General features: G+C 38.3%; 3 protein-coding genes across 3 annotated transcripts in view; 1 reads left to right on the top strand and 2 right to left on the bottom strand.

Annotated features, from left to right (window-relative positions):
- Window positions 1-2819: 2819 nt before the first annotated feature.
- LOC140238547 (uncharacterized) lies at window positions 2820-4043 on the bottom strand. The gene has a single exon (XM_072318449.1). It carries the CDS (start codon window positions 4041-4043, stop codon window positions 2820-2822), a length of 1224 nt encoding a protein of 407 aa, XP_072174550.1.
- Window positions 4044-16432: 12389 nt separating this feature from the next.
- LOC140238545 (neprilysin-like) lies at window positions 16433-79925 on the bottom strand. The gene is made up of 23 exons (XM_072318448.1): window positions 79885-79925; window positions 54103-54141; window positions 51800-52065; window positions 40718-40768; window positions 40033-40194; window positions 39336-39419; window positions 37077-37285; window positions 36344-36406; window positions 35691-35813; window positions 35148-35234; window positions 34129-34256; window positions 32444-32537; window positions 31187-31315; window positions 30476-30574; window positions 29886-29963; window positions 29121-29283; window positions 28088-28139; window positions 26848-26915; window positions 19250-19380; window positions 18712-18777; window positions 18145-18243; window positions 17223-17299; window positions 16433-16570 (listed from the first exon to the last, which is right to left on the bottom strand). The coding sequence occupies exons 1-23, from the start codon at window positions 79923-79925 to the stop codon at window positions 16471-16473; spliced, it is 2409 nt and encodes an 802-aa protein (XP_072174549.1). The 3' UTR covers window positions 16433-16470.
- Window positions 79926-117997: 38072 nt separating this feature from the next.
- Window positions 117998-121896, top strand: part of LOC140238544 (uncharacterized) — a 3903-nt gene continuing 4 nt past the window's right edge. The window contains exons 1-3 of the mRNA XM_072318447.1: window positions 117998-118814; window positions 120087-120184; window positions 121579-121896. The exon at window positions 121579-121896 is cut by the window's right edge and continues 4 nt beyond it. Coding sequence (XP_072174548.1) covers window positions 117998-118814; window positions 120087-120184; window positions 121579-121755 — 1092 coding nt within the window. The 3' untranslated portion in view covers window positions 121756-121896. The remainder of the gene's footprint in view (window positions 118815-120086; window positions 120185-121578) is intronic.

Below are 121896 nucleotides of genomic sequence, written 5' to 3'. Positions count from 1 at the left end.
AGGATGGCTGGATAGCCCATACTCATCTGCAACGGCTGGTCTTTGGCGGGGTCTAACTGGATGTGAGGCGGGACTACACAGTCATAGGTCGACGAACACTTAGAACTTTCGTAGTATCAGTAAACATGAGAAATTAATCCTTGCATAATCTGTGATTTCTGAATCTACGCAGTATTGTCAGCTGGATTTCTGAATGATCACAGAATGAATAGTAAGTAGGTATACTCAGGTACACGAACTCTTGTACGCCAATGCGATCCTCTTATTCTTCGGGTATTTCATCGATCAACATGCTAACAAAACAAAACAAAAATCTTCGCAGAATGAAGCGTTATCAAGTTTAACATCCCTGCTATCAAAGTAAGTCTTGCTGGAAAATCGATAGACAGTCATAATGTCGGAATCGTGAGTTCATTGTGGCTTCATCTCGGTTTAAAGAGGAAATTTATCTAAAAAATAAATAAACGTCAAAAGAAAGAGAAAATATTTCTTACAGAATGATAAAAACGACAAAAAATCGGATAAAAAAAGGAAGATATGAGATTTTTAAATTTCACATATTTTGGAAGACATTTATTGACCAGTCCTTGGGAATATTCAAAATAAAAAGAATGAATGCTAACTCTCATATATCTTGGTATGGGAACATGCTTTTACTTGTAATAGCTAAAAATAACAATTTTCCGAACTTCACATATAACATACATGAAAAAATTTGAAGGTATGACATCATCGACTCGCTCATTCGAATATTAATAAGGACTGGTCAAGAAATGTTTTCAAACAAAATATGACATTTCAAAATGTTATATCTTCCTGTCATTTTTGTATCATTCTGTAGGAAATATTTTTCTTTCATTTGTTTTTTTGTTTGTTTTTTAATTTTAAGAATGGATTTCTTCTTTAAAGCTCGTCGGATTACAACCTCACTAGACTGTCAGCATATCAATTGATTTTTGTATTTTAGTTGGAGACAAGTCCCAAAGATGTTTAACGTGGCAAGTCAAATGTAGAATGAAATACTCAGCCACCAGATCATCTGATACGCAGCATTTTACTCACAAGCAAAGACAGCAGGTATAATGCTTTTTTTTTTCTTTAGCCACATGGGAATCCTCATTATTATGTAGCTCTGTTCTTGAGGTGTGAATTTTCTTCAGTTTGTCTCCCTCTAACAAATGAAATTTGTAAGATAGCAACTGCCGATCTATAATTCAACAAACATGTTGGACATTTCATTTGTTAGAGGGAGACATATTGAAGAAAGTGCACATTTTGAACTTCACCCCTCTGATCAATAATATTCTCTTGCTAGCACTGTTCTTCTTGCATGTTACATCTTACATATCCCGTATTCAAGGAGACCTATGGGACGCCGCAGAACACTTAATCACAGTCCGTTTCCTCCTTCCTTCCCTCTGCCTCTCTTTGTGCCTCTCTCAACCTTAGGCCTGTCCAGTCTCGTATGTTGTCTTCTCATATCTTCTTTGGTCTTCCTCTTGCTCTCTTTCCTTTCACTGTTCTTCTATAGGAACCAGAATAGTTGTCTTTGCATCGTGATCTAAGGCCAGCCGAAGTATAAAAACTTGGTGTTTTCCGATGTAATCCTTGTGGGGTAAAATCAAAACTCGGGGTCTCCCATTGGATAATTCAGAGCCTTTTGCATACAACACAGTGCTTTAATACATACGACAGTGCCCTAATTCACAGTCCTGTCCCAAACAACAAAATAACCTTACACTCACAGGAGCACCCAGAAATCGCGGGTGGTATTCTGAAAATCTTCTTAAGTTTCTTCCCAAGTTTCTTCCTGAGTCAGAACGTTAGGAAATGCCTAGGAAAGACAGAACTGGTATTCTGATTTTTTTCCCCAGGAACTTCTCAATGAGGTCATCCTTATCCTTGGATTTTTCACGCTAATTCCGCGCATAAAGAGTGCTTATTGCGCCGATATGGCCGAGCGCCTGTCGCGATATTTTGCATCTCGGTATATCTGAACAACGTACTTAGGACAGGGTAGTCTAGCTTCTGGACTCTTTTTACTCGTAGGGGTGATTCAGTGTACGCGACAAGCCGTATGAGGGCGTGACACCCGAGGATTGCGATACGCCGAGAACTGCGATACCGGTTTTTCTTTGGGCGCGCAGTCTCTCGATTATCGCAATCAGAAAATTTGCGCCCTCTCTTGGTCGCACCAAGGAAAAGGGGACGGAGCCCAGACTAAGGACAGGGTTGCCATGGGGCTTTCCTAACAATATTCCTAAAATGCTTTCATATTGTGCATTCTAGAATGCGAACCCCTTCCTAAGCCAAACATTTTGATTCATCTTCATTTGTATGCTTTCCAGAGTTTCTTCCCCAGTTTAGGAAACAACGCTACGAAGAAGCTTTGGAAGACGCTTTGGAAGATTTTCAGAATACCACTTAGGAAGAAACCCTGACTAAGCAAGAAAAATCTTCTTAGGAAGGATTTGAGAATACCACCCCAAGACAACAATATTGATAACAGATCAGTGCTCTTGTACAAACCATATGCAGTTTTCTCACGTGCAGCATAATAGTGTTTATACATACAGCACAATAATCCGTCGCAATGCACATTGCTCCCACAGACATTGAATGCTTCAGATAAAAGAACATAATGTTAAGAATGCACTGATTGTGGCGCATTTTACGCTAACAACATAAAGATGTACACATTCTTTCGTCAACGAGTTCATAACAACGAGTTCATAACATCGAGTTCATTTGTAAGACGTTATGTTTGTTTGTATTCTTGAAGGTTAGTGTTGTAGAAGTAAGTTTGGCGTGCAGCTTTGTCAGTAGCTCAAAAACCGCCGGCGCAAATTCTGTAAGTACTGGGCACAGAGGCGCCGAAAGCGCTCGTTTACGAGGCTGTAGACAAAAGGGTTCGCAGCGTGATTGACTAAAAATAGATACTCAAAGATACGGACGAAGGCAATGACTGCAGGATGATGTCCGTTTACCGCTTGATACAGTGATGTTGGCAAGGCCTTGATCACCACGTTGGGTAGCCAAGAGACAATGAAGACCATGGTGGACAGAATTAACATTTTGGTCGTTTTGTTTGCCATGGCTTGTACGATCGGAGAGGCGTTGTTGTGCAGTTGACTGTAAGGCTGATGAGAGTCGACCGCTGTTGCTATCTCCCGAGGAGCACTCGGCTTTGGTTTGTCTGCTTCAGCTGTCGTACCGGACGGCGGCGCCATCTCCGTGGGAGACAGGCTGAGCGCAATAGCGGGAACTGCGGTGTCTGCTTGTTCGGACGTCTGGACCTGGGCAGTTTGGGATATGTCGTCTGCAGGTTGTGATAACGACTGCTGTACACTCCGTCGAGATACTTGGAAAGAGACCGTCGCCACGGTGGACGCACGTTGGTTGTTACTGGACCTGACCTCGAGGGAAGAACGCACTGGAGCAGGAGCAACACGAACGTGAAATCGCGCTTGCCGGCGAACCATGACGCACATGTGCACGTACAGAACAATGATCATCGCTGCAGCCAGGATGAATGCTAACGTGATCAGGGCCCCCACGACTTCTAGGAGCCATGGTTTAGCCGTCAGGGTACAGACAGACACCTCAAACTCCAGCCTGCGGATACCAAACGCCGTACTCGCCGGGACACAAAATAGGGCTCCGACAAAGCATGCCACGCACACCACGCAAGCCCGCTGCGGCGACATAATGGCCTTAAGCGGATGACAGACAGCAAAATATCGATCAAAAGCGATTGCGACGGTTAGAAACATCGTCGAGAACGTCCCGAAGAACGCTATTGAGATGTACAGCTTGCACATGACTACGGAATAGTAGACCTTCTCGAAGAGCCAGTAGTGAATCCCAAACGGGGCCAGGCAGCAGGCGACGAGGTCCGCCATGGCCAGGGCGATTATGAACACGTGGACGCTCTTTTTGACACTTCTGTTGGCGGTAATCAGAATGATGAGGAGGTTTCCAGGAATGCCCACGATGAGGATCAAGAGGTAGAGAGCCACGAGAAACACCGCGTGAATCTCCATAGCGACGTTGTGAGAAGATGTCAGGGTTTTTGGAATTGCCCTGAGTAAACAGAGAAAAAAAAGGTCCTAAGCAACTAGTGATTGCATTTGGTTAGGCTGGAAAGAATTCAGGCACAATACAAGACAGTCAGTCCGCAGCACGTATGCTAATGAGCCGATCCGGCAAGATTTATTCAGCACTCTCGTTGACGATCTTTGCGTTCGAAAGGTGTCTCGTCGTGAGAGATTTTGCGAGACTTTGATAGGGCTATGGTTTTCACAGTGTAGCGACTTGTACATACATTCGTCATAGCTACAAGTCACGGTAAATTGTTCTCCAGACTTTGATCTTTATTTTGATACTAAATTTGCGTATAACATCGGATCTTATCATGACAATATAATCAGTTGAATTTGCGTAAATTTTACCTGCTTTTCACGGAAGATTTTGTCGTGTAAAGTTCTTTTTTGGTTCCTGACCGGATTAAGAAACTGTTGTTTCTGATTTTGGCTTTTTCGTAGAGAGGAAACTTAGATGCTCATCATATATTGGAGTCAAGGAGACGCAAGCATGATTTATACTAGTTTTTCCGTTTTGAAATGTCTGTAAAATTCACTCCTAAGCCGGAAGTATGCTCCAAACAAAGTGTACAGTGGCGCGAAAGAGCTCTCTCATTGGACAGTGCTTGCATTCAGCGCTTGAACTACTCGCGTGCCAAGAAACCGCAAGTGGCATGAAACCGTTATGTAGCGGCGTAATGACGTAATGCAAGCGCTGAATGCAAGCGCTGTCCAATGAGAGAGCCTACTCTTGAGATTGCACGGTTTTAAGCTGATCAGCACTGACATCGATGTATATTTTACTGGTTCCTGACCGGATTAAGCAACAAATTGTCAAGATATTTACATGGATACAAAGATTAGGAGATGGACTACCAAATAAAGCATTTTCATTGAGACGCAAGGTGAATCTGGTATTTTTTTTTTTTTGACGTCTTGAACGTGTACTGCACGAATTACTTTTTTCATCATTTTTCAAGCTCAAATTACGCTATGATATTTTTCATTTACAATAATTTGAGTAACATGTGACGATAGTTTACATATTTTCCTTGAATTTGATACCAAATTTGTGAACATAAGGTGTATTTTTGTTGCCGAAAGCCCAAGGACAAAACCCCCTTACGCAGCTCATTACGTATGCAAGCCTAGAGCGGGCTTGCATACGAGTTGAATAAATACGAGCGAATTATCGGGTGCTGCGGACTGACTGAAGACTGTAGTTGACAAACAGCCAATGAGGGGAAACAAATTTATTACATTAACAAGCAATATGAATCGTGGGGGTTTCACGAAAGATGAGCAATGCACATGTCCAACCTAAGCTTGATGTCTGTCTTGGGCTCTATAAAATGAGTAATAAAGGATGGCTAATGTTGTCCAAATGGTTTTACACTCAGTGACAGTGTTCGTCTTTAATAAAGGGCAAGGCGATATGTTTTTTCTTCTTTTTTTCTGTAATTGGAAAACAAATAAAAAAGCAAATGAACAAACAAACCCAGGCCTCATCGTGAATTGAATATCAAAAATGACCCTTCTTATCTTGATGATCGCTGTTAATTTCCTTTTTTTTTACCTTTGGGTTTTTATCTAAATCGTATATGTCAATATCAGGATACTTTTAGACACATAATTGCACGCAAATACACATACCAAACAAAAGATGAATTCTTCATTACAAGTTCACCTTTTTGTAGCAGAAGGTAAAGTGTGTGGATACTATGTTTACCCTCAAAGTTTCACTGCGGTTGTGGTTTACACGACCGTGTGCTGCTAATATTGAAATCGGAGATACATCCCGTCGAGGGCAAATGTTCTTATTCAGTTTGTTAACAAGTGGCCCGTGAATTGGCAAGGATGTAAAGGTTTGACCGTAAACGTTCAAATCCGTTACAAGTACACATCACATTAGCTGATGTAACAATTAGAACAGAGGAAAATTGCAGGATTGACATAATAAATTATGATAATAAATTTGATTGCTTCTTTATTTCTTCTGCTGCTAAAATTCGGCACTGTAAGCCTCGTACGAGCGGTTACTCAAAACACCCACAATGTTGAGCAACGGCATTAACATGCTGCTTCTGATAGGAAAATAATATAATGACACTCACCAGGCCGCCAAATGTTCAGCTACAGTCCTTTGCCGGCTTCATTCTCCCGTCTGGTCAAAATGATATCGCTTGGACTAAGTGGCGCGTTCAAATCAAAGCGCCTGTAACGTAATGTTGCAGCCTGGCGTTTAGGAAGTATACTGCGAGGAATAATTGACACACCGGGATTTTGTTTCGAGACCTGTTACTGCTTGGTATTGTTACTGTAATCAAAAGTTACCATGACAACGTTCTGTCTTAATATTTCCTTGCAGCTCTGGTGATTCGCTTTGTAGCCTTCCAATGTCTGGCGAGCAGACAGTAGCCAGAGATGAGTGGATTATAGCTCACGTGGAAATGTACGCTCTCCTACATGGTTCATAGCAAAATGACGATAGAACGCGTTACGACATTCGGCATAGCGCCGGGTGACCTTTATTTTATGCAACCAATTCTGATCATCTCCTGGCAAGATTGTAAAGAGTGGACAGTTAGTAGAACCTAACAAAGTCTCTTGGATCCACCTGAATACAGAAAAGAAATGGGTCAGTCTCAGAATTCCTTGGGTTTAGTATTATTCAAGCAACTACCGTGATCTGGGATGGATAATACAGGTATTTTCATATCATGAAAGAGCAGTTTTCACACCGAACGAGCAAGCCACGTTATAATTACGATAGCGTCATCGACAATTATTGGTATCATCATACTTCTGTTTTTATGATTTCACACCATACATTTTCTAAGTGTTATAAAAGATGCGTAATTGACCACAGGTTTTTTTTTTTTAATTGCGTATTGATGGAATATCTTAGCTCTAATATTTGTCATATTTATTCATTAAGTGAATCATGTTCGACTAAAGAATGACTATCATGTAGATATAATTTCGAGTGACATAGTGTGGTAGATGTGAGAAGAGAATAAGATTATCGATTTAGATTCAATGCCTGTGTGAATGATGAAATTAATATCGGAGACAAATTGTTACCATTGCTTACAATTTTGCAATAGATATTATTTTTTTTTTAAATCTCTGAACAAGTTTCTCATACAATATTACTTTATTTTGCTGAAACGCATTAATATGCGATCAATAAAACACAATATGCCACAATACACTAAATGTGTCATGGCCATATCTTTGTCATAATATCTACATCACAGCAAAGATTGCAAGTTCTTCTGCAACATTGCTGTAATGCGTTTCCCGCATAAACGTTTGTATGAAAGTGTTGCAAAGCTTTGAAAAAAAAAAAAAAAAAAAAACGTTTTTCAAACCCGCTCTTGCATTGCCAATCTTGATTTTGAGGGGTTGATATTCCAGCAAACAAAGAAACAGACGATGGAGCCATTGCTTGAGGCGAAAAGTGATACGCACTTTCAGAAGTAGTTTTACGGAATAAAAGTTAATCGATTTTTCCTCGTTAAGTGGCGTCTCGCCACAGTACTTTGTTCTCGCGATAGGTCAATGGGCTACTTCAAAGAGGCATGTGTGAAATTACCTCTCCGTATTAATGTGAGAAGAATCTGTAGTTTTGACGACATGTGAAAGATAACTGGAGATTTCCATTAGATAAGTAGTCCAGTAAGCTGTTTGCAACAGTACAGTTTTATAGTAACAATGACAGTGATAATAACAATGATAACAACAACAACAACAACTACTACTACTACTACTACTCCTGCTAGTAATGATGACGATGATGTAATAATAATAATGATGACCATGATGATAATGATAGTGATGATAATGATTATAATAGCATTGCTCAGGTCAAGGAAAACCTGACACAGGAATAAAAATAATGACAATAAAAACAGAAATGAAAAAATAACTTAGGAAGCCTAAATACACGGTCACGTAAGCAAAAAAATCTCGTAAAAATCACGTAAGCAAAAAAAATCCCTCCGAAACTGTGCGTTTCGGAGGGGTTTGGTATGCCTCCCTCTTACGTCAGGTTTGTAGAGGGATCATAATCGGGAGCTCACTATGTTTTATGTCGGAATTGAGGACACCCCTACACAAAGGGCCAGACTGGACTACTTTGCACAGAACAAAAGCTTTAATGTACGTGTGCAAACCTCAGTTATTATTGACGAGGCTCCAATGACGTCATCAAACCATGCTGAGGGGCAAAAACTCCGTATTGGGCCCCCATACGCTTGGTCAAGCGCGTAAGTGTTACATCCCACGTCCTATGATAGGCAGGCAGGTACGCGTACCACGCGCTAGAGCTACGCACTTAATACATGATGTGATTTGTTTTTGCCCCTCAGTCAAAGCGTCATTTGACGTCACGGAACTTCGTATATACACGGAGCTTGAGCTCCGAAGTTGATTTGATTTGATTTGATTTATTGGTTTCTGTATCATCATTGTACATAATTATACACATTCATCTACAAACATAAATATGATAATATATATAAGTATTTTCTTGTTCATTGCCTGTGTACAATGTACAGCAAAAGTACAACAAAACATACTACAATGAATAATACAGAGGGGCTACAGCATAAGCGTAGCTTGATTTGCGTGCAGCCCCCGTAGCATAACATAATATTATAATGTACATCGGAAGGAGAATAGGAGGGAGGGATGACTTGCATAGAGATAGGATAGTTGAAAGGAGAAAGGGAAGGGAGAGGTTTGTCTGTTCATTAACCCTATATGCTAAAAGATAACAAAACCGTAAAAAAAAAAAAATCCCGGATCAATACCAAAATTTAAGCATCTCGTGTCTGTTTCTTGTGTCAATCATGCATCAACTGTATACCTATAGCGATTGTAAATCATAGTTATTAGGAAGCTGTAGATTTTCGTGACGGGGACGTTCAGAGGGGAAAACTTATTCTGAACATGCGCAGAATCGCGTATCAAAGTCGATCTATTTATAGCTTTCGAGACTGAGTTTTCACTGCGCGTTATGTGCTATTTTTGCGTCCGCTCAATTCACGACGTAGGGAGCTACTTCATGCACACATATTGGGGGGGGGGGGGGGAGGGGGCGCCATTTAATTTTTTTATACGTTTCGTTTCCGCGTAATCTAAAGCTACTTTTAACACGACGGGGAAGAGGAGCGCGTACAGCTCAAACGTCGGCGCCGCAAATCTAAAGCTCCCTATTACCTCGGCCAAGGAAGGAGGTTGTTTCATCAGCGTTTGCTTGTTTGTTTGTTTGTTGTTTGTCTGTGTGCAAAATATCCAAGAAAGTTGCGGACGGATTTGGATGAAACCTGCAAGAAAAGTAAATAATGACACAAGGAACAGATAATGATATTTTGATCGTGATCCAGGAATTTTAATGTATTCCAGAAGGGTGTTTTTATCTTTTTGCAGATATTGCCAGTGTACTTGGGAATTCAAGCAGTGCGTATTTGGGGTTTGCATACGCGCTCTAATGCGCGTGCTCTGCTCGAAGCTGATGACGTAAATAAATGGCTTCTATATTGGCGATTTTCAGCATGCATGCGCAATCGTGGACATCACTTATCTCTTCGGAAGAATAAGGTCTGCGTTCTAAGAGTGTTTTTCTAGTTTCAACTTTGATATTTCTTGGATACACAACCAAACGTTTGGTGCACTGGCACAAAAATATAATTATGACTCAGAGTGTACAACAAATGAAATGGAAAATACATGTGCATAACAGATTGTGTTCTGCTTACTGACTCATTCATACCTAAACGAGTGCGAGAGTTTTCCCTGATGTCCACATGGTAAATACGATGTGTTCAAAACAATATTGCTTCCACGTTTTCTAAAAGATGAATACGGGTCCATTATGTCGAAAAAAAAACGAGAAAATAAGACGCAGGCAAGTCAGTTTGCCACTTCCGTAGTTCTTAGCCTTAATTGTATGCTTTCTCATTAGACCTTAAAAACAATTATTACACATTATTTAGGTCATATAGGCAAGAGTAGAGACACACGCATATTATGATAACATACATTCAGATGTATTTGTTTGTGTGTTTTGTATGTTTTCTGTGTGGGCTTACTTATTGGCCCGAATTCACGAAGGTGGTACAAATGAAACCATGGTTTAAACCATGGACAAAAACCATGGAGCGCCAAGTGTCGCATGGAATATTTCGTTACGAAATCAGTCATTTCGTCGATACAATGACCGTTTCGTTTACGAAATTGTCATTTCGTGGACGAAATGTTCATTTAGTAACAAAATGATGTCATTTCGTTACAAAATAATCATTTCATCGACGAAATGACCAATTTCGTAACAAAATATTCCGTGCCACACTTGGCGCTCCGTGGTTTTTGTCCATGGTTTAAACCATGATTTCATTTGTACCACCTTCGTGAAATCGGGCCATTGTGTTTTGTGTACTTATTGAGTGAAGATATCAAACAAATATCTTTTTTTTTTTTGGGTGGGGGGGGGGGGGACTGTGAATTTCTGTACGTGATATTTAAATGAACATTTGAATAGAATGATTGAAGTGTACTTCATTGACAGGATATATAATGTTTCGTACATTCATTTCTTTATTGAAACATTCTAGTGGAATGTAATACATGTACAACGAGTGATCATGAAATACCCCCCCCCCAAAAAAAAAAAAAAAAAATGGGAAAAAAAATGTTTGTGACTGTGAATGGTAATTCCTATACAAAGTAACGTGCGCGTTTTCATACGTCTTAATATCCCCTCGTCGCACCTCTACACGGGTCTCATGGTCGAACAAAATCGAATCCATCACCTCAGCAACGTATTGAAATGAATGTAAGGGTCGAAACAGCTGAACACAAGATGAAAAGTATTGCAACAGATTATGCACATTCTTGTTATGTCAGAATTAACATTTATTGAAAGAGGCAATGCGTATTAAAACGTGTACAACGAACAAAATAACAAAATATCAGGGCTATTTCTGAAAAACGCTTAATTATAGTGATAATGATAATATAACTCCATAAGACATGAATGTATTACATATTACTTTTTTTTAATTCCATCCAGTCTGATTTGTCCGTGAAAAAAAGAAGATAAATCAGAGAAAGAAATAAAGAAAAGAAAAAGAAGAAAGACAAGAAAATAAATACAACACATGCAGAATGAAATTTGCATCATGCCCTGTCAAACAGCAAATACGACTTTTAATCGAGCTTTTAGTCTCCCCCCTCTTTAGATACAATTTGTACAGTAAGACGCTGTTGTCCATTAAAGTTGCTGTATCTGATAAACTTGTTGGATAGAGTATCACAAAGTACAAAACCGACATTCGAGTCATCAGATAGTAATAACACGATACTGAATCTTTAATATATAAGTGGATGCCACGGTAAAGACATCAAAAAAAAAATGGAACACGTACGATATAATTTTAGATAAACAAATCATAATGAGCTCATTTACCTTATGATATTATAAAGAATTATGTACAAACCTTTTCTCGACAGTAACAGGAAGCTAGCAACAATACTCAACTTTTTCCTTACTTCCGTTATTATTTGATAATCATACTCATACTGCACTTCAGGACATAATGCTTGTTTGAGACATGCAGATATACATCACTGATTAAATATTAATTTTGTATGTCGCTTTCAGTCGCCTGGACTATGTAGTAGAGAGAAAGAAAGGGAAAGAAAGAGAGAGAAAAAAACAAAACAAGAGAAACGGAAGATAAATCATATGCAAAGAAGCACATCCACACATATAATCGAGATAGAGATAGAGATAGATAGATAGATAGATAGATAGATAGATAGATAGATAGAGAAAGATAGGGAGAGAGATCAGAAAAAAAAAAAGAAAACCACGAAGAGCTTGACTGCGAACCAGCGACAAAAATGTGTTTGAACGTTTCAACACATTTTTAATCTCAAACCAGTGTAATCTTCGCATTTCATGACGCAAACTCCTCCAGGGTTGAAAATATCTCATTTTTCTTTCAAGGAATCATCATGGAAATGTACAAAATGTCCAAACTAGATATAGACGAGGTTCCGTGACGTCAAATGACGCGTTGTCTGAGGGTTGAAAACAAATCACGTGTGTTTCAAGCGCATTGCTCTGGCGCGCGGTACGCGTACCGCGTACCCGCCTGCCTAGCTGGCCTGATGAAATCGCACGCTAATTTAGGAATTAGCGCAAGATTTCTTGGGATTAGCATCGCGATGCTGATAGCGCTAATTTTCGGGGTTTTGTGTCCACACGTGCAAAAAACTCGAGATACCGATCACAATGCAAATCTCGAGATTTGTATCCCGCTAACTGGTTTACGTGTGAACCCCCTATTGTCGCGTGCGATTTCATCAGGCCAGCTATCTACGTGTGAATCCGGCTAATGGGACGCGGGATGTAGCTCTAACGCGCTTGCCCACGCGTAGGACACTCATACGCAGATTTTGTCCTTCGGGAAGTTGCGTCATGGCTTCATGACGTCACTGGAACCTCGTCCATTATACATGCACTAAATTTTAGTTATACAATCGATTGTTACGTAATACGTATGTGTAATGCATGATGCAAATACTGTTAGTACATGATGAGCGTCTTGGATTCTTTTCCCCTCAAAATCCTGTTAAGTGTTTAATCACCACTCTTCACTCATGCATTAGTATAAGACAGATTGCTTCTCTCAATATTCTATATACATGATCAATATACAATAATATACAACAGTTATATACACAGAATTAGCACAGTAGATACGATTTCGTTTACATAGAAATAAAGGGAACGAGTATATTATCTGAAACAGCTGCTCTTTTCTATGTCATTTAGAGGAGTGAGGTTTAACGGGTGCTGTTCGTTATTCCGAAGATTCGTTATTCCGAAGGGTCGTCATACCGAAGGTTCGTTAATCCGAAACACACAAATTCCCTATACCTAGAGGTTCGTTAATCCGAAAATGAAAAAAAGGTTCGCTAATCCGAACATTTGTGGTGTTATTCCGAAGGTTCGCTATTCCGAAGGTTCGTTAATCCGGAAATGAAATAGGGTTCGCTATTACGAAGGCTCGTTTATCCGAAACCGAAATAGGATTCATTATTCCGAAGGTTCGTTAATCCCAAAATGAAATAGGGTCCGTTATTCCGAAGGTTCGTTGATCCGAAAATGAAATAGGGTCCGTAACGAACCTTCGGAATAACGAGCTTTGTTTCATTTTCGGATGAACGAATCTTCGGAATAACAAACCTTATCACATTTTCAGATTAACGAACCTTCGGAATAACGAACCTTCAGACTAAAGACCCTTCGGAATAACAAACCTTCGGAATAACAAACCTTAGGAATAACGAACTGTAACCGGTTTAACAACCAGAAGGCTATAAAATCATTAATACTAATTTTCAACTCAGAGTGCCCTCATGGACTGGTTGGGAATATAAGAATCAGGAATAAAATCAGTTTATACATTGGAACCTCGTTCTTTAAAGGGGAAGGTTAGTAACTGATCAGTGGGAATCAGTGGAAATGCTGGGAGGTGATTGTTCCAATCCTTATGGGATTCATTCAAGAGTTCATTGTATATCTATTGTTGTGTGAAAATGATTTGCTTCAGAACGGTCTCATATTCAAGTAATGTGCAGATTAATGCTCCGTCACTGACCAGGGACGCTAACCTGGAAACATTAAACTGCACATTACTTGAATATGAGACCATTCTGAAGCAAATCATTTTCACACAACAATAGATATACAATGAACTCTTGAATGAATCCCATAAGGATTGGAACAATCATCTCCCAGCATTTCCACTGATTCCCACTGATCAGTTACTAGCCTTCCCCTTTAAATCATTGAAAAAAATATGGTCAAACAAAACGAACAATATAAACAAACCCAAAATGTAATAACCGTCCTAATGGATGTAGGTATAAATATACGAGAGAAGATAATGCGCTAACACTGAATAAATTATTAGTCGCAAGGTTTTAGGCTCATTTTTTGTCTGTTTGTGCTCGTAACTTCATTAACTTTATTATGTTTGTTGTTTGTTTGCTTGTTTGTTTTTTCTTTTCTCATAATGTGCAAGCTTGTCGCTGCTATGTTCCAATTTGAATAACTATCAACTTGAAGTGTCGAAGCCTACCTGGTCGAAATTAAGTAATACAAGTAGCAATTTAGGCTACATTTATCTTTATTCTTATTGCCACGAATCATGATGCCTTTGATGATTGTTTATACTACTTCCTCGAGATCATCAAGGTGATAATAGGTACCACTTTACTTGGTTGTAGCGGTAAAACTAAAACGAATCAGTTTCTATACTGTAACAACATTTTCCCTCTTTTTTTAGTGAACGGAAGTGAATTTTTAAAGTCATCCCCCATGGTCAGCTTCGAAACTTAAACACACCCAATGTGACATTTGGACAGGAAACTTAACAAACAGACAAGAAAGCAAGTGGAATAATAAAGTTAACAGTAAATTAGTTTCTGAATACTGTTAGTTTCCTTCCTTTCTAGTAAAAAATTAAAAGAAATCTTTATAAGTAACTATCTCGCCACTGCGGGATTACTCTTAAAGGGCCCCTGAAATCCAAATGCATGTTGATTTGTCTTGATTTATGATACCCTCATCATCACTTTTGCGGTGAAACGAATATCTAGAAACATTACATATATTTTTAACGATTTTTCTTCTATTTCTCTTCAGATTACTTGGGAAAGCCCACAAAAATCCTTCCAAACCAATATTCCTCAGATGACCTCATCTGTCAATCATTGATAAAGTACTGAAGTGTTTAACAAAAGACATTGGAATGCACCTTCCCCTCGAATCAGTATAACTTGCATGTTTCTGTGATATTAATGTGACTAACAAGAGACATGGCAAGGGAACATGCAAGTTATACTGATTCGAGGGGAAGGTGCATTCCAATGTCTTTCGTTAAACATTTCAGTACTTTATCAATGATTGACAGATGAGGTCACCTGAGGAATATTGGTTTGGAAGGATTTTCTTTTTTTTTTTGTGGGTGTTCCCAAGTAATCTGAAGAAAAATAGAAGAAAAGATCGTTAAAAATATATGGAATGTTTCTAGATATTTGTTTCACCGGAAAAGTGATGTTGAGGGTATCATAAATCAACAAAAATCAAGAGAACATGCATTTGGATTTCAGGGGCCCTTTAAATATCATATGCTTGTCCAAGGTGCATTTTGAAGCATGTAATGCAATGTCAATGAAACTTACATGATGTCTATAGCTGGAGTCTGAACTCTCGTAGATTATTCTTGCAACGTTTAACTCTTCCTACGCGAATGAGTCAAATGTGCACAAACGTCACACACAGATCTATGGACAGGAACTAAACGTGGTGCGCAGAGGGTTAAAGGCTCACGGGGTCAGATTTCAAGAGAGCGCTGTTGGATGACGTAATGCAGTGCCTTATGACGTGTAAAGGTAGGTAACTGGTTATCAAAAAAGATTGCTCGCGCGTTTCGAACGCTCTTTTTAGTTCACGCTCAGAAGTTCTTCATGATTCGCTGTATGCTGAACCAGCCAGGCACAACTGTCGAATCAAGAGAAGAATTGCCACTGACATGAGTTTGACCATTTCGGAATATCCACAACTGTTTTTATTCAGACCGTATACGGATGCAAAAGCGTCGATATTATCAATAGCTCTCTCTTAAATCACAGGTGTCTTTAGTGAATTCTCGTAGATATCTTTTAAAATGCCACGGAAAGACCTCTCATCGATCATTCACTGATACATTAAATTGTTGTGAGTCTTGATTTACCAATGGAAGGGGAAACCTTAAGTGAGCCTGGGTCTTGTCAACTTAAATCGCACACTTAGCGGTTTTATTTCAATTCATTACCATGATTATGGTCTTGAGATAATTCAAGTTCAGGACACTCCTACTTAAGAGCTAGAACCATTTTTTTTTAAAGATTCAAAGCGATCACACATTGTAAATGGTAGCTGAGAGCAGCAAGATTATACTGAGAATAGCAGAAACTTTTTATTTTCATTTTCCTCTTAATACAATTTGACACAAAATTATTTGATGAATATGACAAACTTCTTCGTTTTAAATATCCAGCTGACACATGCTCGCTACTTTCCATCAAGACGCTTACAGTGGCTTATTTGATAACGTCACGGTCACTGAATTGGATACTGCAAAATGTTCTGAATACCAACAGACCCGGATTCCTTCTAGGAGGAAAATATAGGCAGTTCAAAGTTCGGATATATCCACTGCCAAATTTGTAACCAGAAGGATTTATAGACTTTAATCAAACTCGACGTATTAGTTCATCTTCTGGTCCTGTCTTCGTCGAAATTATCCGATCGGATAGTCTTTGTTCACCAGACGCCACACTTTCTCTTCGGGTTCATTTTGGATCCCACCGGACATTGATAGGCCTCTGCAAAGTCCTTTGAATTACTCAGCGTGCCCCACACCCTGTGTGAACAGATCAAAAAAGAAAAAAAAAAAGAAAAAGGAGACATTTACTTTATACAAAGTTCCCTGCTTGCAATTCTCCAATGGTAAAAACCACATCAATAATGTATATCCGAATCTTGTAGATTTGACAATCATCATTCAAAGTTTGCAGTGATGATTTTATACATTTTACGTAAAATATCGATGAGACCACATCCAATCCACATTTTGAAACAAACTTTACCACGAAAACGTCACTTTGATAAAGTTGAAGACATTAATGCTTGGAAACCTGCGACATGCAGGGTAGTTTCTTTAACTGAAATCATACATCATATTGAGAGTGTGGAGAACAAAAAAAAAAAGGGGGGGGGGCTATTCAATATTGACAATATAAAACTTTATACGCACACACATAATAGACTAACGTAACAAAATAATAATACGTACATATCACATAATGTGTATACATATTCGAATGTTTGTGTGTGGGGGATGGGTGTCGGTGTGTGTGTGTGTGTGTGTGTGTGTGTCTCGCTCTCTTCTGTTTTTTTAAACACATTGACACTGTGCTAAAAATCAAAGGCAGCATATCCTTGTTGTAGCTAATGATAATCATAAAATCATAATTTGAAATGAAATGAAATGAAATGATATGAAATACACTTACCGAATCTTTAGTGGTGAATGCATATCATTTTTGATGCTGTTCCTTATATCTTGTTCTCTATGCAAACCGCACCAAAGCTGTAACGACAGCAATCACATGTCAAAATAAAATATTTTCTCTTTTTTTTTCACAACACTCATCCAGAAGTATCTTTGCAGACAAACCTAGCAACACCAATAGTTTCTATAGTCATTTTATCTGTAAAGATTGCAATCCGGACGGTTCTTTAACGATGCACTACATTATTTATCCCACGTTCTTTGAAATTACATCTTACATTGAATGAAGATGTGAAATAAAATTCATCGCGATGTTTCATATTTTTTCCTCACAATGCTTTGAAATTTATTTCTCAGTATTTGAAGTGCCACAAAGCATTGTCATCTATTAAAAACCAATGCAATCTTTACTGTTCATGAAAGAGTAATAAACAATTGAAAATCGCAAGACATAAGATATAACATTATTAATCTATTCTCTCTCATTTTAAAAGGAAAGGACGTTTATCACTTGAGTTGCTGTGTATTTCTTTTTTATCAAGCCCTGTGGCGACAATTAATGCTGCGTAAAAGGTTCCGTGACTTTTGTTCCTGCGACAATTGCTCTGATGAAATATCTTCACTATAAGCCAAACATAAATTATACATACAAACATAACCCTAACCCTAACATTCATCCTCACATCAAACTAAACCTAAAATCCATCACAACCCTAGCTCAAGGTTTCTGGAGAAAATGAATCGCAAGAGCAAAGTCTTGTCACGGCATAACAGAGTCTTATGTTAATCTGGGTTATAGGCAGGATAAAGCTGGTCAATGAAATGCACCCTTTTAGGGGTGACTCAAATTAGGAACAACCGGTTAAAGAAGCAAAAGTTCTCGGTAAAAAGATCAACACATCAAATAAAAAATAACCATTTACCTGTCCAAAACTTAGAAAGAAAATCTGATTGTGAGTCAGATTTAATCCAGGTAAAAGAGGTTCTTCCCCTTGGCCATGTTCAACGGAGTGTCTGTAAGCCTGGATTAGACAAAACAAACACAGGAACAACCAATGAACATCGTGTTATCACTATTATAAGCTTTAAAACCCTCTCATTAATGTTGCCAATTATGTTTCATGCACTGCTTCATGATAGTGATACATTCTCATACACATGACAATCGTGTCAAAGAGCCAGTGCCGACCATTGCCACTTGCACGTGCTTGGCAAGTCTTTTACAAAATCTTTAGGGATGCCAGGAGCTCGTATAGGAAACAGCTTTTTGAATACCAAGATGCGTACTGCAACTCAAAATCATCATATCCACTGGTAATTATGTAGGCCTATAACGTATAGATTTGACGTAAGTAATCAAAACCGTCACGAGTTGGATTGCAAACATTCATGGGAATTTCGCAAATGAAATACCTAACTTGTCTAGGAAGTATTACCTTCGAATGGTACCGTTCTCTTGCATGTATTATTATGAGCAGCATGATACGTACCATGAAAGCTTCCTTTAATCCGCCGTTGTCTGCGATGTTTTCTCCAAGCGTCTGTTTCCCATTCACCTGTTACATAAACACAAATACCACTGCTAATAGTTAGTTACTATGGTAACCATGGAAGCATCAGGTTTTCAAGCCCTACTGACGAACAATACAAACAAGGATGTTAAAGAGGAAAGTCAGTATGCTTTTAATTCGAGTATACTAAAAATGAAATGTCCACTTGAAATTATTTCCTAATAATTGGATGCAAAAAAAAACCGACTTTTTTTTTAATTCAATGCAGATTTATGTATGAAAGGATCTAGACATGAACATGAAGTATCCTCGATATCGAAGAAGAAATGTAGAGAATTTCTATATTTCAATATCTCGCTTGAATAAAGTCCACAATTTGATTTTAACGCGAAAGGTGGGTCTTATGGAATCATAATATCATTCTGATCTTCTCCCCTCACTTAAGTTGTCGTGTGTTTGACTCGTTTGATTATTGATTATTTCACCAATACAGCATTATCATCAGGTGTATACTTGCATTCATGCCCAGGTCTTCATAGGTGTAATTTGAGTACTGTTCCACCAGACAAGATGTTTTATTCACAAATGACCTGCTGGCTGATTCCGACCACCACAGCTGCATGTTGCCGTCCTTGTCGAAGTGGCGACCTATATGGAAATAAAAGAAATGCATTATGTAACAGTTCGAGAAACAGAGAAATTGCATACATTCGGAACGTTGTGTTGATCTGCCAGCATGCTGCTAATTGGCCCCGTAATGATCTCGTCAGTGTTTCCGGAAGATTTAACTGGCTGGACAACATGGGCACCCCACCTGATCATCACCACAATCACCCTTTATTTCTTGTTCTCTTCTTCGAGATCCACAGAAACAAGGACACATTTGTTTTTAGGTATACGGTGTTACACAAAGATTCATTTCTCAAAAACAAGATAATATGTTACATAATTAAACTCAAAACTCAAACGTCTGGAAGTACGTCATTGATACTTAGTTCTACAGGAATCTTTTTCTTTTTTTTTTCACAAAGAAAATTTATTCATATAAACATTCAGGTGCAAAATAAAATAATGTCACATGCAGTACATAAAGACAAATGATCGAAATTTGACAGGGAACTGCGAAACAGTTAAACAATGTAGATACGATTCCAATTAATATTAGATACAAAACCTTTGGTTTTCTCAGGCATATATTTGTCTATTTTCTCTGCTTGTTTTAAGAATTTACAAAATTGGCTAAAATGTAACGATTTCTTTTTATTTTTGACAGAAAATATGAAGTATTTTGAGTACAAACACTGACAAATAAACCACATTGTAACATTTTGGATTTTCTGTCGAACCAAGTATAAAGGAACTGTTAGTAATTTGAATTTTATTCTGTAACATCATTTCTTGTATTTGAGCGATAAATCTTTGGGTAACGTCACATTCCCAAATTAGATGTGTGATTGTTTCTGTGGAGCTCGAACAAAACGTACAGAGGTGTGTGTCAGATAGCCCCATTGCAAAAAGTAATTTGTTAACACCAATATTTCTATGTAAAATTTTGAAATGAAAATAACGAAGTCTTTGATTTAAAGTAGATGTATAAGGAACATTACATATTTTAGTCCAGTCTAAGTTTTGATTAAAAATTTCTTCCCATTTCCTTTCTCATTTAGGTGGTTGAAATATCCTCTCACATAATATTCGATGTATATATCGACATTTCTTAATTCTTTTAAACAAATTATATATCGTTTCTTCTTGTTGCGTCTTTATTTCATTATCATTTACTGATTTCTCTTCAATATATTTTTTCCATTCTAAGGGGATTGCATGAATAATTGAAAAATATTCTAAAAATTACAACAAACACCGTGTTTAGTGCGAAACTGTTCAAAATTTAAAAAAGATAAACCATCATCACTCAATAATTGTTTGATGTTTATTACACCTCTTTGAAACATCATTTTCTTAAATACGATCTCATTATTTATACGAATTAATGAATTAAACCATATTACTTGGTTTTTCACTTGTTCTACAGATAACATGGGGGAAAAGGTATAATCACACCAAGCCTTAAGAATTTCACGTATAAGACTACTTTGTATCAAATTGATTTTCTTTTCTGTTCCGGCCATATTACAATACCAAGTCATACTGTGCCCTAAGTTTTCTAAATAATATTCAAAGAAACATTTCCATTTTCCTCTATTTTGATCATTTAATAATCTTTTCACTCAAGTGATTTTAAGTCCTGAAATTACAGATGAAAAATGAAACATCTTTAAACCTCCCTGACAGTAGTCTCCAATTATTGTGGCCCGACTGATTTTTTCGGGTTTATCATCCCAGATAACAGAAAATACTATTTGTTCTATTTCTTTTATAAATTGTGCTGATGGAGAAGGTAATACCGAAAACAGAAAAATTAATTGAGAAAGAGCCAAAGATTTTAATATAACAATTTTCCCGATGGGTGTTAAATATCTTCTCGACCAAATTTTCAAAATCTCCAATAATTTTCTTTTCTTGGGTATATAATTCAACTCAAACATGTCATTTAAAGTTGTAGTGAATGTGATTCCGAGTAACTTAAATGGTCCACTAGAAAAACTGAAACCGGAATTGTTTATATCTGGTGGATGTGCTTTATAATAGCCAAGAGCCACAATCTCACTCTTATCACGGTTGATCGCTAAACCTGAAAAAAATTCTAAATTGGTCCAATATTTGTAACAACCTAAAAAACGAATTTGGATTTTTCAAAAAGAACGCAGTGTCGTCGGCATAAGCGCTGATAAGAATTTCACGGCCACAAACATTAATACCTTTTATGTTGAGATCATTTCTAACCCATATTGCAAGTATTTCACTACATAAAATATACAGTAACGGACTTAAAGGGCACCCTTGACGAACGCCACGTTGTAAATAAAAAATTCAGAAGCGTCACCGTTGTTTACAACGCAAGACATTATATCAGTGTATAATATTTCAATCCATGTTATAAACTCTTGTCCAAAATTAAAAAAGTGCAATGTTTGAATAATAAAATTCCATTCTAATTTATCAAATGCCTTTTCAAAATCAGCCAAAAACATAAACCCAGGAATATTCGTCTTATTCGAGTAATCAATCATTTCAAGTGTTAATCTAATATTTTCTCCAATATATCTCCCTGGAAGAAATCCGGTTTGGTCATGATTTATAATTTCTGGCAAAACTTTTTTAAGGCGAAGAGCCAAATATTTCGCAATGACTTTATAATCTGTATTCAAAATTGATATTGGTCGCCAATTCTTCAAATATAATAAATCTTTATCTTTTTTCGAAATGAGATTTATAACACCTCTCCTTTGATCAACTGTTCAAATTTCAAATTTCTTATGAGCAAAGTAATTTCAAATTTCTTATGAGCAAAGGAATAATGAAAACTTTGAATTAAACAATGACCAAGGTCTTGAATCAAAACTTATGAAATTCAGAAGGAAAACCATCAGTTCCAGGGGTCTTATTATTGGGCATAGTTTTAAGAGCTTCAATGCATTCTTGCAAAGAAATTGGGCCTTCACATTTTAATTGCAAATCATCTGATAATTTGGGGGTTAAATTATCTTGATTTAATATTGCAAATCCCTTTATATCAACAATGGGAGGGCTTTCAGTGGCATATAGATTTTCAAAAAAAATACTTTTTCAGCATTGAGTATATCTTTTATGGAATTCAAAATCACACCATCCTCAGTGGATAAAGTTGTTATAGTTTTTAAACGTTGATTTCTTTTTTCTAAGTTAATAGAATATATTGAATTTCGTTCTCCATATTCGACCCAATTAGCCCTTGAACGTAAAATATAACCTTCTGTTTTGAATTCATAAAAATGTTCCAACTCTTGTTTACATTCATCAATTTGTCTTTGAATATCAGAATCTAGATCGAATGAAATATGTTCTTCTAAATTCGTCAGTCTATTTAATAAATATTTTTCATGATTACATCTTTGTCTAGATTTTTTAACAGAATACTCAATAGTAATTGATCTTAAATGACATTTAAGATACTCCCAAAACATATTTGGATTCATTTCTTGCAAATGGTTATTTTTTATCATCTGTATATTTTCTCGAATCAGAGAAGTGTATGTTTCATCTTGCAATAAAGACACATTAAACTTCCAAAATCCCCGACCCCTTGTTACATTATTCACTCTGATATTACAAATAACAGCAGAATGATCACTTTTATAGCCTGGTAATATATCACAACGTTTCACTTGAGAAACTAAATGGTGTGAAATAAAAAAAAAATAGTCTAATCGGCATTGCACATATTTTGACCGCCATGTATATCTAAATTTCAGAGGATTCTTGAATCTCCATACGTCAATCAAAGATCATTCTTGCATAACACTTTGTATGACATTAACAGCATGAAAATGGGTGACTGAACGCCCACCTTTCTTATCAATATTAACATCCAATACACAGTTAAAATCCCCTCCCCATATTATTGACTGACATTCGAAACGTTCCAAATACATAACAATATTATCAAAAAATCTCGGATCGTCTGAATTGGGCGCATAAATACTAATTAAAGTGATGATGGTATCTGATATAGATATATCCAATAAAATAGATCTACCGTCCTTATCATACAGTTCTTGTTTCACTACTACTTGCTCTAAATTGCGAAACAAAATACACGTACCCCGACTATTCAAATTTCCATTTGAAAAAAATATCCCGGGCGATCCCCACTGATCTTTCCAATCTTGTTCTGTTTCTGGGGTGGAATGTGTTTCTTGTAAAAAATATATATTAGCATCTTGATCTTTCAACCACATAAATAATTCGGCTCTTTTTTTCCTATCTGCTAAACCGCGAACGTTCAGGGAACATAACTTAATGTCAAAACGACTCATCTTGGAAAATATAGATATCTAAGGGACGATAAACATCTGACACATTTCACTTTATTAGTGCGAGCTCCACAGAAAGAATTAAAAAAATGGTAGTGAAACTGATAGCGTTGCGTAAAAAACATTCAAACAAACATATATAATTTCGTTTGTATCATTTATCTTATCAATATTAACAGGTAGATGAAAACTGCATTTTGTGATTGTCATCAATCCGCGTACCTGAAGTGCCAAATATGAGAAACATGGAAAAAGAACTTCACCGATGTGGATTCCAACGGATAAATGAAACAAATTAACACTTTCATTTACTTCGACAAAGTGTATGAAAAGAGAAAAAGCCAGATTTATGGCATAGTGACGTGACAAAAGTAACAAAAACATAGCTATATACATACAAATGACTAATACACACATCGATAGCGAATTTACTGCGAGTAAAACGGGCGATGGCGCTTTGAAATCCACATTAGCAATAAAAATGAAATACTGATGATTCAATAATCTTGTCATTAGTACATTTCCTTAAAATGTATATCTATGTGCTACCTATAAATCACACCCTTTCTGCACGTATACCTGATCATTGTATATAATAAAAATGAATGTGTTTACATAATTCGTAAGCCAAGTGTAATACAGAGACAGTAATGGGAATGACTTGCGGGAAAAGGAGGGGGGGGGGTAAATTTTCTCCCTGAGAAAAGTGCAAACACTAGAGCTGACAGATATCATACACTGGCTGCTCTTTTATTTATATACCTGAACCGCTTGCAATCCGTATATAAATAATTCTAACTACACATGTATACATGCTTCGTGGTTAAGTACAAAGACATGGGACGAAAATGGGGGGGGGGGGTAAAATTCTCCCGAGAGGAAATTATATTGACTCCGATAGGGAAAAAAAACCCACAAAAAACAGAGTTCATGCATTTTAACTGATTGATATCATACATTAATTGCCGTTCTGTTGATATATTTGATTCTCATATGTACATCCATATGAATATGAATATGAATCCATATGAATGATTTCATAATATGTGGTTCAAAGACATAAAACGGGATGGTGTGGGGACGGGGGGGGGGGACAAGTAGATTTCTCACTTAGGCTGCGGGTACTCAGGTAAAAGCCAACACTTGATGCACTCGAATAAAATTGTAATCTATCCTTCAATAACAAATATTGTTTTTTTTTTTTGATAAACATTAATATTCGTCCGTATCAGAGGAAAAAGGTAGAAATTAAAGTGAGTGTTTTTTCATGCATGTTTATAATCAATAGCCACATGTCTATTTTCCTTATTTCTATTTATTAGTTCCTTTTTCCTTCAATGCGCATAGAGACATTAATCTATTTTTGTGATATGCGCCATATAAATATGGTTTATTATTATTATTATTATTATTTTATTTCAACGTATCCGGACATCAGAAAATATTCCAACCACAAGGTGGCGCTGTTTATACATGTTTTACGCACAGTTGGGCGGTGGAACTTCCAAACAGCAATTTACATCTTTTAACCTCTTATTTATCATTACTGCTTACAAACAAACAAATATACGTACTCGAACAAGAGGACAGTAACATCACCAGACCAAATATATTTGAACTATTTCAAACCTAAATTTTCAACAACAAAATAACTACCTCAAAAGGCAAATATTGTTAGTTGAATATAAAGGCTGCGGAAGGAGAGGGGTTGTCTCGAAAGACAAGTGTGTTTACTCTGGTGAGAAATCAATGGCATACTCTTGTACATTCAGATATAATTCTAGGGCTGATGATGTAATAACCCAGGGGATTGTATGTAATCAATGTAAATAATGTTACATTATATGCATGTTCCATACGTAAATACTAGAACGTTAGACCTAGATCTATCTGCCACTAGCGAACAGTGGTACATATTCCCGCATACAAGACCTATAAAAATATATAATAGCGGTCAAAATCTATTATAATATATCTTTCCTTTGTGGGGTAGAAACTCAGATGAAAAAAAGAAAAAAGAAGCGGCCCAGACCTTTGACAACTTGAAGATTCACTCTTTGTTGTGATAAAAATAACGCTGTAACTGCCAAAGTTATTGAAAAAGAAGAAGAAAAAACAGTTTCGGGTAAGTTTGTGTCTAACAAAATTGTATTCAGTCTCTTTAGGGCTATTCAGACGGTCGTTTGATTTGTAGCTTGCTGTGACAATGAAGACACTCGAACCACAGCGAGGTGCTCAGCTGGTAATCAATTCATTTATGTCAAATATTGTGTTTGGAACTGAATACCACCTGGATGGGCCTTAATGGTCGTCTTTATCAACAAAAAAAGGGGGGTAGAAAGCTATTGTAGCGCATTCATTCATTAGCATGCAGGCGTGTAAATAAAAAAAAAAATGCCAATACCAATACCAATTCTCGAGGAATCTTATGGCCCGAATCTATAGGAATCTTATGGCCCGAATTCACGAAGGTGGTACAATTGAAACCATGGTTTAAACCATGGACAATTTGTATGGAGCACCAAGTGTCGCATGGCCTATTTCGTAACGAAATAGGCCGAAATTACTGATTTCGTAACGAAATAGGCCATGCGACACTTGGCGCTCCATACAAATTGTCCATGGTTTAAACAATGGTTTCAATTGTACCACCTTCGTGTATTCGGTCCAAGTTACAATGCTTGTGTGTGTGCGTGTGTGTGTGTGAGAGAGAGAGAGAGTTTGTACTTAAATTATTTATACTTTATGCCAGAAACAAGAAGAGATCATTAAATTTTCCCCACAATTTTGTGTTTTTTAAGCAAGTTAAAAAAAAAAAGTGGATGCATATAAACGTGTATGTCAGAAAACCTAATTCAGTGGAATCGTATTCATGTTATTTGTAGCTGCCTGTCAAACCGTATCATTCATATTATGCATGATGTAGAATGCCGTATATTGTACCAGAATGTTATGTATGTGTATAGGCGAATGATATCTATTAAAAAAAAAAAAAAGCACACACACACACACACACACACACACAAACAAACACACACAAACACACACTCATCTGCTCTTTCTCCCCCCCCCCCATACACACATTAAATAGAATCATTAGATGTGTTTTCTAAAGCATTACTTCATGAAATCTTTAGCACGGCTATCTTAAAGATAGCTTGCCATGACTGTAGAGCCATGAAACCCGAGGAACACTGACCTCTGTCGTCGAAACCATGTGTCAGCTCGTGGCCAATCACGACACCGATTCCGCCGTAGTTCATCGATCTAAAACCAAACACGCGAACCCACACACGAAATTAGAGGGTGGGGGTATGAGAGTTTTCAAAAACGGACACAGTTCATTATTTCGAAGGTTCGATATTCCGAAGGAGGTTGATCTAAAGATGAAAAGGGGGTTCGTTATTCCGGAGGTTGGTTAATTAAATGCAAAAAAACAAAAATGAAATAGGTCCCGTTTAATATTCCGAAGATTCGTTAATGACAAAATGAAATAAGGCTCGTAGTTCTAAAGGTTTGTTGGCATGTAACTTCTTTTGATTTTCGGAATAACGAACTCCACCCTCAAAGGAAAAAATCCCCTTCAGAATTTTATTAATGTCATGAAAAAAAAAAATCCTGACAGAACAGTGAAACAAATTATCAAAATGGGATAAGAAATAAGAAAATTATGACATTCTGAATTTTCAAAATTTCTCGGAAAACACTTCTTGACCAGTTGTTATGAATACTCAAATCACCAAGATGATGATATCATGTTCTCATATATTATTTCATATTCATTTCATATACAGAAATACTTTCATTAGAAGAAATAATTACATTTACATTGGTATTTCGGCACAATACGCCTGAATGACTCTATTCTTTACATCCTCTTTTCTCGATTTTCTATGAAACTGCATGTCCTATAACTCTCTCTTATTTCAGTCCCTATTTCAATGGATTAGGATGGTTTAATTGAACAACTTATGTCTCATTTTAAAGCTTAAAATTTACTTTTTTAAACTATGAAAAAAAGGGAAACTCATTTTGGCCTACCTTTTGTGTGTTTTTGACCTGGGCCCTGTTTTATGAAGAGTTAAAATTTATTATCAATTTGATTTCAACTGTAAGTCTATGGCAGGTTGTGTGGTAAGGGCATTTAAAATCGATTTTATCTTTTCACGGTGTGCCCGACGGTAGGAGTTGTTAAAAAGGTTTAACTTTCACTTCTCCTAATCTTGTTAATATATATTTTCCTATCTCTGATTCTTCCTTTTAAGACTGGTAAATCAGAGAAAAAAAAACAGAACAAACTTCCTCCCCCCCCCCCACAAAAAGGGAGACAAACAACTAACGCTTCAACATACAGATAAACAGATTTTAATGTCCTATTTTACGAGTGATTATGTATAACATATTGTGGCCAGAAATATATATTGTCCTTGGCAACTCACCTCGAGTACTCGCGACTAAAGTATGGCGGTTGTAAAATTGCCGCGGGAAATGCTGAAATTCGAATTGATATTAAACAAATTTAGAATCACTCTCCTGTCCTCAACTATCTTGACAGCAAATTGACATACACAGAAAAACACACAAACATACAACAGAATTGTCAGATACCTAATACTTGGCAAGTCTGGTGGATTTTACAACATCTTTTCCTCTTATTAGTATTCGCTTAAGCACATTGTTCATAAATATTATTATCATTATTATTATTCACAACAGTGCAAGCTGAACGAGGTTTTTAGAGGAATTATAATATTTTCCCTTCTAATTTTTCCTCTAAAAATTGATGCATTTCTATGAAAATGATCACCATGAACATCCCAAAATACTCGATCTTTAATACTCATCATGATCATTCTATTTTGACTCTTGCGAGGATATAATATTTACAAATGATATCTACAGCGTCTCTCATTTATGTACGTTTATTCTAAAAATGATTTCGGATATATTGTAATTCGTAAGTAATGGTGCTGATATTCACCTTGTGTATACCTTAAAGGGATCATATAGTTTTGGTTGAGACCTAACTTCAGGTTTCTAACAATTTTTGGTGAGATAATGAGAAACCTCTTATGAAGAGCATGTAATTTCAAGAGGAAGTCAACATTTAATAAAAATTGGTTTTTAAATGGCTGAGATACCAAAAACAGAGCGATCTTAAAAGGTGGGACCCAGCTTTTATTACGACCGCTTTGTTTTACTTTGTGTTTGGATATCTCAGCCATTTCAAAACCGATTTTCCATAAATTAATTTGCATTCCTCTCAGAATGGTAATGTTCTATACTACTTCACAAGAGGTTTCTTGGTATCTCGCAAAAAGTTAAAGGCCCAATCTTCGTCTCCACCAATACTGGGTTAACCATTTGCAGTGTTTCAAAAAGTCTCAGTTGTGATGACGATTATGATAATAATAATATTTTCAGTAACAGGAGAGCAAAATTTAAAACAAATATCACCAGTCAAATACTCACTGATTTGGTTGCTCTGGTAGTAGTAATAGGCGTTGACCACCACCGGTGTGGTTGACCAGCCGTACCGATCGACACTGTCGTTTAGCTTGGCAAACGATCGCCTGGCGTGGTCTGACCAAACTTGAAGAGCATTATCAAAATGCACATCTGTCCTTATGTCGATCTGTTCGAAGAAGAGATATTACCCTTATTATTATAGCAGAAGGATACAGTGTCTATACTGTTCATATTCTAATTTCACTCGACTCGATGTACATTCGATATGATTCACGAAAGATTTAGAGTAGATTATGCTACTCCATGATTTTGTGGCAATGACTTTGTATTTGTAAGAAAAAAAAAAGAGATATTTTGGAGGAAACAAGATCGATTTCCTTCCCCTGCTTTATTCAAAAAAATGGTGAAAAGATGTTCAAGTCATTGTATTAGAAGATAAACCAACGCTATGTAGTAAAGAGCATTCCTGTAAGTGAATGTTTTGTCATGTTAGGTATAAGTGCTTTGAACAGCACGACACGACAGTAACAGTCTAATGCCGGACTGATCTTATCATTCTATTTTGAATGCATTGTAGTTGCGTCACTGAGTTAATTATAAATATAATCAATGCTGAAAAAAAAAAAGTTATTACACGCGTAAAAACCTCTTGACTTTCGCACCCTATAGACACAAATGTCCAATATAACAAAAGCAAGAGGCGATACATTTGAAACATAATGCGAAAGAATAATGACACATATGTCGTGGGGTTTGATGATTACTTACGTTAACGTACATGGAGTCGAGATAAGTGTAGTTTAGTAATTTCTCATCGTATCCAATCTGCTCACGGACAGCGTGTGCCTGAATGAAAGAGAATATATAAAATATTCAACATGCCTTTAGGAATTCAGGTAGCATTTCTTTGTAATCTTAAAGTTGAATTTCGAATTGAATCGAATTGAGTTAAATTTGCGAATTCTAAACAATCAGTACCTCTTTACAGACGAACAGCCTTGACACGTCGATGGACCAAAAAGTGCAACATGGTAAGAATAATGGCATAAAAGATCCGCCTGTTTTATATGGGAATAGGATTAAATATATCAAGACTTCCTTTCTTTTATTCATAGTATGTATAATAATAATAATAAAAATGATAATAATAATGATAATAATGATAATAATAATAATAATAATAACAATGATAACAATTATTATTATTATTATTATTATTAATATAACAATAATAATAATTATAATAATAGTAATGATAACACATATTAACAATAATGATGATAATGATGATCATAATCATGATAACAATAATAATAATGAAAATAATAACTTAATAAAGAAAGTTATTGTAACTATACCTTTTCTATGGCGATCTGCTTCGTGTCTTCGTCCATCCATTCTGTGCTATTCAGAATTTGGTATAAAGTTTTCCGTAGATGCTTGATCATCTCGAACGCCTGCATCAATAGAGGAGACAACCTCATTATCACAATCAGTGTCGGATCCGGGGGGGGGGGGGGGGGCGCACCGGGCGCGCGCCCCTTCTTTATTTGTTGTTTAACCAAAAGAAATAAAAATTGATATGAGATGAAACCCGGAAGGGGCACCAAAAATATTGTTTTGCGCCCCTCCTCCCCCCCCCCCTCCCCTTTACGGAATTCCTGGATCTGCCCCTGATAATATCGTCTTCTTTTTGGGAAGGAAGAAGTGAGACATGTAACAAAAACATATCTAATGATTTCGTAGTGATGACAGTGACACGGGGAGTGACTGTGTTTTCTATATCGGCCTGTGACTGAGAGCAGAAACAATATTCTTGACGAGTTAACTCAACATTGTTTGATAGACTTAGTTGCCTTTTAAGGGCATATAACTAATATTGGAGTGTTTTTTTAATTGCTTAGAATAAAAAAAAGGGAAAATAATAATGCACCACGTTGAGGACCAATTTATATACATCATTAATTGTTGATATCTTTCAAAGAGTACAACCATTTTCTTCTTCTCCTTTTTTTCAGAGAGAGCAGATTTCCGGTTCTGTTATACTATATATAACTAGTGGTGCTCACCGTATTCTTGCTTTCCTCGTCAAAATGATCTTGGATGAATAGCACCCCCAACGCCCGACCCATGAACAGGTTTGTGGAGTGGATGCACTGTTTCCATCGGGCAGGCTGCTTCTGCTCCCCAGTCACCACCTGGTCCGTCGAGGGAAATCGTTTTCGAAGAGAAAACACAGAAACAAAGACAACACAATCAATTGAAAAGTTTCCAAAAGGTGCTAAATCCACTTTTGGTGGTTAGTATTCTAGTTCACATGCTTATTTATGTTTTCATGCAATGATTTTATGTCCCATGATAGTACCCCATAATGGCCCGAATTCACGAAGGTAGTACAAATGAAACCATGGTTTAAACCATGGACAAAAACCATGGAGCGCCAAGTGTCGAATGGAATATTTCGTAACGAAATCAGTCATTTCGTCGATGAAATGATTGTTTAGTAACGAAATGACAACATTTTGTAACTAAATGAACGTTTCGTCCACGAAATGACCAATTTCGTAACGAAATACATGTATACACTTGGCGCTCCATGGTTTTTGTCCACGGTTTAAACCATGGTTTCATTTGTAAAACCTTCGTGAATTCGGGCCACTATGTTTACTCTGTGGGACTACTCAAAATCAAAACATTTGTGTTATGATAATGACCCAAAAGTCTTCTGTCTATCTTGTGAATTGGTGTACCGATAGTGAACACGCATCATCAGTCACTTAGAAGTCAGACCATGTGTACCTGCTTTCAGTACCAGGAACACTGATCGACATTGATGAGGCTCTTGTCACTAAATGGAACATCTTAGTCTCCATCGTTTTTAGTCTAGATCCACGCTTAAAAATTAGGAGCTAATGACGCCTGAACAATCACAATATAAGGGGCTCTGGAAAGACTTCTGCGCTTGTAATATACGCACTGACGTAACAACCCTGGGTATATGAATTTTCATTCTTATCGATATCTCTTCAGTACAGCAACAGAAATAAGCATTGCAGCCGTAATAAAGAAATATATTAGGTCTACATGAGCTCTTTAAAAAAACAACAACAACTTTTTTTGTGTTCGTCACCTATCCCTGTCTTCTTGTTGCTGCTGCTTTAAAGAAAAGAAGAGAGAGAGGAAAAAGTAGGACCCTATTAACCAAATAATTTGCCCCAGACAATACGGACATAAAATCAAACTTCTGCTCTCATACTTCTTCTCTGTGATGTCTTCTACTCTCTTAAAACAATACAAAACTTGCAACTAAGATGATGGGACTGTACCTTTTGGAATGCGTGTTTAATTGACCTGGCTCTGTTACTCATTTGGTCCACTGTACGCATGACTGTCCGCCATATGACATAGTTTGCGATCGTCCTGTATACAAAAAGAAAAAGATGAAAAAAAAAATGAAACTTTGATCACCACAAATCATATGACACGATATAAACAGCAATGTGCATAATCATGGCCGGCGGGGGCCCACTCCTGGGTTTTTTGAGCTAGTAAGCAAAAAAAAAAAAAAAAAAAAAAAGGACAGATACAGAAGGTGATCCGAGAGGATACTCGGATCACCTAAAAAAAAAAAAAAAAAAAAAAAAAAAAAGGGCCTCCAACGCAACTTCTGGTGCCACTTCCGGGTTTCTTCAGCTGACAAGCAACCCCCCCCCCCCAAAAAAAAAAGGTTTCTATCTCTTTCATTCCCTTTCTATTGCCACTTACGCACTTTCGGGGTAAAAAGTGGGGGGGGTGGGGGTGGTAAAGAAAAATTGAAGTGTGAGCGCGGTAAGGTTATGTTTTTTGTACTGAAGACCTTTTTTGTTTTGTTTTGTTTTGTTTTGTTTGGTTTTGTTTTGCTCGTCAGCTGAAGAAAGCCGGAAGTGGCACCAGAAGTTGCAGCCTTTTTTTTTTTTTTTGCTTGTTAGCTCAAGAAACCGAGAAGTGCCCCCCCCCCCCCACTTTCGAAAACATTCCGCCGGCGGTGATAATAGTACATACATTTGAACATCAAGCTTTTATGCTATGCATTTCTGTGTCAAATAGACACACCGCACACATAATCATGAACAGCTTAATTCTAAGAATTGTACTTCGCGTCATATTAAAAAGGAACAAGGAAACAAAAGTTAATTCATATAAGATATTTGACCATAAGCTGCATGCTGACATTGAAGGGTGCAGTGCAAAGTAACAGAAGGGGGAGTATTGATCCTAGTGACATGTGTCGAAGATTCGCTGGTTTCTGGTGAACCACGCCCTATTTTTTCTTTTTTTATTGGACGAGTGCATGTGATATTAAATTGGACCTAATGAATTCAAGAACGAGTGCGTCAACCTTGTCAGGATTGTGCGCTTAAAGAAAAAAAAAGAGAATCAACATGGTGCATCGGAAACCAACAGTGGAAATACTTATCCAGATAACTGCTGATATCAGAATTGCCTATATTTGGTTTCATTTCAGTATTGGGGGAATTCTCTCTCTCTCTCTCTCTTTCTCTCTCTCTCTCTCTCTCTCTTAAAAAGTGTAAACATTCAAAAAGCTTTCATCGGTGGATGATGATAACATAACAGCAAAGAGAAAGTCCACAAAAGTGGATGAAAGCTCGCCAACAAAAGTCGCTATACTGTCAATGACTGTAAAGGTTGGCAGAAAATGAAATAACCACATGACGAAAGTATAAGCATAAGAAATTTGGTCATTTGAAGAGCTACAATGTAGCTTCCAAAAGGCGCTAAATCCATCATATTTCAATTTTTGGAGCAAGCTCTTCATTTCCTGGCTAGTTACAACTTTGTTGAGAGCGGTAAAAATGCTTAACAATCACTACTCAATCCATTATTTCTTATTAAAATAATATAATAATAAGATTAAAGATGCTTGAAGATGCTTGTTGGGTGTATACGTATACGTATGTGTATAAGGATGGCTTGGTGAATGGGGGGGGGGGGGTCTTATCTGTCAGCTCACCGATTTGGAGTTTCTGATAGTATTCTCTGAAGTCCAGCGACGTAAGGAGGTGAGAAGATGACCAATTCCATTGAATCGTTGACGTGCGTCGTGTTCATCACCAGACGAAAATATCGATCCCAGTCAATCTGTTAATTAGATGCATGGAATACAGATATTAAAATGATCTGCAACGTCCAGTAAACACAGAGTGATCAAGCTAGGCGAGTGTAGAAGTGAATGATTAGGATCAACAAACAATAATCGTTTAATAATTGCTAACTGAACGATTCAGTAAGTGTAGCAACGTAAAACGTGAAAAGTAGCTCTTATTCAATGTTCCAAGGTGAGATCACACACTTGTAGAGTGCGCGATCGTACCTGGAAACACCTACCCTGAATTATCTGAAACTAACAACAGGTAACATTATTTTCTTGCATTCAGGGTCAGGAGCCTATTTGCCATGACAACTGAAAAAAAAATGTCGACTCATGGTAAAGTAAGCAACAGTTGTCTAGCATAACGAAAAAGCACTTGACTTCCCTCTTTCAGACAGCAGGAGGAATTATATAACCCTTACATACGTCAGCATACGTCATGGAAATGTTTACTTTTTGTTTTAAAAAAACAAATTTCTGTTGAGTTTCTGTTTATTTTCTTTAAGTCATTCTTCATATGTGACGTCACAAACAGTAGTAGGCTTTCATCTAGCGATGGCTGCAACAACACTTTAAAAGTTCATAACTTTTAAACGAATTGTCTGACTTTCTGCAAACTCTCACTGATATATTCTACTAATACTGCTGCTTTTACTCAATCGACAGATATAGATGGGTTTCATTCTTCTTTAAGTGCCACTTTAAGAATTAAGAGAAAAACAAACAAACAAAGAGTGATGGAGCTATAAATACATGATGATGTATATAGATAAATCTAGAGAGAGACAGAATAGATTCACACATACATACTGTAAGTACAAGCATGCATACATTGGCCTATAAACGGAGAAATAGATTAAAAACAAAAGATTTGAACTTACAATCGGAACCTCTTTTTTAAGCTGTGCCACGGTCTTCTTGTAACTTTTTGTTCTAGCCATGCGATTCTCTGCTGTAGATAACGAGATCTGGAGAATAAAGATATAATTTTACACGTTCTCCTTTATTTGGTTAATACAAGTTTCAATAATCTGAGATAAAAAAACAAACAAAATAAAACATGTGCTTTAATTTTTCCGAGTTCAGAATAATAACATGGATCAGGAAATTTAGTATTAAATAAAAGAGCAAAAAAACAAACAAAAACACCAACACACACACACACATATTTATTATCATCAGAATCTTCGCTTTGGATTTTCATTTACAGTATGTTCATACAGCTACCCGTTTATCCGTTATCAACTGTGGAGTTGATAATATCAGGTGAGTAGCAAAAGGTTATTTTACCATCGACTACTTTTTTTTCGGTACAGATGAGTGCGAAAACTCGCCGTCTGCTAAATTATAGCATTACATGATACATTATATGTGGCTTCACTAAGAGAAAAGGGAGATACGACTATTCAAACCGGATGTCTCACATTTGCCATTTTTGTCTCGAACTTGAGGACGTCCTGCATCTGGCTTCGGATGTCGTCCTTGTCCGTGCCTCCCCGGAGCTCGAAGGCCATATCGACCATGAACTCCTCGTATGCTTTCAAGCCCTGTTAAAGAAACGATAGAACGCTCGATAAGTACGTCCACTTAGATTTTAAGGAGAATTCCTTCCTGATATCCCAATGCTTTGTATGAAATCAAAGAAATCAGAAAAGCAGATCAGTGAAAATTTGGTAGAAGTAGACACACACACAAAAAAACAACAAGAACGGTTAAAACTAAGAAAGCAAGAGACATTGACAACTGTGTGCAACAAAGATGTTGAGCAGCCTGTTTGTTCATACACACAAAAGCCCCCACACATTTTCATTTTTGTCACTAGAAAAGTTTCACCAGATCTTTCCTTGATTATGATAAGAGTCATAAAATTTTAGTGTCCTGTACAATTTCTGTCTGTGGCAAAATACCTGAAAAAATTAAAATGTGCAAAAAACAAATGGAAAGCTGCTTAACACCTACAATTGTACATCACACAGAGTTGGCAATTTTTCTCAATTTTCACGCTTTAATTCCTCTAGTTTTATGTTAAGTTTTAATTTTGCCTTTTGTATAATGATACAATATAACCATGACTAACCGCTGGTGAGTAGGACTGAAGAAAATAGTCTCGATTCTCCAGACCCAGTTTCGGTTGATCAAGCTGTGGGTAAAAAAGAAAAGAAAAGAAAAGAAAATGAAGATGAATACGGAAAGAAAATGGGTAATTACCGAGAACAAGAACATGGGGTGCTTTACAGTTGCTATGTTTCAGTGGTATAAGAAATGAACATTAAGTTAATTAAAAATTAGGGAAACGAAATGACTTTCACAAAAAAATGCGGTACAACTTCATGTTCACATTGATTTTGTACTTTGCAAAATCAGCAGAACAGAGTGGTGGATGCTCCATCCAAATTTGACATGAAATATGTGGAGTTACGGAATTCACGCGCTTTCATTATGTTTTAACAGGGTGGGACTATGTTGTCACTTCAGCATTTTTTCCTTGATGTGCATTCCAATGTCTTTTGTTAAACATTTCAGTACTTTAGCGATGATTGACAGATGATGTCATCTCAAGAATATTAATATTGATTGGTTTGGAAGGATTTTTTGTGGGCGTTCCCAAGTAATCTGAAGAAAAATAGAAGAAAAAATTGTTAAAAATATATGGAATGTTTATGGAATCAACACTAATCAACATGCATTTGGATTTCAGGGCCCCTTTAAAGGAATAAGACCGTCATGCATTGTGCGAAACAGTTTTCTCTGTACAACTACAACTCAAGGTTCACAAAAACTCATACAGGGCTACAGATGCTAGTCCCTACCGAATTGATGTATCTTGTAGAATCCGTGGGGTCCATTACAATTCTGTTCGCGAAGATAAAATTCCGGTCGGTCTTCAGTCGTGCTTTGGCCAGAACGTCTGCGAGGCGCCACGAACTGGCGTCGAAGCTACCATCCTCCAGCACGGGCCAGCCATGGAGATATCTGATTAACGCCCTCAACGGTTCGTGTCCGACATCCGTCAACGCGCCTGTGACGACGAACAGGGGGGCGTTTCATCAACGAGTTCGTCGGAGGTTTTCACCGACAAATTTGCTATCAGCCAATCAGACGCAAGGATTTACACTGACAACTGTTAAAAGCTAATGAAATCCTTGCGTCTGATTGGCTGATAGCAAATTTGTCGGTGAAAACTCTGACGAACTCGTTGATGAAACGCCCCCCAGATGTTAGTAAAACGAAAGCTATACAAACGCACATGCTGAAAACAGCCATCAAACACACACAAATCCATAGAACTCGAAATACACGTGCTATGATCAAGAAGTTATGTTTCACTTTAGTAGATTCACTTTAAATGATTGGATATAATCTTTGGGACTTAATTTCCGCGCTCACAATGACATTTAATTATTTTTTCTTTTAATTTGCTTGCCGTCGGGACTTCAAAAAGTAAACATATAAACACACAAAATAAACAACACTGTATCGAAACACAAACAATCGACGACAGCGTAGCGGTGATTAGCGTTTGATTGATCATTTTGTTTGTTTGTCTTTATTGTTTTCCATTCGGCTGTGACAGTTCGTTTGTACATTTCGTGTCGTTTGCTCTCTTGTTTGTTTACAAACAAAATGCAGTGCAATCTGGACGGTGTGTCTTGAAGTAATGAAGTACTGTAAGCCACCGTTTCAATCCAATTACGGATGTCCGAGTTTCATGAACTTTCGTTCGGCAACACGGACACCGATTTCGGGGCTGATTTTCGGATACAAGACGCCACGCCATTAAAATCATAGAATGTGGATTGTGCTAGTATAGCTTTTATAGAAATTTGAGGGAAGTGCTCCCCTAAAGGGAGTGACAGCCGGGCAATATCACTTGCAAGGTTAGACTTATTGAGCCGCTAAGAAACGGTAGACAGACTTTTGCATCACTTTTGCATCACTGCCCATCGTGTAATTGCTTCCCCCGAGGAGGGGGTTATTCAGAATTGACCAAAAACACTTAACTCTCCTTGAAGACAACACGTTCTTTATTACGAAGAGTGCGGCGACACTTGCAATGTTTTCCTTCATGCATTTGTGGGTGCATGTGTGTGTGTGCGTGTGTGTGTGTGTGTGTGTGTGTGTGTGTGTGTGTGTGCGTGTGCGTGTGTGTGTGTGTTGTGGTTGTGTGCGTGTGTGTGTGTGCGTTTTTGTGTGTGCTGATATTACCTGCTCGTAACTATGCAATCAAAACACACTGACCCAAACAAAGAAAGAAGAAAAAAAAAACCAATTATACTCATGGACAGGTGTAGTAACAATTTTTTGTACTTCAAACGTAGATGTTAACTTATTATGTATTGGCTTTTACGCAGACTGGTGTCGAAGCATGAATGGCGGAAACCTTATAACGATCTTCGTGGATTTTCTGGCAATTAGAATACCTCCCATTCGGCAATGTTTATCTAGGACTGATAAAAGAAAACCACACAGCTTCATGTGGTCAATCAGAAAAAAAAAAAAAAAACCTAAACAGACAAATGTTATAGCATAGTGACAACTATGATTGATTAACGTTCGGTATCAAAATTCGGAGACATTAGTGTGCTTCATGGCCGAAGCATTTCTTCACAACTAGCCTACTATAAGTGATGTATAGTACAGCCGTTGTATTTGTTCTTAGTATCATTTCAAGGAATAATCATTGATACGGGTAGGCCCTACCTGCGTTGGTCTATCAACGTTCTGAAGTTTGTAAACAGTATGGGGATGGGAGAAATTATGACACCATCAGGGCACCATTTCATGAAAGTTGTCAGCCCTGACAAATTGTCAGTTTCTGACAATCACCATGGTAACAGTCAGACACCAGAGCTTCTCCGCCAATCAAAACTAAGGATTTTACTGAAGTTGTCAGAGACTGACAACTTGTCAGGGCTGACAACTTTCATGAAACGGTGCCCAGGAGTGTTTTCATAAAATACCCGTTTCATGCTCATCATTATTAGTTGTATAAAACAGGTGCGGATCCTCGAGTTTCTATCAATGGGCGCAGCCTATAACGATAAGTATAAAACAAACCTCTGGCTTACCTTCATCCATGCATGCCTTGTAGAAATTGCGCGCCTTCGTGATCGCCACTGGCTCTATCATCTTCGGCGGCCTCTCGATAATATCTAGGGACAGTATTAGGGGAAAGAGGGATGCACAAACAAATCTTTGATTCCTTCAAGGCATATAATCCAGCACTGGCCACGGAATGGTGTTCTACGCGATAGTCATTCATTTTGCAGTTGCGCGCAAAGGCGAAGTCAAACCATACAATTTTATGTAGAATAAAATATCAGTGAATAGATGAATACATAGTGTGAAATGATTATAACATTTACCTTATACAGTGTATGTACAATCTATGGCTAAAACTCCACTTAAACTCATGTAAACTATATTATCGTCATTGTCGTTATGGAAGGAAACCAAGATTTCAATGTGGAGTCGATTCATAACTTATACATATATAATGTTTTGTATGGATTTTTTTTTTTTGGGGGGGGGGTGGTGGGATTTCAATTTTTTCATATCATAATTTGTTTCGTTTTTTTCCAGGAAATAATTATGATATCGATTGAAAAGAAAAAAAAAAACGTATTAGATACCAGCGTAAGGCAACAATAAAAAAAAAATCAGTAATAATAGATAGAAAGATTAAATATCTTAACCACGACGTTACGTCAAGGGAAAGACGATACATGTATTATATAGAATAAAGACAATTAAAAACACACTGACCTTTACACTGAATTTCAAGGTTCTTTACGAGTTGTGAGGGAATTGCGTAACTCGCCTCGTCTTCCGGTATGATGTTGGATCTGTGCCAGCCACCACATGCATATTTGTAAAAATCGTCGCAGGGGTCCACCGTCGGATCCATATTTGAGATCAGTTGAGATGCTACAGACGCAAAAAAAAAAAAAAAAAATGGTAAGGACATAGTATATTTCAATTTCATTCATGGCTATCTATACGCGCGTGTAGTTAATGATTTAGATGATATTTGCTGGAGTTTAAGTGCAATTAAATTTTTAATATCTTTCTCATCATCATCATCATCATCATCTTCTTCTTCTTCTTCTTCTTCTTCTTCTTCTTCTTCTTCTTCTTCTTCTTTCTCTCTAAAATTGTGCCCATGGCCCATTCCATGAATCGCTTTCAGCTACAATGAAACCTTGACAATTTCTTTTTAAAGAAATTGTGAATATTTATTTCAATAATATTCGTGCATGCTGTACAGTAAAGTTAAAGTTTTTACACAACCAGACTGATTTATAACAATGAATCGTATGTTGGAAATTGTCCTGTTTTGGTTCTTTCTGTTCACATTATGTTAATGAGAAAAGGGCTTAGTGCGACAGATGGAGTGCCGAGGGAATCTAACTGAATCTAACGGGAAGACCTTGACTCTTATTATGCTGACCTGATTTGACGCAGTTTGCTGTTGTGCATACCCTTGGACATTCTTCTGAACCTGGTAGATCAGGGGGAAATAAAAGATGTGAGTTGACACAAGAAAGATGAAAGTCATAGCATTTGATTACTTAAGACAGACAAGTAACCACACTCTCTCGCATCAGAGTTTTATACGAATGTTTTCACATTTTTATTTTACAAAGCTGTCTTTTTTTGACTGAGATCGTTGACTTCTAGTGTGTTTTTTTTTTCTCTCTGTCTCTTCCGTTTCTCCCTTCTTCACTGTTCTTCATCAGTGTTCATTATCTGTTACTGTATGGTACTGTCGTCTGACTGTATATTGCACGAACTTGAAAGGATGTATAATCTGTCCTACCTGTATTGTTACGTTAAGCTGGGCTGAATTAAGAAGCATCATAAGCATCTAACGGTTGCAGTTCGTTATTCGAAAGATTCGGGTTTTTTTTTAAAAGGAGATAAAAACAAAGAGAGATTCGTTATTCCAAAGGCCCATTAATCCGAAAAAGAAACAGGGTTCGTAATTCAGAAATTCTATAAGAATAAAAAATTTTCATTTTCGATCAACGACCGAACCTTCGGAAAAATTAATCTTTGTTTATTTTCGGATCAATGAACCTTCGGTTTAACGAGATCTATTCAATTTCCAGATTAACAAACATCTAGGCCTTTAAAAATGTTGAATAATCTTGAACATAAAACCTCCTGTGGCGCATTGAAGTTGCAACATATATTGAATTGCAGCAGTGAATTGAATTGAGTCCAGTGAGAAACCTTATTCAAGCTGGCATGGAACTCCATTCAATTTAAACGGCATTCATTTTCGGTTGTTTTAATTGGTTGTAATAAAAAAAAACAAATTATAAGGGGAGATGTGGCATATATTGCGCAAAGAGAAAACAAATGTTATACTTGCAAGCCATCAAGATCAATCAGGATTTAAAACTAATCTTCCAATTTAGACGACATGCATTAGCTTCATCAAAGAATTTACATGTAGCATGGCATTTTGACTCAAGCTCATGAACTCGTAGCTCTCGTATTGTGAATCAATCTAGGTGAATACGCGAATGTCAAAACTACAGAAAAGCTCAACATATGTTGATCTGCGCGGTACGAAGCAATTTTGCCGGATTCCGTTGACAAATTTCATCGCATATGGAAACTGTCGTCAGATTTATCCGTGTAACTGTAACATCTACTTTATGTATGTGTGTGTATTTGTGAGTGTGTGTGTGTGGGGGGGGGGGGGAGGGGGGCAAGTAAGTGCACAGTTGATAGAGATAAGAAAAACAAAGCAACACTTTTTTTTTAATACAAGAAACTGGAATGCACGAATACAAGTTTTTTAGATACGCTGAAAGATGAGCGTCTGTCGCACCAACCAAACACTTCGCCCTACACCCGCTCTTCGCTGCCCGCCTCTCTTCGTTTTGTCGTTGGCGGCACGTTCAATAAACAATCTAATAGCTTCAGTAAAAATGCTTGTATGCAAGATATAAGGACAGGTGTCGTGGTATCCTGATGTAAACACACTGAGTTTCATCTTTTGAATGACTGAAAGAGCTGTACATAAGACTGTGACTTTGCATGATCCCCCAACACCTACGCGAAATGCTGTCAGCAACAATGATTAAGTGTTTGTTTATCACCAGCGTTTTCACTCTAACCAACGTTCAGCGAATGGGGATTTATTCTGCAAGTCACGTTTGATATTTGGCGTCTTACAGAGAAGCTGTTCTTTAAAGGAACTCATTTCTGCCGTTTACTGGATTCTTATTTAATTGTACACAAAATAATTCCAGGATAATAATTGAAACAAATGAGACAGTGAAAGGTTAGAAGGTAGAATTTTGATAATCCTTGCAATATTCAGTTTTGTTGTTTTAATCGGGAGGATTCTTGTCTTTCTGTGCTTTTTATTCAAAGATAAGACAAATTCTAAAAGAAAGGTTACATCTTCAATGAAAACATAAGTTCAAATAAACCATTTTCTGTTAACACTACAATGATGTATTTGAAAAAGTTGTTACATCGCATCAAGAGATTGATAACCCAAAGGCATATTATTCTTTTGATACTGACCATGAATTTGGTGAGAGCTGCATACAGCACAAGCGTAGAATTTCCATGTAGCTATGAATGTTTTGCAAATTAACCCTTCTTCTGCTGCCAGTCGAGAATACATTTCTGGATAACATGCATTTTACACGGGTGCTGTTCGTTATTCCGAAGGTTCGCTATTCCGAAGGTTCGTTATTCCGAAGGGTCGTTAATCCGAAACACGCAAATTCCCTATTCCTATATAGAGGTTCGTTAATCCGAAAATGAAAAAGGGTTCGTTAATCCGAAAATTTGTGGCGTTATTCCGAAGGTTCGTTACTCCGAAGATTGGTTAATCCGAAAATGAAATTCGGAAGAATGAACCTTCGGAATAACGAATCTTAGGAATAAAGAGCCTTCGGAATAACGAACCTTCGGAATAACGAGCTGTAAGCATTTTACACACATTTTCAAAGAACATTGCTATGTCGAGTGCTTAACAACAATGCGACTGAAAGTGTCCTTTATTTTGTCGCATGATTTTGAGAATATGAAAACTTCGATGTTTCCGTGTCCCTATTTCCGTCATACTGAAATCTTAATGTCGCAGCTTTATGTCATAATATGATTATGTCATATAAAACCATCTCGTTTTCTTATTCTGTATGTTTGTGTGTGTATGTGCGTCTGTGTGTGCGTGTGTGCTCAGTGTGTCTGTCCAGTTGTTGTTTTTCATAGTCGATGTACCTGAAATATTTTCTTCGAAGAAATGGGTGTCATGACCTCGCATGTTGTGGTGGCTCTTTCCCTTGCCTGCGAAATCAAAAAGTCGAGTGTAAATGTTTCATAGAAAACTTTTATATGATTATAGAGTTTATAATATGAATGCAACAGGCTAGTCTATGAAAGCTAGATGGCGCTACCAGAGCCCCATTTCATAAAGAGTTGATACAATAGCAACTCTTGACATTGTCATGGTAACGACAAGAATCCAGCTTCCTGATTGGCTGTTGCTATTGGAAGTTGCCATTCCAGCAAGAGTTGCTATCCTAACATCTTTTATGAAATGGGGACCAGTAATGTGAGTTAAGCATGCTCTATTATTTTTTTTTCCAATTAGTGAATGCATGCTGCTTGAAAATCTGTGAAGATCATGGCAACAATAAACTGAATAAACAACATTTCGTGATCTCTATGTAAAAATTACATACATTTTTCTGATCTATGAACATGTAACTATCATTATGAGGCAATTGTGTTGTTGATGGTATCATGCGTGTGAATAGATCGAATTGAAAAAAAAAAAAGAGAGAACGTGAACATCAGCAGTCTATTAGCTTAAAGGGATGGTGCAGTATTGGTGGAGATGAGAATTGGGTTTTTAACTTCTTGAGAGATACCAAGAAAATACTTATTATATAGTACAGAGCATACCATTTCAAGAGGAATTCAAAGTTTATTTGATGAAAATCGGGTTTCAAATGACTGAAACATCCAAAAACAAAGTAAAACAAAGCGATCGTAATATAATGTGGGTCCCACACTTTACTAGAATCGCTCTTTTTTGGATATCTCAGCCATTTCAAAACCAATTTTCACCAAATAAACATTGTATTCCTCATAGAATTACATGCTCTTTCATATTTGATAAGCGGTTTCTCATTATCTCACCAAAATATGTTAGAAACCTGAACTTAGGTCGCAACCAAAACTATACGATCCCTTTAAACTGTAGTTAGAGACATGATGCAAGGATTGAGAATTAGTCTGTCATCATTATCATGCTTCTTCACATTTGCCAGCGAAGCAAATGGCAACGTGAATGCAATTACAGATGCATGCTATTTAATTCGCATTCTCGTTTGCTTCTTTGTTTTGTTTGATTTGCTTGCTTGTAAGTTAGTTTGTTTGTTTGAGTATACTCATTTGTTCTTATCCTGCACTTCCTTTTTGCACCTATGACATCAGCAACGAGAAGGCATACGATTTAACACGCGTAGACGTTCTTTTGTTTTTTCAAGTTTCCAACAATAAATACTCGGCGATGATTACGGTAACGGACTGATTTTTTTTTTCTGCAAGGGCATATCAGACATTACAAGATTAAGTCTAAAGTATTTTTTTTTGTCAGATATCAAGGATGTTACAATTATGACCGTTTAGATTAGTTTGAAAATCAGTTCTTTTTGTTACCATACAGTTGTCTTTATTACATTATTTCCAATATTATAAGATCATAACAATTATCAACAGTATATGTTATAGGTAACAGTAGATGATATCAAGGATGTTTTTAATAATTACCGTTTATTTGCAATACCATTATTTCCAATATCATAAGATCATAACGATTATCAACAGTATATACCGTCACAAGGGCTTTTTACACTTGTAAATTTTTGCTTAGTCCCGTACTAACGGTGGGGCTAAGGGGGGCCGGGGGGGGGGGGGCTTAGCCCCACCGTTGGTACGGGACTATCCTTAGCCCACTTTCTGTTTACACTCGTTTTTGCCAAAGTGGGCTAGCCCCACCGATAATCCCGTACTATCTGGCCCTGCAAAATAGCAGGGTTAGCACCGCAATTGCGGTGCCAAGCAAGTGAGTGTAAACAGAACGAAAAAATAATCCGGGGCTAAGCGACGGAGACGAAGTCCGACCCCCACTGACCAATCAGAAACGAGGTAATCAAGTGCTGCCAGTGCGTGCGTGTACGTGTACAGTGCACAGCGTAATCATGAATATTCATGTGGTTTGGAAAGTCCGGGGCTAAGAAATACGAGTGTAAAAAGGTCAGTTTTCTCCTTAGCCCCGGACAAGAGATAGTACGGGCCTAATATTGGCCAGTGTAAAAAGCTGAAAAAATTGGTACGGGACTAACGATAGTCCTGGGTCAGAGAAAGTCCGGGGTTAAGAAACACAAGTGTAAAAAGGGCTACAGATGCATGGGTAAAAGTGGAATTAAAAAAAAAAAATCAAGTGAGCGAGCTTCACTTGAGCATGCAAAGATGTCGTAAATCAGGACATCTGCTTTCCAACTGTTAACTTGTGTAAAATATTCATGACGGACGATGAATGTCCGCATTGATAAAGTACCGGTAATCAATCATGCAGGCCAGTTTTCCCACGTCTATTCGTCTGCCATTAAGACATAAAGACATAAAGAGGAGAGACAGACAGACAGATAGTCAGACAGACGAACAGATAGACAGACAGACAGAGAGATGGAGGAAGGGAGCGAAAGAAAGAGAAAATGAAATAGATGAAAATACATTTTTGTTGCAAGTGTTGCGTCTCTTTTCATATAAGCCTAAATCGGAGCGAAAACAAACAAACAAGAATGACATGAGTTTCGGTTAAGTTAACTTATCCTGGATTTCTTAATTGTCTGTCTTCGTTAAAATATCCATCCGACATCCAAATTGTCTTCAAGTATAAAAGTAGAAAGTACCCGTGAAGCGTGCTAATATGTTGATAGATCTGGGCCCCGTTTCATAAAATTTGTTATCAGTGACAAGTTGTTATAGTTGTGACAAGCTACTGAAATCCTTGCATCTGGTTGGCTGAGAGCAAATTTGTCTTATAAATGTGGCAGTTGTCACTGATAACAAGTTTTATGAAACAGGGGCCCGGGTGGAAGTTCGAATATGATGTCGCCCAATAGACATTGGACGTTTTCCATGTATACGGAGCAATTTCTTTCTTCTTTTTTTTTTCACTCATTAAGGAATAATGCCTTCGTCGCTTCAAAAAGGTTACGACGTGTTTGTTTAATTCTGAACACTGCAACTCGATAAAACAAGAAGCCGTTAGCGTGAAATTACCAGCAATGAGATCGACCTAACGAGCCTTCATAGAGACGATTTATCGTGTATCGGATCGGGCGAACCATAATAATGGCGCATATAACGCATCGCCTGAATTCTAATTGGCTGATATTTTCGCAGACACACGGATAAACATTTTGTCTCGCTTATCCTCTCGTACAGAAAAAGGCACTGACACGAACAGTGAGTGCAGACCGTCAGTCGATAGCTGAATGCCGCGAAACCCGGGTCATGACAGTGAAGAAATAGGGCGTTCAGAGGGAGGTATGTTATTATAATTATAGTATGCTGTATGGACGCACAGGCGAAATGTTAACATAGCATGCTTCGCCTGTGGCATTATGTTGTTGTTTTTTTTCCTCCCGTGTGGGTACATATACAATAACATCCTGATCACCCATGATTGCGCAGATATCAAAAGGAACCGCAAATGGCAAAGGAACTGGATGGTGCCGTCATGTCAACTACTAAAAATTCCAATGGCCGATTGCACAGATTAATTACGCGGTCAAAAGTTCATTGCTGGTCGATTGCACAAGAACGATTGAGGTTTATCTCGCTGGTCAATTCATGACTATATTCTTTAATATTCGCACTTCCATGAAGCTTTTGTCCGAAATCATAGACCTCGGGTATTGTGAATATATAGTGCATTTCTACGGCAAAGGTGACATGCCATCAACGAGATATAAGGGAACTATGGAACATACTGTTGTGCTTCAATACTGTACATTACAACGCGATGATCAAACAATGCCTTCGCAGCAGATTCTGATAACTGTAAAATCATTCCAATCAAGGATAATTTGAGTACTGTTTCAGGTCTCCGATTTTTCATCATGTCTGAAGCCGATATTTGCACGAAAACGCATGGTTCTTTAAAGGTAGGGAATCCCATTTGCACGCCTTAAATGAAGAGTTGTATAAATACAGTGGTATGTTGAAGAGAGTATCATTTTAGAAACTCCCATAAAGTATTGAAAGTGGAAGGTAACATTTAGTACATTTTTTTGACCGTTAGATTTTGAATTGAATTGTTTTCGGGGCTCACCGTAAATTCCAGTACATTACTAGGCTACCTTTGCAGACCCATGTACTGCATGTGTGTCCATCATGTATATTTTGTGAAGAAAGTTCATCAACACTTACAAACATTTCTATATACATTCTTGCCACACACTCTATATGTTATTACATCAGCTCTTGTACTTTTAGATTTGTGTTTATAGATCACAAATACAGAAGTTTGCAACAAAAAGGCTTAAGTGTGGCTGACACACAGAACTACTGAGTAGTTGAGTTTTGTGCATTATTCAAATTTTAGATATTACTGTTGACTTCCAAATTTCTAAGCAGTGGCTTAATCCCCTGAGGTTCATATTTAATGTTTTGCTGCATTTTGGGAGGTCTGTAAAAGGTATCCCCTACCTTTAAGGAGGTAGAGTGGGCGTGTTGGCGGTGGAGGGAGATAAAGACTGGTATCTTTCGGATTAGATATATCCCTTACTAATCCTCTACTCTTCACTCACCAATTATCTTGTATTTCTTGTTGATGATAATCAGTTATACCTCTTCAATTTTTGAAACCGTTCTTTCCTCCTTCACTCTCTCTTTCTCTGTCTATCCCTCTCTCTGTGCATCTTTCATTCTCTCTCTCCCTATCTTTCCGTGTATCTATCTATCACTGTCTATCTACCTACCTCCCTACCTACCTAGCTATTTGATATTTATCTATCTATCTATCTATCTATCTATCTATCTATCTATCTATCTATCTATCTATCTATCTATCTATCTGTCTATCTATCTATCTGGCTGGCTGTTTGTCAGCCTGCCTATACCTACCTACCTATTTAATATCTATCTATCTGTCTATCTATCTATCTATCTATCTATCTATCTATCTATCTATCAATCTATCTATCTATTATCTACCTAGATATCTAACTATATAGTATAAATGTATAAATGTATGTATGTATGTACATGTATGTACGTATCTACCCATCTATTATCTATATACTTATATACTTACATAACATCTATCTATAATGTATCTATCTGTTGTATTTATCTGTCTATCGAATTATCTATTGTTGTTATTTTGTTTTTGTTGTTGTTTTTTTTTTTTTTGCTCTGTGCAAATTTCTCCCTAGGTCTCTCTCCCCTCTCTTTGCCTTTCCGTTTCTCTTACTCATACGCATTTCACTTTGTAAAAAGCAAGGAAGAAGTTGACACTCTAGCAGAAGCGGGCATGACGATGGTATGCCTCAAAATGCAGGCAGGAAATCACTCGGCGATGCCCGCATAAAATGACCGCTCTTAGTAAGATGCAGCTAGGGCGTGTAGTATGTCTTTCCAAAAAGGTCAAGATGAGTTTTGGGGGCAACGTGAAGGAGATCGAACCCAGAGGCCACATTTCAAGGGGCTTTCCCCCCATTCAGCTGATCAATCCCCCACCCCTTCTCCCTCTCTCTCCCCCACTCTTCCTCGCTTCTCGTAATCACATCCTTGATGTGGAGAACTCAACATCTCGGTGAAATTAAAGCTCTGAGCTATTTCAAGGGGTGCATAACTCTTCTCGGACTATTAGAGGACACGCGTAAAGGAGAGGTACAAACAAGATCACATACATACGGAAAAGAAATAAATTGCATTCGCGTATACTCATTAGAAATATGAATCAAATGATAAAATAGGGTTATGATTGTGCTTTGTGTTTCGTAATTTCCAACGTGACTGTCAAAAGGACGTTTTGACGCCCCTCTAACCTTCTGACGTTGAATGTGACTCTCATTTTTATATGGTTGCTGTGACATACACACGGTACAACATTTATCATTGAACTCACTCATTTACCAGGATACCGATTTTGTTGTTGTTGTTGTTGGTTTGTTTTTTTTTTGGTTATCTTGAATTTAGAATTGTATCCATTTTCAATTCAGGAATCTCCCCTCGCATAGAATTTCAAGAGATCTAGATTTTCATATATATATATTTTTTTTTTTTTCATTTCGTATATACCTGGAATTAGTATTGACATTGCCAAGCTGAAATTGTTGTCGTCTTTCAGTTTTCATATTGAGTCGACGTATTCTATTTTGTATAAATATTACATAAGTGTTTACATGGTGCCTTGCAAGTCAAACAGTACACAGCACACGCTTTTCACATTCAAGTGTAACTAAATTCCACGCCAGGAGATTTGGTTAATGGGTAATGAGATGCAATGAGAGAATCATGATCCAATAAGAACAGAATAAGAGTATAATTCGATCAGCATGATTTAAAGGGATGGTACAGTATTGGTCGAGATGAGAATTGGGCTTTTAACATTTTGTGAGATACCAAAAAAAAACTTATGATATTGTACAGAGCATACCATTTTAAGAGGAATTCAATGTTTATTTGATGAAAATCGGGTTTGGAATGACTGAAACATCCAAAAACAAAGTAAAACAAAGCGATCGTAATAAAGTGTGGGTCCCACACTTTATTAGAATCGCTCTTTTTGGATATCTTAGCCATTTCAAAACCAATTTTCATCAAATAAACGTTGAATTCCTCATAGAATTAGATGCTCTTTCATATTTCATAAGAGGTTTCTCATTATCTTACCAAAAAATGTGAGAAACCTGAAATTAGGTCTAAACCAAAACTGTACAATCCCTTTAATCCTATAGTCGCTGGATATTTCTATTCCTGGACGCAACAACCTATTTGCTTTTACTCTCAGGAAAAAAAAAATGGCGGAAAAAGATATAGATAAATGCATAACGAATGCACATGCAAATCAAGTAGAAAATGCTGCAACTAGATCATAGATGCTGTCTTCTCCTAAAAAAACAACTTCAGCAGTCTTAGCAGGATATTGCGCATTAGCTGGAAAAGGGGAGTTTCCAACTTTAAATCGTTTCACCAAGTTCCTTTGAGGTGGAGCCGTTATACGCCATTGCGGTCACGTACACGCCGAGTTTACTAAGCCAGGTACTCACACTTTCTCAATCTCAGCCAAGTATCATGCGCAGCCACTTAAGTGAAAATCAATGCCAAGACAGAAAAGGAAAAAGAAAGGGAGGGAGGGAGGGAGACACAAAGATGGAGGGAGAGAGGGTGAAATAAAAAAAAGTCCGAAATTTAGAGGCGAAGGAAAAAAGAGAGCAATAAAATGTTAAGTTATTGCCCAGTATCTAATAGATACGTAAGCTCCTTATTTGCCACAGATTAGAGGCTCCAAATATTGCGCACAAATCGTCTGCATATGTATGTGTGTGTGTACGTGTGTGTGCGTCTGTGTGCGTGTATGTGTGTGCGGTTGTTTTCGAGTATGTGTGTCAAGAGTAATATAATCAAACCACAAAGTGTAATCACGCAAGATGGATTGACTGCTCGCATTGCGTATGAGGATGGTTCGAGCATGGATTTGTCGGAGCAGCACAATAATATATCCGCCTCCATGGGTGTTTGCAATATAGCTTGGCAGAGCCATATATAATCATTAACATGGAAAGTGATATGTTTATACATGCAAACATGCATAAATAGATGGATAAAGTTAATAGATAGGAAAAAAGAAAAGAACGAGAAGAGCGTTAGCCAGATAATATCGCAAGTGCAAAAAAAAAGATCATAAAAGTGAATTGACAAAACGCAAAAATAAAATCGTCTCTCGTCTACCCCTCCAACTCTATTGCTTCTCTTTAATCAAAACATGAGAGCCAACAAACACCAAGGTATCAAGGTTTTTGGGTAAAATGTATTGACTTTCAAGAATCACTTTCAATTTAGACTTTGATTAGACCTGACTTTTAAGGATATCACAATATACAAAAAGAAAAAACACTTTCATTTCTGCTCTTTACATGGACGTAAAATCCATATGTTTTTCTCAATAGATTCTACACTATTCACAATCCCCTTTTCCCCAAATAAAATCAAAATAAAAAAACAACAACATTCTGTAACCATTACAAGGCACAAACATTCAAATAAGTCATGTCGCAGCCCTCTACGATAACACAGCACTGTGTAGCGATACCTTCTGATTATCAACACATTAGGTATGATTGGCACGTGATTCATTGGCGTCTTTTAAACCCAACGCAGACAAGAACCGAATGAGTTATATTAACAGATTCATAACGCACTGTCTGGGAAGTAGGCCCCTATCGGGTTGCAGTAATGGGCTATGCTTTGGTCTTACCCGAGTAGCCCTGTACGAAAAGAATGACCACCATGGCTGCAGAGCAGACGACGAGCAGGACTGCTAGAATGATTAGCCTCCTCTCCAGTCGCGTTCTCCGCGTCATCGGGTTCCACATTTTGACTTCCGGCACGCCCTTCTGGTCGCCTTCCACGGGAAATGTGAATGTGGTGGCCTCTCGCTGGCAGTGACCGTTGCTGAGACTAGGTTTTAGGCATGGTGAGTCCGCAACCGAGTCGGGACTGGGTATTCCGGTCAAGGTTTCTCTGCAATGACAAAGTACGAAAATCATCATATCCCATTTTGTGAAAGATAACGAAAAGTAGAGATCATCATGATAATAATGATGATGATGATGATTGTGATAATAATGATAATAATAATGATAATAATAATGATATTAATAATAATGATGATAATAATAATAATGATAATGATAGCAAGATCTTCTTTATCCAGGATAACCTCTCCAGTGTTTCCACTGCTCTTCTAGAGAGCCCTGCCATCATTATTACCCTAGCGTTGCCAGGTACCCATTTATACACCTGGGTCGAGAGGGACATTGCGGGTAAAAACATCTTGTCCAAAAAGGTAAGCACTGGGCGAGAATCGAACTCGGGTCCTCCAATTGGGAGTCGGGAGTCTTATCCACCTGACTATGCGGCAGCGCCCCACATATCGTTCTTTTTCTTCATGAAAAAAAAAAAATAGTAGTATCCCTCTGACTAACGATAAGAAGTTTAGTGAAGTATATAAAGATTTCAAATCTTGATTGGGAATTCAGACTTGGAACTTCTGTAAGGTGGTTCGAACTGTTGTCCGTGCTAAAGCGTTGATACGGTAGGTTTGAAGCTCCTTGGTTTGTACGAGCACGGTCGCTAAACCTTGCGTCCTGCAGCGCTTTCCACTGCCTTCAAGCTCCCTGAACAGCATCGATTTAGTGGAAGCGATAATGGAGAAACAGTAAACATTGGACGTATGAAAAAATACACTGTACAGACCAAAGTGGCGCAAAGAATTTCTATGCTCCATTAACGTAAACATTGTCAATCCGTAAAAGGTATTTCTTCACAGAAATCGTAGGTATGATATAACAATATTTTACTAAACGTGTTTTTGAAGCAAAGCCAGATAACCTTAATCTTGTCTGACCTTGAATGCTCTATTGATTATTGATCAGTATCTATTCTCTATCATGTGGCGTTTTTATGACAGGTGATGAGATGAGGGCCGGTCATGGAATTCAAAATAATAATCAGAAACATTCAATGAGTTTTGTGAGTTCTGTGACCTACATAACAATACTTTTATAAGAAAACTTATATAAGACTTTTATAATGAATATCATGAAGTAAAAACAAATAACACTAATCCATGGCAGGATGTTTTGTGATGGCGGTTCTCCACACTTTATGAGGCCAGCTTTAAGGTTGCCATCCTGCCGAAGAGAGCGTCTCTCGCCTATTAGCTCCGTCTACACACAGCTCGGGTGTCATCGCGGTCTATTAATACGGTCGTGGGGTCCTCCGGGAGATGGCTAAGGGTGTAATCAAACGCCAGGTGGTATCCAATCCAACCCGCAGTGTATGATCTTGCCTAATCTTCCATTTACCTCTTAATATTTCCGTAATCATCCTTTTTTTTTCGCGTTGTTTGATGCTAAGAAAATAATTGGCAGTTTGAAGAAGAGTCCCTATAGTGTCGTCCTCCTGTGTGTTTCCTAATAGCACTGGTATACTCCCCTGGGGTTTTTCTTAGCACCTTTGCTCGAATAGAAAAATGCGGAGATGTTGAAGACGGTTATTACTGAGTACTCTCCGGGTTCATGGAAACAGACGACAGCTATCATCTCACGTTTCCACTGACCTTTGCTTCCAGGGCTAGTCTCACAACGAGAAAAAGGCTCTAAGCACATGTTACATCAGCTGTTTGTTTGTGTGTGTGTGTGTGTGTGTGTGTGTGTGCGCGCGCCTTTGTGTTTGTATAATTATATGAGTTAGTATCGTGTGTGTGTGTGAGTTTTATGTTTAAGTCATTGAGTTCTTCTCTACATACTAGAGTACTCGGTCTATTCCACCAAAAAAGAATATATCGAAGAAACAAAGCAAACGATTGACAACACAACACGGCGTGCGCTGCCTGCCAAAAGCTTTTTTTTTTCATTGTGACATACCCCCCCCCCCCTCCCCACATAGCCCCTTTTATAACAACATGGTGGGACATTATAACACCTAGGGATAACTGAACTTTAGATTTGCACGTTTTTCTTCGTCAAAATTCCAGGCCCCAAAGAACGAATTTACTCATGGACCTCGATCTGACCTGCAGACATGGCGTAGCGCCTTGGTGGGAAACAGACAGATAGTACAATAACAAAACAATTGATATGGATCTTTAGTAACTCCTTTGTCACAGAATATTTTGCAAATGTTGTTGTGGGAAATCAGTTCGAAACTTGAATGTTTGCATAACGCTATTCCCTATAAAATCCCCAAAGCTATTCAACCCAAACTGTCCTCCGCAGCTGCCAGAGCACAATAAGTCATAGGGATCATCATCATAGTTTCATTCCTGGACGGTCGTGCACTCCAAATCTATTGGAGTCCTAAATGAATGAAGCCAAGTACTATAAATCATAGGCGAAGGTGGTAGTAGTGATGTTGTGTACATGGATTTAATGAACGCTTTTGACACCGTTTACCACCATCGCTTGCCCTGCAATTTGGAGGCGTATGGCATTCAGGTAAAGTGATGGAATGGATTAGATCAATTTTGCTTGGAAGACGCCATTTAGAGTAACTGTTGTGGTCAGTGGTCAGCAAACATGCTGGTCAGTTGTCTCTACTGGAGTACCTAATAGAGGATATTTAGCCCAGTTCTGTTTGTCGTGTATGTGAATGACCTCCCAGCATTAAGTCTGCAGAAGCTGCACGTATATACTGAGAAGCTACAAAAAGACTTTAGAAGCACTTGCAATCTCGGGCTGATAAATGCCAGTATGTCATAAAGAAAGGGTCGGACACAGTCTTCTTGGCTGAAAGTTGTTATTTTGAGAGAGACCCGGGTGTTTTAGTGGACTCTCATTTGACCTTCAAGGTCCACACTTTACAAGCTTTTACAGAATCAAACGAGCTGCTAGGAATTGTTTGAAGGTCGTTTGTACATTTGGATGAGGACAATGTGAGACTGTTACAGGCCTTTTAAGACCTACCTCAAAATATAGTCAGGCTGTAAGGTCATCCTTCAAGCTACGTGGGCAAAGAAGAGTTGAAATGTCCAAAGATGGACCCCACTAGAATGATTCCAGAAATTAGGCATTTATCCTACTCTAGACGTCTACGTCACCTATCCTAACCATCTCTCAGTTACAGGCAAAAAGGAGGGAACATGATTGACGAGTACAAGTACTTGCACGCTCACTGTCACCCTCAGTTTGACATGTTGTGTCGTAAGAGCGATGGGAGAACACGTGATCATTCCACGAAGCTTGGAAAAAGGTATGCTAGATTGGATGTGAAGAAGTAATATTTTGCTAACAGAGTTGACGATGTGTGGAATACTCTTCCAGGGGGACATTTCATGAAGTTTTTTGTCCGACAAAGTTGTCGGACAAATTTGCTCTCAGCCAATCAGATGCAAGGATTTCAGTAGTTTGTAACAGTTTGTCAGAAAAATATCCGACCAAAGCGCTTCCTGAGAATAAATGCCCCCAAGAAGACATGGTATCAGCATGTTCGGTGAACGCCATTAAGAAGAGGCTATAATAGCACTGGGAGGATGTTGCACTTGACTATGAATAATTGCATTATCGGTTCTTGGTATCCAGTAGCTTTCATCCCTAGCTCCCAGCCATGTCTGTCGGTTTCGTAATTTCAGGATAATGCCACTTTGAGATAACTTTACTGGAAGGAGATCAGCGTATTAAAGACAACTTTAACCCTGATCAAGTGAACAGGCCCTGTCCTACACTATCGTTCCGTATAAAAGTAAAGGCAAGTATAAGGAAGTATAGCAAGCAAGTAGGTACAATGATAACTCTATTATTACCCTCACATCAACATAGAAAGATCGTGTTAGGACAGCACTACGCCTTAGAATAACTTACGTTGTAATACATTTGGGCCCCAAGCAAAATGTGCTTCGTGACATGGCACTTAGTCGAGTCTGTCTGTGTCACAGACCTTTGGCGCACCCTCTTGCCACTGGGCTACATTTTACTATATAATGAGGATTCTTCAAGCTGATGGATATATGATGACCCCGGGGAATGCATCCCTAATAGTATCACAGCTCTTATATTTTTACCTCTACGATGCTCCCTCCCCCCCCCCCCTTCCCATCCCCATTACTTTGAGAGCCCCTTACTTTTAGTTATTGAACCATAGTAAAGGTGTGATTCCATTCCGGGGGAGGCTGATACTACAAGGTTTTTTGACAACACCGGAAACGGTTTCTTTCGTTGCGTTCCGCGAGCCATGCACGCCACAACCCGCGTGCGTTGAATCGCCGGAGAGTGCCCTTCTGGCCTCGATACATTGTCCATCTTTATGCAATTATTGTAGGCTTCATCATCTCTTTTCTCCTTATTGATTTCGCAAAACCGGTCCGAGAAGAAGAATTTGCTGAATTGAAATCACTTTGCACAATCTCTTCGTATTTTCTGGTGACTTGGGAGAATAGAATATCCAATAATAAAGTCTGCATTGAAAGGTCGAGCTCTTCATTTTTTGGCAAGCTCTTAGAGTACAGGTTTTCCCCCTGCAGATCTGTGTGCGTGAGTTTGTGTGTGTGTGTGTTTTATGTGTGTGTGTGTGTAGGTCTGTGTGTCTGTGTGTGACAGTGTGTGTGTATGACAGCAGGAACTTAGACGTTGTCATTCACGAATGAATGATAATAAAACCCCAAATTTTTATTCATTGAATTATTGAAACATCACTATGTAGACAGACCATCATGACGATACGGCCATGACGACAGTAATTACGTAACCTTTAAGACAACATCACACCTTGTGTACGTTATTGCTGATTGCTCGTAACTATCTTAAACAGACAATAATTTTTGTTTATAGTTCTATATATATATATATATATATATATATATATATATATATATATATATATACACACACACATATATATATATATATGTATATATACATATTATATACACACACACACACACACACACACACACACATATATATATATATATATATATATATATATATATATATATATATATATACACATTGAATATTGGCTGTGTACAGACCACCCGGCGATGTCAGCAACCATACAGATTATCGTTGATATAGAGCCTATAATCATATATTATATGTTTGTTTTTTCCCCAAAACTACAATGAGTAACGTATGACATTCTCCGCCAATAACTGCGGCGCTTTGCGTTGTTGGTCGACTGCGACGCATAGTACGTGGCAGCCCTTGTTTTCACCTGTTCCAGACATCTCGTGCCATCTCTTTGACGACCGAGTGTGGCGAAGGTGGTACTCGTCTCATGGCGTGAATGACAAAGTGGGTAATCTTATACACCGGTTTCCCCCTTAAGAGCAGTAGGACTCCTTGACAACGAGTCGAAGATTTTCGAGGATTAATCAGGATCAACTTAGCAACGAAAAGTTCACCGAGTGCACGGCTACATCGTAAAATGTATAAATATATTTTATATATCATATATTCTATCCACTCTCACCTCTCAGACGCCCGTGCCACAAAAGAAAAAAAAAAGAAGAAAAGAAAATATGTGACATGTTCAAGTGGATGCAATCTGTAGAAGAATCCACGTCCAATTCTATTGGTTTTTTTTTTGTTATTTTATCCTTGTTCTTTATTTTTTCCTCCTCCTCCTCCTCCTCTCTTCCCTTTTTCCGATTTTTTCTTCTTCTTTTTCTTTACATCTTCCCCTGTCGTTTGCAGGTTAGTGCTGCATCCTTTTCCCCATCTTCTGTCATCAGATTCCGCCATATTGTAATACGATTTTTTTTTCTCTCCTTTTTATCAAAAACCTTCGAAATCATTATTGTCTTTAACTATCCTTTCTTCTGTCCTTTCTTTCTGTCTTTGATATTCTTCTTTCTCTCTGTCTTTGTGTCTGTTTCTCTTTCTTTAACGGTGCAAAAAAAAAAAAGAAAAAAACTGTCTAATGATACTAAATCATGTTGCAGACGGCGCTTACCAGCAACGGATATCCACCAAGTGAAACCGGGCGTAGAAAATGTCAAGGCGAGTGGTTAATCGAGCATTTAATTATGTCACGATGGATTGCATCACAACCATGATTGATACAAATGGATTTGTTTCCAGACAATCACTTTATATCAAGGGATGAATTCATCCTTCGGAGACGTTCTGTTTAATTCATAAAGGAAATTGCCTTGATTGGGGCAACAAATTACCGGAAAAAAAGCATGGATGGAATCACGTCATTAAATTGTTAAGTGTGATGACGCCACGGAAACGGCATCATGAGGCGATCTGGCTCAGATATTGAAACATTTCTTCTTTTTTTTTAAACATGGAAACCTTGATTCCTGTCCGAATGTTGAAGTCTGAGAATGGAGGAGGGAAATCGAAACTTTTCAACCTCCATGAGGAGATGTTTTTATTCGACCGACAGATTGAGACTCAGTTCTTAATCTCCTACCATTTTGTCCTGTTAAGGTATAGCGTAAATTGCACTTTAACTCATTGAGGAGGAGCCGATTTTGCTACAACCCACATTTCCCATAGCCACCAGCCTGAGTATGGGGATGGCGATGGGGGGGAGGGGGGAGGGGGGAGGGGGGGAGGGGGGGTGACTAGTCTTCAATGGGTTAAAGCATGCATTCTCATAGTTATGCAGCTGTAGTGGGTGCCTGGTTTTGGCAATCAGATATTTTCGAAACATTCCCGTCGAGATAAGTTAAATGCTCCAAGATCGGGTTCTTTGCATATGCTATACAGGCTTTCAAAATACAAAAAGAAACAGGCAAACTGGAATGAGCGACGATCTAATCACCTTACACAACAGTTTTACTACCCCACTGGTAGTTCACAAAGTGTCATCAAAATCGGGGTTTCGGTAAATGATTTAGCAACAGCATCCCATTTGCCAATATGTATTCCTCATCGATGAAAATTATAAGGCACGGTAATTTGATACGATAGGTCTTTCTTTATACAGTTACTTTCATGTTAAAAGAAATATAATTTTGTTAAGATTTGAGATTTGGGGATAATGACATCATTATTGCTGTCAGTTGTGTATGTGGTTGAGTATAATTTGTGTGGTTGCGGCTAAGATCACTTTCTGACGAACATATTATAGGAAACCTTTATATTCCACAAATATCCCACTTTATGTCTGCTTTTCGGTAAGCTGTATGCGATTCCGTTGCCCTGATTTTATTCCGTCCTTAATATTGTGTGGAAGTAAACTTTAAACTATGAACTTTTCAACTGCTCTTTTCTCTTATCATATGCAGAATTAACAACCAGAAAGAGTGGGTGCTGTCATCAATGTTTTCCAATTTATGAAATCTGCCCAAAACTCAGCAAAAGAGAAGGCCATTTGACAGAGAAATAGAAACTTTCCTTTTACAGAAGAACTTAATACGATTGACAAATTAAAAGTCCGATATGAATTCAGACACTATGTGGTTTGTGATACGCTGAAACAATTCACGAATTAAAAAAAAAAATGTTCCTGTTAAGTTCACGACGTGTTTGTTCACTCTACTCAACGAAATACAAGCAACGAATACAGAACATAACGATATAAAAGATAATACCTAAAGCAATGAAACGTAGTCTCTTAGACTCGATGGGTTTGCATAAGTGTTTGTTGAAATTCGCTTTCCCTCACTAGTGAATGTAATGCCCTGGAGGATATATTATTAAAATCCATGTCAGGTTACCATCGCAAAATGACTCAAAAGCCACAGGGGGAAAATACAAGTGATGACGTGGATGTCACACGGTCCTTACCTATCAATTCTCTTCGACGTAAGTGGTGGAAGAAATGTTTAACATTCGTCTCACAGTTATTAACCTTTACTCCACAAGTTTCCCCTAATTCATTTAGAGTGTGTTTACCTGTAAGCATGCATCGATATGAAAGCATCTTAGAGAAGACTACTCCAGTGGAAGGAACACAGTCTCCCATTCGAGCAGGGAACTGACGAGGATAACACAGAACGCATCGCTACGGAGAGGGGCTGGGAGATATAAGTCATATTGTAGTTCACCTATCGAATTCATGCGCCAATAACATCGAGCAGGAAAATCTAATGAGCATATCTGTAAATCGATTTTGAGCTTGTCGCTATTGCGTCTCGGTGCGACCGTCAACCTACATGCGCCATAAGCGCGCAGCAGACTCGAGGCTTGTCGGGTTGATAATTGAATCTGCGTGCATTAACGGCGGTGTCTGACGGGTAGAGAAAAGACGCGGAAAAGAAAAAAAAAAAGAGGGTGAAGATCGACGCCGGCAAGTATAGGAATGAGTGGGAGTTGCAGATGTCTGGCGTACTCTACAAGGCTATGTGGCGGTTATGCCCACCCGGGGTCACGATTTACGCTAATATCTCTGTCTTATTTCTGACTCCGTCGCCCTCCCCCTTACCTCTCTGTGTATGTGTTTGTCTCTGTCTGTCTGTCTGTCTGTAAGTCTTTCTTTATCTTAGCAACTCGTCATCTTGCTGTAAACGCTGGTTATTATATTCCTGTAAATTTCCAATATTCTGCATGTCTAGTTGATAAATTGCAAGACTCGAATAAAATGCATGAAAAGATATGTTATCTTGTAACGTTATCATGCTAAAAACTTTGTCACCTTATTTACGAAATATATTTTCTGTGAATTCTCATACTTGAGTTAAATTCAACATGCAAGTTAATAACATTGATTTTTTAAAGAAAAGCATGTAAGTACAGATAAATTTGGTTTTATTGTATTACATAAATATATGGGTCTTCTCTTTTATCCGTCCTATGGTACTCATGGTATATTAAGCTTTCCTGTAAGGAATAATTTGGTATAGTTTTTATTTATCATTTTGGGGTATGTGCAACATAAGAAGCCTGCTTTGGCCTTCTACGCACATACGATTTTTCGATCAACACACACATAGAACTACGTTTACATTACATAGATGATGACTGGCGGGGGAGGGAACATACCGAACGTTCCACCCGAAGGGTTTGAAATGCTCTTGAGGGAGGTTATAAGTCCCGAGACGAAGTCGAGGGACTTAGAGCCTCCCGAAATAACATTTTAAACTCTGAGGGTGGAACGTTTGGTACATATTCCCGACAACAAAAGTCATCATCTGTTATATTATATGGGTTAGTCAAATACGTCAAATAAATACGTCAACGTCAACCACCAGGCAGCACAACGCACTCGATCGCTCGAGCGCGCTCGCGCAGAGCCAAATTCACTGCGCGCGCGGGGGTCCTTCTCATTTGTTACGTGAAAATGTTTCCCCATGGGAGAACATTACAAAGAATGTTCTCCCATGGGCGAACATAACGAATGTTCCTCCATCACGTGACTGTGTTTAGCCAATCACTAACCGTTATTTGACTAACCCATTTGATATAGTTCCAAGTCTTCAGTTTGGTGTATGATTGTTCATTGAGAATAAGAATTAAACGAATATGTAGATCCTACACACAAAGACACAAAAATCATATCACCTTTAAAGGGGAAATCCGGTCCAAATAAAAGTTTGTCTGATAAAAAAGAGTAAAATCGTACGAGCTCAAAGGTAAAACTTTGACGGAAATCGGATCTAAAATAAGGAATTTATGACATTTTGAAGTTTAACTAATTTCTGCAAAGCAGTTCTTGTACAGTGGATATGAATATGCAAATGAGTGAGTTAACAAGGTCATACCCTCACAATTTTCCATTGATTGTGTTAAAAGAAAATAAACCCCGAAATTTCAATGTTTCTGCCATTGAAGTCTGAAACATGATGTTGTTCCCAGTTGAATAACTTCAAAATAGTTCTCAGTCAGACTTACGAGGATTTGAGCCTCGGGAATAATTGCGTTTGAATGAAAACGGGAAAATTCAAAATTTCATGTACAATCTATATGGTAAATTGTGAGGGGATAACATGCCCACTTTTCCATTATTGCATATTCATATTGACCATTCAAGAAATATTTCCTGAAAAATTAGTGAAACTTCAAGATGTCATAACTTTCTTATTTTTTACCCGATTTCAATCAAAATATTACTGTTGAACTCGTAATACTTTACTCTTTCTTATCAGACAAACTTATGTTTGGACTGGATTTCCCCTTTAAATAAATACAATGAAACACGATGGCACAAAATATCAAATTTTGTTGTCGTTATTTAAGTGGCTAGGTTGACATATCTACAGCATTGTTATGAAAGTGGTTGTTGTAAACTTATAACATTTCAATAATTTGATGCGTCGTATATGGATGGGAACGTGTAAGAGGAAAAGAACGAATGTGCAAGACATAATATTATGGGCTCTCGGATAAACAGATTATGAATAATATTATTCGTTATAAATGCCACATCATGTTTCAAACTAAACAGCTAAATTGTATGTTTTTATAGGTAAAAGAAATTAGTGCCAAATCGATGAAGTCTGAGAGTCGAGTTGGTCATGTATACTGTATTCTACTTTGAGAGCAGTTTCTGAGTAGGAAGGAAGAGAAAGGTAAGTGAAGACGTCATAACATTGTACTGAATGTCAGTGTCAAATGAAAGTGACGACTTAATTTAGCTATTACTGATATACAGCCGTCTGATTGGTTGATTTTGCCAAAGTAGGGCAGAAACCACATAAGATTGTACAAAATGGCTTCGGTAGTGACATTGGATATCCTTGAATATGTTTCTTGAATGGCTTCGGAGCCCGAAGTACGACTTTAAAGGATAGCTACAAGGTGTCACGTACACCATGGACCTACAACGTTGTAGGTCCATGCGTACACTCAGTAAATGCCAAGGAGGTATCCTCCTTAGTAGTGCATGGAGGTAATAGGGAGCTTTATATTTGCGACGCGGGCGTTTAGGACGACGATTGCGTTGACCGTTCTCTTCTCTCCTTGCGTCGTGTTGCAAAATAGCTTTTGATTTTTATACGCGAGGACGCAACCTAAAACCACAAAGCAAAATGGCGCCCCCATAGGATCATTGCATCAAGTAGCTCTTAGTCTGCGGTTTGAATTTGAGCGGACGCAAAAATGGCCCAGAACCGACCGTTGAAAACTCAGACGACGCGAGGTCGATTTTGTTAAGCGATATTGCGCATGCGCAGAACAGGCTTTTCTTTTCTCTGAACGTCCGCGTCGCAAAAATCTAAAGCTCCCTGATGTCACGAGTTCGACGCCCACTAGTCATACGGTCCACGAGCTAGACATTGAAAAAAAGGTCCGTGAGTTTTACACCCATGAGTCCTACAGCTCACGATTTATACAGCTCGTGAGATAGACATCAAACATGGAAAGTAAAACGGGCCCATTAGCTAGACAGTAAAACAGGCCCGCATTCTAATTGCTTAAGGAAATAACCTCACGATCCGAGCAAAACACTAGGCAAATAAGGTCCACGAACTCGACCACTATAGGCGTTATGAATAAGTCGAGCTCGTGGGTCTGTTTTACCTATTATAGTGCCTAGCTCATGGGCCTATTTTAGTTGACTCATGGCTGTATGACTCGTGGCCAATATGACTCGTTGGCTGAATGACTCGTGGGCAGTATAACTCGTGGGCTGTATGACTCGTGGGCTATATGACTCGTAGGTTCGAACTCTTGACATACAATGAAAAGATTTACCAACTGCCCCCAAAGTAACGGAGGCCAGAGTTGCAATTTCTTGATCCCTGAGCATTCGACAGCTTCACACTCGCTATATCATTATGAATTGTATCACTAATGATAAATCACACTGCACAGCACTCAACAAGAACAGCAATTTCTGCAATGCCAAACTTCTGTGCCTTAATATTTCTAAGTGTTTTCTAAGTGGATACGCTGATTCATGGAATTTTCGCGGTCAAGCATGGTCATCATGTTCACAGCGAAAACAGGGCACGTTACGTGCGCACGGAACCTCGGTGTCATACAGTACCTGCTTCTTTAAGTGTAATCACAACAAACATGTAGTTGGTAGAAACTATATCTGTTCGCCTCTTCCACATCTACCTGTCTGTTTATCCCTCCACCTCATTCTGTGTCTATCCATCTATCTCCCTTTCCTTATGACAAAGACTCTCTCTCTCTCCCCCTTTCAATCTCCAACCCTGTCATCAATGAATTTGCATTACACGCTATGACGAATCTGGAGTTCTCGAAAAACACTCCAGTGCGTACGCCCGAGTGACCGTCAAGAGATTCAAGTACGATTTGGACGCTTGAAGTTTGGCGATACCCTCTTTTTTTTTGTTTTCTTTTCCCCAAATCCTTGGTCAGACGAAAAAGTGTTGAATAGTATTCCTGGCCAGTATCGATTGACAAACATTTCTCGATGGGATGGGGTGGAATGGGGATGGGGAGGGGGCGTGGAGGGGTGGTATAGGGAAAAGAGGAGACGCTCCGATGAATGAGCGAAGGGCCTCAAAAAGAAGACAGTTGCTTGGGAGAGTAACAGACAAATGGCAACATGCCATGCATGTAGGCCTACCCTACCGAGATTCACATAAGTTGATAAAGCATATTGAGGGTTGCGCGACGGAGAGGTGTAGGAGTAGACATACGATGAGCATGGTTCAGATTTCCATCTGGATTCCATGACTTATCTACCTTAGATCATGTAAAAACACAAAGGTAGAAAAGGGTATGAGTAGCGAATTAATGGAGAGATCGAGATCGAATTCGAGAAGGAGATGGAGTGGACGCCGGTAGAGGCTTATCAAGAAGGGGAAGAGTTGGTTAAACACAAACACGTACACACGTTTTAATTTGACTATTCAGCCAAAACATTTTTCTTAACAGTGTAATGTCAATTTTTCCGTCTTTTACATCAACTCCAAATGAGTGTGTAGCAGATACGGTATATCATGTAATTTTCATTTAATGCGAACCCTTCAAGAGAAATCCACAATGTTCATTTGTTATTAGACAATCTTATTGATAAAAAGATTATAACCATTCTAAAAGGCATAATTCTTTGAAGGTGTATCTGATTGTTCATCCTGGCTATAAACTGGATTTTTTTTTTTTTTTTTTTGGGGGGGGGCATTTTCTTCTCTATATATGTTAGTCAACAGTAAAGGCAAATCTAGGCTTAGTATCGTGAATAGGGTTGAATGCAGATCGCCATGAAATGTCTCCTCTCTCCCCCATAGAGCGAATAAGTTATGTTACAGGAGTAAGAAGAAGCAGGAAGAGAACTGAATAAGACGGGAAGACAAACAGTCGACAGAGAAACGCATGAAGTCAAGGACAGAACAATGTAGCGAAATAACACGTGACGGGAAATGAATTCAGGCTTTCATATACAACCAAAGAAGCGACAAGAAACTCCAGCGCGTGATTTACGAAACGCGACTGAGAAGTAGGCAACCGATTGATGGCTTGGACTAAAAAGAAAGTTTTCTTTCGGTTTATTTTCTTTTGTATCGGTTTCATTTCGCTACACCAATTTTCTTTTTTTTTTACTTTGTCTTGTTATTTCTTCATCTCCCTCCCCCCCCCCCCCCCCTCCCCTGCGACGTTTCTAGTTCTCCCGCTCTGGGCGAATCGCGATAATACCACATGATTGATACGCTACCGCGCGATTGTATACAAGCTAAATCGTCACTCATACGAGCGCACTGGAGTCGAGATGTAGTCGGTTGATTCAGCTGCGCGTGCCGAGTTTCTCACCGGATCAACAAATACATTAACGTCACTTTCTCTGGCTAAACCTCTGATATATCTATGCCATATCTGTCGTCCGTTGCTCGTCTCAAAGTCGAATTTCCACTTGGATCCAACAATCCTTCATTGTTGTTCTCGAGAAAATCAAGTCAAGTATGAAATACGCGAAATGAAATGAATGAAATGAAATAGTTATTGACCCTCACATACAAAGTGCCAGCAGTGTCAAAGAAGAGAGGGGTTTATGTTATTTCATATATATGTATACATTTTATACATATTTATACATATATATACATATACACACGCACACACATAGCTGAATATCTCCATAATTGTTATGACAGTACGTTTGTGATCATATTCCACATAGTACAGTGTCGGCAATACGGAAAACACGATTCATTGCTATATCAAGTAAAAAGCCACTCCAAGGCTGCTAAAGATGTTGAAGATGTGAGTCGCAAATTAAATAAATGTGCGCAGATGTACACATACATCTGCACTGTGGTATATCTAGAATTAGATCTCCTTTTTGTTTGGTACAACACAAAATACAAAAATTTGGTTTATGTCTGGAGTAAAATTAGGTATGTTATCTTTTGACAATTAGCATTATTGTATGTCTGCAAGCATGTATGTCTTTTCTTCACCGAGTTGGACGAAGTAATCACACGTTATAGTTACTACTTTTTTTTAGTCAAAGTTAGTTTTGGTTAGTTTTATGAGTCAAATAGGCACAGACAGAGCTTTATCCGCTGAGGAGGATATTTAAGAAAAAAAAGAACAAACGCATTACTGTTATCATGATCTTGATTATGAAGAGTTCTGACAAAAAAAAAAATCCTTGGGAGATAATGAAAATTAGTAAATTAACCGGAAGGAGAGTTACTCAACTTCTACATCAACATCAGGTTGCCAATTTGTCTTGTAGGCCTACTCCATAAAGTTTTACCCTCTGTGTACCACATTCATTTCCTGTTCACAGGACTGGTATATATATCTGTGAAATCTGTGCACATTTCACTCATTGGCAAAGGAAGGGTTAACGAGTTACATCTTTGTCTGATTTTTTTCCCCTTCAAAACCCACTGATCTACGGTAACCTTTTTGATGCTTTTTGTTTTCTGTTTTCATAGAAAGCAGACGTCGTAATACCAGGATGGAATTTCCCTGTCATGGCGGCGTTTTGTGTTGAATCGAAAAGGCAAATGTTATACTAGTGTTATAACAAAGCATGCGAAGATTCACACAAACGCCGTGTATATGCCGTATAACGGACGACTTTGGCAGCCGAAATCAGCCGAGATTTCTCCTCACTTTGTATGAATATTGCTCGCCACAGTATTTGATGGTCAGATACCCTCTATTTGACATTTCTGTAGAGTTCAATATCCCAGAACATAAACCACATTCCATACATACTATCATGTGCAAAGGCGCTCGGTAATACGTGCACTTTTCCGTAATACACACGTGTATGCACATCGCATTCATCTTCGTTGTGGCGCGGGGGGACTGGGGCAAAACTGGGCTCGCAGCGAGAGAAATCGAACCCCGGAATCCTCGTATATCTTAATCTCTATCGCCGTATGGTGCACGGGATTACACCTAAACAAAAAACACGAACTACATATTGCCGCTGTCTGGGGTTGTAAGGTGGATATAAATCATGTATGGCAGTATCTTGCATATTTCTGTCTCTCCCTCAGTACATTCCGAATACACATATCGTTTGAATTCCTGGCTGCAGTTAAATACATACATGTCTTGAAATTGAAATTGGTCGCGCCCATTGGGCGTTCGGTAAGAAAAATCATAATCCACATCAGTGAAGTGCACTTCACAATATTGGAGCCTCAAAGTGGTTCGTCTGTATAGTGAAAAACATTTACTGCCTTGCAGATTTTTATTTTTCTCGTAGATTTTCTTTTTCATCTCTTCTCCTATCCTCGTCCAAGCATACCGTTGTTTTATTATTGTTTTTGTTTAAGTTTGACTTTTTCAATCATTTCGAATAATTATGTACCCTCAGGCATACAAGTACTGTGACACGTAGTCTTAGTTCCTGGTGATTTCCAAACTGCTCTTACATGTCTGATTATCTTTCTTTCTTTTTTTTCTGGGAAGGGCGGGGGGGGGGGGGAGGGTAATTTCATTGTGTTTTTCTATCTTACAAAATGTTATGCATTATTCCTGAAATGCATTTCGAGCAGAGAGCCTGGTAGAATGTAACCTATCTTTGCAAATACTCGGCGCGGAGAAAGATCAGTTTCGATCAAATACCAATAACACTACACCATAGCAAGGAGCAGACTGGAATTTGGCGTTGGTTGGATAATTGCGAAACTGCTGTTCACGGTCTCTTTAATGATTCTCCCTGATCACAACACCAGCGTGAAATAGCGCGGGGAAACGTCTCCAATATAAACATTCATTTCAATTTCATTCCTGGATCGTGTATTCCTAGGGGAAAAACTGAAGAGGGCATTCCCGCTGCATGCAGGAAGAGCTATCGAGGTGTCTGCTGGAAGAATTCGTGCCATCTCGCGCACTTGCCGAATTTATGGGAGCGAATATGGCTGGTTTTTGTATGCTTTTGTACCACGTGTACGTGTTTAAGTCGTACTTTTGCTTCTTTGCTTCCCAATCCGCCGCTCGCCAAAATTTCAAAGGCAGAAAAGAGCTATAATCATCCTCGGGAATGTTATACATTGTTCCAGCACTGTAAATCCCAATTATTGATCTTATCGCCTTAGGCATGCACTGCGTTATTATCAGTCTACGCATTTGATATTGTAACCTTCCATTGTGCCGTGCAAGAACGATTTACGATGAAGGTCGTTCAATATTGCTGCCAAGTTGTTAAGGTCAATGTCGGTTGGAGAGTAGTGACAAAACGGAATTATTGCATGATGTAAATAGAATAGAGGAAAGTTCAGAGAGAATGTTTGTTCAAAACAGTAATGGGGAGACACTTATGATAATTATTTTTGATTAATATAATTACTGCACGGAGCACCTTACGAACATAGACTCACGAATGAAATGGAGCAACTTTTCAGCAACTTCCAAAACAGGAACAATATCATTCTCAACAAAAACAACAACAACAACGACAACAACAACAAGAACAAGAACAACAACAACAACAACAACTCTCTAAATGATCATGATTTTAACACCACCTAACTATGACAGTACACCGTCGAACCTTGGACTACTAAAGTTTCTCTCCGGAATAGTGTTATCTGCGAATCGGAACTTGCGTAATGCTTGTCGGTTTGTGGATCAGGACGAACATGCATTGTCTGTGAGTTCCGCGCTCCTTTCCAAGGCTGACCCCAAACCAGGAACCTTCAACATTATGTGCGGCGCTTACCTTGTAGTGCCCTGACTTTCAAATCTCTGATAAGGCTCCATTGTGAAACAGATGGCGTATATTATAATGATGATCTAGAATGCACTGTACTAAATCACATGCATGACACAAAACTGCTTAATTTGAAGGCCAAGCCAAAATGAGTGTGTATGACGGCTAGTCATCCGTACCAGTCTAACACGTATACATCTAATGTAAAGTTTAAAATAGTTCAAATAGCGCATGGAAGAGGATAATATTCGAAGTATAACACCAAACTTAGCGTTGATCCCTTGTGTAATAATTCACGGTTATTGTACTTGGATAGTAAGAAAATAATTGATATCATGCTTGGTGTGTTAGGCCTACATACACAGTATAATCCTATACACAAAATCCATATTTGTGTGTGTGTGTGTGTGTGTGTGTGTGTGTGCGTGTATGTGTGTGTGTGTGTATTTGTATGTATGTGTGATTTTATCTACGTATGCAATCAATTCAAGTGTTTATGGGTAACGAAAATATCTACCTATACATCTGATATGATTCCCATGTCATGAGTGTTCTGCACCGTTGTTGATAAGCAAAATATATTTCGTAATTTTTTTTTTTCTGACTTATTTGAAAGCAAAGATATTGTCATCTTCAATGCTTCGTTAGTCATTGCCTTTATCTACACAGTCTTTCTCGTAATAGTTTATCTTCAATGTAGCAAAATCATTAAGATCAAATGCATTCACTAGCACTGTGACTCCAATACATTTCGCGTCACTTGTATAAGGATTTTAAAAAGTGCAAAATGTAATCACTGTGATTTTAACCAGATGCAGGGCTAGTTTACAGTGGGAACCCTTTACTATTTGAGCATAGTTTCCTACATAGTCAATTTCATTATCATCACCTCAGCATCGTTTCGTATAAGTTAAAAAAAAGAAAGAAAGAAAAAAGGATCAGAACAGATTTGTCCAATCTTGTGAAATCTGAGCAGGTCTTGCAATACCGCTGTACTCTCATACATGCTGCCACAAAATTTATGATTCGAGTAACGCTATAAACACTTCCTGTGTTAGTTATAGTGCTATAAAGAAAGGTGCATATCTCAATACAGGTTGTAAATATTATTGCCTGGGAGCAGTGGGCAGCCAAACAAAGTGCGCATACTAATCATTATTACTGTGCTTTACCCTAAGCAGTCCCAATGACTTCACATGGACTTGACGATTCTGAATTCACAATCTAGCTACTTATCCCTGCACATTTTTTTCTCTTTCGATGATTAGAAGCAATCTCTCTTATCTAGCATAATAGCTCTGATTTTTTTCTCCATGTTTGACATTTTCTTGCCGACAGGGGCAATTACAGAATTGACAGAATACGTCTTCACTTGGATAACGTCAGACAATCAAGACTGACGCATTACGCAGACATGCAGTCTTCATTAAAGGCGCCTTCATTGTCACGTTAAATTTGCTTCCATTGTCTGTTATGAATGCCTCTCCAATTCAAATGCTCTTATTGGCAGCGTGGGGTGCTTGTATATTATGTAAGTGAACATCATTTCCCTTTTTTTGTTTTTTTGGTCCCATCTTTTTTTTTTTATTCAGTATGATTTGCGCAAGCGTCATGATTATCTAGGGAACATGAAGCACCACTAACACGTAATTATTGCGTAAGAAACTGAAGCGTACGCAGAGAGAATCTTCTTTTATTCACTAAGGCCTGGAGCAAACGTCATAACTACTTATTAGGAAACATAAAGTACCACTAACACATGATTATTACGTAGGAAGCGATAATCTTCTCTTATTCAGTAAGGTCTTGCTCAAACGCAATGACTATACTTAGACAAAGATGCGTAAGTACCGTGAACACATAATTATTGCCAAAGAAACGGAAGCATGCGCAGTGAGAATCTTCTTCCATTCATAAAGGTCGTGCACAAACGTCATTGCTTCTTATTAGGAAACATAAAATACCACTAATAATTACTTAAGAAATTGACGCATGGAAAGTGAGAATTTGGTTGTTATAAGTCCCAACCACGTGCACGTATTAACGAGGGAGGGGAGGGGGAGGGGGCTTGGTTATTATCATAAATGCAGACCGTTATTATGGAGCTGTAAGACAAAGAGCCCGGCAATGGTGGTAACGAGTTTGCCGTCATTATGATGAAGTAGGCTATATAATACCGTAATCATTCGATTGGGTATTGACCATTATCATCGGGTTACTTAACAGAGCATCATCATTCGTTCCTTTTCTACGAGCTCCATAGTGACTTCGCCTATCATTTCATGAAGTGAACGAAGTGAAAATAAGCCCAGCGGGAATCACGTAGACCATGTAGAAGAACGGAAGGTCTCAATGATATCGCCAACATCATATTCTTTTCTTTTTTGTGTGTGTGGCTCCACAAGTCCCTAAAAGTCCTTTACACTTAGACTTTCACAATCTGTGCATTTTATTAACATTGAATCAGAATGGAAAGTAAACATAAGATAAGTAATTAAACTGATAATTCTTGCGTTGAGTGATTTCCACTGCAGTAACCGGGTACATACACGTGTGTGTGTGCCCATGAATTTTATCATGGCTGTTTCTCAGAACACCGAATAATCATGATAATCGGTGCGTTTTACGTCGATGAAATTTGTCAATCAGGTGCGATTGTATACGTAATTAAAATCGAACTGTTTGGAATTGTAGCTCTTTAGCAGTGATGTTGTTTGAAAATGATACATCGTTGATGATTGTGCACGAAATCAATATTTTACAACAATTTGTACACCAATAAGTAGACGGTTGTCACTGTTTTCCAAAACCATGCAGAAGTCTTGATTTATGTAGTTTCTTACTAATTGTCCGGATTCAGTGAAACTTTACCGCGGCTCAGTTTGTTGGACTGTTGGATATAACTCTTTCATGCATATAAGGTCGACCAAGAACAGTGAGGTTTATATAGGAAATAGTTTAAAACTTGTGTAAAGTTTAAGGAAGTCATTTCCATAGTTTGAAGAAGCTTCCAAGTCTGTTGTTGATATTAGTTGTCAGAAATTGCCATCACATAGAATTTTCCCGTCAATTTAAACCTTTCTCAAATCAAATTAACGTGGGAGATATCAATTTCGCCCGAAAAAAAAAAATGGTCGTTTTGAAAGCAAGCAAACGAATAAACAAACAAACGAACAAGCAAGCAATTCAAATTCAAATTCGTCTTTGTCCTCTGAAAAACAATAACTCGGTGAACAAATTGCAAATTGCACCATTTAATTTGACACAATGAAGAATGATATTCGTCGAGAGTAAATTCAAATTCGTCCATTCGTAACATTTCCAGTCAATCAAATCGGTAATGAGCGTGCATTATTGGGTCTGGGGCAATTACCGACTGGGCAATTACCCTTCCCCTGATCCTAACCCTAATCCTAATCCTGAACCTAATCCTAGACCTAACCCAAACTCTGTACCCTAAACCTAGCCTATAACTACACCCTACTTTACTCTATACACCTTATCTCTAACCAGTATTTAGCCGGGGGTGGGGGTAATTGCCCTGATATGATTATCATTATCTGAGATATGAATGAAGGGAAATTTAGAATGTGAAGTTCTTATCATTAAGTAGAAAATCAACATTTGGCATATAGTCAGAAACGTCCTCCTTCTTTTCATGTCAAAAAATTTGTTTTGATCATGCCCTGATTGTACCTCAATACAATGTAAATATTCCCTGAGTGTATTACGTATCTAAATGTTTACTGAAAATTCTTATTCAAAGTTCATTAAAATTTTGTGACTTTTTTTAAAACAAATGTTCCCGACATCCACAAAACTTGCCATAATAACAAATTACAATCATGAAACAAATATAATCGTGCACACAAGACATAAAATGTCTTAAATGAATTAATAACATGTACATGACAAACATTTTACAGGAAATAATAGAATGAAAATAAACAAAGTAAACATTAACAGTAAAGGACAATGAAAAGAAACACAAAAAGAAGTTATGATAGAAAAAAAAAGAGAAAACTGTAGGCAAAAGGAAATGAAAAGAAACTATACCGTAAAGAGATATTGACTGCAAGAGTTTCACATTCCAGAGCATAATCACGAACGAATATGTTTTCCAACAAACACTTTTGATTGCTTAAAAATGAATTGTGTACTCTAAAATGAAATTGCTTTGCTGATTGTGTTAAATTAAATGATCAATAGACCTGAAACGCGAGATACGATTTAGATGACAATTTCACGAATTTGAACGACAAGCGTTTTAAATGGCTCAGGAAATCCAATTACTATCCAACTTAATAATTTATCATTTAAGTACTCTAACCATTTAGCTCTTCTAATTGATATCATTACCGTCATTATCACTTCCGCTAATGAGAAGAAAAAAATAATATGCACTGTTAAAAAGAATACTGGGAGTTTTTGAAATTACAGAGCACCTTCTTTAGCGCATCGTTGCAATTTTTAGAATAGTGTCCTACTTAGTAACATTCTGGTATAGATTTTTGTATTATTTGGCTGGCCAAAGTATGTCATAATAATATTCATTCCGTTTATTCCACATCCATAAAATCAACATGTAACAGTCAGAAGAAAAAAAAAATGTAGACATAAAAGTTAACACAGTATGGGACAGCAAAATATTTTACAAATATAACTGAATGGGTTTAGAAGGAATGTGAGGGACCAGAAAAAGGTCATACGTTTAAAACATTTGTGGAATGTTAAAAAATTAAACATTTTTTTCCAGTACTTAAACTGTAATGTATATAATGAGAAAGACCAAGAAAGAACTAATATCCAACAATAATCCTCCGATGGTAAAAAGCAAAAAGAATGATAAAATCACAGAGCAAGTAAAGTTAGAGCAAAGGGCAAATTTAAGCTATATGGAAAATGCAAGTTCTTTCTGTAACAGATACTATTAATCGAACGAAGGTCTATTTTCTTTTCCGATAAATCCTGGTATACATCTTATTTGTCTGGAGGATTCTCTTTTTCCCTATAGGAATGCCGTCCTCCACAGTATGCCGAATATCTATACTGAACATCCTTTAATAGAAACCTGCCGAATCAATTTCTGTTGTTACGCCCCCATAACAACGGAGGCCATAAATCGTTGAGTTTTCAGAAAGAGATACATTTCCGATCGATGCGACGCCATCTTCCCGTGCATTCCCGAGGCGGTGTCTGTACTACACTTTCACTGAAGCAGAAACAGCTCCATTATATTGGTTTCATATTTCGCCCTCACGTACACTTGTGACCCTTGTCCACTCAATGTGTCGATATAAGTACATTATGAAAAGAGCTCAGCGCACGTCCCTACGCCCCTCGGCAAAAGGGTGAGCTACCGTTGAGAAGTGCGAATCGTCGCGATGGAGGTCGCATCCAGCTTCCAAAAGGGGGTCAAAATGCCTGATTAAAGCGTGAAGGTATGCAGCAGCAATGATTTGACTTGTTGTTTTTTTGGTTTTTTTTTAACAGCACACAAGTAAATTATATCCGTGCTGTTTTCGACTCCTGCTGCACCTGATGCCACAAAGTTACAGAAGCTGGCGAAGGAATGATTACAGAGACATGATAATTTATTATCGGATTAGTAATAGATACTTGGATGTGGTGAATGCTGCATAGAGTTGCTGCAGATGTACTTTTCGCGTGACATCATCATTACGATTACTTTTTTTTTCTTAAAGATAATCAAAATTTCTTGTTAATGCATGCGCGAAAGGATTATCTTGGGGAATACATTCTCCAATCATGGCTTGAATGAGGGGTAAAGGCAGAAGTATAACTTGGCTTGTGTAAAGCATCCGATCATCTCTCCTGACGTAACAACGTGGCGCCGAGATCTAGTCTGGTCCCTGGTTATACATTGCTAGGCCACAAACCAGCGTAATCCGTAAATTGAATTTCATCGATATGCAACGCGTTTGTATCATTTATATGCCCCCTATGAATACACACACACACACGTTATATATCTTTTATCATACCAATATGCATAATTATGTAATACCAACATATCATTTAGCAGACGTAAGAGCTGAGGAAACCTTCTGAAGTTAGCTGAACAAGAAGACGCTTGATTTTTTTTTTTTTTTTAATTCTGATGAAATTTTTACCAGGTGGCTGAAAGATGGTGTGTGTGTGTAAGTGTGTGTGTGTGTGCTCGCACGCGTGCGCACTCCTTGTGTGCCTGAGGTACAGTGTTTCCAGGATTTCAGGGACAGAACTAGCACAATTCTCCCAACGTCGAGGGGCAAATTTGATTAAGTGGAATCATCTAACAGCGAAGAGAGCAAGGAGCGATTAGTGATATGACCTTTAATTTCGTCACAAGACTGCACGGCAAGGCGTCTTCCTCGATACTGCCAGGAGAGAAAAAGATAGATAGATAGATAGATAGATAGATAGACAGATATATAATATATATATATATATATATATATATATATATAATATATATATATATATATACATATATACATAGACAGATAGATAGATATATAGATAGAGAGATAAACAGATAAATAAATAAATAAATAAATAGATAGGTAATAGATAGACATATAGATAGATAAATGAATAGATAGACAGACATACAAATAGATAATTACATAGCTAGATAAATAGATAAATACATGTAGATAGATAGATAGATGGGAGAGAGAGAGAGAGAGAGAGAGAGAGATGTGCCTTGATCTCTGCAGCGAGACATATGCCGCAAACATCGTTCGAAGTTTCGTATCGACAGATTAATTTCTGTGCCTCAGGTATTTTCCGCGCATGTTGACACCTTCTCGGAGATTTTGCGATGATGAAATAAGTATGATTTCATTGAAAAGGTAAAACGTTTCCTAGTATTGAGGTATCTTCAATATGATTGTTTTCTCTGTGACTATGCATTTCAAATAAAAAAGGTGAGAAAACTCTTGAGATATCATCTGTAAGTTTCAGCAAAAGAAATCAAATAGATTAGCCCAAAAAGATCAGGTTGTTCGTGTTCATATCTAGCATAGTTTCGAATTGAAAAAAAAAAGGGTCCTTGAGTACTAAATTATATCGATGTGATCGTAATTTCAGATAAGTATCACGAACATAAAGATTACAATAAAAAATGAAAATACAGAAACAAGAAAATGTGCCGCAAGGCTTTTTCCCTAAATGATTGAAATTAACCGTGAACAGCGTGTCGATTCGCAAAATAGAATAATAAGGGTCGATTATTAAACGTTACTGGAGGGAGAACAAAAAAAAAACAAAAAAAACCAAAACAAAAACGAAAGCATAAGATACCGCGCACAAAGTAGAAATTATTGTTTCACAAAAAAAGTTTTCACAATGCAAAACTGCAATGTCATAATCATGTATTTGTCTTTGTTTGTTTTTATCATTTCTGCATTTCCTATCTCGAAAACACAGCCGTATGAATGAAAAGACGGGGAAAAACACCACTAAACCAACCAAAACAAAACAGGCGTTATGCTTGAACATTGCTTTAAAGTAATAATCAGCTAAACTTGTAGCTTATGGACGAACTTTTGGATGAAGGCATCAGGACATTTCATTCAATATCTCACAAAGAGAGATACCCCCCCCCCAAAAAAAAAAAGGGCAAATATGCAGGCTACTGACAAATATGAACCAAAAGAGTTCTACAATATAAGTCATACGAGAACATTCTTCACGTAAAAGAAGAATAAAAAGAAAACGCGCGTGTGCAGTCTATAAGTGCGTGCCATCTGTTTTGTTGTTGCGCTGTATACGTGTACGTGTGTATGCGTGTTTGTGTACGCGCTTGCGTGCATGCATGCTGCTCGTGCATGTATGCTTTTCATACTTTACCTGACCAAAGTTGAACAAAGTTTGAACACTATATGACTAGGAAGAATTAGAGCGAATTTGTATATAATCCATAGTATTTCGTGTTTTAGAATTGTGTTTCATAGAGAGAGGATAATTATGTATAGAGAAACAAAGAGAAAAAAAAAAACTGATAAGTTGTCGGCACTGCATTCACTATTTTATTTTCCAGCAACGAGTTAAACGAATGTAGGAAAGTGCATTGTTCAACTGTGTTTGGAAACGAATTACAAGTACCTAGAATGTGTTTTAACATTTCTACTTGATTTCTCATAAATAGCATTATTTGAGGGGTTTTACAGATAACAATCGATTGCCTGGTCAGATAAAAGTGCGTATCTAAATGTAGATTATATTACAAAATAAAGAAAGTTGCAATGTTTCAATCTAGACAGTATATTTGTCTTGCGCTGTTTGTGTTTTAGACACTCAAGTAACGGATTTAGGTTTGGGATAATAGTAGCATAACCCTGATTATTTGTATCATTGCATATGACTTTACATTTGAGCCATAATTAAAGGTATAATTTACCATTTGCAGATGAAACAGTATCCCAGCTTAAATGCCTCAAAATAGTTCTAAAATATGAGTCCAGGATAGAATCAACCAATGTAAAAATGTCAATCACTATAATCAATGTTAAGTATTGTAAAATATACATGATGTGAAAAATAGGTAAAATTGTTGTTTCTAGAATAAACCGTCTAAAGTTATGTTTTATCGAGAAAAAGAAATGATATGTCCTTATATTTTGGGGCTTTATTGCGAAATCTTTATATGGCAGGATGTTTGTGATACAGTTGACCTACACATGTGCATCAAATGTAATAACTCGAACAATATTGTTAAATCACTGCTTCCAAAGGTAAACAATACATTTTATCTTTACAATGTTACAATACATCGTATGACATGAGAAAAATGAGAATGAGAGTGAGAAAATAATATAATATTACGGACAAAGATTATTATCTTTAGTCTGCTTTCAATATGTCTTTAGTTTGTCTATGTCTTGACAACAACACCTCTCCATTCCTATACATCCAGATTTGGAGGTAACGCCATGATGAGTATCGGAAGGAGAGAGGTGCAGAACTGGGAGCTCCCATGGGTCATTAAGCATCGTTCATAACGGAGAGAAATGGCTGTTGGTGGACGAGAAGCTGCGAGTATTGGGAGCTAATTTCCGATGTGGCGCGCGACTCATCCAAGGCTGCCTTTTCGATGCCGTCTGCATCGGCAGCAAATGCACGGTCTAGCCGGGACGCTGTGTCGTGACAGCGTGGAAAAGAAATCTCTTCATATCTGCTTTATTAATTGCCACCCCCAAAGATAATGATAAAAGATGAGAGATAGATAGGGAGCCTGAGAAATAGAAAAACGCCTTGCAGCACTTCGCTGTGCGGCCAGCTGTTCATCTCATTAAATTAAATTGAAAGCAAAAAGGAGAAAAAAGCAAAAAAGAGGAGATGCAATTTCCATATGTTCTCCCACACCCCATTATTTTTCGTTTGTTCTTGTTGCTGTGGCATGTGTACTCAGTTTCATACATCTTTCTTTAGTTGTAAGTCTGTCTGTGTGTACGAGGATGCATAGTATTATGGAAGTCTCTCTTATGATTTAATCAAGATTGGTCAACACATGGATCATGATGTGTTTTCAGATCTGTTAAATTCCAATGTTGGTAAAGCAATGCTGACAACATCGGGGCCATCCTACGAGACCGACATCCACGAGTCATACAGACCACGAGTTCGACACTGAAAAAAAAAAAAGGTCCATGAGTCATACAGCCAACGAGTCATACAGTCTGGGTTCGACACCTAGGCAAATAAGGCCCATGACTTCGACACCTGGTAAAAACAGCCCACGAGTTTGACATTAAAACTAAAACACCGGGCTTTAATGTGTTTGTCTCGTGCATGGGCCTTGTTTGCTAAGTGTGGAACTTATGGGTAATATGACTCGTGGGCTGTATGACTCATGAACTGTATCACTCGTGGGCTGTATGATTCGTGGGCGTCGAAGTTGGTACTTGCACCCATCAAATCATAGAATTTCCCTTGCTGCAGTGATGCAATTGGCGCCTTTTGTTCTAATAATATCACGTCAATACTCAGGAACGCAGAAGCATGATCTTGACAGTTCGACATTGGGGAAATTTTAATAATAGTTAAAATTCGAATTATTTGCCTGAACGTGGATAAACAAATTCCGGGCATCGAAACCTTTCAAGCAATGAATATCTCTGTCAAATCGATGTTATATAAAAGCAAAGATTGGGTCATACATGGTTATGCGACAGTTCGTCTCTATTACTGACAGTTTTAAGAATATGAGCAGGTGTGTAAGGTGGACCAAACAAATTAAGAAAATGGCAAGGTTTTCACACGTTTTACAGCTCGTATTTTCCTGCATTTTTCCTTTTGTTTTAGCGTTTACTTTATTGTTTGTTGGGTTTCTGGGGGTTTTTTTTCGCGTTTGGTAGTGTTTGTTCTCTGTATTGTTGAACTAAAAATGCTATAAAAGTTGGATTACATGAAGGAACATCCTCTAAATTATTTTGTCACAAATATTCCGGATGATATTCCAAAGGATATGCTTGCTCAAAACATCATGCTATTCTTTCTTACGAACAATCGTTCGGAGAATATCCCAAATCAAGCACATTATATTTATAGTAGAAAAATATGGGTATACATATTCATTCAGGATTAAAACCTATACGACCTCCTGATCTCCGGGCAGCGTGTTATCCACAAGACCACCGAGCTTCCGCCCGACAGCAAGTGCTGGTTCTAAATCCTTAAAGCATGCAGCGGTTCGAATCCCGGCCGAGTATGCATGCTCATGATTTTTATCATGTCTACTACTGAAACAGTGCTATTACGAATATTTTTCCCCATTTCGTTTTCTCGAAAGCAATTCGATGATCGACACAGGAAAACATTGTCATCATAATAAAATAAAGTCCAACTTACTCGTCACTCGGAAGGCGTTCCTTGGTCTGCACTCGAGCCATTGTGTCCAAGCATTAACCCTTACAAGTCCACGAGCCGTTGACGTTACACCACTTTTCACCACACGCCTTCGTCGCGTCTTGACGATTACCCTTCCAGAAAATTCAAGAAAGCTCTTCCACCAAGTATAGGACGTTGATGTGGCAAGTACGTTGTCAAGATCCTGAAGGGACCGGTGGCTGTGAGTTGGTCAGGGCCGTCTAACGGTCACTGGAAAACGAGACAGGAGTACGGTGACAGAGTAAGACATGTGGGACGAACGAGACAAGTGACCAGTCAAAGTGCTTCTGGCGGTATTGCGTAGGTGGTTGTTGGGCTCGATTGCGACCTATTACGCGGATGCTGGCCAGGGTTAGTGTTTATGGTGTGTATGTGGGTGAAAATGTGTGTGTGTCTGTGTGCGTGTGCGGTTATCTCAAGGAGAGTTGTCACACGACCGACGATAGCGGAAGCGTGCTATCAACTGGACAGATGAAGTAGGTCGTCGAGATATACCGGATGGGTCTCTGGCGCTGGTGTTACTGCAGCTTTGAGACAAGATATTAATGCGCCAGCACGATTAGTACACTATACTTATATCTGCGCGCGCCCAACACTCCCGACTGACTCCCGACCGCTGTCCAATGAAGATGGTAATGCTGATGTTTTTGTTGTTCATTCGCATTTGTTTCTTTCAGTGTTCCCGAGTATTTGTGTCAGTGTGATTGTGTGTGTGTGTGTGTGTGTGTGTGTGTGTGCGTGTGTGTGCGTCGTGCGTGAAGTTATGTTTGCGTTGCTCAGTGGGTATGTGTGTGATTTGAATTGCGTTTTGATTTGAGATCCTGATTTGGGTTTTTATTGCTTCTGAATCTTTTAAGCTAATAAAGAAACATGATTCAGGTTAAAAGTTGCTATCACAATCATGGTAAAGGATACTTATGATATAAAAGTGAGAAGAGAGGAGAAGTATTTAGAAGAAGGAAGAGGAAGGGTGCGAAAAAAGATATACTGATCTGCCGAACCATGATTGGTATATCAATCAAATATATTTTTTCTCTTTTTTTAAGCATCAAAATATCATAAGAGTGGGATTTTTGTTTCTTTAATTCGTTTCTCCTTTCCAAGAAACTAACATTAACCCCCCTCCCACCAGCCCAGCCCAGTACACACAATCATTCCATCAACAAACATTCTGTTTGCCGGGTAAAATCAATAAGTTTTGATCTATAACTATATCTATAACTATAACTATAACTATAACTATAACTATAACTATAACTATAATTATAACTATAACTATAACTATAAATTAACTATGACTACAAGTATAACTATAACTATAACTATATCTATGAATATCAATAAACTTTATCTTAATGGATAAGGACTGTGAATCCATTTAACTACAGTACAGCAAGCTTAGAATGATAACCTAAGGCACCACAGAAAAACCTGATAGAGAGATATCTTCGTCGCGACGATGTCGCATTGTGCATGTTTGATGATTTGCATATGAACAGGCGTCACGTGCATATGAATAAGCAACCGTGCATATGAATACACGTACTTTCTATTCATACCTTTGTCTATTCGTCCCGACGATAAGCGACGATAGAGAAAGGGTTCCCTTTCACTAATCGTCGCTCTTCGTCCCGACTTACTAGCTATTTTCAAAGTTCGGCTTCTATTGTGCCTTGCGTTTCTTTTGTTAAAAACGTCGCATATCGTTCCCGACGAATCATTGTTCAACCGTCGGGAGACGTTCTGACTATATGGCTTCGTTTCAATGCCGTTCGTGTTCAAGTTTATGTTTTGTTCAGCTATACTTGTCACAGCATAAAGCCTGTTATCCGTGTGATCTAAAACGTCGCATATCGTCCCGACGAATTACCATTACTGTACCACCGAAATTCCGTCTCTGTTCCATCGTCGAGCAACGTCCAAAACGCGTGGCTACAGCTAATCCGCTGGGTGATATGATTCGCAATGCCGAGTACGATAATGAATGGGAAGTTTTGTGTTTTCACGAGAAAAAAAAAAGTATTCTCGCTGCTATAGATAATTGTGAATAACACGCTGACTTTCCGTCTTTTGTGCAAATGGTAGTTACGGCGATGTGAAAGGAGACTTGATCGTAGTCGATAGACATTGAATTTGTATTATCTTGTCTTTACGCGTAGGAAACACGGCGGAGAGATTTTGTCCGGTTTACAAACGAAAACTTGACCATCGTTGCAAAACTTATTTGATGGTCGCCGTTCGTTGTCAAACTCTGACAACTTCTGTCATATTTTTTGCTGTAGAATACATTGATTTTTTTTTTTGTTATTTGACACAACATTGAATCAAATATTTGTATTTCAACAACGTGTTTACCTATTTATTCTGTTGCGGCATTTACTTCAACTGGTCGTCGGCCTTCGCGTGGTTGTAATCATTGTTAACATTTATGTCGTCTTGTAAAATCTTAGAGCGGGCGGAGAGATTCTGTCCAGCGTTCAAACGGGAATTCGACTGCAGAACTTGTTTCAGCTGTCAATCCCTGCTGACTGTTCTCATTGTTTGTTATGCTAAAAAAGGGATATTGATTTCATGTTGTCAACATACCAAAAATGTCAGCTGCATTCGCCTTTTAACCTTACTGTAAAGGCGGGTTTTTTTTTTTCACCCACTTTGCGCAACCAGAAACTAGCGCAAAGAGAAAATTATGCGAATGTTTTCACTTGCCATTATGTTTCAGGAGATGATGTCTTGGTTTCGGTAAAATACGAAACTCTCTTTCACGGCCAAGTGCGAAGAATTGGTCACTAAGATGGTTGATGGTAGCTACGACGACTTGTAAGGAAACTTGACTGTTATCAGCTTCAGGTGGAGAGATTTTGTCCGACTTCCAAACGGGAACTAGACTAACATTCTTATACTTATTTAAGCTGGTTGTCTTTCTTTGTTAAACTCCGTTGACTTCTGTCATTTTTGTAGCTGCATAGAATACATTGATTTCTGTGTTCTTTGACACATCATTGAATCAAATCTGTGTATTTTAATACCAGGTTTACCTTTTTACTTTGTTGCGGCATTTACTTCAACTGGTCGTCGGCCTTCGTCATGGTTGCAATATAATTGTTAAAATTTATGTCGTCCTGTAAAATTTTAGAGCGGGAGGAGAGATTCCGTCCAGTTTTCGAACGGGAATTCGACTGAAGAACTTGTTTCAGCTGTCCATCCCGCTTTTGTCGATCCCTGTTCTTATTGTTTGTTATTCTGAGAAAAAGAAACAAAACAAAGAAAAAATTGATTTTGTGTTGTCAACATACCATAGAATGTCATCTGCGTTCGCCTTTTAACTTTACTGTAAAGGCGGATTTTTTTTTTTCGCCCACTTTCCGCAACCAGAAACTAGCACCAAAGGAAAATTATGCAAATGTTTTCACTTGCCATTATGTTTCGGGAGATGATGTCTTCGGAAACACACACACACACACAAACAAAATAAACCACACACACACACACACACACACACACACACACACACACACACACACACACGGAACTTTTTTTTCACGGCCGAGTGCGAAGAATTGGTCGCTATAAGCCCCTTTTACACTTTCACGGATTGCATCACGGATGACCACGGATCGTCAGTCCGGGATCATCCGTACTATATCCGGCATGACCGTGTTGACTTCGTGAAGTCATCCGACATTATCCTTGATCATCCGGCATGTCCGCCGAAAAAAAAAAAAAAAAAATGAGCTTGCTTAATTTTTCATCCCGGACATCACGGATGGAAATCAATACAAACTCTTCCTTGTCGGCACCGTCTACTCCGTGTTGCATCCGTATTCCTTCCTTGTAGGCACCGGCTACTCCGTGTTGCCTCCGTGAAGACATCGGAACGTCCGTATTAGCATCGGCTCCATCCGGGATGAGAAATTCGTGTATATTTTGCCAATACAAGCTCAGAAAGTCAATGAAATTTGCTCACATCTTCACCCATCAGTACAGCCAATCGACTCCTCTAGTAGGTTTATATCGCATGAGAATCTTCAAGTGACCCACACACATCTTCTTGCTGTGTTTTTTTTTTTTTTTTTTTGGGGGGGGGGTTGATTTGTCTTAGTTTGTTTTGCTTTGTTTATGTTGTTATGTTCCCGGAAAATGAGATTTTGCAACAAAGAGATATGCCTTTATGATGTCGACAAGCAGATGCGTATGTAATCTGCTGTAGATTTTCTGTTGTGCTTGTTACATATTACTTAGCTCTGGAAGCATGTCGCCCAAGAATGATAAAGTATCAAAAGAAAAAGCAAATGTAATGTGTCAACTTTTTGGGGATATCCGCGTAAACACCGCGAAGGGACCCAGTTGCATCCGTGCTCTTCCTTGATATCCGTGTTAGCTCCGTATCGTTTCCGCTGTGGTCCGCGTTCATTCCTTGTCTGTCCGTGTAGGCACCGTACTTGTCCTTGTAGCTTCCGTACTTGTCCGTGTAGACAACCAGTTGGGACTGTATTCACACCGGCATTGAAAGGAAAATCGATATTTTGCAAGCCGGAACACCACGGATGACGATCCGTGGTCATCCGTGAAGCAATCCGTGAAAGTGTAAAAAAGGGGCTTGTGATGATATTAAAAGATGGTAGCTACGAGTTGTAAGGAAACTTGACTGTTAGTGATATAATATTGTTTGGCATCAGGTGGTGAGATTTTGTCCGACTTCCAAACGGGAACTAGACTAACATTCTAATACTTATTTCAGCTGGTCGTCGTTCTTTGTCAAACTCCGTTCACTTCTGTCATTTTTGTTGCTGTAGAATACATTGATATTTGTGTTCTTTGACACACCATTGAATCAAATCTTTGTATTTTAAGAACACCGGGTTTGCCTTTTTATTCTGTTGCGGCATTTACTTCAACTGGTCGTCGGCCTTCGTGATGGTTGTAATATAATTGCTAAAATCTATGTCGTTCTGTAATACTTAAGAGCTGGAGGAGAGATTCTGTCCAGCTTTCAAACGGGAATTCGACTGCAGAACTTGTTTCAGCTGTCCTTTTCCGGCTGAGTGCGAAGAAATGGTCGCCAAGAAGGTTGATGGTAGCTACGACGAGTTGTAGAGAAACTTGACTGTTATTGATATAACAATATATTGTTAAGCTTCAGGTGGAGGGATTTCTCCGATTTCCGATGGTTTGTTTCATTTAACATATTAAAGATATTTTCTTTCAGTTACATGCATTCTTTCAAACGTTGGGGTAAGTTTACAATTATGAATTAGTATCTTATGCTTTGAATTGCACCATGTGCCCATTTCTATGCAAGAGCCAAATTTTCCTTTTCTTGAACTTGTTGGACACCTCAGTGTCTATATAGAATAGTTATTTCAGGCTAGAGAGGCGCATCAATTTTGAACTTTGTGTTTGAAAGGCTATTGTCATCTTAAAGACGACTTATAATGTCGCTCAAATCGACTGAATGGAGCAAGCCCTCTTACGATGCATGCTCGGATCTACAAAGACTTTATGGTCTAGTGCTCCGACATACCCAACAAAGAGACGGGACGAAAAGCATCGGTGTCTGTTTTCTCTGTTCTGTCCTCACCCTTTCCTCTATTCTTCTATCATCCCTCCTCTTCCATGATATCCCCGCCTATCATATAGGCTAACACTAGAGGCGCCTGCCCCCGGGAAAGGCCGAGACTTCACCGGCGTCGGCGGGCGGGTCCTCTACCTGCTTGCCGACGGGAACGGCGTAACCCTGCATGTCGGTGCAGGAGTATAGGCAGGCGATATCTTTTCTTAAAACGTGTCCCCTTTCTTTCCTTGTAAATATCTCGTTTGTTAATATATATATATATAATTATATATATATATATATATATATATATATATATATATATATATATATATATATATATTGTTATTATTATTATTATTATTATTATTATTATTATTATTATTATCATTATTATTAGATTTTGTAAATAATTAGAAGTATAGTGTAGGTTTTTATAATTGAATTCAAGTGTATATTTAAATTGAATATATTTTTTGGAGTAAATTGCCCACCCGGCACACCCGGCACACCCGGCAGAGAGCTCCACAAAACTAAAAGAACAACATCAGCATCGGTGGTACACAGGATGTGGTTGCTTAGGCGACGCCTTCTATTGTCGGGATGGGGATGATGATGTAGGCGACGCTTTCTATTGTCCGGATGGGGATGAAGAAGGTTCTTTTATAACGTGAAACGTTCAGCGTAGCAAACTTAATCTCCTGAAAGTAGATAGCGGGAGTCCATTCAAAAAGAAACTGCCGCGTACTGTTGACGTGCTTGTACATTATACGAAAAAGCTATTCTTGCTTGTTGTGATGACTACACGCTGGCACAGCGGTATTCACACTGTTGCTGATCACTTGATGATCTGACAATTAACCTACATGTTGCATAATATTTTAAATGGGCCATTGGAAGTTTGACGGAAATTTGTATACATTGCTAACCATTCTCCTTTCGTCCGTGTATATGAATTCGTTAACATAGAATGAAATTTGAAGATTTGGCGCCTAATATATTTGAACCGAATTTTGGAATATGCTTCAGGTTCTCTTCCTGCAGATGTTAATCCCACAATGTCGATCAAATTATAAGACAGTTAATCTTTCTGAAGCGGTGGACACACAAAATTGTCATGTCAGTGATCATCCTAAGAATGATGTGTAAAGAAGACGAAGTTTAACCTTGCCTTTGCTTTTGTATTGTTTTACCGCTTAAGTTGCAACATGCGAACACAAGGTTTTACTGTAAAACGAGGAATAATTGCGTGCATGATAATTTTGCAAATTTCCCGAGAACCAAGAGATTAGCATGCAAGTGGAAGTTCTTGCCTACACTATATGCATTGAATGCCAGCGACAATAAGCATAATTATTATTTATGCCACGGATACTTTAATGATATTAAGAATCGCAAATCTTCAGTATTGCAGGGATGAACCATAAAAATCAAGCATAATCATGACTGTTTTATGCCAAATAACATTGTTTGTTTTTTTTTTTTTGGGGGGGTGTTTTTTGGTTTTCCTCTTTTTTTTTTTATTTGGGGGGGGGGGGGGGGGGCGAGGGCGCCGTGGCACGGTGGATATTTAAGCTTCACGACTCCCAGTCGAAGGACCCGAGTTCAAATCCCTCCCCGCAGCGATTACGTCCTATTCCGTCCTATGTCCTATAGCAACTCTATATACGATAATAATGTCAGGCGGGCCCTCTGATAGCTAGAGCACTGATAGCATTGAAGAGGCTACTCTAAATAGAGAAGACCTTTTTTTTTGCAATTATCATCATTATTATCGTTATTGTTATTATTATGATTATTGCGGGGTTGTTTTTGTTTTGTTTTGTTTTTTTTGGGGGGGAGGGTACTATTGCTACACTATCATTAGTCTTGCATGAATGCGGTTAGGATATGTTCTACCTCCTACCTCTTTGTAACATTCATCTATCATCTTCACAACAAATTTCAAGACATCATTATGTTTGTGTCATGTACTGTAAAAGTGGATATTTTCGCGCGACTAATTTTTCGCGTTTGGCCGGGTAAGAAGAGATTCGCGTGTTTTTAATTCCGCGGAATAAAGACATCACGCACAGGAACATACAGCAAGCAAAAAAATATTCACGTGCTTTTATTTTCACGCTAGTTTCTGGTTGCGCGAAATTCGCGAAAATTTCAACACCGCGAAAATTTCCACTTTTACAGGTAGTAACTAGTTAGTAGGGATATTCATTTCACTTTGAAATACTGCGATAGTAATTGACATAATCAGACAATGATTATTTTTTTTTAGTATGACAGGAAGGGCTCATCGTGAATCCAAAACCCAAAGAGAAGTGCGATTTGAAATGGCTGAGATATAGGTGCCCGCCTTTTACAAGAATCGCTATGTTTCACTTTGTTTCTGGATATCTCTACCATTTCAGAACCGATCTTCACCAAATGAAATTTGATTTCCTGTCAGAATTGTATGCTCTTTAATATTTCTTTCTTTTCAAAGTACGTTGTATCTGTAAAAGGGCTAATAGCTGAATCCGCATCTCAACCAATTATACTATTTCATGCTTAACACCTTGAATATGCTTCTCTGCCCCTCGAAAAAAAAAATGCGGACAGTTTATCAGCATATAGCACATTGATTTGATGAAACTGCAATACTGAGGCTGTACTTTTTTACATGTTTAGATTAGTTTCGTTTTGATAGCAGCGGAATAGTGTGCAATGAAAGCCGACTTATGGATGTTATCATAATAAGTTATCGAGTCTTATACGATACACTGTTACCTGTAATCTTTAATTATAATTTTGCGATTTTCGTCGTTTACGTTAACTTTCAGTATATATATTATGTATCAAAATGGACATGCGCCATTTTAGATATTGAATAGAGTTATTCTTGACTTTAGATATCAAATAGAGTTATTCTTGACAACGGTTTGTTACATTAAACATATTCAAAGTGCTTTTTTTCAGTACCATGCATTCTATCAAATGTCTAGTAAGTTTACAACTAAGAATTAGTATGCTTAGAATTGCACCATTGGCCCATTTTTATGCAAGAGCCAAATTTCCCTCTTTTTTATACGCGGTGGACACCTCACTGTCTATATAGAATATGACAATGATAGTTATTTCAGGCTAGAGGGGCGCATCAATTTTGAACTTTGTGTTTGAAAGGCTATTGTCATCTTAAAGACGACTAATGATGTCGCTCAAATCGACTGGAGCAAGCCCTCTTATGATTCATGCTCGGATCCATAAAGACTTTATGGTCTAGACATTCCCAGTAGTACAAAGAGACGGGACGAAAAGCATCGGTGGTACACAGGATGTGGTTGCTTAGGCGACGCTTTCTATTGTCGGGATGGGGATGAAGAAGGTTCTTTTATTATGTGAAACGTTAAGCGCGTGGTCATCTTAATCTCCTGAAAGTAGCTAGTACAATATAGGAGTCCATTCAAAAAGAAACTGCCGCGTACCATTGAATTGTATATCAGAGAGGCTTACAACCTGTTTCTTTTCTCGGACGAAACGCTAAAGCAGTCCTGCTTAGCGACGGCGTTCACGCTCCATCTCACGCACTACCATGAGAAGGAATAGCGATACCACGCATGATACATGAAAACATGTTTAAAAGGCGAGAAAACTAATGAAGTTTAAAGTTGACTTCTCCTTCCTCTTTCAATGAAAACAGAATAATTGAATAGATCTATTGAAGCGGATTGTCACTGCTGCGAACGATCGCCATAGCATCGTTAGTCTTGCGAGCAAATCGAAATCCTAATACTTTTATTTTTGCCTGATAATATGAGTAGTAACCCTTTAAAGGACTCGTAAATTCGACGTTTCAAACAGTATAGTAAAACAATGAAATGTATTTCAAAAACATTTGGATGCGTTGGGTGTTAGCATTTAATAGCATCCATCTGCATTTTATTTTCCGTCCGTATTGCACACAGAAACGCAAGCAAACATAATACTGTGAATACGCTGTAAAGCCTCGTATCATTATTAAAAGTGTATTCATTCTTCTTTTATTTTCAGCCTGCTTGAAGTAGTAGTCAAACCATTTGATCAGTTAGGCAGCCTATGTATAAAGATAGTCGTTACTCAATATTCGTTCGATTTGTTACTGTGTGGTTACGATTACGAACGTTGGTTATAAGTCCGAAACACTCGTTCATATTGAACTACATGTATAAAGGTCAAAGCTGTTTCGATAGTATAGCTCGGTACGAGTTCAAAACGCAATCGAAATCATCAGAATGCTATCATATAGGCGGAAATTATAGCTGTGGAAAACTTGTATTAAATATAGGTCAATAAAGATTGCCATATCCAATCTCCGTAAAAAGTTTTGATTCATGCCATCCTCTGAGCATTTTGAGATATTTTGCTTGTGTTTTGATTATGTTACGATTTAGGTTTGAACTATGAAAATTGAAAGGTGTGGTTACCTCAACGATGTCGCAGTTCCATTAACCATGATGGGTAAAGGGAATTCATGACTTTATAAGACTAATCCTTGCTAAATTGAAGATCAATTCTTTAAACCATCACTTATGTCTTGTAAATAGATACGTCTGTAATCATAACCAAAATGCCTTAGGAGACAAAAATCATCAAACGTTTATAAGCGTCATCCGACAAATTTACAATTGACAATGCGAATGTATGATTGCCCCATTTGCATGTAGCTGTAAGCTATCTTTACGTTGAAGTTAACTTCCATCCTTGAGAAAAAGAAAAAAAAAAGTCGGGTTTTCGCTAGAGGTACTTATTAGGAAACGGTATAAAAACAATTATCAAGAGATAACCTATACAAACATGAAACAAACGCATATTCTGTTCGTTATACGCATGGATCTGTTTATTTGTTTGCTTGATCATTATTTTAATGGCATTGATCTTGTTTTTTTTTTTTTTAATGGCATCGGTCTTCGTTGGGGGAAAGATAACAAAAAAAAAAAAAAATTATCACTCTGTTATCAGATCAGGATGATTGCGAGAAGGGTGTACATGTATTCCCGCCTTTTTTATACAGGCAAACAATAAAAGCTTTGTATGCTATTATAAAAGCCTGGAGGCAAAAGGCAGTTTCAACGTTCAACTTATAGTAACCATAGTTTACTTTTATAGGACATAAAGTAAGTTAGCGTCTCACTGACTGTGGTTCTTTTGTTTTGGCAAAACATGAACACAAAGGGGGTCTGATTTTTTTTTTTTTTGTACGTAGTACTTGCAGCAGACATTTATGCAGATTCTCCAACAGCATCGCTCCATTACGTCACTTCCTGCTATCAATGGCGAAGAAAGGATGATGGCTGCTTGATTATCCATTCCTTGAGATTGCAGGAAGCTCACCTTTCTTGTGTGTGTGTTTCGTTGTGTGTGGTTCTGTGGTACTCAGTTACAAGGCGTGAAGGTCCGAGTCTTTTCATTCTGATTACACTTTTCAATACAGGCAACTGATTCGAGTTTCGCAAAGCTGTTGAGGCAAATTCTTTGCACACTTGACCTCTGAACTGTCAGGTACACGTACTACACGAAAAACATTCTTATTTAACAAACACATTTTGTGTAGCGACAAAGCTTTCTGTCATTTTCTCAAATAGGCCCTACTTCTAAAAGTGGTCAGATGAAGAGATTTCACAAAGAGAACACGAGTTAAAAATGGGCATCAGTTATTGTTCCGATTTCTCTCCCTGCCGGCAATAACTTATTCAATAAGTCTTTGGACTGGGAAAAGTACACATATATTCATTTGGCGAATTAGCGAATGAATTATTACACGAATTGTCTTTGCGAAAAGGAAATTAACCTTGTATTTCTCCAAAGATAAACTTTGAACAGCCTGTCACATAGTAGGGAACAGCTGATTATTATCATTATTTGAATGAATTATCTATTGATGAAGCCAATAACCTTTGTAAATGTACACACGGAGAGCTGTCGTAAGTTATTTTGTGTTTTAGCTGTTATAAAATATCTCACATTATATATATATATATATATATACATATATATATATATATATATATACACACATATCGTACTTTGTGTCTACACTTTTCAAACGCCATTGCGCGTCATGCCAATCACCACTTCATGAAATGTGGTGCGTGTATATCGCCGATCAGAGTCTTGCTCAGCTCATCAGTATTGCGCAATTCTAAAGCCCTCGCCGCCGCACGCTCTATGCCTTTTGTCTTCAATGGGGTCAAGAGCAATGCTCATTAGCATCTTATGCTCTACAACGGAAGCGGAGTCTCGATCGGGCCAGCCTTTTGTCAAGGCCCTCTCGCTGTATGGTGAAGAAAGCCCAAATGTAGCTGAGTGGGGTTGCGCCCGGCGCGGTCGGCTGGGCTCGCTTCGCTCGCCCATTACAGCGAGAGGGCCTTGACAAAAGGCTACGATCGGGCAGAACAATAGGTGCAAAGCGCACCGTAAAGTCGATGGTCGGAAAAAAAATTGTAACGGAAAAAAAAATGTCTCAAAGCAACCGTGATTTGGGACACTTTTACTAATTTTTCACACTGAAATTTTCTGAACAGATAAATAAAACACCAAGGAATCATTATCCGTCATAAAATAACTTCCCTATTTGACCCGAGTAGTGCATCCCCTTCATCTCTGGCTCATTACAGGAAAACTCCACGTGCGACATAGCACTCATTGTGAGAGAGCGCCACACCGAATAGACGTCACCTAGTAGGTTGCAGCGTGAAAAGCTTAAACTTCTTTAGACGAGCATGGGATAGTTTTCTTTCTTTCTTTCTTTCTTTCGTTCTTTCTTTCTTTCTTTCTTTCTTTCTTTCTTTCTTTCTTTCTCGACATATGTAAAATAAAGAGAATATGTGCGGAATCAAACACAAAATCCTTACGTTTTGTTTTCCCGTTACCCGACTATTGCAATAATGTCGAAAGATAACTTTACAACGAGAAATGACAGTGTTTGAGACAGAAAAAACAACAACAAATAACGGGAAATAAAGATTTGTTGGATTTTTTTTTTTTTTCATCACTGGGTAATACTGTTCCGTAGAATCTTTGGTTAGAGGGATTTAGCATTGCGTGCTGGCCAACGCGGCTCTAGCTGAAAGTCCGGGGATCGCGGTGATCGAACAGCAATTACTCGTTTACCTTCCTGTATATCAAAACATCCTTTGAACTACTGCGTATTGAAAGTAACGTGTAAAGGATGGAGAAAAAGACAGTTTGTTTTGAACAAAACAAGCACAAGTGTGATGATGGCACAATACCAATATACACACTGTCTCGAATAAAGAGAATCAGGCGCTAGTGTAGGGCCTATTTTCATACCCATGGGGACTTATCAAATTAAACAAGTACCAACTTGCACCAAAATGACGAGAACGCTAAATATAGAATTTCCGATCACCTTCGTAAATTTGAACCGAACCCGTTATCGCGAATTACGGCAAATTGCATGACATCGATCAAAACAACTCGTGACTATATCTGTTCGATCTGAAATTGAAATTAGCCTCCTACACTCTTAAAAAGAAAAGGGTAAATCAACATTTAAAAGGGCTGAGGAGTGACAACGTTTTTAAGGTAATGTTGCATTCACCCTATCTATCCAGCTGAATCCAACGTTAGATGTGCTAGATACAGCTAGAAAAAGGGTGAATACAACATTTTGAAAACGCTGTCGCTCCTCGCCCCTTTTAAAACGCTGTTTTACCCTTTTCTTTTTAAGAGTGTAATGCTACGTGTTTTGGTTGAGCAACCGCCTCGACAGACCAACGGACATTATGCGCAATATGTAATCATACAGCCAACTTCACTTTCAGATTGTGTACGTGGCGGTCGTCGCAAAGCGAATAACTTTGGAGCTGTATTTCTTTATTTATTTATCTATCTTTTTATGACATTCAGTTACATATATATACCTTCCATTCAATCCTAGATTGGAACTACTTTCTCGATGTTTTCCTCTCTATCTGTCTTTCGGTATATGCAATGCTGAATTTCGTGTAGGATATTTTCTGCTATTACTTTTCGAACGAGAATCCGCCTTAGGGCTGGGTTCCACTGCCGATCAAATCTGCATGTTATGATCTATAGTCCGACAGAGTGTTAAAAAATATCGTGTATAGGAGGAAGCCAAAACCAATGTCGATCAAGGTAGATCGATCACATCCAGATCGATTCCGATCGCGTCCTTGTCGAGAGAGATTTGATTGGCAGTGGGAATCCATCGTTTCCATACTTGACTTCATGTATAGTTGCTATTACAGGGCCTACAGTTCGGGACATAGAGTCAAACTTTCGTTTTATAGGCCTATACTGATGGTATTACGCGTGCATTGATACATAATAAAAGCATTTCCTTCCTTTGTACGTTAGCGTGGGGACGATTAGTGAAGTTCACCACGATAATAATGAAAAGCTTGACCGTCAAAAGAAAGATGACCCTTTCCCAGGAACAATGAAAGCAGTGTCCAGCTGTCTTGAAAGACACCATCCTGGCGGAACAATACAAGAAGAATCGAATAAGACACGCTGATTCAACAACACACACAACGAGACTCGTTTTAGACACAGCTCGCAGAGGGTGCGCTCGCTTGTGAGTTGGGGTATCTCTCTTGCCAACTAGCTAAGAAATCATGTAAGCCATTTTAATAGTGTAAAATTTGTATGAATTTTACATACTAATTTTGGTGCAAACACCACACATCACGAACAGCTTCTTAGTGTAACTGATTAGGTCTATGATAACACAAGCAGTTGTATGGGCATAGTATTCGCGCTGTTACGTCACTGATAGGCAATCACGGGACGGATACACTGATTTGGTCTATCAACAAACATCAATTAGAAAAGCTATCTTTTTCGATTCTCTGATTAGATAGAATGATGTGGAATCGGGTTCTTTAGTGTGATCACTGTAAAGGTAAGATTATATGCCTAACTAAGACTTGACTCATTCCAAAAGAGCGCGTACCCTTATGTAATCCCCAAAATTCATAAAGAAAGGGGGAATGGAGTAGGGGATATAATAGGCTTTACCAAACATGCCAAATGGAGCAGCATCGCGCTGTCGACGATGCTTTTAACACATGTCCGAAATCATTAATTTTCCTTCAAAATATATGCAGCTGAGAGTGATCAATTTCACTAACATAAAAGTCTTAATCTCATTTCGTTCTGTCCCTTCTTTTTCATTAATAGAAATCATAATGATGAACGAGGATTCAAATCCTTAGGTTGTGGCATTTCTATTGCATTTGACGGTTAAATTGCGGTATTGTGAAGGTTTCCAATCGACAGGACACATAATTCGCTGTAATTTAGATCAGCTGTAGAACGCGGGCATCCAATATTGATCATTATTTTAAGAAATATTTGTGAAAGATCGTGAAGATATCTTACGATACTCAAATTTACATAATCATACTACCAAATACCCAACGTCGAAGAGCTCTGCAAACTTCATAGTTGTGTTGATGATATTAAGCGATGGTCTCGCGATAATCATTTGAAATTGAATTCTGATAAATCAGAATTGTCAGGCGGGCTAGTTTTCTCACAAAAATTTACCTCCCAGTCCGTCAGAGATCTAGGAGTTATGGTAGATAAGCATCTGAACTTTAAAAAACAACAACAAACGAACAAATGAAATAACACACACATTAAGAACTCATGTCGTTCTGCTGCTTCAGGGGTATTAATTTGTAAAAATACATTATTAATATCCGTAAGTTATCGGAGCAGTCTTCCACCGAACGTCTAATTCACGCATTTGTTACTTTTCATATATCTTGACTACTGCAATTTCCTTCTTGTTGGTCTCCCTGCTTCGAGTATTGCACCAAATTCAAAATTCAAAATACAGCTGCAAGGCTTGTAACCCTGAAAAAAACATCTGACCAAATTATTCCAGTTATCCAATCCCTCCACTGGCTCCCCCTACATCAACGTATCACCTTTAAAATCATCCTTATTGTTTACAAGATAAATATTATGGATTAATCTTACCTCCCTTCCGCTCCTTCACTTCAGCCTGTTCTCTCTCTTCTCTCCGATTATCACGTGGACAGGTCCCGTACATACCCGCTATGGTGATATAGGACCTTTTCTGTATTTCCCCAACCCTTTGGAATAAACTCCCTCTCTATATTCGTATAGCTGAAAGTGTTGATATGTTCAAATCATTGTTGAAAACTTGTCTGCTTACTCACTCCTAATCTTGTTGTTGTTGTTGTTGCTGTTATGTACATAATGCTGTATCTTAATTATACCTCAATATTTTTAATGTATATATCGGGCATCCTTTCTCTTTATAAAATTATTGGTGCTGTTCGTTATTCCCAGGTTCGCTATTCCGAAGGGTCATTAATCTGAAACGCACAAATTTCTTATACCGAGGTTCGTTAATCCGAAAATGAAAAAGGGTTCGTTAATCCGAACATTGCGTTATTCCGACGGTTCGTTATTCCGGAGATTCGTTAAATTGAAAATGAAATTCGGAATAACGAAGCTTCGGAAAAACGAATCTTCGGACTAAAGAGTCTTGTGAATAACGAACCTTCGGAATAATGAGCTGTTACCAAGATTATTGGGCATTGGCAGGTTGATGTGCGATGCGTTGTAATGTGCTGGATTGTAAGCAAAAGTAAATATGTTATTTTTTCTTAATTGATCAACTTCATGTACATTAAAGTGTAGAGAGTTATATACGCCTACGCATGATCATCTTGATCTCAGTGGCCTCAAAATATAATTTAGAAGACATCCCAGTGCAGCTGTAACAAATCTGTTAATCCAAAAATTACACGGAGGTTCGTCATTCAAAAAGGCGAATTATCTATCTATGCCGAAAAATAAACGTATGGCTCATCCTGCATGATTTAGAAAATGAAATAGAACAAAATGACCGGATTTCACAGCACACTCACCCGAAAGAGGAATACGTATCACACACGAAACCGCTTTCATCAATATCGGAGCATTGTACTATACATGGTGAATGTATGCTTTGCGTAAATCCAGTTTCCGAACACAAAAGCTATACTCTTGATAGCTTAGTCAGGGGAGCACAATTGACTGGAAAAAAAAATCATATCAATGAGATACTTCAACAGACTAAATAGATAAATCACAGGCCTGCTTCTTAAAGAGTTAGTATTGATATTATACACTCGATTTATTTAGTGCTCCACTGTGAATCGAGCGTAAAAATACAGTTTTGGTTATTGCTGAAAGCAAAACAGAAGAACACTTCGAATCGCAGCGTTTATGATTATATCATTATGCTTTACTTTAATGTAGCTTGTAGATACATGCATAGTACTTTCCGTGTCCGAGGCACTCGGATAGAGGTCATGAACTTCATGTCCAGTTTTATCATTTTTAGTATGTCAGTGTAGTTCATCCTTTTAATGCTAGATTTCATCAGCCCCCCCCCCCCCCCCCCAATGCTGAGTCTGATAAATCAATACCCGCCTTCACATGTGCAAAATAGCGCGTTACTGAACATGCTCCAATCCAATACTCGAGTTTTTTTGTTGTTTTTTTTCCAACTTCTCAGACAAAAGAGCGTACACGCGAGGATTGTACACTTTTTGGTTCAGACGCTCCAGCCACCCTCGGAAACTTGAGGGGTTTTTTTTGCAACCGTTCACACGTACAGAAAATAACCCGCTAATTGCCAATCGATGAAACTATTGTTCTTGTGCCTCACAGTGGTGTGGAGAGCACGCTGTTGTTAATGATGAGAATAAAAGAACTCAATCAAGTTTCTAAACCCGACCGTTCAAGTACTGCCGGGGCAAATACCGCGCTCATTCAGAATATCAGCAAGATTTCTGAGGTTATGCATCGCGCTACTGGTTCGCACTAATTTTCTGTTGTGTGTGTGTGTGTGTGTGTGTGTGTGTGTCCACATGTGCAAAAGACTGGAGTTTGCTAAAGGGTAACAAAAATTGAGTTCTGTAACATGCTAATTTGTGTACGTGTGAACCCCCTATTACAGGTATGTTGTAAGACTTTTGTTGGACTTTCCTACAAAAGGAGGTTTGATTCTAGCCTGCTCGCTTGCTGTGTTCTATCATTTATTTTGCAGTAACGTGTCTGTTTGTATTGCTGGTATGCCATACGGAATATTGTACCATGAATCCACCTTCCTGGGGACCGTTTCATGAAACTTTTTGTCTGTGATTTACACTGACAACTGTTAAAAGCTACTGAAATCCTTGCGTCTGATCGGCTGATAGCAAATTTGTCGGTGAAAACCTCCGACGAACTCGTTGATGAAACGCCTCCCCCCCCCCCCCGGTTGATCTACTTTGCGATTCGTTTGCTTTGTTTACGCCTTGAACGGAACGGGTGACGGTTTTTTTTTTCTTCTCTCTCTCTCTCTCTCATGTCATGATGATGATAGTCGTGTATTGAATGTTACAGGATATGACTAAAACTGATCTGAATAGCAATGGTGATGACAATTACTACTGCTGGCATAAGTGACAGCTAAATGAACAGATGTTTACTTGTTCTGATTTCACCTCTCCCTCATTTCTCACTCTTGTTTGCCCCCTCCCATGAATGATTAAAAAAAAAAACAACAACAACAACAACAACAGACTTAACCGCACAACAAGTCAGATAATTGCGTGCTGGCAACCAATAGACCTACGTGACACGTATCTTTTAGGTTGAAAATAACTTAATGGCCACGACAAATCATATCAGAGGAAATAATGGCAGAAGAAAAAAAACTGACAACCTTTCTAGTGTAAATTTCTGCGAAAACAGGTGCCCCCCCCCCCAAAAAAAAAAAAAAATGCGCGCACTGCAACTATTTCAGGTAATAAGCAGTCTGTAAACCGACCGAACGGCATAATTCTATTAAAATGTCGCCTTATCTTGGCTTCTTTAACAGTAAAAAAAACCACACGTTGAACAGTATTGGTGTATTACACACTAATGTTAACACTAAAACAAAACAAAGGGGTTATTCGTCGCTTCATACATACAATCAGATCACGTGTCAAAAAAAAAAAGTAATGATGATATAAAAAAGGTCCCGAATGCCGAAGAAAATATCGCTTTCCTAGATGCCGCTGCAACAAGCTGAAGTTTATAGTGTAAGAGCTATACCTACCCAATTACACAACAGTAGGCCTACACAATATCATGGCAATATATATTGAAACTTCTTTCGATCTCACACTCATAAAATCTGCGTACCACTGCGTGTGAAAATTAGAATGAACATCACGGACATATCAACTGAGAAGTTCCTCTAGATACTTCTTCCCGACTTGGCGATCATCAAACAGTAAAAGACGTGACTATTAATTTATTTGTATGGAATGTAAACTGTTTACTGTAAACGAAAAAAAAAAAAAATATACGGAGTGCCTCCTCCGTTTATTGTCTTTGCCGTAACCATGAAGCTACTACGAAACCAAACAAGAAGCACGCATGGACGGCGCGTTTCATTGAACTTGATAACCACGTGTTTTGCACTTCGGCACATATTGCACTGCGCGAAACGTAGCGATTACCGTACTTGTGGCGGACATACTGACTTTGGTCAAGGAATGAAAATGGAATACATTAAGAAAAATATTATGATATTGAAATACCGACATCATGAAAATGTTTGGAAACAACGAATGATTATGGAGTATAGAAATGAAAATGCCAAACAAAGATTTTCATTCGCTCATAGGGAAGCTCTCTAGAAGAGATGAAAGCATCTCCCCTCGTATGGCAGTAAAGTTTCCCCAACAAGCTGAGGTTAGTGAGGTGTACACCAGGGCTCGACACTAACGGTGGCTCGGTGGACCGGGGCCACCAAAAACTCACGTCGGGCCACCAAAAAAAGTCGGATGTTTGCCTTTACTTTTGGAAATGGACAGCGGTAACAGTCGACTCCGTATAAGATGCTAAAATAAATGTCAGATGTTGTTTTTATTTTTGAAAATGAATAACGGTAATATTCGACTCCGTACGGTACTAAAATAAATGTCGGATGTTTGCTTATACCAAGGATGCTTATACTTTTCGATTTGAATAACGGTAAGATTCAGCTCCGTTATACGGTGCTAAAATTAATGTCAGAAATTCGATTTTGCGTTCGGAAATGAATAACAGTAATATTCGACTCCGTACGGTGATTAAATAAATATCGCATGTTTGCTTTGACGTTCGGAAATGACTACTAATGATATACAACTCCGTACGATGATAAAATAAATGCCGGGTATTTGCTTATGCGTTCGAAAGTAAATAGCAATAACATTCAGCTCTGAAAGATGTTAATATAAGTGTCGGAAATTTGCTTTGACGTTCGGAAATGAATAACAATGATATTGAACTCCGTACGATGATGAAATAAATGCCGGATGTTTTCTTTCAAGCTCTGGATTTGTGGAAAGATAATAATGTACGTTCATCACTTTTTTTTTCATGATTCATTCAAGAATTTCGGGAGTCTGACAGCCATCGGATCTCGTTACGATGTTTTTGTATTGTTTACAGACAAGTATGGCAAACATGAGAGCAATGCTTCATAGAAGATTAATTACCCTGGCAATCATTGAACGACAATTTCAATTCAATGGGCAATCGTCGGGACCACTCGCGATGTTAGAAAAAATAAACACCTCAGCATCGAGCAATTTCTATTATTGAATGAGCAATCGTCGGGACGATGTGCGACGTTTCAAACTCATACCAAACGGTGATTTAAGTTCAATGGGCAAGCCTAGGGACGATGCGCGACGCTTTAACAATTACTAAACGCGTCTCTGCCCAGTGATTCAAGTTGAATGGACAATCGTCGGGACGATAAGTGCGACGTTTGAACAATATATGGATTAACAAACTCGCCACGGAACGGTGATTTAAATTCAATGGTCAATCGTCGGGACGATGAGCGACGCGAAACCATCACCAAAACCTTCACAAAACGGTTAGTCAAGTTGAATACGCAGTCGTCGGGGACGATGTGCGACGTTTGAACAATCACTGAAACGCTTCGCCGATCGACAAAAGACCTCCTTAATTGATTAGTCGCGACGAAAAGAGACGACTTCGTTCCGACTCGTCGGAACCATCTTTTGTTGATATTTATAATGAGCCAAAAAGAGCGCAGTAATGAGCACATGAGGCCCAAAATTTGGATCGTCGGGGACGATTGGCGACGATCTTTTGTCTCATATCGTCGCGACGAAGATATCTCCCTAACACAGTTTTTCTGTTGTGCCTAAGCACAATTCTTGCAAATATGATTGTGAGTATAATCATAACTACAACCGCGAACTAAGTCTGTAGTCTTAAAGGGTAGAATAGCTTTACACAGGATGCGATGCATTTCTCTGTTTTCTTTTGTCTCCAGGTCGACGACGGAGTTTTTTTTTAATCAGATCAGATCTATGACGGGCACCTTGTAATGACAAGTATATCTATTATCTTTATGAGATAAGATCTCACCTAAATGTGGTTCGAAGTAATGCGCATTTTTTTTTTTTCAGCAAGACACATTTCAAAGGAAGCATGTTGGGGAAAATTACAAACATGCAAAAATGAGTCCAAACTGTCTTAAAAACATGAAAATTGTGTTTGTTTTTTTTTTGTCGCTCTCCGTATGTATTTGTATATAAATAAATATATGAATATATGCATATATACATATATGAATATATAAATATATATTCACAAGCCTTAAAGTATGTGAGAGCCATTTTTTTTTTTTTTAACTTGATGAATCATCGTTACGAATTATACTAAACCCAAATATATCAATCTCCAAGAATGTAGAAATATCAGACACCTTGCCTCGCCTTCTTTATAGCCTCCGGTTCGATAATAATATATTCTTTTTTATCCGATATATTTCGTAAGCCATCCTGCACGTCCCTTTATTCATTTCCCCCAATGATTCTCGTTGTTGTTGATTGAATCAAAGGCTTGGTTTCCTTTTATTTCCTTATAATAAAGTCTCAGTTTTGTTTAATAACCAGTTTGAATGGAAAAAAAAAACTCGAGTAGGCTTTCACTGTTTGGTTTTGTGTGGGTTTTTTTTTTTTGTAGTTTTGGAATATTTTCACCAAAATTTTAGCAGGGAAAATGGTTCTCAACTTCCTTTCAAAAATGAAGTTGACATGTACTTTTACCTTTGATATACAAAGACTTGTTAAATATTATCCTCGTAGTTTACAAAATGATCTAATTTCATGAGCTGTGATAAAAGGTCACCCAACTTCATTCCACCCGCAGTAGCATCCCCTTCCCTTCCCTGTTAAAGGTAGGGAATCCCATTTGCATGCCTCAAATGAAGAGTTGTATAAATACAGTGGTATGTTGAAGAGAGTATCATTTTAGAAACTCCCATAAAGTATTGAAAGTGAAAGGTAACATTTAGTACATTTTTATTGACCGTTAGATTTTGAATTGAATTTTTTTCGGGGCTCACCGTAAATTCCAGTACATTACTAGGCTACCTTTGCAGACCCATGCACTGCATGTGTGTCCATCATGTATATTTTGTGAAGAAAGTTCATCAAAACTTACAAACATTTCTATATACATTCTTGCCACACACTCTATATGTTATTACATCAGCTCTTATACTTTTAGATTTGTGTTTATTGATAAAAAAAAAAAAGATACAGAAGACTGCAACAAAAAGGCATAAGTGTGGCTGACACACAGAACTACTGAGTAGTTGAGTTTTATGCATTATTCAAATTGTAGATAACTGTTGACTTCCAAATTTCTCAGCAATGGCCTAAACAAGTCCCCTGAGGTTCATATTTCATGTTTTGCTGCATTTTGGGAGGTCTGTAAAAGGTATCCCCTACCTTTAATTCTCTTTGAGTTACTTGTATATATTCTTATTGCACGGAATATAAACCAAGTCACAAGTTGGCACATTTTCCTACAGTGTTGTTTTAAACGTCTTCAGTTCGGAGATAACCTTGTACATTGTGACCTCCGACAATTGTCTGATATAGAGGGGAGTTTAAGTTCTCTACACGCCGTCTACCAGGGACGTTTGCCGCATTGTTCCTTACACAAAAGTGGGTTGATTCAATAAGCTACCTTCTCTCCGTTGCGAACGCACACTCGAGGCTCAATCAATCAATCAACGGCAAACATCAAAACTGTGTCTCTTGGCTGCGATCACGTGACTGGTAAGTGTGTGTATATCGGGATTCAGACTTGTAACAAGCACCGTGACACGTGATGCGAGGACACCCCACTTAGATCTTCATTTCTTCACCTAGATTGGATGCGGGGAGAATGAAGAAAAAGCAAAGCTTTAAAGATGCGAGGAGGGGGAAAAAGAGAAGAATTCGCACCGTCATGCACTTGACGCGCTGTAGGATCTAATCTAGACGGGAAGTGCGTTGACATCTACGATAGATTAATAGCGCCATCCCTTCATCTGATAAGCGATCCGCATGCTGCGCGGCACCCAATTGTCCGTGATGGCGGATTGTTCTCTTCAGAAGATGGATGTTTCACGGCCGATTTGCCCGCCACACGGATGAACTCGCCGCCTAAAGATGAGTGATGAAGACATGACAAAGATGTAGGAGACACTTTCGTTTGAAAGTGAGATAAAGATTGCTCTACCAGACGTTGCGTAGGGACACATTGTGGATGAGACACATTACTGCACAGATTGCGGCTAAAGGTAAATTGGGGTGAGATAATTTGCTGCACATACAGGACATAGAAATAAATACAGTAGCAGCAACAATAATATATTTGCAAAGATAACTTGGTAACCTGGGAGAAAACGATACGGTAGGTTTTTGCCCTTCAAGAATTTAAGCAAGGCAATCTAACATTCGAATGGTTATAACTGTAAGTTTGTTCAATGGGGTGTCAACTGTGGACTGAGAGTGAGACCATAGCGTAAGGCTCGGATGAATTTTTCATTTCGACCTATACTCAATTAATTTATGGCACTATAATTGTTACTTTGCAGTGTAACACAATTCTTCAACTTGTCTTCCCTAAACCTGGAAGTAGAGAATTCTATCACGATTTGACAACTGGTAAATGTAATTTTTTATCTGCTTTTATTTTATTCTTAACTCATTTATTCAGCTTTTTAGCAGCGATTAGTTTATAATAAAAATAGACTCACTTTGAGATGGCTGCAAAATTTGTATTCTTGCTCTTCCTTCTCCAGTCCTTCTTTTCTTCTTCTTGTTCTTCTTGTTCCCTTTTGATATGCATTGTATTGTTGTTGTTTTTTTACCATTTCTCAAGGTGGATCTGCGATGGCATGTAGATTTGATAATATTATTTTTGTGCGTGTAATGCGAAGGTCATCTCACTTACAATGGAAGTATAAACGTACGTAGAGTGAGCGAGAGCCGACAGTGGAAAGAGTTGTGTAACCAACGAAAATCACAGGCCATATGTAAAGTATTTCTCTGCCACAAATTCGAAACGTAGAGTAAAACAAAACGAATTGAAATACCCTTTGAAACAGGTTTGTATATTCGTTCGGTGTGAATCTATTCTGTGTGTATGTGTTTTGTGCCTATGGTTACACAAAAAGAGATTAAACTGTAACAAACCATAATGTCTTGAGGCCGTTATCCAAGTCAAGCAAATTACTCATCGATAACGGTCTCCTCCACCTGTATACTTTAAAATATGCCATGAAATATTATGTACGTATCATGCACATAACTATATATTTCTAATGAGTACTCTTGTTTATATTTTCATTTTTGTCAAACTGATTTCCTTCATACAAGTGGAAGAATTGAAACTTACACTAATTATAGTAATTTGTATTTACACAGCACATCACAATATCTCTTTAGGAATGTTTAGTAATCCCCAATATAAACCTGTGTAACGTAAAATACAATCACAACATTACTTCTGTAAATATTGCAAACCTGTAAAATGATTTCTCGTATTGTGAAAAGATTTGCTTCTACCGGCCTGCTTGATATTGCTGGACTTTTTTTTTTTTTACCAACTATGATGTTCTTTAACTTTGACTATTTTATGCTTGTATTGATGTTACTGCATGGTAAATAAATTTCATTTTGTTCGATTTCATTCACCATCTGCAAGATTCTCTTTGCACATTTAGTGAGCTTTTAAGATGAAATGAAATAACTTCGCTCGTTGCACACATTAATGCATTGTATCATTTCTCATACCTCTCTGTATCTACCTGTATGTCACTTCCATCCCTCTCCCTCTTTCGTTTATATTCATAGGATTACATTTATTCATATCATTAATTATCATAATATTTTCAATCATATAAACGTATATAAATATATATATATATATATATATATATATATATATATATATATAATATAATTATACATTGTATATACATGTATAATGTATAATGAATATAATGTAATATGATGATGATGATGATGATTCACAGCATTTGTAAAGCGTCATATATCTGTTATAGAAACATTCAAAAGCGCAGACTCCTCCAAGACAGTTAGCAATTGAATGCCTGGTGAAAAATGTGAGTTTTGAGTCATGTGTCTTTAGTTGATATGATATGACATAATATAATGTAATAGGATATAAAAGCAATACAATTCATATAGTACACAATAATAACAAAATGACAGACAGACTGAGAGAGAGAGAGAGAGAGAGAGAGAGAGAGAGAGAAAGAAATCTTGAAGATATGCAATATCCCATATGCCTCGCTTTTTTAACCTTCAAAGAATCTTTTGGGCTTGCATCAGTATGATGAATTTTATATCTCCAGGGATATTAAAAGTCTTTCTATCTTCTGTCTCTCTGTCTGTCTGTCTGTCTCTCTCTCTCTCTCTTTCTTTCTCTCTCTGTTTCTCTTCTCTTCTGCTTTGTTGTTTGAAGTAGCTTTTATCAACGATCAAGATGCGTGGCTGTGAAGTTTCTAAGATTGAAATTTTGATACAGCGTATTAGTAATCGGAAGCTTTTAGCGGAGCGATCCGGGTGGTTGCGGTTCTTGAGCATTGCCATAATTCCTGTTCATCTATGGGCCTAGGGAGACAATATTTCGACAGCTGTAATAAATACGTCTAGCAAACATTGCGCGTATGATACATCCCGCCAGGTTCCCCTCCAACCATGGGTGACGCGACTAAATTGTTTGTTGCCATAGCGACGGGATGAAATAGAGTGTTTTCTTTCAATCGGGGACATTGTTTGTTTAATCCCTTGCCTGGAAGAGATTTTGGCTCAGCCCGATGAATTACGACTTGCCGTCATGTGGAAGCAACTTGGTATGATAGGGAAAAAAAAAGAAGAAGATAATGAAGATGGAGAGAGCGACAGAGAGAGGAAAAGCACAAGACTGAGAAGGAAATGGGGTTAGGCGGTTGCCAGGATTGAAATGGAATTGTTTCTCCCCAATGCATTGTGTTTGAGACGGCTTCTCATTCCCATGGTGTATTATACCCCCAGATTTCCATCTTCAAGCACACCCTGGAAGTAGAACATCACTGCAGTTTTCGCTTCAGGTCTTCACTGTAACCACCAATGAATTGGTAGCTACTTACTTTTCTAGATACGAATACATGTATATAACATGTTAAGTAAATTGTAGTTCACATGTTGGTGATATGATAATAAAAGAGAGAACAGAACTCCAGAAAATGGGCATAAATCATATTGTCGATACCAACAGTTTATTTGAAGAACACACAAATTTTCGAGCTCTTTGCATTTTGTCAAGTGATTATGAATCAGAATCATAATCACCGGTTTGGTTCAGGGATTTGTCTTGATTTGCTTGTTTTTATATTATTGTCGTCGTTTTGTTTCGGTGTTTTACTTTCAAATTCAAATAGGGACTTCCAGGCAAAACGGGTCCGAGAAATTGTTCGAAACCCAATAGAGTGGAATGATGAAATCACTTTTTGAAATCTGTTGGCCTGGAAGTGGGAACGTTGTGGCATAGTGGACAAGACTCCCGACTCCCGTTCGAAGGACCCGAGTTCGAATCCCGCCCAGTGCTTACGTCCTTGGACAAGATGTTTTTACACAGTAATGTCTTTCTCGACCTTGGTGTATGAATGGGTACTTGGCAACGCTTGTGGCTAGGGTAATAATAATATCAGGGCCCTTTGGTAGAGCAGTGGCATCACTGAAGAGGCTACCCTGGGTAAATAATACCTTATGATTATTATCATAAACATTTCACACTGCCCCCTTACTATCTATACCCCCCCCCCCCCCTCTCTCTCTTTTCTCCTGCATCATCCAGCATTAACCATCTCGTAGCCTGAGATCGGCGAACCAAGTTTAATTATTGAAGGAATCTCTGAGCTACACCGCTTGGGACGACAGAACCTTCTACAGCTCTGTACCCAAGCTTTGGATGCATGCCCCTCTCTTTGGATCAGGAATTTGGATTCTTTATTATACTTCACGGCTTACCTGAGGACATTACCTCTTCCCAGCTAACACCTTTCCAACAATAGTACCTAATCCTTGTCTCGGGATAATGGAAATCAAATATTCCAGCCATATCATTGACTGAACAGTTGAGGTTAAGACATTCTAGATCAAACGCCATGGGCACCCTCTACGAAAGGCGGATACTGGCGCTGTACAAGAAGCCATCATTGTGTGTCATCATCTTCCTCTCACTCTTATGTGTTTATTTAATTACTTCTACATCTCTCTCCCTCTTTTCTATCTAGTCACCATCCCTTTCCAATGAACAATTTTGCTCTCTTGCCTAGATTAGAACCATCGAGTCCCCTAGGACGGTCGAGCTGTTCATAAGAAGCTTATGGCTCCAGCAGGCCGCAGATTATTACGGACATATCCTTCCATACACACTAGAAACGAGAGAGAGAGAGAGAGAGAGAGAGAAAAAAAAAACTGAATAAAAATCGCTTCAGTAAAGTTGTGTGTAAGCCGCCTCTCTCTTCAAAGGTTAAGTCTGGAAAAGAAATGACAATAGCGCCACAGCTTTCAGTATACGAACGTGGTATGGGGGCAAACGAAGAATTTGTTCCTACGAAGCACGCTATACCAAAGACCCTCTGTTTGAGAGGTAATATCGTAAACAATTCGGCAAAGGAAAGCTGATTACTGCGCCAGATTAATCCATGATTCCTCATGCATCCTAACAATTTACCCTTCTATCTGTCCATGTGATCCTACATTGCTCATTTGGATGCTGACAAAGTATCATGTGCATTACTCCTGAAAGAGACGCGGATATGTTAGAAGTATATCTCATGTAATGATAAATCATTCTTTTTTTTTTTTGATATTACATAAAGAGATTGGACGAATGAGAACACTGAGCTATATAGTGCTTCGCGTAATTTGTTACTGTTGGCCATCATGTACATTCTACGCATGAACCACACTGATGTATACATCTGACCCTGACCCTGTTTGCATCTCTACTCCATTTATACTTTACGACAGTGATTGACAACAGATTTTCATAAATTGAAGAAATTCTAGACAGTGCTAAGGCTAAATATCAGTTAAGTCAGATATTTTGAGGCTGGTTTCCCCACTATACTGATGGATTGGACCCTCCCCCACCCAATCAAAAACAATACATAGTAATGGTCTTCTATTAAAGCTGTAACACCTCATAAAGAGGTATGTCTGTATACGGAGTCCTATATGTCATCAAAGACTTTTTACATGTCCATCAGTGTCCCATAAAAGGACCAAATAATTTTTTTTTTGTTTTTTGATAAGGATAAGATACCAATCATTATAGTTTTACACACACACACACACACACACATACAGCACACGCACATATACACACACATAGAGAAATAATGACATAGATTGATAGGTATATACGGACGTCAGCTTCTACACCACGTCGCGGTGCCTGAAGCACTTTCAAGTTTGAGAGAAGGAGGAGAGGAAAATGATGTGATCTTGATGGTATATACGTTGATCAGCCCTGGTAGAGCAATATTCAACTTTGGTTCATAGGTCATGGTGGGAGGGACATTACTCAAAGTGTTTTGATAATTTTGACAATACCCATGAACAAGGTACATTGTAGGGGAGAGGAAAGGAACCATAAAAAGGAGGGACATAAAAGCTGAAATCTTCATGACATTTTAAGGTAAAGTTTGTCTTTATTACAGAAATGGAAAAAAAAACCCTCCCCCCCAAAAAAAAGAAAGAAAAAACACTACCAACAACAAGAGTAACAATAAACGAACTCAAACACAAACTCGATTAGGTGCACTTTACATACCTGTCTTTCATTGCAAAGTCCCAAGCAGTTTATCCCTCTTTGTTTGTTTGTTTGTTTGCTTGTTTTTCTCCAGGACGGCTGGTGGACAACACACACGACAACCTCTGGAGAATCCGCGCAAGGAAAGGTGTTCTCACACGTGATGAGACGTCTAGCAGGGAAACGCTGCCGATGTCAGTTTCGATCCCTGATCCACCGTGTTGCCGACGATGACGAACTGTCAAAACACAGTGGTGCGTTATTGAAGCGCATGACGGCCAACTGATGCTTCAAAGATCACTCTAGCCCCGACACGCGTCAGCCAACGAGGTTCAGACGACGGCCGTTAGCTTCGAGCTTTTATAATGTCATTTCACCGGTCGAGCTTCCAGGAGAACTACGAGCAGCCAGGACTCTTAAGAAGGTGTCGAACCATTCTGTCTTCTAGCTGTGAACAATGGTATTAGATGGACGAGGTCACTACGGGGCAATCAGCGAAGAATAGATGACGCACGAGGCGATTTTGCTGAAATGGAAGGGGAATTAACTTGCTGCGATTTGTGGGGAAAGGCATGCAGTATAAGTGCAAAATCGTTGGCGGCGAAAAAAACAAATCATCCAACAAAATCATAAAAAGCAAGAGAAGATGCAGAAGTAGGTAGAAAAGAGAAGATTGATGGGACATTTGCGTGTTCTTTTTGAAACTTGTGTGCCCCATATTCCCTTATTCTCAAAAACGTACACAGACGTTTGGGTTTAAAGTGCAGTTGTGTATACAACATACCACAAAACTGGAGTGAACAAAACGAGCCAAATAAAATAAACAGAATCGCCGAGGCAAGACACAAGATGGAATGTTCAAGATTCGTTTGGAGTAGTGACGTTATATATAGTGCCGACTACATTATTGAACTTCACACAAATCTGCTGTCTGTTGGTTACTCAATACTCACAATGATGTATGTCGAGCAATTACGAGGGCATGGGTTCGAATCTCACCCTAGTATGTATGTCCATGGTTTTTTATCATCACCATATAATTCAAACATACTGAATGATCGCTGTTTATTTTCGTTGATGAAGGGAAATTTGTTTGTCAGTTGCAATAAAAAGAACTCGACCCCTGAATCAATAGTTTGAATAATTGTGTAGTCTCTTACATGTTAGCATTATGTCCTGTTCCCTATTATTTCTTATTGTGCATTAATGTATTGATGTAGCGGAAAATATAGCACAGTGCACTCCCGTATAACGAACATGGTTATAACGAACGAAATACAAATTCGGGCTGCAAAGTTATCCGCTCTATGTATTTTTATTGTTTATTTGTTCGTTAATAATGAAATTTCGATATAACGAAAGAAAACTGCTGGTCTCAAGGACTTTGTTAGAACGGGAGTCCAGTGTAGTAGATTTATCGACCACGAATATGATTTTTATGATTTTTTGGTCTTTTTTTAACAAATCAAAGAAAGATCTTGTGATTAGGTGACGTCATCGCCTGGGCTAATATCGCATGTGATTGCGGCTATTATCACCAACAATCCATGATGAAATCTTGTGAAGCTTGAAAATTCCATTACTCTCTTATCGCATGTCCTATTTCTAATAAATAATCTCTTGCATGATTCTATTTGTCTGATTTTCTTTACTGTGCATTACCTTCAACGCTATTCTTATAATGTGAAATCGGCCTTTATAAAATGCAACTCGGAATAGCTACGCCCTACATACTACAGGAGATTTAAAGGTGGATTTACACCATTTCCCTCTAGGTGCCAATAAGCTCATTTTGCCTAAGAACCAAAGTAAGCAACCTTACCATTTTACTTGTAATAAGCAGGTTAATCTGTTCTCAAAGGATAGTCCGACAAGAATAACAGTTTTGGATTAGACAAAAAGTAATCAAATTTGCGCTTTCCGGTGCGTTATGTTTATCCGAATGTTCAGTGCAGATGTGTGTGTGTGTGTGGGGGGGGGGGGGGGAGAAAAGTCAAATGCAAGAAAGACAGAATGAAAGTAAGTTAAAGGGTGTGTACAGTTCTGGTCGAGGTGAGGATTTAGCTTTTAACGTTTTGCGAGAGATTCAGAAACCACTCTATGAGATGTCAAAGAGCATGCAGTTCTAAGGGGTATCAAAAGTTTATTCGATGAAAATCGGTTTTCAAATGGCTGAGATATCCAAAAACAAGGTGAAACAAAGAGATTCTAATAAAGTTGTGGCATGTCGCCTTTTATTATTAGCACTTTTTGGGATATCTCAGCCATTTGAAAACCAATTTTCATCAAATAAACGTTGAATCCTTCTTAAAATTACATGCTCTTTCATATTTCATAAGAGGCTTTTCATTATCTCACTTAGGAATGTTCAAAACATGAATCCCCACCTCAACCAGTACTGTACAGTCCCTTTAAAGACATAGGAAAGGAGAATAGGTTGATAAGAAAAGAGAGAATGTATGAAAAATCCCAGCTGGAAAGAACACAGTGCCCCACAGTGTGTTCACACTGTGTTCACGTAGTCGACTATGTAAAAACGCTAGAATTTAAGAGTGTAAAGATGATTTCACACTGTGGTGTGGTTTGTCACAGGGTATTCATGTATAGTAATGTTCTGTTTCACACTGCACAAATGATTCCACTGTGAATTTGTGATTCAATAATGTGTTCACACCGTAAAAACGCTCGAATTTAACAGTGTGAAGAGATTTCACACTGTGTTCACAATGTGTTCACACTGTGTTTCACATGGTGTTTCACACTGTGGAACACTGTGTTCTTCCTAGCAGGGACGACAGATCATAATCATAATGATAGATGACCAAGAGAAGAGTGAGAGAGAGAGAGAGATTCCGGAGCTCACTGCAAAGTCATAATCGATATGGAAATGGCTGCAAAATATTGAGGCAACATGCAGAAACATGTCCATCAATGTCATAAAACCATTACAAAATCAATAAAGCCACCAATTCCATGCGAAGATGTTAATGTTTAAAAAAGAGATATAAAAGTTGTCATAAACCAAGAGTATCACTCTTTTGTCGAACTAGAGAGGCGAGGTCATTTTTCCCACCTCCTTTATCAAACTTTCTTTCGAAAGAATCTAATCCCTAACTTGCGGATAATCTGGCTTTGTGTAGTCGCATTCCACACTGATCAAGGATTATTCTGGTACACTGCTGCTTCCCTCGACGTGAACGCATGGGGGCGTGAGTTCTAAAAGCAGTGACTGCAAAGAGTGATTCGTGAGCACCCAAAACGTAGATTTCTTCATTTCATTCGTACATCTAAATATAAAAGCATAGTCACTGAAATATCATAATGAATTTGATGGCAAACGAATTAATTTAAAAACTTTTTTAAGCCAAGATATTTACGATTAAAGTTTAAAAACAAGAAAATAATTAGAAATTAGTAACTATGGTATTATATTCAATCATTCATCAATGGACTGGAAGAATCTGACATTCTTTTCAGCGTAGTGACTCGAGAAGAAGGAGATCATTGGCCTAATGAGGGCATGACTACACAGTGATCGAATGGTAGTAGGTAAAATCACAAGTATTCTACCTGGAATATCAATTTGAAATGGATTATACGCACACTTTTACCTAATACTGAAATGATATGTTTAGTAAAATGTTAGAAACTCTCCATGTCCCCAGAATGAGCCAAATGGCTAAGATTTTGTGATTGTGATGTCCAAGAAATTACATCGTCACTTTCATCTGAGTTGCATCATAATGTTTTTGGTACCAATATGTGGAAGCGCTGTGGTATAGTGGATAAACGTCCCGACTCCCAATCGGAGGACCCGATCCGAGCTCGAATCCCGCCCAGTGCTTGCGTCCTTGGGCAAGATGTTTTTACTCACAATGTACCCCACATGAAAATGAGCGACAATTTTACGAAGTTGGCAGAGAAAACTATAATATTGATGATAGAAGCGAGTACGTTGCTATGTACGCCACCTTATTTGCATAATCCTTGCTCAGCTGCGTGCAGCCACCAGGTGTCCGAAGCACTTCCTCAATTCCCTCTTCCGTTTCCCTCCAGTCGTTCAGCGTGGAGGTATTTTTCTTTCTCTCCTTTTATTCTGTTTTGCCTCATTCCTTTCAAGGCATATATACCCTCAGTCATGTCATGTCATGTTTTGTTGTCTCTCCCGTTTTTTCCGTCCTGTTTTAAATCATTTTTGTGTCAAGCATTAAGTAATAATAAGCATTCTCACAGAATCTTTTGAGTGGTTCGCAATAATTATGTAAGCATGCTTTTAGTAGACCTGTCAGTTCTTTCTTTTGGTGTTATAAACATAACTGCCTACTTTATGTATGCATAATCTTTGTGTACCTGTCATTTATCTTTCGCATCGCTGAATGTATGCCTATCATTCTTGATTAACGTCATTTGTTCTGTGTTATGTTCTGTTGAAAAAAAAAATGAAATAAATGGAAATGAATTGAATATACTTGGATACCGTCCACACCAAAAGCATTAAAATCTATTTTAGCCGGTTGGCGCACTATGTATAATATTAACGTATTACAACTAGGATTTTGTGTTTCTTCATAATAAATTATTCTAAATCAGTTGATTTCACTTTCAGTTACTTTTGTGTAAATTTGTGTTTTGAAAGAGAATATAATTATTCATGTATTATTTTGTAGTACGAGTGTTAAGGCTCATTTGTTTCGTGTGAATACAATTTTAATTACTGTATTGCATTGTTTTGGTTTTACATTTACATCAAGCTTGGATACGCAATTCAGCCTCTGGACTGTGTACCTTCCTTTTGATAAAAATTAATAAACCAATATCTATCTATCTATCTATCTATCTATCTATCTATCTATCTATCTATCTATCTATCTATCTATCTATCTATCTATCTATCTATCTGTCTATCTATCTATCTATCTATTTTAATGTCACTTCTTCAAACCAATTAACAACAACAATACACAAACACTTAAACAAACAAACAATTCCGGGCCATCCCCGACCCCCCTCCCCTCCCACCCCCCCCCCAAAAAAAAAAAAAGAAAAAAAAAAAAGGAAAAAAGGTTGGAAGGTGTAACCCAGTAAATTTTACTGTTGGTGATGATGCGAATCAGGTCGAGTCACCTGTGTCCCTCCCTTGTCGCGGAGGGCAGCCTTTCAGATCATGGAGATCATGTCGACAAAGGTTTTGGGCGGAAAGTTTGAGTCCGCGCTGGATGTCCGACCGAGTCCTCTCTCTAGGCTTCCAATTACGTTTACAGCAGCTGTTGTCCAAACGAGGAAGGTCGAGTAACATAACTATTCGGCAAGCATGGTACCAACTTCGGATTCAAATAAGTTACGGATTGATTTCAGTCTTCATTAGACAGCGAAACTCGAGTGAACTTGTTCATGGACTTTGTGTAGTCCCACGGACTTTCTTTTGTGTAAGTAATTTATGGCACTGAGTCTACTACAGCGGCCAGCGGTTAACATGTCATGTATTTAGAAATAATTATTTATGTTATCAAGATCTACACAATTAATACACAATACCAGGCTCCGGATATCAATCAATCGAAACTATTTTATAATATAAGATGGACTTCCATTCAAAAGTAAATTACAATTGGTCGAGATGCTTCGATTGAGGCATTAAAATTATATAGGGGGCCCTAGATCTAATATGCATGGTTTCTAACTTTCTGTCATCCGTCGATCATTCACTAACCCCAGGGCGCTCCTTGTAAAAAATACACAGTTAGGCCTATACTGTGGAAGTCCCACCACTATGTGTTGGGGCTGGTCGCAGTTAATCCGTCACCAGACACTGGGCAAGAGTTCCTTTTGAGACAGCCACCCAAAAGTAAGTGCGTGCATCCGTGCGTATCGCAAGCAAGCTAGGTAGAGTTGTAGTAGGCCCTAGATCTGCACTGTAGTACCACTTCTAGTGTGACTGAGGTGGCTGTCTCAAAAGGAAGTCTTTCCAGACACTGCAGTGACTGCACTCATTGAGAGCTTCATTTTCCAACATCACCATTCATTTCGTCACTGTCAGTGTCAGTGCAATGCCAGCTGTGGCGTGCTGTTGACAACTTCCCATCTCCATAGACCATGATACCAGTAAATTACAGGGAAAGAGTTCCTTATGTCCCCCCCCCCCCACTAATTTGCACAAAATAGATAAATTACTATTTTTTTAAAACTAATATTAAACTAAATAAAGGTTATGCCAATGGGAAGACTTCCTATTGAGACAGCCACCCATTAGGGTACGCGGGACCCTAACTACACGCAGCCGCTGTCGCAAAGCGACAGCGGCTGCACCTCAACTCCTTCGCAGACGTTGTTATTTTCAGCGGTGGGTGTACGTTTCCTTCATGAATATCTTTATTAATCGTGGAAAACTAAAATATAAGGAATCCCCGTAATCTATGATAATCATTCAATAATCGGTATGCATATTTTTTTTTAATTACGTCAAAAACCCACCGAAATCCGTCCTTAAAATCAGGTCTGTAAGCGTCCGTATTGCTTCACTCACATCTTCTGCGCGTTATTGAATAGCAATCACTCTCCTATACTACAACGTAGCTAGTCGGAGCGGAAGTGGATGAGCTAGTCGGAGCGGAAGTGACGTCAAATCATGAGAGCAGCACGCGCGGAAATACATGTACGTAGAAGACCACAAGCTTTTTTAATACGTAACACAAGAAACGCACGGGCGTACGTAAAATGCTACCACGGTACCTCGGGTTGAGTGTTCGTGGTAGTTCGTTGATTTTGTGAATCATCGCACAATCTACTCCGAAAAATTCAACAATAAGGTTTGGATACCAACAAAACACCAAATTCAACTCAACCATCAGCAAAATACGATATAGGTGGGTGGTATTACTGTTAAAATTAAACAAAATAAAAGACATTTTTGTGGTCTTGCCGTCAAAGGCGACGGTTGTTTACAATGTTTAAACACTAGTACATGTCAGACCGCTGTTTGCACAGCGGTCTGGTCAGGCTAGCGGGACCCCTGTGATTAGGGTTAATGTTACATTATTAGGGTTAGGGTTGGGGGAGGGACATAAGGAACTCTTTCCAATTAGAGTAGCTCTAACATTGTTAAGTACCGTAGTGTCTATACTTTGTGCACAGTGAAGACATAATTTATGGTAGACGTCTATGCATCAACTTCAGACCGTGTGGTGACATAATTTAAACCATGATTTGTCGACCATACACCATGATTGATTTGAATAAATTTTTTTCCAGACTTTTACTGAATTGATATCAATAAGATGGGTCCCAGAAATTAGTCAATGGCTATCAGTAATCACAGGTAGGCCTGTCGCTGATCTCCACACCTGCTGTTCAGTTGCTTGGCACCTGCATAGGGATGTTGGACAGTATAAAGATTAAGAAGAAGAAGATGAAATTGTAATATTGTAATTTGTAGGTGTCAGATGTGTGACATGGATTGACTAGTACAGTCAAACCTGCCTCAGCGGCCACCTGCCTGTATGCAACCACTGAAAAATCCCTCCAAGAGAAAAGCTATGTTGTAGACCCTGTACAGTGTATATCCTCCACTTGTCTAACGCCGCCAGCTGCCACCAATTTTGCCGCTCGTGGTAGACTTTAACTTGTCCATAGTGGCCACAGACCCATACAGAGCCACAGCCGAATCGATGATTCAACACGTTCTTCCGCTTTGCAGTAGTGCCTGTCATTCATGGCTAGCATTCAGTCATGGCCACTGCAACATAAGGTCCGCCATTCAGTCTTAGTAATGCACCTAGTATTGAAAATCTTGCTTGAAGTAGGCATTCGCATGCTACTGTGCAACAACTCGATCAATACTGGCATTGTTCAATGCATGAAGCACACGTGTGCACACGTGATGTGTACACACATTTATATAATATTGGATGGCCTTGAGGTTAGTACAAGGAAATATTGGACGAGCTATGCACAAATATTGGACGAGTCGAAGACGAGTCCAATATTTTACTTAGCGAGTCCAATATTTCCTTGTATTGACCGAAAATAGGACATCCAATGTTATCATTATTATCCTACAGAGGATTTTAGCAAAGAATATTTTCACTTACCCTTTCTGTCACTGAGTGCTGTATGGTCTCCTACTGTCTATTTTAGTTCATTCATGATTGACCAATCACAGACGTGTTTACTTCATATTTCGAGTCATCTCGTATATCTCAACCAATTGCGGTGCAGTTTATAAAAACTTTGGGGAATCCCCCTCTTGCTGTCCAATATTTTAAATATTGGTCGCCTCGGCAAAAAAATATAAGTCGAGTTCAACAAACTTTCTAAGTGGGTCGGAGGTTATGAGGTGCGTCAACAAAATAACACTTGTATTTGGGTTCTAAAAATTCTCTGTATGGATAATAATACATAATAGTAGGCAATGCACACAAAATGTCCGATAACCTGTCTATAGTGGCCACCTGTCTATAATGGCCACTCTTCATCTCCCTTGGGTGGCCGCTGTAGACAGGTTTGACTGTAAGTACAGTATTGTGTCATACTACTATTTGATCTTATAGATCAAGACAAAGTAGTATAGTAGACTACAATTGTGGTACAATAGAGATCACTCTGGGAGTAGTAATGGATAGATCAAAATTTTGGATCTACATTGTTGTTTATTACTGCACTGGTACTGGTCAGGGTCACTGATCCTGTATTAGTGCACATTACTTGTATGATTGAATGGTAGAGTCAAGGAATTTGAATTGTTGAATGGTTTTGTTTCCTTCACAGTTGGCTATTTATGGAGGGAGTCAAATGTATGTACATGCTTGTAATTCTCAAGCAAAACAGGACATATCATTAAAATTCTAAAGGTAACTTTCAAAGCAGTCATCTTCTTTGCCTGGCAAGACTTCCTTACACTGTATAATTATGTCCCCACCACTTCCCACATGTGCGTGAAAGTGTGTATCCATGCATCCAAGCTAACAATGGTACATGTGTAGGGGAGTGTAGAATGGCATCCATGGTAAAATTAATTGGTGGGGGAGGAGGCATAAGGAAGTCTTTTCCTTTATTCTCGTAGAGCCATTTCAAATTAGATTTTCACCCTTTAAAGAATAAAATTATGTCTCTCACATATCAGTGGCACATATTAGTGGCACAAATTCAGAGGTGTAAAAGTGTAAAATTTTTATGAAATTCTTCCAAGTAAATACTGTACAAACTTTATAATGTTTCATTGGCGTTAGAATCTAGTAATTGAGATAGTAATATGCCAATCTCCTCATCTGTCAAATCCTTCCTTCAAAATTTGCTATTCTTTTGCAGGCCAGGTGCCCAGATGACACACCACAAGACAGAATGATATCGGACAATGCAGATTCTGACCCCCAGCCTCGACCCCCGCCCGTGCAGAGGACAAGTTCACCAAATCTGGATTGCTTTCCTGACCCACTGTTGAGTCTCACCCCAGACAAGCCAAATCAGAAGCTTACAAAATTTGGTAAAGAAGAGGGGCGAAAGAGGAGTGGCCTGACTGAGAATTCAGCTCGCACAGGGCAGGGTGTGGAGACCAGGACTGCCGGAAAATCTCTCAGTCAGGGGGAGGCGAAAAATGAATGCCGGTCAGTGATTCCATCAAATCCTGGCGTGCTCTTCAAGCAAGAAAAGGTGAAGCACAAAGACAATCTTGAGCAAAATCTCCAGCTTCTAAAAGGCTGTGAAGCCAAAATCGCTGCTAAGAGAGTCGATGATGCAAGAAAGGTTGAATGTAAGCAGGACAAAGAAAACAGAAGTGCTGGCAAAATCGATAGGCTCACCAGGCAGGTGCTTAATCAGAGAGGCTCAAACGTTGCAAAAGATGTTCCGGCGACTTCAAGCAGGAAGTCTGCGATGGTCAAGTCCAGTTCTGGCCCTGGGAGGCGGAGCAACGGAGAAGTTGGGACTTCAAGCAGCCAGAAGCACGTGAGAATTGTGGATCCAAAGTGTCCTCTCTCCACACCGGAGCTTCATTCCACTGCCGTGCTGGGACAGAAGCTGAAGGAATTGAAGGGGCAGCCGTTTGATGCAGAGGAGGTTGTGCTGAAGACACTGCAGGATTCCGAATCAGCAAGGACTGCCTTAAATGAGAGGGTCGCTGAAACTACTAATGTTGACAAGAAGGATTCAAAGTATACAGGTACTGCAAACTATGATATTGTGATACAAGAATGCTTCTTATACAATGAACAGAGTTGTTCCTTATTTCATGTGGAACACACACACACACACACACACACACACAAAGGTTCAAAAAGCCATAGCAACCACTGTGCAGATATATCAGATCACTGTAAAACCAGAAAATTTCATGTGCATTTTAATTACATAAATTTTGCAAGAGCCAAGATCACCTAAATTGAAATTTAATGAAAATTATTGTTTTCACTTTATGCATTGGATGCAAGTGGCAATTGGCAAAAATTTCATGCTGTGAAAAAGGCCTTTGGCTCCAATTTGTGAAAATTTTATACGTGTACACTGCCTTCAGCAAGTAATCCGTGATTAGGAAAAGGAAAAAAAAAAACAACAACTTGACACTAAAAAGAAATGGGTATGCAAAATAGACAAAAACTATTACTGATACTATGTGGTATCTACTCACTGTAAATCACAATATTTTCGCAGCATGACACTTTTGCGAATTGGAGCTAACGGCCTTGGCAGCAGCGTGAAATTTCCATGAGTTGCCTTTAACATTCAATGTTTATAGTGTAGTCGAGAACTTTCACATGCATTTTAATATTGCGAATCTTGGCTGTTGCAAAATTAAAATGCACGCGAACATTCCTTGTACACGTACAATATTTCAATTTCAATGTAATATGCCTTTGACTCTTGTCCTGAGCTAAAAACCAACTGCTATCTATATTCATAAACATGGCTCTTGCATACAGGTACGGTGTAAATGTTTGTGTGTGTTGAAAAAAAAAATCATCTCGTGTACCTTTTTTCAGGGGGGAAGGAGGCTTTTGAATAGGAATTATTCAAACCCACTTTGAAGTTACGTTATTAATGCAGTGCATGATGATATTGATGATATTGCTGCCATGATCCCATGAACACTGTATGCGTATTACATATTCAGCAGTTACATTGTAATATCAGGTGGGTACTATGCAGTAACCTGACGCTCTGTGATGAGCAATGTTTCATGTTAATACTAGGAAATGACTCTTAACATGACATGTCCTGGATTTAAATTCGATGTAATCTTTCAACTCAAAGCTTTCTATCAAGTATCAAGAGGTTTTTATTTCAATCTCTCCTTACGGCAATGTATCATCAATTGTGAACTCAGGAAAGATGACTTAAATATGTCTACAAGTTCAAACATTGTCATACAGGAGGTATATTAATAATGCATGCTGAATGCTGTTCTTCTTCTCCTCTGCCTCATTTGAACATTCAGGACTTGTTGGACTCTCTGTGCCAGTTGATGAAACGCTGGAAACGGCCATCATGCAGAAATTGTCCAGGGTGCGCAGACAGCCCACAAAGCCATCTACAGTAAGTCTTGGCGCTTGTAAACTTGAATGTTACATATGTATTCCCCTACTTGTAGAGATCTTGTTCTCTTTGTTAGTTTGTAAGTTATTTTGCTTGTTTGTCTGCTGGGAAAATCTTGGAAAATCAGTCTGAAGAACAAAGAGCTACTGAGGTGATTCCATGATTCCAAATGAGTTATATCCTTACAGCTACAATGTACGTACAGTGTATAGATTCATTGGCAGTACCCCTATCATGTAAAGGCATTATACCCTATAAAGGTGACTCCCATGTGACCAAGTCCTGCGTACTAGCAGTTTTCTATTGTTATACCAACATTTCATTATACTTGCAAAAATATAGTGTATAAAGTTTATAATTTTGGGCCCTGGCTTTTACCTTGTATCCAGAATTTTGTTGTAACTGTGTTTGTTTCAACGATAGTGCACTTTAACACTAAAACACAAATGTGTGCACATGCTATACTTTAAAATTTGCACACTCAAATACACCCCCCTCACACACACACACATGATTTTCTAGTAACATTTCTTGGGACTGCTTGCGGGAGTAAGGTATGGTCCAAGAAAAAAATTATTCTCTTCCACAGGCATATGCCTGCAGATAGATATGACAAACTTTTTATCCAAGATGTTACCATTGTCTGGCTTTACACTAAAAAAGCCACTGAGCTAATATCCACAGAAATGCATCACTTGTGCTGGGCTCCATGTTGAGGTATACAGTGAAGTTGCACTCCTCCCACTGTCTGTCTCAATTCTGAGCTGTTTCCACAACATTATTGCATGTTCACACTTATATTAGCTTAAAACCAAGATGAACCCATCGAGGAAATATGGATGAATTGTATTTGTCATGTAAGGTCGTGTTTGTGATAAAGTCTTGACTAGAGACTAGTAAGAATTGCAATCTCTCTATTCTCGTTTATAAAATAGTGTACTCATACAGTGTACATGACACTTCTAGAAGAGGTGTCATAACAGACTTCAGTTGCATGTAGAAGTTCCATCATTGTTGTGATTGTTACTGAAGACCAAGCACTGGTAGATTCTCATACAAAATTCAACCATGTTGTTGTTGTTTTAAAGAAAGAAAGAAGAGAGAGAGAGAAATGGGGTCCTATACAAATGGTTTGCCCCCAAACCATGTTCAGTTTATAGAAGTGTTTGTGTTACTCTGTTATCTTCTGTATGTGGTATCAATTTGTTCTTGCTTTTAAACACTTTCTGGCAAACATTTTTATTTTCTACGCGAGAACTGTTGCTCTTCCCATCTTTCACATCATTCCATGTACAGCAATATGATACATGTAATACACACTGGCTTGAAATCGTCACAACTGCTGCAAGAAGAAACAAAAGTGACTTTTCTGATTCATATTTGCTTTATTGCAGGCATCTGAAGTTCCCCCTCCAGATATACTCGACATGTTCTCCCCTACCATGATAGTGGAAGCGGCGAACTTGGATGTCACGGGCCTAATGCCCGAGTTGGTCAAACCAGAGGCAGTAGATCCAGAAACAACCTTTGAACTGTACAGACATATGCAGTGCTGGGATCTTGAGCACTGACAAGCACGGGAGGAAGAAGTCTTGGATCAGACCCACCATGGTTGTGCTGTGGCCTCAGATATTGCTTCCAGGGCCAATAACAACTGCAGGTGTGAGGAAGCTGTAGTGAGGAAGCTGAAGCTGTAGTTTTTGTCTTCAGAC

Source organism: Diadema setosum, chromosome 15, assembly GCF_964275005.1.
Source record: "Diadema setosum chromosome 15, eeDiaSeto1, whole genome shotgun sequence".
Classification (NCBI taxonomy): Eukaryota; Metazoa; Echinodermata; class Echinoidea; order Diadematoida; family Diadematidae; genus Diadema; species Diadema setosum.
Note: the sequence above shows the minus strand (reverse complement) of the source record. Positions and strands in the feature narration are given on the sequence as shown.

Bases quoted from the DNA above. Each gene is read 5' to 3' on its own strand.
- LOC140238547 (XM_072318449.1), bottom strand. From the start codon at position 4,043: ATGGAGATTCACGCGGTGTTTCTCGTGGCTCTCTACCTCTTGATCCTC.
- LOC140238545 (XM_072318448.1), bottom strand. From the start codon at position 79,925: ATGGCTCGAGTGCAGACCAAGGAACGCCTTCCGAGTGACGA. The intron at 37,286-39,335 runs GTAAGCCAGAGG...TCGTCGTCACAG, and splicing joins CAAGGCATGCATGGATGAAG to GCGCGTTGACGGATGTCGGA. The intron at 28,140-29,120 runs GTGAGTATTTGA...TTCGAATTTCAG, and splicing joins CTACCAGAGCAACCAAATCA to CATTTCCCGCGGCAATTTTA.